The sequence below is a fragment of the Trachypithecus francoisi genome, unplaced genomic scaffold (assembly GCF_009764315.1).
Source record: "Trachypithecus francoisi isolate TF-2019V2 unplaced genomic scaffold, Tfra_2.0 Contig01579, whole genome shotgun sequence".
NCBI classification, from domain to species: Eukaryota; Metazoa; Chordata; class Mammalia; order Primates; family Cercopithecidae; genus Trachypithecus; species Trachypithecus francoisi.
Genome location: NW_022681442.1, coordinates 2,007,554 through 2,151,732, shown reverse-complemented (window position 1 = coordinate 2,151,732; position 144,179 = coordinate 2,007,554).

Below are 144,179 nucleotides of genomic sequence, written 5' to 3'. Positions count from 1 at the left end.
CCACTTGGTTGAGAGTTTCAGCTTTTTATTTTTTCAGCAAATCCACTGCCTCATTGTTGGAAGATGTAAGCAAACTACAGTTGACCCCTGAACAATGCTGTATTAGGCCATTATTGCATTGCTGTAAAGAAATACCTGAGACTGGGTAACTTATAAAGAAAAAAGGTTCTGCAGGCTGTACAAGCATGGTGCCGGCATCTGCTTGGCTTCTGGTGAGGCCTCAGGAAGCTTCTACTCATGGCAGAAGGCAAAGTGGGGGCAGGAATGTCACATGGCAAAGCAGGAGCATGAGAGAGAGTGGGGGGGAAGGTGCTACACACTTAACCAACCAGATCTCATGAGAACTCACTCACTATTGCAATGATGGCACCAAACCCTGAGAGATCCAGCTGCATGGACCAAACACCTCCTACCAGGCCCCACCTCCCACACTGGGGATCACATTTCAACATGAGATTTGGACAGGAACACAGATACAAACCATATCAGGCACCAACTCCCGAGGCAGCTGGAAATCTGCATATAACTTTACTCCCCCCAAACTCAATTACTAATAGCCTACTGCTGACCAGAAGCCATACCAATAATATTCACAATTACAACATATTTTATATACATATTATTTACTGTTTTCTTACAATAAAGTAAGCTAGAGAAAAGAAAATGTTATTAAGAAATCATAAGCAAGGGAAAACATATTTTCTATTCATTCTATTCTAAGCTGATCATCATAAAGGTTTTCATTCTTATCGTCTTCATGTCAAGTAGAAGGAGGAAGAGACGGCCCTGCTGTTTCAGGAGTGGCAGAAGCAGAAGAGGTGGAGGACATGGATAGGGTGGCAGGAGAGATTTACGGAAAAAATCCTTGTGAAAGTGGACCCAAGCAGTTCAAATCCTTGCTGTTCAATGGTCAATTATAGTCTATTTGGGTTAAAAAATTGGGAAATTCCAATAGCAAATACTGCTAAGAAATTAGTTACTTGAAAGATTTAGTCACTTAGAAGATGCTTACTAGTGAAAAATAATTTCATAGTATTAAATTGTATTAACCCTATTTTCCATAAGCCAAATGACCCTGAAACAATCTCATGAAAGTACCTGAAAATCAAACCCATATGGCATCCCCAAAACTTCCTTTCTTCTTAGCACATGTGAACATTTTACAGATATATTATTTTATGGCTCCAACAAGAAAGGGAGTATAAGATCCTCAAAGGAAGTTATCTATAAACAGGAGAAGAGTTCAGGCTTTACTACTGTATAACTGGGCCACCTTTACCAGTTATAAAATACATATGAGGGAAGGATGTCAACATGAAAACAAAGGGCTACATGGAAACATGAAGCTATTGCAGAAAAAAAGGAAACGTTTTTCCGTATTTCAAATTGAAAGAAGCGAGAGAAATCCCGAAAAATGGATGAAAAATTCACATTGATATCAGGGTAAACAATGAGCTCTCTGCTGCTATGAACATGTGTAGAGTTGCAAGATTTGCTTTGAAAGAACTTTACTCAGTGGGTTAAAAGCCAGGGGCCAATGATGTCCATTCAAGTGGGCTTCCCAATGCCCTCAGTGCCACACTGCTTGTGTATTTCTTTGGAATTAAGGCTTGGATTATGTCTCTATGAGAGGAAACAATGAACTAAACATGGAGTTGGCAAGCTATAGCCAGGGTGCCAAATCTGGCCCTCTGCCTACCATTATAAATAAAGTTGTATTGAAACACGACCATCCTGCTTTCATGCTACAACAGTAAAATTAAATAGTTATGACAGAAACTATATGGCCAAAAAGCTTAAAATATTTACTCTCTGGCCCTTTACAGGAAGAGTTGACTGACCCTTGTGCTAAATAGTAAAAAGCAGTCAATTTTTCAGATACCTTGTCTATCAGAATAATCTAGATATTTAGAAATGTCTACAGAGAAGACCAAATACTTGTACTCGTCTCCTAAGTGTTAACAACTGCCCCTTATTTAACAAGATAGATGGTAGGGGTAGGGGTGAGGGGAATAGGGGGTTGAGGGGCTCGGAGGGCTGTAAGCCCAAGAGCTGGTCAAGAAAAATGAAATCAAGAGGAGAGGCAGATGCAGATTTTCTGGGCATTGAAAAAAAGAATAATCACTTCTATCCGGCCATGTTTCTTCACTTGAAAGTGTCTGTAGATTAGTTGATCAGAGAGCTTCTCAGGCAGAAGTGGTCCTGCTTTGGGCAAATATTTGATAAATACTGCCATGAAAGCTCTGTGGTATGGTTGAAGTGAGGCCTGGCTGAGGACAAAATAATCTGAACTCACAGGTGACAGAATAATTATCCCCATGTGTACAGAACAAGAGTTCACCATTAATTTGGAGAGGGTCTCAAGCACACCTCCAGGGCTGTGCTCTCAGAGGTTCTCACGTGTCTGCAATTGATCAGGGCTTGGCCTGAAGGCACAGAGCTCACAGAAAGTGGGAACAGAAAACAAACAACAAAACAGCAAGATAACCAGGAAGGACAGCCAAACTGCATTTAATATCTAGGAGGGAAGAGAGAAAGGTCTTGATGAGCTCTCAAGACAAAGGCCTGCAAAGTTTCTTTGCACCCACAATCGATACAAATTTACCGTGTAGAGGGGCAGCAGGAAATCTAAGGCCAAGTTCACATCAATTACCAGAATCATAGTTTCCATATCCCAGGAGAGGGGATGGATCAAACACCATCTGGACTTCTGTGCTCAGTTCTGAGCATCAACAAACAGGGAGGATTCCTCTAGAAGAGGAAATGCAGGCAACTGAAGGGCTCGACAACCAGAGCAAAGAGGAAAAGGAAGAATAAAGAGGGTTTAACCTAAAAAAAAAAAAAAAATAGAGGAACTGGAACAACTATCTCCAGACAGTTGTGGAGTTTGCTTTGTCAGATGAGTCCTTCTTGAAATCAATGGGTAAAAGATGGAGGGATACAGATTTTGGCTGAGTATAGGCAAAAACTGTCTCTTGGTACCAGATACACTGTTGAACAATGGGGCCCATCTCAGTTACAGGGAGTGAGTGAGCAGGAGCCAGGGACCTCTCTGTTATGGAACTGTCATGGGAGGGGTGTCCTCATAGGAATCATTCCTCAGTGCCCTAAGGTTTTGCCTAGGGTCAGTCCAACCACAACAAAAGCAAAGCATATAATTGTATTAAGCATATGTGCTGATTTTCCAAGACAATTTTTACTTTAAACAGGCCATTCCCTTAAGCTATGACAATATTCCAGAGATTCCCCATGGCAACCCCTAGGTCATTCTTAGACCTGGAAGAGCCTTGGTGCCCTTTGAGGCAGTGACCTCTCATTCCTTTGGAAACTGAGGTCAGCACAGCTGCTGCATGATGGGCACAGTCTCTCCAGAGCACAGGGCCACAGCACCCTGCTTTTCTAGGCTGGCTTGCATTTTCTTCTTCCTACCCCAACAATGCACAAAAATAACTATTATTTTTAACTCACTTCAGGGGATCCTTCTAAGCCCCTCTCTTGACTCTATGTTTGAATGTAAATGTAGAGATTAGTTAGATGGGAATGGGATCTCCCTATATACACTGTTTCTTTATAGTATTTATTAAAATGGAAAAATACCCAGGTGAAAATCATTATTTTAACAGTTTCATAGTATTTTATTTTATTCATGCTCCAAATATCCTATGCTAAAATAAAGAAGCACTGCATATACACCTTTGCACATGCATTGACATATTGTAGTACAAATTTTACATTCTGGGATATATTGTTAATATCTCCCTGAAAGCTTGTATTTTATCTTCCTACCAGCAGTTCAGTTTATAAGTTAATCTGACCTACTTCCTTACCAGCACTAAATATTGTTACTACATTTAGTCATTGCCATGCAAACATGTGAAACTGTGTTATTGATATTCTAGTTTGCATTTCTACTCTGGAAGTTAAGAGTCCAGCCTTTGGGTTAGATGACCACCTCAAATCTATCCAAGCTCTTACTAGTTACGTGATATGGTCAAGGGATGAAGCCATCTGTGCCTCAATTTTCCTGCTATAAGAGATAGAAATAACAGCAGTATCCATACCACATAAGATTGTTATAAAACTAAATAAAATAATAAACATAAACCACTTTTATAGGAAGGATAATACCACATGACAAAATTGAGTTGATCCCAGGAATGCAAGGTTGGCTTAACATTTGAAAATCAATGTGTTTCATGGCATAAACAACTAAAAGGAAAAGCGATAAGATCAATCAAGAAACTCACAAAAAAGTACTTGACAAAATCCAACATCCATTACTGATAGATGTTGTCAGCAAAGTAGGAACAGAAGAGAACTTCCTAAACCTGATCAAGCACATCTATGAAAAGCCTACAGCTAATGTCATTCTTAGTGATGAAAGACTGAATTCATTTCTCTATCATCAGTAATGAGACAGGATGTCTGCTACTGGCACTTCTATTCAACCTTGTACTAGAGCAAGCTTGTCCAACCTGCAGCCTGCAGGCTGCATGCAGCCTGGGACAGCTCTGAATGTGGCCCAACACAAATTCATAAACTTTCTTAAAACATTATGAGATTCTTTTGTAATTTGTTTAGCTCATCAACTATTGTGAATGTTAGTGTATTTTATGTGTGGCCCAAGCCAATTCTTCTTGTTTCAGTGTGGCCCAGGGAAGCCAAAAGATTGGACACTCCTATTCTAGAGGTTCTATCCAGGGTAGCAAGGCAGGAAAAAAAAAATAATACAAGGCATTCAGATTAAAAAAGAAGAGGCAAAACTATCTTTTGTCATGGATTATATGATCATCTATGTAGAAAATCCAATAGATTCTACAGAAAACTGCTCATAGTAAGTGAGTTCTGCAAGGTTGCAGAATGCAAAATCAAAAAGACAAAAATCAATTGTATTTGTATATAGTAGCAATAAACAACCAGAATTTAAATAAAAAAGCATCATTTACTATAGCATCAAAATATATAAAATATTTAGGGATAAATCTGACAAAAGATGTGCAAGATTCTTACACTGAAAACTAAAAAACATTGCTGAGATAAATAAGGAAGACTTAATAAATGGAGAGACATAGCGTGCTTATGGGTCAGAAGACTTGATGTTCTTAAGCTATTGATTGTCTCCAAATTGATCTCTAGATTAAATACAAACACAACCAAAATTCCCACAGGTTTTTTTTTTTTTTTTTTGTAGAAACAAACAAGATAGTGCTAAAATTTCTATGAAAATGCAAAAGGCCTAGAATAGCCAAAGCAACTTTGAAAAATAGCAAAGTTGAAGGACTAACTATTCCAAGAGCTATTTTAAAGTTACATCAAGATGGTGTAGTATTGGCTTAAATTGACAAGTAGATCAATGCAATGGAATACAGAACAGATCCATGTGTTTATGGCAACTAATTTTTTACAAATGTGCAAAAGCAATTCAGTGAAAGAGGGATATCTGTGCCCCCTCTCCCTGCACCACCACACACACACTCAAAGAAACCCCACCTCCAATCTTACACCATATATAAACTTAACTTGAAATGGAGAAAGGACCTAAAAAGTATGGAAACTAAAACCATAAAACTCCTAGAAGAAAGCATCAATAATATTTCTGACCTTGAGACATGAAGAGATTTCCTAGATATTATACAAAAATATGAACCATAAAAAGAAACTCATGAGATAGACTTGATAAAAATTAAAAACATTTGTGCTGCTAAAGACAATGTTAAGTGAATGAAAAGACAAGCCATAGACTTGAAGGAAATTATTTGCAAGGCATATAGCTGATAAGAAGTTTTATCCAGATACTTCCAGAACATATATGGAAACTTAAAATTCGATAACAAGGAGCAATCCAAGTCTTAAAACTATGCCAAAATTTGAAGAGATACTTAATCAAAGATATACTTTTGAAGAATAAGCACATGAAAAGATGATCCACATAGAGAAATACAAATTAAAACCACACTAACTTACTACTACATGCATATTACAATGTTTAAAATTAAAAGACTAACCACATCAAGGCTAGATTCTGAATGAATTAGAAATATAACACACTGCTGGTGGGAATATAAAATGTCACAAGCACATTGGAAAACAGCTTGGCAGTTTCTTTAAAAAAAATTAAACACACACCTACCATATGACCTAGCCATTCTACTCCTAAATATTTACCCAAAAAAAAGCATGTGTCCATATATATGTTCACAGCACTTTATTGTTATTACTGAAACACCGGGGGTTTGGTCTAGGCCCTGCTGCTCTTGGAACAGAAGCCAATCGCTGAGACAACAGGTATTGCCAGGGAAGAAGGCTTTAATCAAGTGCTGCAGCCAAGGAGATGGGAGTTCAGTCTCAAATCCATCTCCCTGACAAGCTAAAACTCAGGGTTTATATAGCAGGGAAGAAATGAAACAATGTGTAGGAAAACAGAAACGAGGGAGGAGCAAGGCAGCAATCACCATGAACATGGGGTCCAGCATCTGGTGTGATGATCTGGTGAGTTTCAGTTCTTTGATACTTTTTTGAGAGGTCTTAGGGTCCTTTCCTGAGGAAGGAATTCATATAAAACAAATGTAAGTTTCAAGCTTTAAGACCAGAAGGGTCTATTTCTATGTTTATTTTAAAAAGCAGTGTATGGGACTATTAAGTTGGTTTCATTATTAATATACAAAATCTTGAAACCACCCATTTCCATATGCAGGTGAATAGGTAAACAAATTGATACATCCAATGAATTACTACTCAGCAATAAAAAATAATAAATTATTTTTAAAAGAAAAGGAATGAACTACTGATACACATGCAACATGAATGAAATTCAAAATAATTATGCTGTGTAAAAGACACTGAGCAAAAAAAAAGAATATGTACTGTATTATTCCACTTATGTAAAATTCTAGCAGATGTAAATGGATATGTAGTTACAAAAATCAGATCAGTGGCTGCCTGGGGCTGGTGGCACCTAGGGAAAGGGAGGAGGAAAGAATCGCAAAGTGGCATGAGGATTTGTTATCTTGACTGTGGTGATGAATTCACAGGCATATGCTTGTCAAAGCTTATCAGATTTTACACTTGGAATATGTTTAATTATTGTATGTCAGTTTTACCATAATTAAAAATATAAAGCACTTTGAATAGTGTCAGAAAGATAGTAGGTGCTCAACAGATGCTAGCTACCATTATTGTTACTTTTTCATCAGATGTTTTTTCCACTAGGTGGATAGCCTAGTCGCTCATTTTCTACTGATTAGGAATACTTTAAACATGAAGACAATTAACGAGTCACAGTTTTAAAATACCTCTTCTAGCCATTCCTTTGTTTTCTCACTTTGTCTTGGTGTCATGGATATGTTCAGACACCACATCAGTCTTTCCCAGGATGGTTTCTGGCTTTCAGGTCAACTTTAAAAAGGGGGAATTTGATTTTAAATATTTGGTCTTATCTACTTTTTGCCAGCTTTATGGAAATACGATTTATATATAATAAAATCTGCCCACTCTAATTGTTTAGTTGGATGACTTTTGACAATTTTATGCAGTCCTGTAACTACCACTACATTTCTAGCAGCCCAAAAAGTTCTCTAATGCCTTTTTGCAGTCACACCCTCCCACATCCCCGCTCCTGGCAGCCACTTACCTGTTTTCTGACAGTTTTCTTTCCTAGAATTTCACATCAATGATCTCATATAGGTGATTATGCAACATGTGCTCTTTCCTATGGGTCTGGCCCCTGTCACTCCCTATAAGGTATGGTGAGCCATCCACATTACTGCCTGCATCAGGATTTCCTCCTTTTGACTGCTGAACAGCATTCCTGGCCTGGATGTAGGAGGACTTTGTTTATCCACTCACCTCTTGATGGATATCAGGTTGCTTTCAGTTTTGTTGGTTGTTAGTTTTGGTTTTTATTTTAGTGAGACTTGGAGACTATTAGAAATAATGATGCTGTGAACATCTGTGTACCAGTCATTTGTATGAACCTATGTTTTCATTTTCTTTGTTAAATATGTAAGAATAGGATTACTGGGCTCTGTACTTAACTTGATAAGACATTCCCAAGACACTTTTCAATATGGCTGAGCCATTTGCCACTTCCACGAGCCATATGTAAGCACTCTAGTTGCTCCATGTCTTTGTCAACACTTGGTACTGTCAGTTTTTACATTTTAGCCATTTCCTTGAATGGGTAGTGGTTCTGTCTTATTGCCTGTCAGAATTTATTTATGATTAAAATACCCCAATCTGTGTCAGCTTTCTTTCCTAAAATCAACATTTTACTCCAAAAATTCCCTTTATACAATAATTAGATGGGTGAAGGCTTCCAAAGAGATGGCAGTTATAAAGTGATAACATGCCTTCTTACACAATCATCATGTTTTTAATGAAATATTTAGAATATATATTGATCTCTTATAATAAGCCATAATTACTTAATTGGTATTATCTGAGAAGGCAAATAAGGAGTGTATCATTACTGAAAAGTATTTCAGGCATTTTATCCATAGACTTTTGTTTGGGTAGCATCAAAATAAAGACAAGGGAGAAAAAGATGTCCAGGATAAAAGTTACACTTAATACTTTAGTAATGCACTCTATGGTACATTTATTAAACTCAGATCCATGGCTGAGTCAGAAAGGAGTGTACATGATGGGACCTTGGGGTCAGATCATAGGTCATTAGAAGAGCAGAGAGCCCACACTCACTGCTCACATGGATCAGGCTGTCCTGGCCATTGTCTGTGTGTGTTGGGATGGGGTGGTGATAACATAATCCTCTGTATAGAAGTACACATACACATACATGTACACATGCATGCAGGAATGAGTAATTGGATTTGGATTAGGATGGATTTGGGTATTAATTTGGTACTTAACTTCATTATATAGGTGCTTTATCAAACAAGGACATTTTATCAAACAGTATCACCAAAAGCCCATTTTACCAGGCCTTACAGGCGTGCTCACTGCCCTCCAGATTCTCAGCAGGCTAACGTCATTGTCTCCTTCAGCAGCCTCTCCTGCCTGTGTTGCTGGAGGTGACAACTTGGTGACAAGCCAGATGTGATGGCCTGGGTTCCTCTTCCTTGGCACACTCCAGCAGTGGCCTTAGGAGCAATTGCAGCATCTAGCTGGGGTCTGTATCCATACAAAGGCTGTGTTCCCAGGGTCCTTCCTGTCTCCCTCTTTGGACTGTCAGCTCTGCCCATGTACTTTCCATCTATATGGAAAAAAATTTCTCCAGCCTTTGCTAAAAATATCCTTTCACATTCTTGACATCCAAGAAAATTTCCAAAAGCGATTTGCATAATCAAGCACAAAGATTGGGGGCCATAATCGCAGTCCAAATTCATCCGCATGTTCATCCTTCCTGGAAATATTTTGGAATTCTTCATTTTGGTGATTCTGTTTGGGGATGCTCATGGCAGAAAAGAGGCCGAGGGGCTTAGAAAGAAAGACACACACTGCACAGTGACCTTTATGTCTTGAAAAGGTGGCAGAAATATTCTGCCACAGGCCCCAAAACAGGCACAATAAACTTCTTACTATTATAACTCAAAAAAACTGCAATTCCTTACACTCTTCCTAAAATCACATGCTTTTTTCTGAAGCCACACATCAATAGTGCGCTTGTCTTGCCTACTTTGCACATAATAAAAATTATATAATGCCACGTGATCCTTGTTGTTTTGGTATCATTTCAGGCAAGGTGGGCTTTTCTTCCCCGGAATGTGAAAGCACATCCATGTTCTCGTTTGAAGAGTTAAGGTGGAGATGGAGAAGACAAGCCCTCCCCTACCCTCTCCTTTCACTCCCACTAATTCTTCAGTTCACATCGTCAACAAAACATATTAATAGGGGAGTCTTTTGCATCGACTAACACCATGTATTTGGCTGCATGTTTTAGAAGACCTCCAAAAATACCTGTGAAAGAATGCCATTCCCCGAAAGAACCACCCGTACACAATCAGCATAGAGGCATTGTCTCCAGATCTGGGGGAAAACAGCTAAGATCTTGCCTTTTCCCAATGAGGCCCCCTATTAATATATACCTGTGCACATTTTTATCAGAGGAACTAATAAGACGATAGTGAGGAAGCAAAGTTAGCTATTAGATAACAATTCTCCTGCCAAGAGCCATAATCTGACACAGATTGAGCTGGGCGTAGTAGTCCATTAATGGTTCACGGCTCATACAATAATGACCTACTAACCTGACGTGGTGTTGCTCTCACATTCTGCTGTCCCCTGGGATGCTACTGTCACTGTGTTATCTATTGCCTGCTTCCCTATCAAAGAAAAAAGCAGAGCTGAAATGTATGTACGCATCCAGCTCTGTAGTTCATTGCACACCAACCCCGGCAAATGGAGGAACAATAGATTTATAAGTTTATCCTACATTAAGCCAAACATGCCTGACTGCACTGTAAATTACTAAATAATAAACCAGGTGGTGTAAGATCCTGACTTGGACAGAATATAAAAATCTATCAACCTGTAAAATACAATAACCATAAATGTGCTATGTAGCTGATGGCTCAGGTAAACCATCCACCTCTAGGATCCAAGGTTTCAGCAAGACAATTGCAACAAAGGCATGCCACATTTTAAACTTGGCTCCCTTTTCTTTTGTGCTCCCTGTCGGCAGAGGAAAGATCGCTGAGTTAAAACATTGGGTGTCTGTTTTGTTTGTTCAATGTCTTTGTTTGGAATTGGCCACTTCTCTCCTAATCGGCAATTGCTCCCGGGCTGTTGCCAGGCAGGCTGAGGCTGGTGTCTTCCAAGATGATGCCAGGTTACATAAAGATTCCTTCGGTGCCCAAACTTCACATTCAAATGAGCTTGAAACACTACACGCTGCCTAGAGAAAGTGAAAAACACAGGAAAGATGCAACCTTCAGATGATATATACCTTTCTCTTGAGAAAAATATCATCAAACTGGGTTAACTCAGTAAACCCCTGTCCAGAATTCTACACTTCAGCGGTTGTTGCAGACATAAAATGAAGATGAAGTAAATTGTGCTCAGTCTTTCCTTGCAGTCCCCTGCAAGAGAGATTCCATTTGTATGAATCTCAGGGAAAAAAATTAATTTGACTTCAGTGAGAGATTCCAAAACGATCCCATAAATTGTGATTCCAAAACATACAAAGCTAATTAATTCCTTTTTAGGAGATTTTCAATAAGCAAACCAGGTTAAGTTTATATGATTTGCAAACAGTGTTTACATTCATAGAGGTGCAACTAATTGCTACACGGTTTGACATCATTACAGGAAAATGCTGGGGGATGCAGGCAGTTTAATTAGGGGTGGTTTCAAGTTCACTACGCGATTACCATCACAGAGCTTTTCTAATATGCTTATACAGTACAGTCATGCTAAAAAGTGATTACATTTTGCCTGCCGCCTGCCTAAATTTTGAATGAAAAATTAGAATCTCCGTATAAAAGGTTGTGCTCATACAGTTTAGATTTCTTCTGAATCACCGTCACTGGCTTCTGCCTCCAGACTTCATCTCTTATTTTGCACATCAGCTATCTGGTGACTGTGAGGAAGCATTTGTATCCATCACAAGAGCTCCTTGGAGCATTTTCAAATGACGCTGAAAACCTTCATGCTTAGCAAGATGTTTCAGAAGCAGATTTTTACCATCTCCGTAGTTCCGATACAACACCAGCCGTGTTTATAAATAATTTAGTTCCAAATTACAACTCACTTTCCATTTCAGTCAATAACAATTGTTTTGCCAGTTTTAATTTTTAAAGTTTCATCCTATTAAGTTGCTGTCTTCTGCAATAAACTCAAGTTGCTAATGACAATGTCACTTTGGAGGGCTAAGAACTGTGAGGAGGATGGAACTTGGGGTATGACCTTTAGAACCCAAGACGTCTGGATTTCAATGAGCCCTGTCACTATCACAAAATGACCAGGAGCTTGTATTACAAATATCAAGTTAACGTCCTTAAGTAATATATAACTAAGAACCAACACTACGGAATATTCTGGAATCCATGTGAACGTCCAAAAAAAATTCCATAAGTCTCTCCTCTCCGAAAGTGGCTCACAATTTAGTCCTAGAGAGAAGTCCTCTTGGCGGGAATCCCTTCCTTTAAGGCTTAAAGGACAACAGGTTCAAACGGTGGGAGAGGATGATTTAAACTTCAAAAATACCACTCCTTCATGCTTTGTATTTGTTTTTTCATGCACATTTCTAAGTTTTGGCTGACGTACTTGCAAAACACTTTATGTTCCACTGTTTTCTATTCTGGATTCTGACAATTCTGTTTTGAAAGAAGAATAAATGAAATAAGATTCCCCAGAGCCGATGATTTTACAGCATACGTGACACCTAGGGGGGTACCCTGGGTTTTCACAGGAGTTTCAAAACACAGACATCAGAGGAAAAAAATGTTCAAGAAACCTCAAATTGTTGGTGTCTGAGCTTTAATGAAAGAGACTCCTGCAGGTGACCACTTCCCACAAGTTAGTGTCTTGGGGTGGAAGACACACAAAAGTATAAAAAACATATTATGGCCATACGGTCTTGGTGTTTGGGCCACACAAGAAACAAAATTTCTCATGATACTTTAAGTGTAGTGGAAAATCTGTGCTTTGGAGAGCTGATTTGACTCTTCAAGGAGTAGCTTCACCTTTACCAAGAGCAACTGCTAATTTTTCTATTCAAAAGCAAATAACCAATTTCTAATCAACTTTAATTAACTCGAAGACAGCACCAAATTATAACATACCTCTGTTATAAACAAATGATAAATTCTAGATCTGAAACTGAAGTCATCACAAGTTTTAAAGCATTGAAAACTTGTTTTAAAAACCACATCTCTGGTCTCTGGCAGACCACAGAGCAGCAACTTTCAACCCAACTCACCACTCTGCAGCATGGTCCTGAAGCCTCACTATAAATTCTTCTCTGGAATCTTCCATGTTCTGTTTGTTTGTTTGTCTGTTTGTTTGTTTGTTTTAAGAGACAGGGTCTGTCACCCAGACTGGAGTGCCTTGGGCAGTCATAGCTCACTGCAGCCTGGAACTCCTGGACTCAAGCGATCCTTCTGCCTCAGCCTCCCAAGTGGCTGGGACTACAGGCATGAGCCACCACACCTAGCTAATTTTTTATTTTTTATTTTCTTGTAGAGACAGGCTGGTCTCGAACTCCTGGGCTCAAGTGATCCTCTTGCCTCAGCCTCCCAAAGTGCTGGGGATACAAGTGTGAGCCACTGTGCCCAGCAATGTTGCCCCTGTACATGGTACTCTATCTGTAGCTGCCCCCTCTCTGCTTTTCCTGTCACATCCCTGAAATGGATACCTGAATGTCCCCACCTGAAACAAAGGTAAGCTCACGAACACGTGTGTCACCCCCGTGGTGACTTTCCCAAATGGAGCCCTTTCCTTCCACAGGGAGGTGGACTTAGCTCTAACCATTGCCTGAGCCCACGGTGGAGACTGTGGTGATAAGCCATGCTCAGCCCCTGGCTCCAGCTCTGACTGTGAGCTAAGCTAGGCCACTGAGGTGAGTGATGCCATGGTCAAGGGCATGGATCAGACAACTGAGCAGGGCCCTGGCTGAAGTACTGGGTCCACATCCTCAGTTTCTTTCTACCTGATCATCACCAAAGGAATTCACTGTGTCCCCCTTCTGTCTCTGATTCCGGTGACTCTTCAAAACCAACCCAATATGTTGTCGCTTAATTCATTAATTCCATGGAAACTGACGGGCCCCAAACACTGGACCCGAGCAAAGGTGAGTTGCAGGAGACCACCGCAAGTCTCTGTGAATGCACATCATGCAAGACTGTCTAAATTAAAAGGATTACCACAATTGCCTAACAATTGGCAACTTCCAGCTCCTATAAAGCAGAGCCTTTTGCCATCCTCTGGCTCACAGAGCACTCACTGTAGATTTGGAAGACTCTTCACATTCATGGGAGCGTGTCGTGAGACCCTCACAAGCTCCCATCCAGGGGTATTGAGGTGCATCATGATATCATGCCCAGTAAGCTTACGGGCACTCTACACACAATTGTAGAATGCTCTCCAAACTTCCACTGATGCTTAGCCTGCATCAGCAAGTAATTTCTGCACTGGATGAAGCACTCACACCCACAGTTTCATAGGTCCCTTCTTCTCATGACCACATTGATTTTCCAGGGGACCCATGCTGGTACTGGGTAGGGGCCACCACTCAGTATTTTGTTCTCCGCTTTCTCCAGAGTTCAATTTCCCAGATATGAATCACCATTTACTTTACTTTCTCCTTATTTCCAGCATTAACAAATAGCTTGTGGTGTGTGTAAGGTGGAAGGGAGGGGTAGCGAACACTTCATCATGAGAAAACGAGTTTGAGCCATTTTCTTGTCTCCTCTTGTCTATGAAGACAAGAGGAGACCCACACAACCACATCATAAACCTGCTGGGGGTTATCTGGGCTCATCGTTTCAGTATTCACAGCATACAGAATCCATTTTGTGGCATACAAAATCGAAATATGTGGCTCAGCGAATTACAAATGACTATATGCCATGAACCTTCCAGGTCACCTACAAATAGCCAAAACCACAGAGGTCAAATCACAAATTTCAGTTTCTGCTGAATCAGGTCCCCAAACCAGTCCCATGGGCCACTGAAGCCACTGAAGCCACAAATGTTCAGTTGACTTGACATGACAAAAAGGGTTCTAAGTTCATCTTCTTTTAATTGGGATATGACCCTAGTCTGTTAACATCAGGTACCACAAACCTCAGCTCAGACGATGTGATTCCTAGACACTGAAATGTATGAAGAAGCTTTTGACTACAAGTGACAGAAATCTCCAATCGAACTGGCTTACACAACAGTGAAATTTATCTCACAACAAGATTTCCTGAAATAGCTTGGCAGCATACTGACTAGTTCAGCAACATAACCAAAGATTCAAGGTGTCATCTGCTATCCGCAGATCAGCGCCTTTTGCAGCCCATCTCAGTCGTCCTGTGCGGCCAGCAGGACACCCAGTCCAAAAAGCACAGGTGCCTCCCTTGTCTCTGCTAACAATTCAAACCCCTCAAGGAGCCGCTTGGCTTCTTACTGGCCAGAATCGTATGACGTGCTGTTGCCTAAAACCATCCCTAGCTAGGAGACTGGAGCAGTAGTGATTGGCTTAGACATGCCCTGCCAACTGAAATCCATGACATCTATGGAGTAGGTCCCAACTCCCATTTTGAAAGTGAAATTTGAGTTCAGATGTAAATACAAATATGAATATACACATATCCACCTACTTATGGGTGTACTGAGCTGGAACGTAAGATGAATTTCTTGTATCTGGATGATGGTCCAGATAGTATGAGAAGCACTGATTTAGACCAGTCCTGACCTGGACTTGGGGCAGAAGATGTAGCCTGACTTCCCTGAAGCACATGGCCATGTGCAACAGAAGGGAGGCCCGGACAAAATGAGGTAGGGAAGGAAGCCATAGGGACAGCAACTGGTAGCAAGTAGCAAGTGAGGAAGAGGGTCTCTTGAATGGGGAAGATGCCTGTCATGTGTACAGAGATGCACATGGATTGGATTGAGAGCTAGGCTTTGCGGTGAACAGGGCAATTCCAGGTGCTAATAGAGCTGCCTGTAGGGCCACCTAGATCCTCTGCTGGCTGACATGGACACATTTCCAATGGAGAGTGTGAAGCAGATAGGGCAGCGTGTGGATTACAGGCAAAGAAATGCACAGCTGAGTTCATTTAAAAACTAGAAGAAGCATCTACAAGGGCTTTTACCATCTGATGAACAACTAAGCACATCTTAGCCAACTACATCGTTTATTTATTGATTTCCTATGATGTGCTTTATGATACTGCTGAAATCATTATGTGGCTTTTAACACAGTGTGACTCAGGAGACAGGCATGTTGAGGGCTGTCATCACCGAGATGCCTTCTGTCATTGCACTGTCTTCTTAAACTGACGTAAGGAAATTCATATTTAGTGGAGAAGGAAATGACTTTGGGTATGTATCATTCAAATCCTCAAGGATTATTGGCTAATTAGGAGCACAGTAATGTAAATTTGCCTTGTGTCAGGTTTTCAGGACAGTAAAATAACATAATTAAGCAGTGAACAAAGCAGATCGTTTAAACCACTCTTCACTGAAAATGTATATGATGGCTAAACGTATGCATCAGCCTGGCAGCTGGGGAAAAAAAATAGCCCACACTGCAGAGACCAAAAATTGTTTCTAATCACAGAAAAGAAATTGCATAGATTGACTTATACATATTGCTATTTCTTACAGGAAGGTTTTCATTGAAAAATTCCATTCCATAATTAAATAATTCACTTACTTAAAGGAAACAAGTTGTTCTTTATGAAAAACATCAAACTGAATTGTATTAATATAAGCAAAGTAAATAGCCAAATAAAACTTGCTAGAAATAGAAACCCTAACAAAATAAGAAAACAAACCTTGAAGTGACATTTCCCAATTTTGACTTTTCTTTGGACTTGCAGCTACATGTACAAAATTACACGTAGAAGTGCATAGCTTCAGCTGAAATGCTTCCCTCCAAATGGCCCAGTTAACCCAGATTTTTAAAATAGAAGCCTCTTGGTCAGAATGCTGATGGACTGTCTCTGTGCATTGAAAAGAACATATTCCCATCGTACCCAGAAACCTGAGAGAAGGCCATTGTGAGAACTCCAACACACCCTGAAAGACTTGGAAGGGATTCCAGATCAAGGGAATTCGTTTCTATTCTGTCATGCTTGCCACTGGAATGAGAAAGGGAGGTCTGACTTAGACCAGCCAACCGTGGCAAAGAACTGCTGGTCCAGGATGGGGTCTGAAGCAGGGAGGGCGACTGAATTAACCCTCCACCATCTCATGAAGCAAAATTCTCTTCACTGCCGCCTCCCCCACTGTTCCCACCCGGGGTTCCAAAACTGCAAGTCAATGTTGTGTTCCCCCCAGTACTCCAGAAGTTGGGGGATGACAAGAATAGAAACAATGAAGAGAGTCAGCCTTTAGAAAGAAGGGAATGGGGCACAGTGACTCACGCCTGTAGTCCCAGCATTTTGGGAGGCCGAGGCGTGTGGATCACTTGAGGTCAGGAGTTCAAGACCAGCCTGGCCAACGTGTTGAAACCCCATCTCTACTAAAAGTACAAAAATTAACCAGGTGCGGTGGCATGCACCCATAGTCCCAGCTACTCAGGAGGCTGAGGCTGGAGAATCGCTTGAACCTAGGAGGCAGAGGTTGCAGAGAGTTGAGATTGTGCCACCGCACTCCAGGCTGGGCAACAGAGAGACTCCGTCTCAAAAAAAAAAAAAAAAAAAAAAAAAAAAGGGAGCAGAATGAGAACATGGAGGAGGGAGTTGGCGGTGGGAGAAAGGACAACGCTCAGATAGATATGTTAAATAAAATTGTTTTCAAACTTGGTCAGCAAAAGTCAGTGGAGGCATCAATCAGCCAAATACTCAGAAGTACTCAGGACTCTGTTTTTGATAAAATATTGGCCACAGTCATTTTGACAGTGCAGCCCGGAAAGCTACTGGTACTGCTTCAGTGCTTAAACAAAAAAAGAAAGAATAAGGAAAATCAAGTGCACTTGATGTCAGCTAAGTTCCCCTTTTTCTTACAAACCAAGGCAACGGTTGGAAAGTGGCAGCTCTTAGCTAAGTGAGTACAGGGTGCTGCCAGAGATCCGGCCCTGTGCGCTGATGGCCTGATTTATAACCGCTGTTTTCTATTATAATTCAAGCACCTTCAGGGGCCTTTCCAAGACTAATAAATGATTACAAAGTGCTGCATTGTATCTCATACCTTCTTTCCTCCCAAATCAGATTCAGTAGCTCTGCCTTGGGAACGTGTTCTCCAAATCATGACCACTTTCTAAACTTGTCCACTCATGGCTCTGTAGTCAGCTCTCTTGGAGATGCAATTCTGCCAAGTATCACCTGATAGCTCTGCTTCAAAGAAATAACAAAGGGCCCCGTCGCAGGCCAGCAGGGCACTTAGGCAACTCATTCCTTCTTAGGTTCAATGAGTAACATCTTTGTGAGGCCATGCTGAGGGTCACGCTTATGAACTCCAAAATGCAAAACAGCAGAAAATGCTCTTTGGGATGAACCACTAACTCAACACTCTCCCAAATAAACAACATATGAGCCACAGGAATTTTATTTGAGAGTTAAATGTGAATCTTCCCTTACTGACTTGGAAACCCCAATTAAAGATTAACACGCTGCAGAGGTAGCATGGAATAAATCCAACACTATACGATTTTTAAGATTTCAGATTGAGTGTCTGTTCTCCGGACCTTTTCTAACATAAATTTTGCCTTCAATATTTACCATCCTTTGAAAAGTGGGTCACTATGTTCTCCTGCCACTGTATGATCAGAAGAACCAAAGGAAACAGTCATTAGATTGACAAAATGTCCCATACATCCATGTCAGTTAAAAGGGAAAAAAAAATAACCAAGATCTTCCCTGTGCCACCTTTCAGGATTCCTGACATCTGTCATAAAACTCAGGCCATATGTCTTTTCCTTCCATTAAGGGGAGTCGCCACACAACCAGTGCTAAGGTCGTGTCAAAAAGAATTATTGACTTATAAGCATATCTTCCCCCACCCTGCTAATGACTTCCACAAATATATCCACTGATCGCCTTTTTTTATGTGCTTTCCAGAAATTACTGGAAAACCCAGGGGGCCATTTGGGGGTTCTGTGCTTAGGGATTTGACAGGTAATGTTAATGAGACACACCCATATTTATTTCAGGATTTATTTATTTAGAGTGGAGTGTTCTGGTTGCGTGAGCCTTGCTGAACTGGCAGTGCGAGGAGAATGGAGGAAGGAAGGAGAGGGACGGGGAGGGGAGGGCCAAGGGAGCGCAGTCTAGAAGGCCTCTATAAAGCAGCCTCCAAGAGCACCGTTTACTGCCTCTTCTACAGGGACTGCATCCGTCTGCCCTCATATTGTCAGGTTGACAAGAGGAGAAAAAAAATTAACCAAAAGCCAAATCAAATAAATGTGCAACTCATAAATTCTGCAGCTAAAATTTACCCCTTAGGGATAGCAACAAGGCACCGTGGAAGGCTTCCCCCTCTGCTGCCCTCATAAAGAGGGATGAGGAGTGAGGCTTCTCTCTCCAGCTCCGAGAGGCCCCGTCCAGAAGCACAGCACCAGGCCGCCTGCCTGCTCCTAGCCTTGTTAACGAATTTACTCCCCTCGTTGGTGGGCGTGAAGCTGCTCTCTTCCAAGGTGATGTCAGCTTCTCCAAGCCCCAGCGTGTTGCTAGGCAACGCGTGCCTGGACCTGGCACCTGACCACTCCTTTGCTTCAGCTATGGGGGTGCGGGGGATGCTCCGGCATGGGTTGCTGCGTGAACCGCAGACAGCTATGGAAGGAAGAGCAGGGGACCATCCAATGACCAACATCCAAGCTCATCGAGCCACCTCCTCTTTGGACTCCCAAGTATGTCATTCCCAGCAAAACTTGTTCGAAGGAACATCGTTCTTGCTCTCAACTATTCAACCAAGAACACGGATAAATCAGTCGTTAGAAGAAGCTCATTTCTGCCTGCCACTGATTAAATTTTCCAGAGGCAGCAAGGTTTCAAGGTGAAAATGTTTATCAAACCAAGTAAAGCAGCTGCACCTGCGGCGCCGTTAAAGCTTTAGATCCACTCAGGATGTCTTTTGTTTGGATGCATTCGTGTTTGGGAACATTCACCAGTACAGCCAGGAGTCCCAGACAGAGGCCATCCATAAGAAAGACTTGGGGAATAGTGGGCTACTTCATGCCACCCCAGTTGTCCAGGAGAATTGCATTCTTATTTGGCAAAACTCAGAAAACGTTATCTACAGAGCGCCATCTTGTGGCAAACAGCACTGCTCTCTGTCCCCTCCCACTCCTGAAATGGGGGGTGGCGGGGAGAGGGGACAAAGACCAGGACGCAATACATAGGGCACCTTTTGGATCTAGGAATTGTTTTTCACCTGAAAGAAGAAGAGAGAAAAAGCTATCATAGCAATTAAAATCCGAAGAAGTGGACAATTCGTTTAATACACTTCTAGCTGCAAACTCGATGAACAGATGAGTGAAAATGCAATGTATGTCTACTTGCCAAGACTTCCATCACACGGGGAAAAAAAAGAAGAACCCCACTTTTTAATAACCAACAAAAATAACCACAGTCAGAAACATTAGTAGAGATTTGTCACTGAGATTACCCAGAAATAGTAATATATTTTTTGCTCTCAATTACAATTTGTAGCTATATTTCATACAAAGCGTTTGTCAATTAACCTCAATAAGTAATATATAAATATATATAAAAAGTAAGACAGTGAAACGTATTTCCACTAACTGAAAAAAAATGGAGTTTTTGCAGATTCTTTGAGATCAAAGTAGAGTGCTTATACCATATGGTACTTTTCTCTATTGAGTGGAACTATGAATTCAATATATCTATGCAAACTCACATATGTAAAATTGCTTTCCATCAACAAAAGTATTCAAAGCACGAAGTCCTTATTTTTAAAATATGAATTCAAGAGTATGGCCAAGGATATATTCAACATGTCTAACCAAGGTTGCTGTGTTTTGGAGCAGTGCTTTCAATTGGCAGAAAGGAAAGGGTTGCTGCTGTAATGATTTGGGTTAAATTGTAGCTTGTAATAAAACTAATTCCTAAATGTTGCAATAAGGAAACCATGAAGCTGACAACAGGTTTTAAGAAATAAGATATGTTTCTGTATATTTAAAATAAGAACAAATGAGTCACTGTCAAATATGCTTCTAGTTAATAATTATTTTCTATCAGCACTCTGTTAAATTAGGATTTTCTCCTTCTAGGAGGGTGATAAAAGAATTGATTAGCTGTCACTCTTAGGTGCTGAGTGATATCTATCTGAGTTAGAAGGGCCTCTTTTTGCTGTTTTGTTTCCATAACGGTAGGCATTTTCACTAAAATTCTACTCTGAGTCTTTTTGGCTTAGTCCCTGATATCCTGAGCCTGCGTTCTAGAAAACACACGGTCACGCGCACACACAGGAATTGTTCTCTCCAAAAGGAGACACCCTCACATCTGCAGTGCCCTCATCTCATACCACAAGAGTCGGCCAATAAATCAACTAGAGGTAAAAGTAAAACCTGTAATAACCCGTTACCACTTCTTCCTCCTCCCACATCGCAGCACATAAAACTTTGTGTCAAAAGGCCTCACATCATGAGAATTAATCAAAAAAACTCTTAAAATACTCTGTGCACCTACTTCTGATGGCTAATTTGGCTTCTCTACAGTGAGGCACTAATTTTTTATCTCAATCAATTGGTATGATATTCTTTTCCATCAATCACAGGCGTGGGGAACAGTAAAATTCCACCCTTTGTAAGGATAAAGCAAAATTAAGCAAATACAAAGAAAAAAATGAAAAATCATATGCTACCAATGAAAGCCTGCCGGAACAATAGAAAACACAGAGAGCATAGGAAGAGGAACAGAGAAGGAGAAAAACAGCAGACGCTTCAGAGGACCCAGGGGAAGCCTTACAAATGGCTCCACCAGAGCAGAAGGAATCTCAAAAGCATCAGAAGGCCAAACGCAGCCAAGAGAAAGAGCCAATAAGAAAGTCAACAAGGTGCCTGGACCAGATGGATTTGGTGGGATGGATGTGAACAACTCACAACTTGACAGAGAGGATTACTGCCGTCGGGAGAAGACAGATTGAGCTTTTCTTTCCCAGGAAATGAAAGGGAAGTGCCCAGAATGACTGAGAAAACACAAGCCTTCGACAAGAGGAGAAGACAGGAATTGCAAAAGTTAACTTGGCTCCGTGAAGAAGCAGCCAGGGAAGACAACAGCTTTGTCAGGCCACGGGGGATCTGCATGGTGATGAGAGAGGGCAGAGGGCAAAGGGCAGAGGACATGGATGCCTCCCTCCCCACCGTGCAGAACCCATAGGTAGGGAGCCCCAGCAGCCCTCAGCTGCTCCACAGCAACTTTTGTCGTGCATCCTCGCCTCCAGCAAGAGGCCACCCCAGCTGTGATGTCAGTCCACTCCCACCCTCCTTCTCTCGCCTGCTATCATCTTGCCTGATGGGCTTCTGACCCCACCAGCCTTCCTGAGCTTCTTGGGGGCGGGGGTGCACAGCCACAGTTTTCTCTCCCTCATCCCTGGGTTCCCTGCTGCCATCTTCTCCCAGCAACTGTGGCACACTTCAGTTCTTATGTGGAGGAAGAAGACGCTGGGACAGCTGGGGACAGAGAACTCAGGCTGGCTTTTCTTTTTCTTTTTCTTTTTCTTTTCCTTTTTTTTTTTTTTTTTTTTTTGACAGAGTCTCCCTCTGTGGCCCAGGCTGGAGTGCAGTGATGCAACCTCGGCTCACTGCAACCTCCGCCTCCCCAGGTTCAAGTGATTCTCCTGCCTCAGCCTCCCAAGTAGCTGGGATTACAGGCGTGCACCACCACGCCTGGCTAATTTTTGTATTTTTATTAGAGACGGGGTTTCACCTTGTTGGCCAGGCTGGTCTCGAACCCCTGACTTCGTAATCTGCCCATCTCAGCCTCCCAAAGTGCTGAGATCACAGGCATGAGCCACTGTACCCGGCCTCTGACTGGGTTTTCTAAGTGTCAGGGCCACAAAGTGGGTGCTCTTTGAAGGGTCAGGCATACAGGGACTGCTCTGAAACTTAAACTAGAAACACAGCTCCTGCAAGCAATAGACAAAGCAATGTTTACAATATTTACTGACAAAACACATGAAGCCAATGAAAGACACTGAAATCTTAAATTAGGGGGAAGTAGAACGTGTCGATTATTTTTGTTGTTGGAAAACATGTTCAAGCTGTTGTATTGCTGCCACTAGCCATCCCTTCATAGCACAGAGATCAAGTATGTAAATATAAGACTGTGCTTCCCAGAGCAAAGTGCATGGAAACTCTACTGTTCCTGGTGCCTTAAAGCTTTCCAAAAATGCACATCAGCTTGTTGTACCCTCAGAACAGCTTTATACGGTGAGTTCTGATGTTTGTTTTAGAGCTGTGAACACTGAGGTTTGGCAAGGTTAAGTGACTTGCCCAGGCACCCAAGTAAAAAATGGTGTGCAAATATGGATCAATATCTAGAGCTGAACATCTGACTCTTAAGTGCCACCCGCAGCCCGTGGCTAAGCTCGTAGCCACAGCCAGGGGCTGAGATCTTGGGTCTTGGTAGGACATGGAAAGAAAGAAAGTGATCCCTTCTAGACCAAAGGCAAGAAAGCTAGGTTTGCCAGATATAGCCACAAAAATACAGAATGCCCAGTTAAATCTGAATCTCACAAGAACAATAAGTAATGTTCAGTATAAGTACATCCCATGCAACAGGTGGGATATACTTATGCTAAAATTATTCATTGTTCATCTGATAGGCAAATTCAGCTGAATGTCTGCTGTTCTATCTGGCATCCCTAGTGAAGGCAAATGTTAGTTCCTTCAACCCCTTTTTCAACCCAGGGGAGGAAGCCCCGAGAACAATTTTAAAATGCCCAGTGACATTCCCTTTTCAGAGGCCAGGCACTAGGCACTGTAGGACATTTCATCTTTTTTCAGCATGTTCCCTGTGATTATCTCATCAGATACTCCCCACAGAACTAGAGCATAGGGATCATCCACACGTCATGCACAAAAAAAACCTGTTACCAAAGCTTGAAGTGACTTAGGAAAGCCCGTGGCAGAGCCAGCTAAGGCCTCCCAAGTTGGAGTCCAGGGCTCTCGGAAAAATGAGAAATTATGCCCTGACCAGTCTTCAGCCATTGCACTAATCATACTTAACTCCTCTTCAGAGCCACAGCCGCAGTTTCCTTTTCACAGTGTGAATCCAACAACATGAAAATGTAAACAGTCCAGCGACATCACCATCGTTTTCTCTAGACTTGGTTGACATGTGGTCCACAAAGCAGAAGGGGCTATGGTAGCAGAAGCGGCACTGAGACAGCAGAGCAAGTGCAGGACCCAAAACTTCTCTAAGGGTCCAGAAAGCTTAGACTAGAAACAATTTGAAAAAAAAAAAAAATTTGAAATGAGATAGATTCATTATTCTCATTTCCATGTTCCCATCTATTAATTCAGCCTCCAAAGTAATCTTTGTCCAGGGTGCATAACTGTATCAAATACTCCTGCTATCAAAGCTTTATTTCCTTAAAAGGCAAAGATAATATGGGCTGGGTATTCTTTTCCTACACATAATTCGTTTAAGTCAGAAATGTTCTCAAATGGCTTCTTTTTTTTACTGCTCGCCAAGTTTACGTGCACCATGATCCAAGAAGATATAAATTACCACTGGGAGAAGGGGGCAAGGCTGTTCCCTCCCATGGCACAAACACCGAGATTTCATTTTCCTGATACTTTTATTTTGCTGCTAATAAAATTGGGTGGTTAAACCTCCATGGTAGAGTATGAATATAACACCAGAGTTAAGCTCTAACACCAGCAAAAACTCTATTAAAATGTTGCCCCAGAGACTGTAAATTTGAATTCTGGCACCACGGGTCCGGTTGGGCCTGAAAACTAAGGAGAGGAAGTTCCTAAGTCTTGCTGAACAGGCCACACAGAAGGACTTTCTTTTTTTTTTTTTTTTTTTTTCCTTTAGGCTAATTTCCTCATGGAGAAGAAAATAATAAGGAAGTAGAAAGGCCTCAGAATTCTGGACTGAATTACGAGAAGAAATGAGCTGCAAAGAAGCAGAGGATGGGTCTGGGGCACGTGAGCTTCCCCTGGATGGGTCAACCCCACAGGTCAGGAACACAGGAAGGAAAGAAATGCAGACGATGTGAACTAAAATGGATCTTACTGAAAAGTGCCGCTTGCAGGAAGATGAAAGCAAATCCACTTTGGGGGAAAAGCAACATTGGACAGAGTCGTGAGCTGGGAAGCGGCACATCGGGGCTCTAGAACCAGCCCTGTCTTCATCACAGCAACCACGAACCAGCAGAGCCTGCTTCCTCATCCACTAGATGTGATCATAGCACAAGGTGATGGAGAAGCTCACGACTTCAAAAAATATATATGTATACCAGTGCTTTGGGATGCTTGACATGCCTAGGAGAAGGTAGTTTATAAACATGGCAAATGCTTTAAATTAGTGTTTGTAGGATTAACTTGTTCTTAATGCTAGAAATTTCCTTTAAAAAATGGACTGGAGATAAAAAAAATCAGTTATATACTGTTATCAGTGACAATGGATTAGAAACTTTCCTTCGCACACATAACATTTGTAATATCAACAAAATCTCAAGAATTCTTAAAAGAAACATAACAAAACAAAATTTAATAGACTTGGCTTGCATTTTATATTGCATAAACAATAGCATGAAAATTGGTCAAAATCTCTTAAAATCGGTGAAAAATTTTTATAAATACTGTAACAGACTTGAAAACTGATGGTCAACCTAAAAGTAAGAACAAATGAGAAGACTGGTGATAATTGACAGCCAAGTTATCAAACTTCTTTCGGTCTTGGAGCGAAGGCACTAACAGTATTCCTGTTTCAGTGTGCTTGCAGAACAACTGCTCAATATACATTTTACTAACACAATCAATGAATTTAGCAAAGATGTGTTTAAGAAGAGAGTATTTGAGGATTAGGAGCAGGTTTTAGAAATGAAATGGAGGATAAGCTAACAAATCTATCAGAAATAAGATCAACAACTTAAAATTTAAACCAATCTTGAGCATATATTTGAACTTGGATATGCAGAAATGGTGCACAAGTCCCCGAGGTTCAGTGATGCACTCGGAGGATCAACAGCCCTATAGACAGTTAAATTACTCGGAAAGCCAGGGAATTTATCAAACATGAATTTCAAAGTCGAGTCTGGCCTCCAGGAGAAATGGAAGTCCCCATTAATGTACATACAAAATAAATGTTGTCTGCAAGCTCTTTCTGCTATTTATTTTTTGACCACAAATTGGCTAAAGGTTTTTACAATTTCCATAAAGTGGGACAAAGAGTTCTCTCCCTTTGATAGAAGTAATCTGGGTACAAGTTGTGCAAAACTATTTACAGATACTAAAAATGTAACTGTTGGCCTGACAGGTACAACACAAAGCAATAATTTGCACCATTCCCCTTTTCTTGGTGCATTATTTATAACCAACTCCAATTTGAGAATGTTAACATTAAATAGGCTTCACACGTGGAGGAAATTTCTACAAACCCGTCATACATTATGAATGAAAATTATAACAGCTCTGCTAAAATGTATTGAAGCAGATGGGCTGGAATACAGTGAACACAGAAGTATGTGATTGTAGAAATGTAGACAATATTGAGCGTGTGATCTCAATGCTTATTTCATTGATCAAAAGAAATGTTAACTTCATCTACTGTTGACAGATAATTTGTCAAAACGTGTTTTAAATAACAGAACATTTCATCGCTGAGGTGGCTCAGGAAATTAGTGCTTGGTCTTTGTGCCACAGGACTTGGGCCTGAGCTGCTCCTGAGGAAAGAGATTGAGTGTCCTCTGTGAGAAGACAAGACCCAAACCCAGAGGGAGGAAAGAGGATGGACAAGCTGGGCTGGAGGTGGGTGTGGAGGGGCCTCACCCTACACAGTAACGCTCAGCCTCCAGGCTTCTTTGCCCAAAGAGAGTCATCATCTGAAAGACTAGGGCTTCATCTTCTGGAAGATAGCCCCCCAGGTCCAGAGGTGCCAAGCCTTGCAGATATACCCAGGAATGCACGCCTTCATACAGTTTGGCCCTGCACCGGAGGAAATCACTCTGGCTTTTCTCTCTCATTCAGGCTTTCCATTCACTTGGTCTCCAGTTTTCATTTGCCTTCTATAAACTGTGTCCTTCTAATTGAACAGACTTTGTTTTCCCTCTAATCTCGGAGCTTCTGCTCGATAGCTGACCAGTTGAGAACGCCACAAACCCCACAGGTCCCAAGGTTCAAACCCCACTCCATATCTAACGGCGCCCAGTAGCTGCAAGCCATCTGACCTAATATCACAGTTCACACAGCCTGCTTCCCATGGCAGGCTCTCCATAGGTCCTTGTCATGGTCACCCTCTTATATGCAGATGGTTGAGAAGAGGTCACCTCTCCAGGCCTCCCCTTTCTTGAATAAAACAGGCAATTGAAAAAGATGCTCTGGAATGATCCTTCTGTCCCAGTGCATGTTTTTTAAAGTCTGCCTCCACCTCCCCTGTTACATGTATATACTAAGTAGCATCCCCTTTTCAAAGATGGGGAAATGGAAGCAGATTTACAGCTGTCATCATGCAATGCAAGAAACAGCACTGAGGCAGCCTTCAGTGGGATTGTTGGCCTGGACCGTGCCTGACATCCACAGCTGTCCTCATGTCATGAGCAGTCCTGCTCATCAGGGTTGGGACGTCCTTTTGCTCTCCTTGTGGGCAAGGGCTTAAAATGAACCCCTTTTCTGGGGTGCCTGCGCCTGACTGTAGACATTTCACAGAAATGAGCACACATGGTCCTCAGTACCAATGAATGCGCCAGCCCCCAAGGCCAGCAGAGCGTGGTAAAGCATCAGACCTCTGGCTCCACGCGCCCCGCCACTGAGCCTCAGCCCAAGCACACTGCAGATCCGCCCATCACCAACAGGGTCTCAAGAAGCAACTGCAGGCTGGAGTTCTCCAGAAGTATGTGTTGGGAGAGGGGCAGTCATTTTTAGAGAGTGGGATCCCGGAAAGGGGTCTCACCCATCCGCCATCCCCCACCCTCCACACACCAGATGCCCAGAGACCCTGAAAGCCCCTGCTCTAACCCCCGCCCCCAGCAAGCAGGACCAAGAGGCGTGGTTCCCTCACATCTGCTCCTCCTAGTTCCCTTTGGACCACCCCCTCCCACTGTGCCACGCAGGACCCTTGATGTGCAGACTCCGAGGGCTGGGGGCAGTTCCCAGCACTGCAGCCCTCAAGAATCCCCCACTAATAAGCACTATGTCCATTTGCTGGGGCTGCCATAACAAATACCACAACTTGGGTGGCTTCAACAACAGAAATTTACCCTCTCCCTGTTCTGGAGGCTGGAAGTCCAAGACCAAGTTATCAGATGGTCGCCTCCTTCTGTACCTGTCTCCTTGGCTTGGGGGTGTCTGTCTCCTGCATCTTCACGTGGTCATCCTCTGTGTGTGGTCTGTGCCCTAATCTCTTCTTCTAAGGACACCAGTCATAGTGGATTAGGGCCCACCCACATGACCTCATTTTGCCTTAAGTACCTCTTTAATGGCCTTATTTCCAAATGCAGTCACACTCTGAGGTCCTAGGGGCTAGGACTTGGCCGTATGAATTTGCAGCAGGGACAGCACAGTGGTGTTGCTCCAACTCCCTTCCTAGGAGTGAGTAGCTCTCTCGCTTGCTTATGCTTCAGAAAGTTCATTGCCAGCATTCTCAATTGGAAACTACATCTGCCCAGACATGACAAGTGATAATGCCACAGCTACGGGAGGAATTGGAGGGAATTCCACCCCAAACGAACACGGCAACCTGGTGGGCGTATTTCACTGCACAGAGCCCTCTCATATGCACTGGAGTCTTTGATCCTCCAACTCACTCTAGAAGGAGGCTGGGGAGGTATTAATCAATGAATACAGATTAATTTATGAGATGGCGAGATGCAGAGTAAGTTGCCCAAGGTCACACAGCTAATTATGGCCCAAGTCTTGCGACGCCAAGAACATACTCCTTCCACCACCCCCTCGCTGTCCCCTGTGCAATAAGGGATGCCTGGAATACGATTTCACAGCAGTTCCTTCAAGTTAAAATGCGTTTATCATCTTGCATAAGTTATGACCCCAACCTTCCCACAAGAAGATCGTATCACAATAAAAAACACACATCGCGCAGGTGGCTAACATGATTTATTAAATTTTCTCAATTTCATGTATTAGGAAGTTCCTCCACACAGGAAAATTTCCTAAATATTGAAAACATATGTACATAGGACAAAGCTCAGGGAAAAGGGCTTATTATAACACATCACACATAATAAATGTTTTTTTAACAAAGTCTGTATGAACTTTCCATATTAATCAAAAGTGAATGCTGCATGATTCTGTATAATTAACCAGGAAGTCAAATTACAAGTGATAAATATCACAGACAATAAAGTGAAGCGAACGAATATTGACCTTAAGTGCTCATTAATAATGCAGAATTTTTGATGGTCCACAATGCAATTATTACTCAGTTAATTGAAGGGTCAAATTTCCCAAAGATTAATAATTAGACTTACAGTGGCCTGTTCATCGGAGGTTTAATAAATGCCAAAAAGGCCCCTCTAGGCTTCCTTAATGTCTGAATCAGAACCTCAGTCCTGTGAGTTCCTGCTGTCCTTACAAAGCTATGGACTTGAGAAAAGAAACATTCCATGTTGAGAGCAAGCCCCTGAGATATTCTGGCACTCCCTAGAAGAAGAGGTGTCTAACCAGCCTGGACAGTTGTGAGACCCTCGCTCTGCAAAAGATAAAAATTAGCCAGGCATGGTGGTGTGTGCCTGTAGTCCCAGCTCCTTGGGAGGCTGAGGTTGGCGGGTCACTTGAGCCCAGGAGTTCAGTAAGATATGATGGCACCACTGCACTGTAGCCTAGGCGACAGACCCAGACCCTGCTAGAAAAAACAAATAAAGAAACGAAGGAAGGAAGGAAGGAAGGAAGGAGGGAAGGAAGGAAGGAAGGAGGGAGGGAGGGAGGGAGGGAAGGAGGGAAGGAAGGAAGGAAGGAAGGAAGGAAGAAGGAAGGAAGGAGGGAGGGAGGAGGGAGAGGGAAAGAAGGAGGGAAGGAGGAAAGGAAGGAAGGAAGGGAGGGAAGGAGGAAGGGAGGGAAAGATGGAAGAGAGGGAGGGAAAGAAGGAAAGAAGGGAGGAAGGAAAGAATGAAGGAAGGAAGGAAGCGAGGGAGGGAGGAAAGAAGGAAGGAAGAAAGGGAGGAAAGAAGGAGGGAAGGAGGGAGGGAGGGACGGAGGGAAGGAGGGAGGGAGGGACGGAGGGAAGGAGGAAGGGAGGGAAAGAAGGAAGTAAAGAAGGGAGGGAAAGAAGGAAGGAAGGAAGGAGGGAAGGAAGGAGGGAAAGGAAGGAAGGGAGGGAGGGAGGGAGGGAGGGAGGGAGGGAGGGAGCGAGCCAAGAGATGTGCTAAAAACTCATGACAGAGATAAGCTTTGGGGAACCCTGAGTGTGAATTCGAGAAGAGGGGCCATCTCAGCCACATTTAAAGAGGAGCAGCTGAACAGGCAGCACAAGGCCATCTCTGCTGCCCCTGGACACAATGTCTTGCATTCTCGTCAGCATCTGGAGCTCCTGGAGGTTCTACTGCCCCCCCATAAGTGGTGAATTTCAGACACCTAAGAACGGTTACAATAGCACTCAAGGAAATTCACAAAATGACTTAGAATTTAGGAGGTATGGGAAAGATGAGATAAAATATCTTCTTGCAAGTCAAAATTGTCCATAGTCCATCTCCTTTGCTATGTCTTTTTGACTAAGTTCTTAATGACTTGAGCAAATTCAAAACTTCCCTACAACTGCAGCAATCTCACCTCCTGACCTTAGTAATGAAGACTCCACAAGTAGGACCAGGGGTCATTTGTTACAACCCCCAGCAAGCAACACAGCAAACACACCTGCGACTCCTGGTCTTGAGTCCTGGTGAGGACTTCCGAGTCCAGATGCCTCCTTCACTCCCAGTGCCAACTCCACCCTCATCAGCTCCTCGAAGCTCAGCTAAACTGCCTCCTGGCCCCCAAAATGTCACTCAGTCTCAAATCTCAGCACCACCTCCTGCTCTGTACTCAACAGCACTTCCTGGCCTCTCCTGGATGGCAGCTGCCTGGACCACACACACGGGTCCCATCTTCATTCCACCTCCCTAGAGACTGGGAGCGACTTACATAGTGAGGTGGGGGCCCCTCACCCCCTATCTCCACATAGCCCAGCCCAGCTCCCACAAGCATTGGGAGAAATGCCTGCTGAACGGGAGGTGTGGGTGGGGAAGGAGGGGGCCTGTGCTCCCTCCAGAATCTGCACTGCCAGGTGGAATGGGGCACAGACAAGTTCAAGCCCCTGGTCCACGCAGAGCAGGAGCAGGTAGGGTGGGGAGAGAGAGAGCAGCGGCCAGGTGGGACCCCAGGAGAAGCCAAGAAGAGCAGAAGAGGCTCACCTAGATGAGTCAAAAAGGGCTTGGGCCTGTAGGATAGCATGAGATTGAAAACTACCAAAATGCCCAACAATAAAGATAGGTTAATTAAAGTTGGGGCACACATTCCACAAAATACGGTAAAATCATGTGACAGCAAGCATGAAACAGCACGTGCGGCTTAACCACCATCCTATGCGCATGGAGGGCTGGCTGCATATGTGAAGGTAAAGGTGGCTGCAGGAGTTCTGACTGTGTGGTGGGATCACAGGTGATTTCTTTTTTTTTTTTTTTTTTTTGAGACAGAGTCTCACTCTGTCGCCCAGGCTGGAATACAGTGGTGTGATCTTGGCTCTTGGCTCACTGCAACCTCCGCCTCCTGGGTTCAAGTGATTCTCCCCCACGGGCGAATTTTTATTTTGCAATTTCTGCTTTTCTATATATTCCAAATTCTCTAGATTGAACATACAATGTTAAGGAGGAGGAGGCGTGAGCAGTAGGACCGGCTCCTGGCTGTGTCTGGACCACAGGATCACTGTGAAAATCCAAGGGCCTGGTTGCCTGCTCCATGCCGAAGTGTAAGCAGCATCCACGGATCCGGAAGTTGGGAAAGGCCGGGGCTGCCCCAATGGCCTGCGACGGGAGCAATGCCTCCCCAGCACATGAAAAATGAGGCCTTCACAAAAGGCAAAGGAAGGGAAGGGACCCAGCCTCCACTGGCTCCTTCCTCCTTCCTTCCCTTCTTCCTCCTCAGTCCAGAACAAAACCCAAGCCAGAGGCCGCTCGATGAGTCACAGGGATGCACTTTCCACCATCCTCACTGACCTCCTTCCTCGTCTGCCTTTTCTCAAGAGTGTTGCCCCGAATCCTGCAGAACGCAGACCTGAGCCCGGAGCGCCACCCAAGAGCACCTTCTCATTCCCCACGCACGTCTCCCCCGGCCTGAGAACGTCACGTCTGTCATGGTCCAGTTTGAAGTAGTGACCCAGAGGTGAAAATTTCTTATCTCAGGATCAACCCGATGGCCCAGCCAGTCACCTTTATTTATGGGTCCTGTAAAAAGAGCCTGCTGCAAATTCCCACTCCACCCTCAGATGCCTACTAATGAGATCTCATTTAATATGGACATATTTCCACCTTTTGGGGAACGAGCTATGTCTCCCGCCATTCAGGAAAGCCGGGGAAGCTTTGCAGATGCAGTTACGGGGCAGAAGGGACCACAGTGCTCCAGGGAGGTGCAAGCGAAGGACACTCTTCAGTGGCACTGAGCACCCTCATGCCCATCAGCAGCATCAGATTTCAAGCTGAAACCAAACTAGAAGAAATTGCATCCCAGCAGCACTATATTTTATGTCTTGTTTTTATTTCCTTTACTTGTCTTTCAGTGTAAACAGTCGATGTTGTTCCAAGAGGTCAGTTTTATATGCCGGAGCACCACCAAACTATTTAGGTTTAAACTGACACTACTGTTTAAGACCCAGTAATTTTCAGAACATGTGATTTACTGGCACGGCACTCCAAAAGACTCATTTCATACCTCCAAGAAGAACTAGTCAAAGTGTTAAATAAACATGAAGGCTGCGTCTTGTCTTCCTTCCAAAAGTGCAAACACTGTGTGAGTCTAATGATTAAACACTGCTCGACACATACGAAAGTGACTAGTTCACAGTTGCTTCTTTCCCGTGGCTTCATTTTACGTATTAATTATTTTGTGTTCAGACAAAGACTTTAATTAGGAGTCATAAAGGGTTTCTGAAGAGTGAATAAGTAGTTTCATCTGCATTAAACTGATAATAAACAGACATTTCTAAAGCAAGGAGCTGCCCATGTGCAAGCCTTAACTAAGCCTGAATGTATTAACCACTAACTAAACTCAGCCTCATAAAATATTGTTTGGGAATGTTACATGACAGCAAAAATGATTCAGATTGCCTGTAGGCCCTTAAAGAGGAAATGAATTAATTGAACTTTGGTAGATATTAAAGGTTGCAGCTTGTCTTTGAGTGTGAAAAATTCAACCAATATTATCCTGGGCTCCTAGCCCTGATTATTAAAAATTGTTTGATTCTTCAAAATGACAGTACAAAAGCAAAAACATTTAAATATAATGGCTTTTTAAGGACAAGAGGCAAATATATGTGCATTTGATTACAATGAAATTGGAAAAAAAGAAAAAAAGGAAGTCGAGAAAGTTAAGGCTGTCCATTAAGCTGAAACTCCAGTCTCCACTCTTCAAAACAGGAACATGAGCAATATCCCTCCAATAAAGGCCCTGAGAAGCCAGGTACCATGGTGGGAAGGACCCTCCTCAGCCGCCTGGATTCAGGAGGTAGGATTCTGAACACTCAGGCAGCCTCCCTTCCCCAGACACTCCCAGCAGATGCCTGGCACAGCTGCTGTCAGTCAGCAGCACCTACAGTGAGGGCCCGGGGTGAGTGTGTGCCCACTTTTATTTTCAGCTTTATTTGGCATCTGCTCACACTTTAAGACCTGGCGCTCTCCAGTTTGCCAATTGCTTGTCAGGTGCTGTTTGCCGGTGTTATAAATTCTTAGAACCCAGTTAATCTTCTCCAAAGGTCTTCAGAGTTGATAGTAGAGGTGGTTATCTTAACCTTAACCGCCTGTGCAACTTTTAGGTTGGGACACAGATATCACCTGCCTTTTCCCTGAAGTCCTAAATTTCCCTTAAGGACATGCAACCCCACTCACTGCAGAGTCTATGCTGACCAGCGGTGTGGCCACCTCCTGGTTCCACTATGAACCCTTGAGACAAATAATTCAACATCAGCTTCGTCATCTGTAAAAAGCAAATCATAGCCCCCATCCTCTGGGACCATAGTAAGGATGAAATGAGATGATGTAGAAGGAGGCCACCACAGAGCCTAACTCAACAAATGTGTGTCTCCACAAATTCTCACGATGGACCACCTGCCTACCATTTAGACACATACAGGAGCATATACATCTGTCTGTAGTAGTCTCCAGCTCCTCCGTGCCTGTGAATGCATCCTACAGAAATCATCTCACAAGCACGGGCCGATAATGAACACAGAGGCCCATGGCAGCCGTTTTCTCAAGGTGGAAGACTGGAAGCAACCTCAGTGGCCATCAGGTGGGGCCTGGGAAGGAGCAAATCACGGTGCATCCGTGCTGTGCATGCCCTGTGGCTGGGAGGAAAATCTGCTTGCAAGAAATAACATCCCAGTAAGTGGGGAAAGCACATTTTCAAACTAGCGCGTGCAGCAAGATCCTGTTTTACGAAGATAAAAAAGACGAGAAGAGAGACAGGCAGACAGCTGATGGAAATGCACTCATATACCGTTGATCGCTGAACAACACGGGTTTGAACTATGCAGTTCCATGTAGAGGTGGCTTTTTGTTCAGCCAAAGGCAGAGTGGGGATGTGAAGCGGGAGGACACAGAGGGTTGACTTGTCCTAAGCATGCATTCTGCAGGGTGGACTGCAGCACACAAGAATTGGAGCACATGCGAATTTCACTTATGAAAGGGTCCCAGAACCAATCTCCTGTGTATACCGAGGGACAATTGGACACCCACGGACAGAAAATGAACTTTTACTTTTTTTATGTACACCTTTTGTCTTGTATAAAATTTCTATTTATGATTTAAAGCCAAAAGAAAGTGTCCCTATAGTTCAAGGAAAATCTTTGCACCTGTCCCCTAACAGAGAGAGAACAAGTCCAATGTGGAAAATGCTGTGATGTTACACCAAGGAGAAGGGGAGAGGAGAGGGGAGGGGAGGAGAATGGGAACACCACAGACCAAACACCCGGTCATGACGCCTTCTGTTCACACGAGGATTTAAGACACGGTTCATTCTATATCGCTGTCTGCTTTGTGTGCGGAACATGTTTCAGGACACAGGTAAGCCCCAACAACCCCAACAACCCGGAGCGCACGTGACTATGAAGAAACTAAGCATGGCACAGGCATAATGAGGAACTCAGAGCAGAGACCCAAAAAATCATAATAAATCCAATGCAATGGTGAATATACTCAGAAAATGTCAGCTGCCAAATGTTTGCACTCTAAATTTCATCTCCAGTTGGGTGAAAATGTCTCCGGATCCCAGAACACTAGAATAAAACTCCATGCGGTTCCATTTTTATGGGTGAATCTGAAACCAGGTGGTTCTGGAAAGAGAGTTCCCACAGCCCTTGCCCTCCTGCGGTTTCTCGGGATGCTTAGAATGTTTTCCTAAAATGAAATTACAAACATGAATCTCTTATATGCAAGCAAACTTTCATACTGAGCATGCCAATTACAGGCTTGTCATTTTCCCTTTGTAAACCCCAATCTTTAGCCATAAAAATGTGCTTATGATACAACTTTTTGAGTTCAAAAGAATCAATTGGTTTTTTTGTGGGGTGGGGGAGAAGCAGGAGTTTGAAAATGTCTTCTTAGCCATTTTAAGGGAAAACAAACAAACACAAATTAACCATTACTGGTCTTGATCAAAATTCAGCAATTCTCTAACCTCAAATTATCTTTTAAAAAACATTAAATTGTAATATAGTCTTTTCTAAAGGTGGGGTAGAGGGTCGCCTGGAGACAGAGGAAAGAGAATGAGTGCATGGGGAGGAGAGCGAGGATTTTATAAAATAAAGCAAATAAGGAGACACGGAAAGTGAGCTCACAGGGTTTGAGGATGAACCCCCGGGTGTACAGCTGACCAGTCCACCCCTCCGAGCTGGGGCTGCCACGGCCCTGGGTGTACAGCTGACCAGTCCACCCCTCCGAGCTGGGGCTGCCACGGCCCTGGGTGTACAGCTGACCAGTCCACCCCTCCGAGTTGGGGCTGCCATGGCACGTGTTCTCCGACAGCATTGGGTGAACAATAGGCTTTGAAACCAAACTCAGAATTGTCTGTCATTAGGAGCATTAAGCCATATTCGTAACATTATTTCAAGAAGGGTTTTTTTGTGTGGTTTAATATAGCTATACCTTTTTCTAACAGCCACACACTCTAACTTTGACACATTTGAAGATCTACAGGGAAATGTAGAATCAAGAGCCATAAGACACTGGGTTACAGTTCATGAGAATTTGCAATTTAAGTATATGATGACTGAAAAAGAGATGGGGATGCATCGGCAATGTATCTTTCGGCTGCTACACCTACAAGTAGGTTAATTAAGTCACCAAAGTTCTGCAGAGAAAAGTGTAAAACACAGTGATCAAGTGAACTCTTCTCCAGGGTTACACAATTCATAACCCACACCAGCCTCAGAGGAGGAGCTGCGTGCTTCTGCTGAGCTCCAAGGAGCTCAGCCCAGTGAGGAGGAGGGAGGGCACCAGGGCAACACACACCCTTCCCCACTGTTGAGCTACAGACGGGGCTCTGTCCTTAGGGGCTGTGCTGGGGGAGAGAGGAAGAGGCTCCCAGGCAAGGGGCGTGCCTGGCTGTGAGCAGCAGCCCTCTGAGCTCAGGAACAGCTTGCACAGGGCTGGGTGCCTCCGGAGGGCAGGCAAGGACCTGGGGCTGCAGCCCCACTCACCTCCTCCCCCAGTGGGTGTCAGAAGGGGCTGCAGAGGGGGGCCTGCCCCCTCAAAGTCCTGAGCCTGTTACTCAAGAGACAGACACCTCCAACTTTCTGCCAGTGCCCACCCAGCCTGCTATGCGCCAGGACCTAGACTAGGAGTCAATAGGCACCTTTGATCGCTTGCCACCCATGGGCCTAGGCCACACACACGTTCTGTTTTAAATTCAGCCACATAGCTCAGCACTCGCTCTCACCTGGTGCACCTGAAACAGCGGATGGGAACTGGATTTACTGAGTAGCATCCATACATCTGCCCTCGGGGGATGCACCCAAAACGCCCCCAAGAAACGTGTCTATGGCAACCCTCCACAATTGACTCGGCCCCAATTCCTGCTCTCTGGGAATCGTGATAAGCCAGGGACCCCCGAAGCAGAGTTCCCTCCACAAAATCCTTATATCCTCAAAGAAGGGAGGGGAATTCAAAGGTAAAATTGTCAAAACTTCTTGATCCTCCCTGGAAGTCTGTAAGACAGTGGGATTGCTCTTCTGACAGGACTGTCTCAGCCGTGGGCAGCAGGCGAGAAAGGGCATGAGATGCGTGCAGGCCCCTCGATGCCAGTGCTCCCTAAACACCCTGTGAGAAGGCTCCTGCCCCTCACAGTCAAATGTGCCATGGGACAGGGACCCAGGACAAAGCCAGGTTCACAGGTGACACCACCCACGTGTGGGAAGGAAGCACTTGGGCCGGGTACCCCACATCAGCCAGCAGGGTTTGGAGCCTCACTCCTCCAGCTTCCAGCCTGGCTCTTCCACTAAGAATGCAGCCCCCACCCTCCCCTACCCCACCTCCACCATCCAACAGGCAGCACCATTTGCCCTGATTCTAGCTGAGCCAACAAAGCTCATTGCTCGTGGAAACAGCCCTGGTTTAGAAGTCCACTCTGCCATCCCAACCCCTTGCGGGGTAAAATGGGGCAAACCACTGTATCTTCCCTGCAGGATATGAGGATGATACAGGTTAAGACCAGAAATGTTTCCGATTTGGGATTGTTTTGAATGTTGGAATATCTGCATATACAAAATAAAATATCATGGGGATGGGATCCAAATCTAAGCATAAAATTCATTTATGTTTCATATCAACCTCATGCACATACCTGAAGGGAACTGCATGCAATATTTTAATAATTTTGTGGATGAAACAAAGTTTGTGTACAGGGAACCATCAGAAAGCAAAAGTGTCACCATCTCAGGCATCACGTGGACAATTTGTGGCTGTCGGGCCTCACCATCATTCCTGACTCTGAATTTATATGTGACCAATAAGGAGTCATTTTCTTACAATTATTCACATGTAAGCACTTAGTCAAATAGATGACATACCATTAATACAATAAAAACACAATGTTCGCTTAGCAGCGTGGTGGTATCGGCAGAACACTTGCATCCGTTGTTAGAAACAGCAGCGGCAAACAGCAGATGGCAGCGGGCTGGGCGCACCGTGCGTTGTCACCTGCATTCTGACCACCACCCATCGCATGAGGTCAGGTGTGGAATTTTCCACTGGAGGCGCTATGTCAGCGTTCATCAGATTTTGGAGCATTTGGGATGTTGTATTTTCAGGTGAGAGATGCCCAACCTGTACTGCATCCCCGTGGGGCTCTCTGAGGACTGACAGACGGCACAGAAGAGGCGCTCAGCAAGCAGCAGCGAACAATCTAGAGGAACAGAGCAGGGCCAGGATTCAAGCCCTCTGCCTCTCTCTGTTTAAGAAGAGAGTCTCAAAGCATCTGCTCTTCAGGGTGAGAAATGTCCCATTTAATCTAGCAATATAAATAACACTTTCTTTTTGATTTTTAGTTTTATTTTATTTTATTTCTGTTGTTTTTAGGGAACAGGTGTTTTTGGTTACATGGACAGGTTTCTGAGATTTGGAAGCACCTGTCACCCAAGCAGTGTACACGGTGCCCAATGTGTAGTCTTTCATCCCTCACCCCTCCCACCCGTCCCTCTGAGTCCCCAAAGTCCATTATTTGATCATTCTTACGCTTTTGTGTCCTCATAGCTTAGCTCCCACTTATAAGTAAGAACATATAAGATGTGGTTTTCCATTCCTGAGTTACTTCACTTAGAATAATGATCTCCAGCTCCACCCAGGAACACTTTCTTTTGAATGCTGTGGTAGACTGGAAAACGGTGCCCTCAAAGATGTCCATGTCTTGATCCCTGGAGCGTGTGAACGTTACCTTATATGGCTCCACTGACTTTGCAGATGCAATTCAGAATCTTGAAATGTGGATATAATTCCAGATTATCTGAGCAGGCCCAAAACGCAATCATGGGTGTTCTTTATGGAGACAGGGAGAGCTGACACAGACAGAAGAAGGGGAGGCCGTGTGAGGACAGAGGTAGCGACTGCAGCGACACGGCCACCAGCCAAGGAGGCAGTGAAGGACTGTACCCCAGAACCTCCAGGGGGAGCACGGGCCTGCCAGCACCTTCAGACCTTCTGGCCTCCAGACGGGGAGAGATGAACTGTTGTTTGCAGCCCTTGTGCAGATCTGTTACAGCAGGCACAGGAGACTCATCCAGATCCCACGGTGCAGTTTCACTAAATGACAGAGCCTGGCACTCTGCAAGCTGCTACCAGGACAGCTCTGTCTCAGGGGAGAGAATGCTCTGGATCTCCCACTGCAAGGGGCTGGGATGCCCTATTGCTGACAGTCCCCCTAAAAGCCCCAGCACCTCTGAGGTCACAGACCAAAAATAAGGTGAAGACCTATCATGAGAGAAAACAGTGCCTGACCCCAAGGCCACTGATGGAAAAGCTGAGATCTTTCTGCTTTTGTTTGTTTAAACAAAAGAACAACACAAAATGCATTTATTTCATCTATAATTTCCTCAAACCACCCTATCCCCCCTCCACAGCCTCACTCTATCTCTACTTGTTCTCAAGGGGAACTCAGAATGGCAGGTGTATCTCCAACAGATTCTTAAGAATTTAGAAGATGACCTATCCAAGGTTCACCATAAAGCAGTAAACAGAATTTACTGTCTAAATAAGGACAACATTCATAACAAAGAGAGGCTTAGAAATAATTAACTCAGCCAGGCATGGTGGCTCATACCCGTAATCCCAGCACTTTGGGAGGCCACGGCGGGCAGATCACCTGAGGTCAGGAGTTCGAGACCAGCCTAGCCAACATGGTGAAATCCCATCTCTACTAAAAATACAAAAATTAGCCTGACTTGGTGGCACATGCCTGTAATCCCAGCTACCCAGGAGGCTGAGGCAGGAGAATTGCTGGAACCCGGGAGGCGGAGGCTACAGTGAGCCAAGATCACACCACTGCACTCCAGCCTGGGTGACACAGTGAGACTCCATCTTAAAAAGAAGACAAAAAAAGAAAGAAAAGAAATAATTAACTTGGGATGTATGGTCACCTTCACTAGAAGGCAATTTTCTCAGACTTTCATACTCATGAAACTCACCTGGAAATCTTGTTGAAAACGCAGCCTCTAATTCAAGGGCTGTGAGAAGGAGCCTAGGCTGCCTTTGGAGCCTCCTCGCAGGCCACACCCAGGCTGCTGGACCCCAGACCACACCTCAGGCTGCAAAACTACAGCATGTGTGGTGCGCGGCATGGACTCAGGATGTAGTTGGTAAATGAATAAAATGTTATCAAATAAGAAAAACACAGAGCGTGGAACTCATAAGGCCAGTGTTGTAGGGAGCTTCTGGGTATGGGTTCACACAAACACATACACACACACACACACACACACACACATTCTCCAAAAGCCACACAAAGAAGTAAATACAGAGGAGTATAGACAATCATTAGGAACGTAGCAATGGAAGTTGCCAAAATTGGAGTTTTTTCACAGAGAAAAGACCACTTGAATATCCAACTCAGCCTGACAGAGGAAGTCAACAGGACGGACGCCGAGCAAAGAACGTGCTGGCGCTGACCGTGCGCTGCCCGCTGCACAGAACTGAGTAACATGGTCTGCAGTGCTCCAGACGAAACCGAAACGGCATAGCCAGGCTCCAGCGCGAGGTACACACTGCAGGGGCGCAGAGTCAAACACAAACACAGTGGCGATGGGGCTGCAGCTGCAGCCTGGCGGGGCTCTGGGTCTCAAAGCGCAGCAGCATCAGGAGTTAGCTTCCAGTGGCAGAAAAGGAACGACAGAAAGGGCGGGCTTCATCAAAAACAGATAAATGCTGTTGAAGGCAGGGGTGGAGGGCGGGACACCTCTCTTCCGCTACTCACAAAAGGAAGCTGGAAAAAGATCAAGGTCAAATCTTACACCTCGTGGCTTTGTGACCGCATTAGCAATATGGCTAGCATGAGAGTGGAGCAAAAGTTCCGATTCCGCATTAGAGACACCATGAGATGGGTACAGGCAACAGCCAGAGTGCTAAACACGGAGGATAAAGCAGGGAGAGATGGGGAAGGGGAGAGAGAGAGAGAAACGCTTGGAGGAGAGAAAATATGAATGCAAGACACAAAAACACGACCCTCCCACTCAAAACAAGCCTACTCACCAAAATTCCAAAACACATAAAACAAACCTCATGCAAGAAAGACAAATTATAAAAGAATGTGAATTCATTCCAGATAAAACTAAGTTTATAGAAAATCCTAGCAAAGACTTAAAAATAAGTTGTAAATTGTTAAAGGGATACATCCAACATCTCCGTAAATAATAAACCCAACTGAAATAAGAATAGATGTATATAAAAGAGAATCTATTACAACATCTTAGAAATGAAATGTATTGTCACTGAAAACGTTTTAAACACACAAGGTGGGATAAACTGTAATAGGAAGGTGGTCCACGTCAAAGAATGAAATTGAAGGCCGACTTGAGAATTACACCAACATCAAACAGCAGCAACATTTTTTTTTTTTTTTAATGTATGAAAAGCCTGTTCAAAGACATGGAGAATAGATCAAGAGGCTCCAAGATTTATAAAATTGGACTACTTAAAACTGAGGATGGGAGACAAGTGATATTAGATAATTTAAAATAAGTAATAGCTAAGAAATTTACAGAACTGGAGAAGGACAGAATTCTTCAGAGGCAAGAGTAATTCATTTCAAAAAATAAAAATATCTGTGTCCACACAGCATAGCAGCTTAGAAAAAAAATGCAGAACCTTGGAAATAAGGAAACAAGGCCGGGCGCAGTGGCTCATGCCTTTAATCCCAGCACTTTGGGAGGTCAAGGCAGGCAGATCACTTGAGGCCAGGAGTTCAAAACCAGCCTGGCCAACATGGCAAAACCCAGTCTCTACTAAAAATACAAAAATTAGCCAGGCATGGGGACGCACATCTGTAATCTCAGCTACTCAGGAGGCTGAGGCATGAGAATCACTTGAACCCAGGAGGCGAGGTTGCAGGGAGCCAAGATCACACCAGTGCACTTCAGCCTGGGTGACAGAGCAAGACTCTGTGTTTAAAAAAAAGAAAGAAAGAAGAAAAGAAAATAAGGAAACAACATCAAAAGCTTCCAGAAGAAAGAAATTGCCTCTAAAGGAATGGTAATTACAATGCCAACAGAGTTCTCAGCAGCAACAAGAAATTTTTTTTTTTTTTTTTTTTTTTTTTTGAGGTGGAGTCTCGCTCTGTCACCCGGACTGGAGTGCAGTGGCCGGATCTCAGCTCACTGCAAGCTCCGCCTCCCGGGTTCACGCCATTCTCCTGCCTCAGCCTCCCGAGTAGCTGGGACTACAGGTGCCCGCCACCTCACCCGGCTAGTTTTTGTATTTTTAGTAGAGACGGGGTTTCACCGTGTTAGCCAGGATGGTCTCGATCTCCTGACCTCGTGATCCACCCGTCTCGGCCTCCCAAAGTGCTGAGATTACAGGCTTGAGCCACCACGCCCGGCCAAGAAATTTCTTAAGGCAAGGAAGAAACACCTTTAAAGTTTGGGGGGGAAAACAGAAAAACTTAACCAAGAATTTCAAACCAGGCCAACTATCAATCAAGAGTGAAAGCAAAATAAAGAAATTTTGAGGTATATAAAGAGTTAGTGAATTTACAATCTACAGATCGTCAATATAAGAACTATTCCAGCATATGCACTTTGAGGAGGAAGTACCAAAGGAGCTTAGGGGAAACAAGAGGCAAATATGAACATAGAAACTGATAAAATATAACAGTAAATTTGATAATTAATTTAGAAAATGACAAGGTTTTATACTACAAATTAGTGGTAAAACAAACTCCCAACAACAATACACAAGATGGGGACTTATTCCATGTCAGCTAAGGTATTTATTATAGTCAGAAAAAAGAAAACAGAAATACCGAATAGCTATAGCCTTTGTTAGGAAATTTTTAGTTAAGTATCTTAAAAATTTAGGAATGATCACCAAAAAGGAAAAATAAAATCTATAACTTCCAAAGTAAAAGAAAAAAAATCATAAAATATTTTATTAATTTTCAGGGTAATAAAAAGGATAAAAAGAAGACAAAAAGGTGGGAAAGAAAGAGGAAACAAACAAGATAAAAAGACATTGACATTAAAAATAAAAATATAAAATGATACATATAAGACCAAATATGTGCATTAACCACAATAAATATTAATGGATTAAATTATTTATTGAAAGAAGATGTTATTTAGTTGGATTTGGGGATTTTTTTTTTTTTTTTTTTTTTAAGACAGAGTCTCGCTCTGTCACCCAGGCTGGAGTGCAATGGTGAGATCTTGGCTTGCTGCAACCTCCACCTCCTGGGATCAAGCAATTCTCTTGCCTCAGCCTCCAAAGTAGCTGGGATTACAGGCACGTGCACCACCACACCCAGTTAATTTTTGTATTTTTAGCAGATGGGCTTTCACCATGTTGGCCAGGCTGGTCTCGAACTACTAGCCTCAAGTGATCTGCCTGCCTCAGCCTCCCAAAGTGCTAGGATTACAGGCATGAGCCACCATGCCCAGCCAGATTTGGGGATTTTTAAGAAATCTAAGTATATGTGACTTAAAAGGAACACAAATAAGACAACATCACATAGAAAAATTGAAAATAAAAGCAAGATATAATATGCAGATATTACCCAAATGAAAAGGAAGTGCAACATATATTAATATGACACAAAAATACAATTTGTGGCAAAAAGTATTAAAATGTCTAAATAATGACACTATTGTAGGGAAAAATTCACCACAAAGATATTAGCAATTATAAATTTTGTATGCTTCTAACAACATAGCTCCAAAATGTAACATGCTGTAACTGGCAGCATTACAAAGATAAATTTAAAGTTTCGTAAGTCCCAGGGTGGTGGCTCATGCCTGTAATCCCAGCACTTTGGGAGGCTGAGACAGGAGGATTGCATGAGACCAGGAGTTTAAGACCAGCCTGGCCAACATAGCAAGGCCCCCATGTCTACAAAAAAATAAAAAATTAGCCAGGCATGGCAGCATACATTTGTAGTCCTAGCTACTTGGGAGTCTGAGATGGGAGGACTGCTTGAACCCAAGAGTTCCTGACAGCCAACTATGATCATTCCACTGCACTTCAGTCTTGGTGACAAAGTGAGACTCTATCTCTAAAAATAATTAATTAAAATCCACAGTCACAGTATTTGTAAACTATAAACTAGATCTAATAAGCAACTTTCTTACCCTGACAAAGGATACTTATTCAAAACCTACAACATCTATTATACATAATAGTGAGACTTTAGAAGTTCTCATTAAAACTAAGGACAAGAAGACTTGCTATTACTACTCAGAGTTGACTTTCTTCTATCCAATGCAATAAGAAAAGAAAAATGAATTCATGTTTCAGAAACAGCAAAGAGATAATACGATAGTCCATTTATAAATTCAAGAAAATCTGTAGACAAACAATAGAAATAAAGATGAGTGTGGTTATTAGATATGAAACTGTATTAGGCAGAATAATGACTCCAAAAGATGTCTATGTCCTAATTCCCAGAACCTGTGGCTATGCTCACCAACACGGCAAAAGGTAGGATCAAGGTTAAAGGCCTTGAGATAGGGAGACTAGCCTGGATTATCAAGGGAGAGCCCAATCTAATACCACAGATTCTTAGAAGTGGAGCTGGAACAATGGAAGAAGGGTCAGAGAGATACAATGTGCTGGCTTTGAAGATGGAAGAAGGGGCCGCAGGCCAAGAAATGTGAGTGGCATGGAAACAGATTATCCCCTAGAGTCTCTAGAAAGGAACACAACTCTTCTGACACCTTCATTTTAGCCCAGTGAGACCCACATGGGACTTCTGACCTACCAAACTGTAAGAAAATAAATTTGCATTTATTTAAGCCACTAATTTTGTGATATCTTTTTTACAGCAGTAATAGAAATATAATACACAAATCAACAAATAAAACTCATGTCCGTCACCAAGCATCCTATTATAGAATATAAATGCTAAAATTCCCAATCACAACAACAACAAAATGCAAAATGTCACGGAATAAAAACTAAAAAATACTTGTATGAGAACAGTACTGAGAGGATATTATCAAAGGATATAAAATATTATCAAAGGATCTAAAACAAGACCTAAATAAATGAGAAGGCATATCATGGACATGAATTAGAACACTTCATTATAAATATGTCAAACCTGCCAAAATTAATCTATAAAGTCAATGTAATTACAATTACAATTCCAACAGGGTTTTGGAAGAAACTTTGCAAGCTTATCTTAAAATTCTAATGAAAGAGCACGGGGTCAAGAATAATCAAGAGGATACTGAAGAAAATAAACAATGTGAGGAAACTTGCCCTCTCAGGCATCAAGGCTATTATAAAGTTATATTAGATAAGAGAGTGAGTTTTTGCCATAGGGAAAGAAAGGCCAATGGAACAGAATGAAAGTCAAAAAATAATACCTATAGTGTATTTCCATTTAGATAAAGTGGAAAAGAAAGACGAGTACAGAATATATTGTGTAGGGACACATATGTGTATGGAACACAGTAAAGATGACCAGGACACCAATTATCATACAGATTGGGAAGGAGAAGGGAAGGGAATGAGATGAAGGGGTGGCCCACATAAATGCTCTAAAATACTGGAAATGTTCTATGTCATAACATAGCTGATGGCTTCTTATTTTGCTTTATTGGCTTATAATAATCCTTGTGTGTGTGTGTGTGTGTGTGTGTGTGTGTGGTGTCCCTCTTCAGCTTGTATGGTAAATTTTACAATACAATATTTTAATGGCTAGCAAAATAATGGATTATTCAATAAATGAAGCTGTGACAATTGGTTATTCATAAGGAAAATGTAAAATCAGATACCTACATTTTACATTCAAATATCTCACCAATGTATTTAAGACCGTACGTGTGAAAACCAACTTTGTCACTTTTCTAGTAACTGAACAGACCAGTAACATTAGGCTCTTATGGCAAAGAAACTTTTCTTAAATGAACATAAAAAGCATAAGATGTAAATTAAAATATTGATAATTTTGATAATATTAATATTAAAACATCCACATCAAAAGACACAGTAAAATAATGTAGAAAAACAAGCCATGGAATGGGAGAAAATATTTGCAATATACATAAGAAATAAATTATTATACCCAGATATACATATTGTATTTTTAAAACATGCTTTCAAATCAATAATAAAAAACCAGATACCACAATAGGAATAAGAACACGCAGTTTGCAGAAGATGAAAGTAAATGGCCAGTAAATATAGACAAAGCTCTACTTCATGAGTAATTAGGGGAATGCAACTTAAAACAAGGAGCTACCAATCCACACCCAACTATCGGCAAACGTTTTTAAATTGGGCAGTTACAACTTTTGTAAGATGAAGGGGGACGGGAATTCCGTACCCACTAGTATGAATGTACAGTGGTACCCAATTTTGGAGAGTAATTGAGGGCTATCTAACAAATTTGAAGACACTTGTACCCTATGACTTAGCAATGTGATTTCTCAATGGAAACGTTTGCTCCTGTGTATAAGAGTTAGAATGAGACATGTACTGAGAAAGAACACCCAAGTCCACCGTATTGGTCATAGGGGGAAATGGAAAGCAGGCTAACCATCAATAGGAGAATGGATAGACAGCATCAGAGTCCTACAATAAAAAATTTTTTAAAAAAGCATAGGATAAAATAAATTTACTAAAGTTATATATGCAAGCTCAAAAACATAATATTCAGTGGAAAAATTTAAAAAATAAAAAAAAAACAAGGATAGTTGGGTGCAGCTGTGTGCACCTGTAGTCCCAGCTACTCAGGCTAAAGTAGGAGGATCACTTGAGTCCAGGAGTTCAGGACAGCAGTGAGCTAGGATTGCACCATCTGTGAATAGCCACTGCACTCCAGCCTGGGCAATATAACAAAACCCCATCTCAAAAAAAATAAAAAAATAAAAAAAAATAACAACAACAACCAAAAAGCATACAGGCAGTATGATACCATAACTTTGTTTCTTTTTAAGTCTACAAACCATTGTCAGATAACTTATTGAAACATAAATCTGTTGTAAAAGTATAAAAATATGCATAGGAATGATGACCACTGAGTTAATCTAAGGCGGATGGAGAGGGCTGGGATCACAGAGAGGCACACAAGGGTCCATTTCATCTCTAATGTCAGGGTTTGATAATGACAGTGGGCAAATGGGTAGTTGTTAGGCTCTCTTCCTTTTGGAATGCTTGAAATAGTTCCTGATTTTCAGAAGGACATTTTCATAAAGAGGACTAAAGCGCCTCTGGTGGGAATACCTGTCTGTAGCTGGGAGCATCTGCCATTGCTGACGCCCCATGCCATGAATTCACACGGGCGCCTCGTAACCAAAGAGACACAACCTGCCTCTGAGAAGATGACCTGTATTTCTTAATATGATGTCAACTTACTTTATGCCACAGCCACGACTGACAAGAAGGCAAGAAGGTAGAAAATTTTCTCTAAAAATGAAGGAAATGTTGCTGTTTACGAAGCAGTCCAAATGTAATGAATATTTATCGGTCACAGAATCCAACCTGCCAAGGCACTCTGATTAATAACAGAGTGGGATAACGCAACCTGGTAACCTTTTATGATAAATTATAGGCTGTGCACTGGTGGTCTGGGGCTGGCAGGGGGTGAATAGCAGTCCTAGCCCCCTCCTCCTGAAGGACTTCGTATGGAGAGTGGCAGGCTCCAAGAGCCGTGGACAGGGGTGCAGCCACCTGAACCCCTTTGAGGGGTCAGGGGTGGGGAGAAAGTTGTAAAACTCTGGGATGTGCTTGAAATTTCTGTCAACTGGAGGAACAGACGGATTCAGGGGAGGTCGGTCCGAGAGGAAACGCAGCAGTGTGCGGAGATCTGCCATTAAACCACCTCAGCCTTAATGGGATGAAATTCCACGGCAGATAACTTTTCTCTCAGCATCCTGCCCGTCTTCCATAGAAGACAGCCTGCATCAGGCTGGGTGCCGACGAGTCAGAAATAAATGGTCTGCTGTTGATATGCGTGTTTTAACCCCTGTGAACATTAATGAGAGTTTTGTGTACGTATTGATTGCCAAAGAGGCCTAAAGTTTAAAGCATTCATTCTGAATTCCAAGATATTTGTCAATTCCTCCCAGACCCCCGGTCCTCATCAGCACTTGGTATTTTGAACTTCTTTTCTCTGCATATTTTAAAAGAAGAAATGTAGAGGCTTATCTAATCTGATCCTATGTCTCTGAAACCCACGTCATTTAATGGGTCCGTCGATATACATCCATATTTAGGCTGAGATGAATGGGCATGGCTGTGCATTCGCCTTGGCAGCAGGGCTGGGCATCAATCATGAAGATTAGTCCTCATGCAGACACATCAGCCATTTGGCATCCTGGTGCCCCCAGCCCCCACCTGATATGGTTGAAGACACTTCCAATATATCAATAATGATCTGTGTCCAAAAACTTCTCAGGGGGATCACATGAGCTGGGGGGAGATATATTTCCTCACGCCCGTATTACAGTCTAGTTGCCTGTGCTTCCTGGAACCCCAGAGGTGACCTCCCAAGCTTTCTGAAATACGGACCAATTTAGCTCCCATCTGCAGATGTCACTGGCCACAGCGGCCCTCCAGCAGAGAGAGCTAAGGTCCCGCTGAGTGGGTATTGGAGGGAGCCGGCCTCGACAGCTCTGGTTTTGGGGTGCAGTGTGCAGAAGCTTGCTCCAAACCCACTGTCCTTTCTCACAACCGCCCCACCTGCCAAGCACCGGCTCCCATCTTCAGGCCAGTCTGTTTTCACTGCTTTACAGACTCTTGGCGACTTTTCCTTTTCAATGCCACCTAGCAGCCGTCTACTTGGGGTTCCTGGGGGATCGTGGGACTCGCAGAGCCCCGCCCCAGCTGCCCGGCTCTGGGCTCTGTGGGTCCATGGAGAACAGCCCTGGACACAGCCCCACCTGCCTCCACTTCCCACCCACGTGGTCTGCGTGAGTTAGGGACCCTGTCAAAGGCTCGATTTCTGAACCTTCCTGCATGAGGAGCACACTACCCACCTTAGAGTCCTGGGCGAGCCAAACTGATGTGCTGGGGACGTGCTGGGTGTCTGCTGCTGAAAGCCCAGGTGCTGTGTCCACTCAGAGGGGCTGCGTTTTCCTCCCAGCATCATCCCAGAGCCTAAGTGCACAAAGAGAGGTGGAAACAGAGAAACAGAGTGGAAATGAACACGAGTTCCCAAATGACAGGGAACTGGTGAAGGTGGTGTGGCTTGTGCCTTCACTAAGGGCCCAGTGAGACCAGGGTCAGCCAATAAAACACAGGGTGCCTGGTCAGATTTGAATTTCAGATAAGCAATAAATGCTTTGTAGTATAAGAAGTTTTGAGTATACTTATACTTACATAATCACTTACAAGTTCTTCCTTGTTCACCTGGAATTCAAATTAACTAACCCGGGGAAGGAGGGAGGCAGAGAGAAGCTGCAGCTTCACAGGTGAGAGAAACAAGGATCGCACAAGTCCCTGGAAACACAGACAGGAGGAGCCAGGCGAGCAGGTGCCAAGTCCCCAGGTGTGGCGAGCGGAGCCTCGGAGGAGGCACTGGGGGCAGCTGGACCATGCTGTACCCTCCGCTTCCCCGCACACAGGCACTGAGCAGAGGCCACACTGCTCACTTCCGGGTGGACCCAAGGCACTTGTATAAGCAAAGCAGCTCTTTCAGCTCCTCTGCAGACTCAGGTAGGGTGGGGTTTGTTTTTTCTTAATCTTTGGTAAGGGACCAGGCAGAAAGACCAAAAGTTCATCCTACACTTATATTTGGGAGGGAACCAAAGGAGGAAAGAAGCTTAGTCTCCTACTGAGGAAAATATCCAAACTTAATTACTTGGAGCCCAATTAATATTGGAAAAGATGCTCTGGTTCTCAGAGGACGGTTACGTCATCCCTCGCACAGATGCACTGTGTCCTCCTGCGGGGATTTCTAGGACCAGAAGAACATTTAACTTACATGTTACAGGAATTTTGCCATTTGGGACAACTTATAAATGAAAACGTACAGCTTAAACAGGTCACTCGCCCTTTTATTCATCAGAAAAGTTTCAGGCAGTGGCCTGGACTGAAGAACGCTATCCCTTCTCCCCAGGAGAAACAGCCTAGGGCGGTCAGCAAGGCACCACCTGCAGGCCAGATCCAGCCCCCTGCCTTCTTTATGTGAGCTAAGAATGGTGTTTACCATTTTAAATGGTTGAAAAAAAAAATCCAAAGAACAAATTACCTTGTGGCTCATGGAAATTCTATGAAATTCAAACTGCAGTGTCCACAATGAAGTTCTGTGGGAACCCAGCGAAGCACATGCATGCTTATGCATTGTTGATGGTTGTTTTCCTGATACAAGGCAGAAATGACTAATCGCAGCATCTGCAAAGATGAAAATACTTACTGCCTGACCAACAGAAAACACTTTGCCAACATGAAAATATAACTGCAGCACCATGCAGCAAGAGTTCCCAGGGGGCACGAACAAACGCAGAGGGTAGGAGGCTGCTGGAGGAAGCTGCCAAAGGCCTTGGGACTCCTTATGGATGTGCTGGGGATGAGAGTGAAGATACTGGGAAGGAGACAGCTTGATGAGACGCACCTACAGGAGCTTGTGGGGCACCAAAGATGCTCTACGCAGACACACAATGGCACGTGGACACTGACTTAGAGAGACAGGAAGCCTCTTTTGTAACTGTTAAATACGTTCATGAGAAGACAAACTCTGGGAAGAAATAGTTTTCAAAATAGTACGATGAAGTTTTTCTGATTTAAATGATCCATCATGATGTTCTAGACTTCCTGCCTCTGAAAGCCCTTGTACTTCCATCCATCCCTTCTCCTTCCCTTCCAGAGTCTTTAACCTGTCTACTAGATTCTTCCTTTAATGAGCCTGCAAAAACCCCCAAGAAGAAAACCTCTCTGTACCCCCATCCCCTTCCTGATTCCTCCCATTATACTCTTCACCCTAACGTCAACCTCCTCCCCACATCACCTCTAAGAGCTGTCGACACTTCCCAACCTCCCATGCATTCCTGACTGGTTCTGCTTCTGTTTCTCCACTTCTCTGATCAACGTCAACAATGATTTCCCTGTTGTGAGGTCAAATAGCATCGAAAAGCCTCATCTTCCACAGATTCTCAGCTGCCCCGAGTCCTGCTAACGTCTCTCCTTCTTCTTGTAACACTTTCTTCCCTCGGCTTTCGTGGCTCCACCATTTTCTCGTTTTCTTCTTACCTACCCATCTTCTTCTCCTGACCCGACTCAGCCTCCCATCTTTCTCTTTTAAATACTAAAATGTCTTAAGACCTGGTTATTTCTCATATCTTGTTCTCTCCTGCTAGGTGACCTTAACCTGCCTTGTCATCCATATCGTTGGCAAGATCTAAACAAAATTAGCTCACGGCCGAGCATGAGTGGCTCACTCCTGTAATCCCAGCACTTTGGGAGGCCAAGTCAGGAGGATCAGTGGATCACTTGAGGCCAGGAGTTGGAGACCAGCCTGGTCAACATAGTGAGACCCTGTCTCTAAAAATCTAATAAAAATAATAAATAAATAAATACAAACAGTTCATGAGAAAGGCTTTTTCCTTCTTCATGAAGAATCAGTCAGATTTGTCTTTTCTGAAGCCCCACTGGAAGAATTAGATTAGTTCCCTTCCCTGAAAACCTTAAAAAAATCCCCTTCATAGATGTAAACACTCTTATCTTCCATTAATGGTTTCTCTGTCCTTTCCCTATTAGAGTTAAGTCATCTTCATTCTGGAAACTAACAAAGGCTCCATAGCAGATGCTCAATAAACACATAAATGGACTGAAGAGAGGATCATGATGATAAAGCACTTGGGGCATCATTAGAAAGAATAAGGACTTACATATCCCAAACCCGAATAGTCCTTCTATAATTGCCCAGTGTCTTCATAAAACCTCAAGACATTTTTGTAACATAAAAAGTAATTCTGACAACATTTTAGATCGTGAAGCTAAGCCTGCTTCTGTTGGTTGCAACCATGGCTCTGCTGCTTACTGGCTGTGTGACTCTAGGAAAGTGCCTTCACATGTCTGAACTACAGTTCTTCAACTACCAGATGAGTTCAATGGTAGCTCCCTCTCAGACTTGTTGAAAAAAACAAACAGTGTATCTCACGTCAAGTGCTAAGGGCAGTGTGTGGCACACAATAATGACTGAATAAATAATAGTGAAAACTCAGTCTCCAGGCAAAGTAAAATAAGGAAACAGTAGCAGAGAATAAGAGGGAAACAGTTCAACACAGGCACTACCCTACACCCAGACAAGGACAAAATAGTTTCATAAAATATAGGAAATGCCAAAAGGCTGTCTTAATTTCCACTAAGGAGCAATGGCTCACCCCACCTTCACAGTGACCCAGCAATAAAGCCAGGAGACAGACTCACGCTGTGTTATCACCTAACCATATTATATCAGGCTTTTGTTATATGTAGTTGTTTAAGTGGATGCACAGCTTAACCTGTGGTAAATTTAAATCTGTTTAATGACTTGCATTATAACAAGCTCCTACATAAATAACAATTCCCGGGAGAGGAGGCTGTCTGGAGTCCCATTACTACCTCCTTCTTCCTGATAACGCACAACGCAAACGGGATGAACCGGATCACAGAGCATTTATCAAACACACATTTGTGCACCGTGCAGTGCAGGGCACCGATCAAAATATGGGGAAAATTCCCATTAATCCGAGCCACAGGCAGGCCTCCCACGCTACAAACACTTGTCCATAAGAACAGAAAACCACAGCCTGCATGCAAGTCACCTTTAGGCTGCCCATCTACCCAAGCCTAGGGCCACGCCTTAAGGAGAGGTACCTCGCTCAGCCCTGTACACAGATCAGCAGGAGGGCAGGGTTGGACACAGGAGTGGGGACCTCCGCCGCTGGCCAGGCTTCGGGACCCCTGCGGCATCAGTAGACTTCAGTGTAAATCTCTAAGAAGCTCCTGACAGACAGGCCCCCTGACAGCCATGCAATTACTGCTGATGGCCGACCTTCCACGAGGTACCTTTGAATTATAGGCATCTTATTAGAAGCCTCTGACCTCTTGAATTTGCGAGGTAGACATCGCCTGAAAATCCAATACCCTTATTTATGCCAGCTCTGCAAAAAGGAAAAAAGTAACTAAAAGCAGACAGATGGATAGACAGACATGCATCTGCGTTTAAAAGACAAACGCCCTTCTTGCCCAGAGGGCTCCTCATACCAAAGCTAGCTGGGTGCCCAAAGCCAACAGCCCTTCTGGTCTTTGATTCAGGTTCTACAGAAAAAGTTTTAGTCCCCTCTAATTTCAGAGGAGTAGAGGGAATAAGCAAAACAAAGCAAACACACAAGAGGTTTCAGCTGTACTTGTGCTTCTCCCCGCTCCCTTGGGCCTGGAAGAAGCCGGGAGAGTGGGGAAGGTGGCGTGAGAATGTCCCCACTGGGCTTCTAGAAAACAAGGAGGGGCAGGGCTTCTGCTGAATGGGTGGGTGGGGCATGCTGGGGAGTGTGGAGCCAGTGCAGAGGGGAGGAGCTAGAATTTCCCAGGCCTAATTTAAGAGTGCGTAGTCATCCAGGAACAGGGGTGGGACAAAGGCAATGGGCGTGGCCAACAGAATGAGGCGGAGCTAGTAAAGAGAGCCAACCATTATAACTGAGGGAGAGCTTCTCAGACAGGGTGTGGCTGGAGGAGAAGGGGTGGAGCTAGGAAAGAGGGGTGGAGTTAATCTGGGAAGGAGGAGCACGACCAAGGAGGTATTTTATAATTTATCCTGTAAGTGGGGGATCTCATTTTTTTAATTAAAAAAATTAAGAAATTTTAAAGCCCTGGGGAAAGTGACCAGGCCACCTGGTGCCAATGCATCACATGGCCTTTAATTTTCCTTTTCTGGATGAGCCACGCGCTGATCCCTTCAGAATTCCAGGTATGGGCGACTCCTGCCTTCAGCCTGGAGTCCTCTGCTAGGAAGACCCTGATGACATCAGACATCCCAGAAACTCTGTCGCCTTTTTGCTAATCTCCATCTAGTCAGTTTATGTTATGTAAGCTGTTTAGGTTCAAGGGTGTTTCACTGGCACAGCTTACTGGGGACTGCATTTTCTCTGGGGTGCTTGGCAAGCTCTACATCAAAGCCTGATTGAGCAGAAAATATGTGCTAATGTTCACAGCAGTACTCTATTATAGTATAAGTGTGCTTGTAAATATTCACTACATGTTATTACGCCATTTGAACCAAGAATATTGGAAGGTGAAAGGTCGGCCTAATGCTCTCTCCGGAGGCAGCAGTTTTGAATATAACCAAATGGGATAATGGTCGGGAATGCCCAGAGGGGGCAATGGAACACGTCGTAAAGAATTGTGCTGTGAGTTTTAAGTTTTCAGGACAACAAAGATGCCAACGAGATGGCTCATAAGCAGTCATTATTAATGGAATGACAAGGCTAATGTTAAGCAGAATGTCTTTGCGACAATAAATCTTGTCCCTGCGCCATTAGTACTCCTTACAACTGCAAATAGCAGTTAGGTTATAACCTAACATGGCAGAATTTTATCCTCTCAATCTCTAATGTATTTTATAATGCTGTTAAAGTCAGGAATTGCAACTGTTTAAGCTCACTTAATCTAGGAGAAGTTTAAACACGAATTTTAAATGCAAAAAACTGCTTTGATATTAGTTTTTCTTAATTAAAGAACAGCTCTTTATAAGAAGTAGATCTTTTTAAACGTGCGTCAGCCTGTAGTAGATGGGCATTGTTGAATTTTAAATGCCATACTTTTATTCAAGCTCAACTTGGACTGCCCCATGCGATGTCATATTTAAAAAAAAAATTTTTTTTACTTTTGTGGGAGAGCCAGGTCGCACATTTATTTGTTTAACTTCAAATGTACATTGTGTTCAAGCTCCTATTGGGAGTGGATTGATCTTTTAAAATAACTTATATGTATGCATTTTCCACACAGTTCCTTTTGAAATTATGTTCTAATAGCTTGCCCTGTCTTCCCATTTGACCTCCTTTATATATAACAGAATACTTGGAAGAAAAAACTGATTATTAACCCCCCTTTTTTATTTTTCCTTCTAAATGACCACAAGAACACTGAGAACCAGAAGTTAGTACTGAAACTGGAGAGCAACCCAAATGGAAACAGCAGCCACCATTCTCCACAGGGCCTGCTGGGACCACCCCTGCAGGGTGGTGGGCTGGGAGAGGACCCATGCCACAGCCAGGGCCCATGGGAGATGGTGTCTAGAGGGACTCTGCTTTGGGGCTGCCATCACTGCAGATACCTGAGGGGAAGCTGCCAGCTCTTCTGTCCCCACCCCAGAATCTGCTCTGCACAGAAGGCAGAGGACTCTAGGGTGGCCTGACCCAGCCAGGTCTGCAGGGTGAAGCCCACCTGCCTCCAGCTGCACAGTTGGCCACAGAACATCTGGGTTACCTGGCCAAGCCTGGGAGCCAGCTGTCACCAATACCCTCCGTGTGCTCTGTAGACTCTCCGCCGCGTTCACTGAGAGCACTTTCCATCAGATCCATGGTGCTGCTCATTCTGGCCACCGATCCCCGCTCCTTACGAAGGTATCTCCCTCAGAACATGGTCGCCAAGGGCCTGAGGGTGTGTCCTCGCAGAACGTTCTACACAGCAAGACTAGCACGTTGCTAAAGCTGGAAGCTCCTTGAAGCTTTTCCAGCAGCTCCTTTGGAGGAAATTTAGGGTCGCTTGTCAATTTCAGTTCCTTCCCAATACAAACCTTCAAGTTTACCGCCTTGTTAACAACAATCACCAGCATTTGTGTGTCTCTTCATGGCATACACACGCACTCTCACATCTATTATTTCATCTTTTTTCACAACCTATCTCAAGGATGAGGAAACTGAGGCAGGGAGGGGCCTAGGCTTGAACCGTGGTCCTCTGAGTCTTAGTCTGACTCCCACCTCTGGACCCAACTGCTTCTCATCCTGTGGGGCATGAAGTGTCACTGATTTCTAGATTGTAACATTGTAAAGTCGCTTTTAGATCCCTGCAACAATATTGTATTATCAATGTGAAGGAAATGGCACATTTTGATTGCTGTAATTCTTACTTTTTAAATAATCAACACAAAAATGTTTTCAATTCTTCTTGACATAAAATCTCCACATATCTCTTGACTCTTCCATCAAACAACTGTTTTTAACCTTTTAGCCTAGAATAATAAAACTGGAAAGAGCTTAGGGTCACTATACAGGTAAGAAATTAAAATGCAAAAGGGAAGAAACACCTTTGATCTGAGGGTGAGGGAGGTCTAGTGCCCAAGTAAGTCCAGGATTCCACATGCTCTGTGTTTGCTGAAGCATGTTAGTTCACTACCTGACCTGAACTTCTAATTCCTACAGGAGCCACAACAAGACAAGATCAGGCCAGATGTGCTGAAGTAAAAAGGTCTCCATGCGGGTTAAATGAAAGGAGCAAGCTACAGACTATGCATAATGTACCCCCATCACACATGCGCACATGCGCACATGAATGTCTACATGCACACGTGCAGGTGCATGCATACACTGGCATGCATACATGCATACATGCACCTGTGTGTACAAGTATACACGTGCACACATACAAACATATGCATACATACACCCACACATGCTTACACCCCCACATGCACACTATATTTCCAGGTGTGCATATATCTGGAGGAAGGGCACACAGAAAGTTGATACCAGTGGTTCCCCTGGGGAAGGACCCTGGGATAGACATGGGAGAGGCAGGGAATTTGACTTTACTTGAATTGTTGAACATTCTTAAGTTTACAAGAATTGTTTAAAATTCTTATACAGATAAACATGTATCTTGTCAGATCACTGTTGCTAAAAAGAACAAGAAGGGGCCTGGCTGGGCTTGAGTAGTATGACAAGTGTCCCCAAGTATCCTGCAGACCTTGGATCTTTTCCTGGAAGATGCTATTTTCAAGTAACCTCAGAGCCTCATGCTGAGCCGATGAAACCTCAGGGCTGCAGGGTCAGAAGGAGAGAGCTCTCCCTTGGTTTTCAAAGGTTCCGGCTCTGCCCTGCACAGTGGGCATCACGGCAGGGCTCTGGGCCCCTCTGCCCAGGCCTGAGCTTCTCAGGCAGCCGGCTGAGCCCACACTCCTGGGAGCCACCAGGGAGCCTGGCCTCTCCAGCAGCAGCTGGACGCTGAGAGGCTGCCCAGGCAGGCTCTGCCCAGCCGGGGTGGGAACTGCGATCCGCCACCCAGAGGGAAGTGCTTTAATTGAAAATTTATGTTTAATTGAAGAGTCACCTGTTTTATGTGAGATCAGAGAGCAGGCTCCCCTCAGATTTGTAATGGGGACAAGAAGTATATCATTACATGTTTACTTTGTAAGGGATGGAAGTTTCATATTTAATTCATACAAGGATTCCTTGGCTAGGAAAGAAAGGTTTTTAAAAGCCAGGCTCACATAGATATTGAAAACACCCAACATCTCTATTGCACAGGTTTCTGTTTTGTTGGCTTATATCCTTCTAAACTTGGTGGTCAGCAGAAGGAAAAACACTAGAAAGGCCGCATCGTCCTCAGATCATTCAACAATTACTGTGAGCTTGAAAGCCAACTTAGAAATCAATGCCATCAGAAAAAGATTGTGCAGAAACACAATTAAGGGCTAATAACTTTATTATATAAATAGCTCATACAAATGGGGAAGAAAAACATAAACATCCCAATAGATTAATGGGAAAAGGGCAGAAACAAGCAATTCCAAGGGGATCGAATGCAAAGTGTAATGTGACAGAAACCATTTAACCATATGGTTAATAATAAAATGAGTATGAAACATGGTGCCATTTTTGACCCATCCAACCAGCAGAAATTTTTAATGGTAATATCCAAAACTGAGATGGAGCAGTGAGATCGGAAATTCTCATATAGTGCTGGGGGCAGGAGAAACCAGGGCGGCACTTCTGAAAGAAAATTTGGCTGGTAGTAATGTGAACCTTAAAATATTCATGTCCTTTGACCTCATTATTTTGTTCTGGGACTCTAACCAAAGAAAACAATCTAAATAGATTGAACTTTATAAAGATGTTCAGAGAAGTGTTATTTATAATAACAAAAACTTTAAAACAGCCTAAATGTCGAAAAAAAGAAAAGAATGGCTAAGCAAATTACAGTTGTTGCATTGACTAGAATATCATGGAATCATTACAAGCTGTATTTCTATTGACTATATTATAACATTTTTTGAACATTCTCATCAAAAGGAGAATTAAGCAAATGGAAGTTTATATTCTGATTGATCACAATGAAAAAACAAACCTACAGGAAAGAATAAGTCTGAAAGAAAATGTACCAATATATTAATTACAGCTGGGAACAATGAATGATGTCAATGCCTTTTTTGTTTGTTTAGTTTCCAAAATGCTCCTCATGACAGTGTATTACATTTTAAGTAAATATAAAAACACATTTTAATTGTTTTTCTACTTAAAAAAAAAAAAAACCCTGGGAAGATAGATTGTAGTGGGAAGTTTCAGGTTAGCCCCTCGTTTTACTGGTCAGGATATGGAAGCTAAGAGGCTCTGTAGTGCCCTAAACCACAGCACTAATTAGAGAATGGCACCTCTGTAGAATTTGTCACTCAGTATTTGTTAATTGTATCAACTCCCATTAATTAATTAATTCTAGAGGGATATTATTTTCTAACTAGGAGCATGTTCTGGGGAAAATCACTACTTCTCTCTCTCACCCAAGAAACATGCTTTGAGCCCTCAGCCGGATAAACAGAGGAGCAAAGGTGGGATAACAGTGCCATGCAGCAAATGCCACAACACCCCACGCGGACAACCTTCGCTTCACTGATGAGCACGCAGAGAATGATTTTAAAGGAAAAAATAACTTACTGGCTAACAACTAAGTACCCGCCAGGTAGTAGGAATTCATGGATTCATTTCACGAAATAAAAACTTCTACTATGGTCGGTGTAGCAAATTTCACTTGCAGACACGTTTGCAAAATAAGCACATCTTCACAATGGCCCAAACATCAGTTAAAGATCCTGCCTGCCTAGATGTGGAGAAACCCACCCAGTGGTCAGGACCACCCCACGTGGGCAAGGAGGGTGACATGCAGCAGAGAGAATGCCACATCGGCTTCCTGAAGGGTAACAGGAGCCCCTCCTTTGGGGCCCATTCCTCTGCATCCAGCCCCCTCCTCTCAGACACTGTATGGAGCCACAGTCTGAAGCCTGGGGGGCCCCTTCCTGGAGGTGATTGTGCAGCTGATTCTGAACAAGCTGCGCAGTTGTGATCACTTTTTCAGAGCTTAACACTGCGAGAGTAATGCCACTGGGTATTATCAACTCCACTGAAATCACTTGCTGGTATAAAGATAAATCGGGACTACTAATGCCTGGTGAATACATGACTCTATACTTCTTTTACTTAGTGAAACATTTAATTAGTATTTACTCGAAAATTACTATCAATTACCAAAAATGACTACAAATTACTAGCAAAATGGATACATTTTCTCTCTACCACCAAAATAAATTCAATTACTAACTTTAAGTAATTGCGGGTAATTTATTTCTTGGAGGGCAGAGAGCCTATAGATAAACTGGAAGGAGATGATTAAGATGCATGGTGTGGCTGATTTATGAGGGGAACTTAAATAGCTAAATCTGGGTGGTTGAGCAAGAAAGCTGAAACACCACCGCAAGATTCCCACAAACAGCTGCCCAGCAAGCGGAGTCCTGTGTGGCTCAGCCCAGGAGAGGGGGAGGCTGCAGTGCCAAGGAGATCAACTTAATCAGGAGCTTTCTGCTAAAATACTTAGAGGATTTCTTGATGGTGAAATCTGAGATCCTAATACGGTCTCCCAAAGGAAGTTGTCAACACCTGAATCTTCAACAGGACAAAAGGAGAGAGAATACTTTGCAGAATGATTGCAGAGGTTTTCCTTAGAGGGAAAGGGAAGATTTAGATGCCAAGTTTTACACGATTTGTTCCCCTTCAGGTTTCAGCAAAAGAAAAATGTCTTCTGTCCCCCAAGCCTAACATAGAAGCAATCACAGAGACCAGCACCTGCCAACAGTGAGGTTTGGTCCCTGGGGGAAGGTCACAGCCCTGTCCCTGCTACTTGGGCACCAGGGGGGTGCATAGATTGTGAGGTGGCCACGGGCAGTCATCCTTTAAACTGGCACCTCCTGCCCACGCTGGACGTGCCCACACCATCTTCACCCCTCGGAAGTCTCCGGCCCAGAGTGCTGCAGATGCCAGCTATTTCGGAAAAGCCGTGTAAAAAGGCACATTAGTGAGTACTGAATGACACCTGTGACTGATGCAGAAGATCATTACAAATGATGACTCAGATTTCCCAGGTCCGGGATGCAGTGAGGCATCATGGTGGGTTCCAGTCCAGTTGTCCAGAACTCCAAATCTCCCAAACTGTGTGACTTGCAGCAAAACACTTAGCCACGCTCAGTCTGTCTCTTCATCTGTAAAACGAAACTCAAACTATGACTTCAGATTAAACAAACTGTGGTACATTCATACAATGAAACAGTGATCAGCAATAAAAAATAAAAAGGAGATTTTTGCTCCATGAAAAGACACAGAGGAACCTTACACATAAATCGGGCGGCAAAAGAAGAGGAGGTACTGCAGGATTCCAACCATGTGACATCCTAGAGAGGGTAAAACTATGGGGTCAGGAAACAGATGAGCAGCCGGAGGGTGGGAGAAGGAGGGTCGAGTAGGCGGAGCTCAGGATTTGGTGGGCAGTGAAACTGTTGTGTATGAGACTGTGATGGTGGATACGTGATGTCACACGTTGATGCAAGCCCGTAGCATGTACACCGCCAAGAGCAAGTCCTAATGGAAACTCTGCACGTTAGTTACTATTAAGGCATCAATATTGGTTCATCCACGGTAATGGATGTAATGGAGGGACAGCCTACGCGGGAACTCTGTACTTTCCACTCAGTGTTCTGTAAATGGAAAATTGCCCTGAAAAATCAAATCTAAAATGCAAACAACTACTTCACAAGGCTGCTCTCGGCACCAAGGGAGGCAGAGTCATAACTTGGAAATGGCACAGGCAGAAGTCAAAGTGACTTAGCCTGGACCTAGGCTTGGTTCTGGTGTTCAAGCCACACACAGTGTAGGATTTCCACGCCCATGCTTGCCCCCTTACGGTTCTGCCTCGTGACAGAGTCCGTTCAGCAGTCAGTAAGAACAGACCGTGGCCCCAAGAATGACATTCTCAAATCCCACATGCAAGCAGCACGCCCCTTCCACGGGGAGTCCCCCCAGAGGCCAGGGCTGGAGGGTTGGTGGCAAAGGCGATTAGTGGATGACGTGGAACCTTGGTTCACTGTCTGTGCCACCAAAACACAGTCGGTCCACTTCCAGGAGTCCAGGCCTCCCTCCAGGACCCCACACCCGGCCTGTTGTCTTGGAGGCCTTTCTTACTTCTCAAAGTTTGGCTGGTTTCTCTCCCAGGGAGCCAATGCTCTGGGACACTTTGGTGTGTGAGCAGCAGCTCCTAATGCCCTCCGCTTCCTGTTCACACTGGTTTAGCCATTCAGTCATGATGTCATAGCATCCCGGGGGAGGACGCTGCTGCCAGGCCCCCGTTGGTGGGGAAATTCCGTGAAGCATTAAAAACACACGTAAGAGGAATCTCTGTCCCTTTCACAATGTTAGTGGCTCAAGATGCACGGTAATGTATTCCTGAGAGCCACATTTACCATCCTGAGTGGGGTAGTCAAGGACAAGGACCGCAGGCTGCATTTCTGGGGCCGGAAAGAGAGGTGTCTTTATATCCCGTGTGCAGGGTACTGCCAGGCTGAGCTCACAGTGACCACACATGCAGGTCATACAGAGATGCAATGCGGAGGGCATCCCAGAGGTGGCTTGGGGACAGGCTGAGGACATCGTTTAATAATGTGGAATGGGGATTTTGTTCATTTATCTTAGATTCATGCCCACAATGGAGACAGAGGAGTGAGTTCTTTTGCCAAGAGAAAGAGGAGCCTCCGGTCGATGTAGCCTGAGAGACCCATACGAACACGGTGGGCCGCCCGCTCTGTGCTGCTTTGGGGCTGGATCAAGTCCCCGAGGTGAGTAGCGTTTCTGTAACTCCAATGAAGACATCCTAAGGTTTTGTACCATGTCATACAATATCAATTTAACATTGGGGCTTCTGAAAAATCCTACCACCATATGGAAAAATCAACCCAGACTACTTCCATGTAACTTGCAAAGGCATTTAAATTGGCTCTGAATACAGCCTTAAAGCAGGTTGACAGACACCCTCTGCCAACATTTAGTTTTGACTTCACGTTTCAATGACACTCTGCAATGGAGACGAATATGCTCAGGTGCAGTCAATCTTGGGTTGTTAGGCTAACAGTGTTAGCTGTACAGAATTTGCTGAGAACGTGTTAATAAAAACTAAAAAATAAAGAAAGTACCACATTAGCAGATTGAAGCCGCCCTCTAAGAGGTCCAGGCTTTGCTCTGGTGTGGGCTGAGAGGGGCCTGTGATCAGGCTCCCTCTGGGCAGAGGGAGCGAGGCTGGGCTCCTCTGGCCCCATCTCACCAGCTTCTATGGCTGCGCGCTCTGCTGTGGTGGAGAGTGGGACTGGTCCCTGCACCTGTGCAGAGCAGGGGCCGAGTCAGGCCTGTAGCAGCTGCTACCTGTTTCCATGCCCGGAACTGGCCATGGTGCCCACAGATCCAGCATGGAGCAAGCCTGAGTCCCCTTCCTCTTGCAGTGGAGTGAGGGACCACCGTGCCCACATCCTGGTGCCCTTGGAGCAGGGGCTGGGGGTTCTAAATAGACTGAGGCCCTTGACACCTTCTCCAGGCCACTCCCTCACTGCTGTTTGGACCACTGGGCCATGTTCAGGGCTGCTCCTTTGGGGCCGGCGTCGGGGGTCTTCTCTTCCTCTCCAGTTCCCCAAAGGGTCAAGAGCTTGCCCTTCTTTGCTAACTTCTCCCAGCCCGTGGCCAGATAAACACAGGACACCAGTCAAGTCTGATTCCCAAATAAAACACAAATAACAGTTTATTATATGTATGTCCCAGTAATTTAGTTAAAGTATCTAGGACACACTTATGCTAAAGAAACTTCTCACTGATCTGAAACTCACAGGAACTATCCTACATTGTTTTTGAAATCCACCCCAGTCCGTCCCTGCTGGAGCTGAACTCCATTGCTGGCCTCCCTGCTATCATCTCACGGCAGCACTGTTGATTAAACAAAACTTCTGCAAACTTCTCATTCTCTGGGGACCTTCCTAAACCTTTAGGACACTGACCTAGATCACTATTTTTTTTTTTTTTTTTTTTTGAGGCGGAGTCTCGCTCTGTCTCCCGGACTGGAGTGCAGTGGCCGGATCTCAGCTCACTGCAAGCTCCGCCTCCCGGGTTTACGCCATTCTCCTGCCTCAGCCTCCCGAGTAGCTGGGACTACAGGTGCCTGCCACCTCGCCCAGCTAGTTTTTGTATTTTTAGTAGAGACGGGGTTTCACCGTGTTAGCCAGGATGGTCTCGATCTCCTGACCTCGTGATCCACCCGTCTCGGCCTCCCAAAGTGCTGGGATTACAGGCTTGAGCCACCGCGCCCGGCCTAGATCACTATTAATTGTGCTGCAAATACCTTTCAAATCTGGCGATTCCAGAGTGGAGAGGAGCCACCTACGCTCCCTTGGTCAAAATGCCCAACCCCAACCCTTGCCAGTACCACCGTGGTCTCAGGCCAAGGCCTTTCTCCAGGGCACCATGCCACCCATGTTTCCAGGAACTGGCGAGACGCTCCCTTTCAGTCAACCAGTGTGCACCAGACCCCAGCGCACTCCTCTTGTGTGCTATGCACTCTGCCGTGTGTGGGGACAGACAAGGATGACGTGGGACGCTCCAGACACAAGGGGATGATTTTAACCCAAGTCAAGTCCTCACCGAAAACTTGGGCCAGATGTGCTTTGGAATTCAAATTTTTCAGATTTTAGAAAGATAATGCCTTGTAGTATGGAAATGCTATGTATAGGATATCATGCATAAGACATAATAAATCCCCCAATATATTGCATAAATACGCTGGTGGGCTCCAGGGCAACCTCGAACACAGGACAGGACCAGGACAAGCAAGGGAGGGAACCAGGGCACAAGATTCAAGGAAGTGCTCAGTGCCTGGGTGCCTTACCCGCCTCACCCTAGCCCTGGCACTGACAAACACCTGTGTACTTCTACAGTGACCTAGAAATACTGGCACAAGATGGACGCATAAAGACCCCAAAGAGTCACATGTCAGTTCAGGTCAGCTGGGCCACCGATGAGTTTGGGAGCCAGATGTTAAGAAGGACTCCTTATTTTTCTGAGCTTTGTAAGTGTGGCCCTGGGGGTCTGGGGTGGGGAGCAGGTGCGTGCCGTGGCAGAGGCGCCCGGGGCCTGCCCAGGTGAGTGAGCAAGCCTCTCCAAGGCCTGGCATCTATCTCCCTCCTTCTGCCCCCAGAGAGAGAAGGCACTCACTGTTAACATTGCAGGGAGATCATGGGTGGGAAGCATAAGGACATCTTAGGAGTAGTTCTTTCATCCTGCTCCCCAAGTTGTGAGGCTGCCGAAGAGTTCACCTCCCAGGCTTTAGGAACGCAGGCCAGAGGAGAGAGCTGCAAACTGCTCTCTGGGCCCAGGACACTGCTTATGAGGAGGCCACCAGATTAGAGCTACACCTGAGAATGTAAAACCACTCCTCCTGTGGGCCCTCATCCCAACGACAGGGGGATCTGCGCATCCACAACTTGGGGCCAGGTCAGTTAGAAGCTGTTGTGAGAGGCCTTTCTGACAGCCTCCATCCAGCTCGGCCACCAGGGCAGGGCAGGGGCCCCGGCCACCATGCACCAGCATTACTTTGTGGGATGACATCAGTTGTGCTCAGATAAAATTATAATAGTTCAAAGTGGACTCAAGGAAGGAGCAAGGGCAAAACTCTCTTTATATGCTGCACCTTCTCCTTCAAATCCCTTCACACTCCAGGAGTTTGTCTAAATGGACTCTTAGATAAATAGAACGACATAATTGCTTTGATATACCAACATATCTGAGTGTCAGGTTTGTGAATACATCCCGGGTACGTTGAAAGAAGTGTAATAGGCCGGGCGCGGTGGCTCAAGCCTGTAGTCCCAGCACTTTGGGAGGCCGAGGCGGGCGGATCACGAGGTCAGGAGATCGAGACCATCCTGGCTAACACGGTGAAACCCCGTCTCTACTAAAAACTACAAAAAACTAGCCGGGCGAGGTGGCGGCGCCTGTAGTCCCAGCTACTCGGGAGGCTGAGGCAGGAGAATGGCGTGAACCCGGGAGGCGGAGCTTGCAGTGAGCTGAGATCCGGCCACAGCACTCCAGCCTGGGTGACAGAGCAAGACTCCGTCTCAAAAAAAAAAAAAAAAAAAAAAAAAAAAAAAAAGAAGTGTAATAAAAGAGTAATTACTTGAAGTCAATATCATATATTCTTATTTTAAAGGAACAGTTCTCAACCCTGAAAGAAATTATCATCTACAACTGCACCATCCAATACAGGAGAGCCACTAGTCCCATATGTCCATTTAAATTTTAACTTCAATGAATTCAAACTCAATCAATTGTAAAATTCAGCTCCTAAATTGCACTAAGCACATTTTAAGCACTCAGTCGCTACCTGTGGCCAGGGGCTCCCATATTGGACAGAGCAAATACAGAGCATTCCCATCAGAGCAGAAAGTTCTGTGGAACAGCACTGATCTGCAGATTCAGGAACCGACACTCCATTCCTCACAGGTCATTTCTTTCTTTTGTTTCCCACAGAAGAAGCGGCACCCATCTCATTACTGAAGTTCTTACTAAGGCTAGTGAACTTATCAGAGGCCCAGCTCATGCCCCAGCCAAGACCTACGTGGGTGATGACCCTTGTTGATGATGGCCCTGGCTATCCTCAGCCCGCACCTTGATGTCCAAGGAGATGAGGAAAGAGACCACATAGTAAGGAAGGAGGGCTGAGGGGCCAGATTTCCACTTCACTGGCTGCACAGATTCTGATCTCGGCAAGGCGTCAGCAACCTCCTAGTGGCCAAATCCTTTACGCCCATGGGTATATATGCTCACGGACCCTTCTTCACTTTGATGTCTCTGGAGCATTTGCGACCCTGGAGCATCCTCCTTGACAAAGTCATTCTTCCCTGATTTCTGGAGTCCACACTCCCTGTTTCCTTCCCACCTCCAGCCACTGTTTTCCCCGCCCCCTTGGCAGACACCGCCTCCCACAGGCGTTCCCTGGATGTACCCCTCCTGGGGCTCTGGCCCAGACCCCTCCCCTTCTTTCCACTCACACCCCAGGCTAAAATTCACATCTGCAGGCTGCTGGATTCTAAATCAGATCTCTCCCCAAAGCCCCAGGCCCAGCTGCCTCTGGACATCTCCCCTTGACCAGGAGCCTCAGACAGGACATTCCCACCCAGAGCCATCTTTCCACCACAACACTCACCCAAGACTCCCTCCTCCCTGTGTCCGGTGGCACTTCTCTGAGCCAGGACCTGGCAGTCGCCCCTGAGCCCTTCCTCAACTCACCCCCTGCATTCAGTCCACCACCACCACTGCTGTCACTTCTAGGTACTAAGTCTCTCTCTGGTCTCTCCACGTTTCTCCAGCCCTGCCACTGCTACTCTGATCCAGCCCGGTGCCATTTCTCAATGTATTACCTTCATGCCAACTCCTGGTTTATCCCCTGACCTTGTTCCCTCTAACCCGTGCTCCCCACTGTGCCAGGGAGATCTTCCACAGCTGCAGATATACTCTGGTCATTCTCCTCCCTCAGATGGGTCAGTAGCTCTCCATTGCCCTCAGGACAAGAGGCCAACTCCCTAGAACAGGCCAGGAGTCCCCATAGTGTTTCAGCCTCTCTGGCTCAACTGTGCCATCATGGCCCAAAGCAGCCATAGGCAATCTATAAACAAATGGGTGTGGTGGTGTTCAAAACAAACTCATTTACGAAAAAAAACAAGGAGCTGGCTGGATTTGGCCCAAGGCCTGTAGTTTGCTGAAACCTGTTCTATAGATTTCCAGGTCACTCTCACACAGCTCCTGTGCGGCCTCTCCTCTGAGCCTCTACTCTTGCTATTCTTTCTTCCTGGGATCCTCTCTTTCTCCCACGTACCCAGCCTTCTACTCTCCTGCTGCAATAAACTCCCACTTGTCCAGTTCCCAAGTTAAGTATCTACTTCAGCTGTGCATAGGAGTCTCCAAAACCTGGGGCCCCTTAAGAACTTCGTGTTTTCAAGTTGCGTTGATTTCAGGAAAGTAAATATTTTGGTTTATTGCAGAAACGTAACGGAGAAAAAAATTCATACACACACACACACACACACACACAGACACACACACACATTTATTCCAAATCCAGATGTAACTTACCATTAACATTTTTATATCTTTTTCCCCGACATTTTTTATATATCCATCTTGCTTACATAATTTGAAAAATAACATATAGAGGTTTGAAGTCAGACTTTTTAAAAAATATACATTCTCATGTTGTGATAAGTTATCAAAAAAATACTAACTTGAATGCCAGCATAATTGTCTATCTTGCTAATGCTCCAGAATTCACCTTATGATGCCCCTTTTGGGAGTCTGTTAATTTTTCTCTGTGGGAAATAGCAGTTTGCTTTCCAGTAGGGTGTCCCTGTCACAGCCTCAGCAGCTGCACCCTCGTGAGCATGAGGGGTTATTTATTTAATCTCTGCTTATCCAGCAGGCAAAAATAGCGCCTCATTGCTTTAGTTTGTTGTGTCTTTTTCTTTCTTTTCCTTTCTTTTTTTTTTTTTTTTTTTGAGACTGGTTGAGACAGGGTCTTGCTCTGTTGCCCAGGCTGGAGTGCAGTGGGTGCAGTCATAGCTCACTGCAGCCTCAACCTCCAGCAATCCTCCCACCTCAGCCTCCTGTGTTACTGGGACCAAAGCTCGTGCCACCACACCCAGCTAATTTTTTTATTATTATTATTTATTGTAAAGACAGTTTCCCTATGTTGCCCAGGCTAGTCTTGAACTCCTGGACTCAAGAAATCTGTCCAACTCAGCCTCCCAAAGTGCTGGGATTACAGGCGTGAGCCACCGCACCTGGCCTGCCCTGCTGTGTCTATTTCTTGAGAGTGAGGTTCAGGGGTGCTCCCATGGTTCTTGGCCATTTGTGTTTGCTTCTCTCTTCCAGGCCCTCTCTCTGTGGCCATGTTCTATTCCTACTAGCAACTCGATGTATTTCAAGGGCACACTCAGGGCCTGACTGGGGTCCTTGGAAGGTTGAAGTGGTCCCCAATGGAGGACTGTGCTACTCACTGACCTGTCAGGGGGTTTCTGAATCCACAGCAGAGATAGGGCTGAAGATGCCTTTCCTGAAGGTGTAAACAACAGCAAGGCAGGTCAGGGCAGTGCAGGAGTCACCTGCTATAACTCCAGATTAAGACCACGTGTAGGAGACCTTCAGAGGAGTTTCAGGCTCCAGAGACAATTATGTAGCTCGCCTGATTTAGAGGAGAAAATGAAACCACAAGCAGTGAAGTTGGGCCTTCTCAGGGGCCTTCTTAGACAGCGCAACCAGATGGTGCGCAGAATAGGAAACACAGCCGCCTCATGCACACCTGGGAAGAACTCGGTCCACAGTAATCCCAGAAGCGCCTGCTATGCTTTGAATGCTGGGGTCCCTCCAAAGTTCAGAAGTTAAAACTTAAACCTCGCTGGGATGGTATTATGAGATAGGGCCTCTGGGAGTATTATTAAGTCATGAAGGCTCCTCCCTCAGGAGCAGGATTAATGCCCTTATGAAAGAGGCTCCAGAGAGCTGCCTGGCTTCTTCTACTTTCGCCCTCTGAGGACACAAACACAGCAGCAAGACGCCATCTTGGAAGCAGGGGGCAGCCCTCCCCAGATGCCGACTCTGCCAACACCTGGACCTTGGACTTCCCAGCCTCCAGAACTGTGAGAAAACAAAGCATCTCTTCTTTATAAATTAGCCAGTCTCTGGTATTTTATAATAGCAGCGCAAATGGTCACTATCAAAACACAAGTGGTACACCATTTTTTTTTTTTTTTTTAATAAAAATGCTGCTGACAATGAAAATGAGTGTGGCCCACTCACATGCGGGGAAGTGGAATGGGAATCCGGGCAACTTCAGGGAAGCCATGTGACGACGCACCTAAAAATGACCGCACCCCACCCAGGGCATCTACATCATTTTTAAAGCTCCACAGGCAATGTTGGTGCTCCCCTGTGTGTGAGAACTGCTACACTAGATGGGCTATGATGCAGCCATTCAAAATGCTATTTTTAGAATGTTCAATAGCATAGGAATGGATTTCAGCTTACATGTTTAAAGAAAAAAAGCAAGACACAAAATTATAAAAACTTAAAATACATGTAAAAAAAAACAGAAAATGACATTGAAAGAGTAACCTCAACTGAGTCACTCGTTCTTTTATTTAACAAATTTTTTCTAGTACCGTCTATGGTTTAGGCCAGCAGTCATCAAACTAAAAATTATGGAGAACCACAAAGAGTTTTTGTGTATATAGAACATAGCTATTGATATTTACATATTAAGGACTAAAACTGATTATTTAAAATACATTTCATTAATTCCTCTTTAAAATAAATAATAATAAATCTAATGTTAACACAAAGAACATATAAAGAGAGTGGTATTGTTTTACATTTTTGTAAATCTCTCTAAGTCCCACTTAATAGAAGACAGCTGGATTCCCATGTTTGCTTCTGCATTCAATTTGTTATGATATCACACTTCATGTAGACGCTGGAAAATTCCACCATATACTCATGAGAGAATGAAAGGGAAAAAGACAAACAACATCTTAGTTGTTGGAAAACTAGTTCTGACCTTGTGTTAAGAAAATAGTTTTGACCTTGTGGACTCCTGGAAAGGTCTTGGGGACCCCAAGGGTCCACGGATCGCACTTTGAGAACCACTGGTCTAGACATTCCTGTAGGTTCTAACTGTAAGAAAAAATAATAAAAGCAAAATGAAATCAAGCTCTCTCTCTCAGTCTGTTATATTCTACTAAGAGAAGAAAACATCATGTTTCTGATCGTTGGGTGTTAAGTGCCAGGAAGAAGAGGCACAGGTGGTGATGGAGCGGCTGTTTCAGCTTGGCAGGCAGGGAAGCCCACAGACAAGGCAACACCTAGATGCACTGGTATCTGGGAAGAATGGTTCATTGGTGTCCACTCGGGAGTGGTTTTACGGATTGTTATGCTTCCCTGCATTGTTCAGATTTTCTTTAAGGAACAAGTCCAACTTCAATTTTGAACAAGTTGGTTTTGTTTTGTTTTGTTTTATGAAGGCCTCTTGCAAGGCAGCCTTCATCAATGCAACCTTGAAGCAACGGTCAGCAACATTTTGAAGCCGATTTGAAGCCCCTGCTGTTGCCCACTGGGTGCTCCAGAATCACTTTCTGCTGGTTCCACCGTGGTCATCCTAATGATCCTCAAGGGAAGGGCCCTGGGGACACAGCCATGCAGGAGGCCAGGGACGGCCCCCAAAAAGAGGAAGGACACACATCCAGGCAAAATTAAAATGTATCTCATTATTCTCTGTGGGCACTAACCTGTTTCTGGGCCTCCCCTGATGGACTCAGCTCCGCAGGGTACAGGATGTGGCTTGACCTCTTGTGGGGGTCCATTCTCTCCGTGGCCTCTCAGCTCTGTCTCCTGCACATCCTTCTGCTTCCATTCTAGGACCTGATCACATGGCCCTTGCCACTGCCCTCCTGAGGCAGTGATATCCCAGAAAAACAAGTCAGCCTTTGCCCAAATGAAGAAACAACAGTTTTACTTTGATTTTTTACAAACAAACAGTTTTCACTTTGTTTTATAAGTTTTACTTTAGGTTGGTGCAAAAGTCATTGCAGTTTTTGCCATTGAAAGTAACGGTAAAAAGCTCAATTACTTTTGCACCAACCTAATATGAATAATAAGATTGGATTTCCTAGACATATCAATGAAAACGGTGCCTCTATGTTCCGTATACTTCAGCATAAAGAGAAGATCCTCCCAGGCCCAGAGGACTGCTCGGGTCCCTTGTGTCTCAGGAGCTAGAGTGGTTTCCTGTGACTGCCATAACAAATTAGCACAAACTGAGTGGCTTATGACAACAGACGCTCATTCTTTCACAGTTCTGGAGGACAAAAACCCAAAGTCAGGTTGTTGGCAGGGCTACGCTCCATCCAAAGTCTCTTGGGCAAGACCCTTCCTTGTCTCTTTGGCTTCTGCTGGGCCCAGGTGTTCCTTGGCTGGTGGCAGTGTCTCTCGAGTTTCTGCCTCTGTCTTCACATGGCCATCTTTCCTTATGCTTGTCTGTGTCATGTTACCTTCCTTTATAAGGACACTGATCAAACTGGATCAGGGCCCACCCTTATCCTATATGACTTAATCTTAACTTGATTATATCTGCAAAGACCCTCTTTCCAAAAAAGGTCTCATTCACAGGTATGGGGGTAAGGACTTTGACATATTTTGGGGGTGACACAATTCAACTCATATTAGGAGCCAAACTCACTGAGGGAGAGACCAGAAGGGAGTGCATGCACCAAGGCCAAGAGGACTGACTTGGAAGAGGACTGTGGACAGGGCTTTGGACATGCCAACCGGGAGGTCTTTGCTGAACCCAACAAGAGGATCATCAGGCTAGGGAGGCAGTGAGGGCAGATCCAGCTGCAAGGAGGCTGTCTGCAGAGGGAGCAAAGGACATGCAGACAGTGAGTGTATTCTGTCAAGAGGCTCGTGGCAGAGGGCAGGTGTAAAATCAAGCACTAGCTGAAGGGGTATGTGAGAGGAAGGGGAGAATTGAGTTTTGCAGTGTTTATCTTTTGTTCAACTTTGGGGAATGGACAAGACAACCTTATCCGTAGCTTTACGCTTGCGGTTCCTCCCGGGGCCAACACATTCAAGTAGTTGGCTGATACTGAAACTTCTGGGTGTTTTTTATTTAAATCTTTATTTTATTATTTATATAATTAATACATTGTCTTTGTAGAAATGCTATACAATCTAGGTAAGAAAAAAGTGCTGAAAGGCTACCATAATTAACATTTTGGCGACTATATCTCTCTAGACTTTACGTGCATAAATGCATGCATATTAATATATATTTCAGGCCAGGCATGGTGGCTCATGCCTATAATCCCAGCACTTTGGGAGGCCAAGGCAGGCGGGTCACTTGAGGTCAGGAGTTCAAGACCAGCCTGGCCAACATGGTGAAACCCCCATCTCTAGTAAAAATACAAAAAATTAGCCAGGTGTGGTGGCAGGCACCTGTACTCCCAGCTACTTGCTAGGCTGAGGCAGGAGAATCACCTGAAAGCGGGAGGGAGAGGTTGCAGTGAGTCAAGATTGGGCCACCACACTCCAGCCTGGGCGACAGGGCAAGACTCTGTCTCAATGAAAAAATATATATATATATTTCAGATAAATAAGTTATACCCTACGTCATGTTTTGAAGCTTGCTTTTTTGTTTAACACAACATTGTGAACATTTCTTGTATCAATATGTGTGTACATGTATGCATCTACATTTACCCAGTGACGAGTCTATACATACATTCATGCACACGCACATATATAATGCCATTTTTAATGACTGCATCTATTCCATTCTGTGGCTGTATCATAATTTAATGAGCCAGTCCTCTACTCTTGGGCACTGAGTTTTATTAAGCATCTTTTGACTTTATACATTAGTCTGAATTTTAAGATAAATTGCTGGATCAAAAGGTATCACAATTACAGCTATATATATATATCTCCTAAAGTTAATCATTTCTTTTCCAAATGCCACCAGTTTTGACTCACATTTGGGAAATCCTGCAGAAGAAGAGAAACGAGGCGCCCAGACAGCGCTGCGGTAGCGGCTTCAGTGCACCCTCACTTCCACACCGGAGGGACCATGCACGCACTGTGTGCAGTCTTTTTAAACAACACATATTGTTTGCTTGTTTTTTTTCTAAATGTAAAATTAACATGAGGGAGTTTTTTTAATTTAAAAATGAGGACTGGTTAAATAATGATGCATCACGCAAAGTCAATTTCATTCTGTAAGAGAAAAAGGAAGTCGAAAATGTCTTTCCTATTATATCAAACCCCATTTCATACATGATTGGTCAGAAAACAGTAGAAAAATTTAAATCTTGCCTCCTCCTTGTCCTGATATCCTTGCACTTATTCATGTAATTATTCAGCACGTTTGTACTGAGTACCAAAGTCTGCGAGGCAAGAATAGAGGGCAGATGAAAGGTCCCTGCTTGGACATGTGGAATGCGGATGGGGTAAGGAGAGGTGACCAAAAGCAACGATCGCAACCGGAAAAGATACTAGGACTCCCCAGCTTGAGACATGGGGGCCAGAGCGCAGAGATGAGAGCTAACATCTTGGGAACTGAAGAGAGCCCAGGTCGAAGAAGAAGATAGCCAGCAAGGAAACCCACAGGGCACGAAGATGCAGAAAACGAGCTGCTGGGCCAGGCACAGTGACTCATCCACGTAATCCCAGCATGGTGGGAGGCCAAGGCAGACAGATGGCTGAGCTCAGGAGTTAGAGACCAGCCCATCTCTACTAAAAATACAAAAATTAGCTGAGTGTGGTGGCACACACCTGTGGCCCCAGCCACTCAGGAGGCTGAGGTGGGAGGATCACCTGAGTCTGGGAGGTTGAGGCTGGAGGGTGACAGAGCAAGACCTGTCTCAAAAAAAAAAAGAAGAAAGAAAGAAAGAAAAGAAAGAGAAAGAAGAGAGAAAGAAAGAAAAAAGAAAGAAAGAAAGAAAAAGAAAGAAGGAAGGAAGGAAGGAAGGAAGGAAGGAAGGAAGGAAGGAAGGAGAAAGGAAAGAAAAGAAAGAAGAAAGAAAAGAAAGAGAAAGAAGGAAAGAAAAGGGAGGGAGGGAGGGAAGGAAGGAAGGAGAGAGGGAAAGAAGGGAGAGGGGAGGGAGGGAGGGAGGCAGGGAGGGAGGAAAGAGAAGGGGAGGGGAGAGAAGGAGAGGGGAGGGAGGGAAGAAGCTGCCAGAAAGTCATCAGGTCAACCAAGACTCTTGTTTGCACCGTATCGTATTGGCAAAGGTTGAAAAGGTTGATAAAACCCCATGTTGGTGAAGGTTTCTGGGGTCAGGAAATCCCCATCACTCTGGCTGGACTCCAGTGGGAAACCAGGCTGGAGAACATTTCGCAACATCCAATAAAATGCCAGGCATGATCTCCCGTTGATGGTGCAATCCCACCGTAACCTGTGGAACCACTCACAGATACAAGTGCATGTGCTTCTGTGGGTATTAGTTGTAGTATTGTTTGTGATAGTGGGAGATCCTATACCATAGAAATGCCTGCCCATTCAATGGACTACTCCACAGCTGTGGACAAGAATGGAGGCATCTGTGTGTGCTGCAGAGAGCAGAGGAAACAACAAGCTAGAGGGAAACGGGGTCTCATTGGTGCAGAAAGCAGCACACACGTGCACAGCTGTATAGCTGTGTGCCTGCTGGTTAGGCTAGAAAATGTCTGAAAGGAAATACAAGTTCAGGGCGGTTTCCTCTAGGGAATTTGGCACAGGGATGCTGGGCATTCACTTTTACTTCACAGTTGAATGTTTTACAATGAATACATTTGACTGTTTTAAATGAAAAACAATCACTTGAACAGGAGAGGACTGAGGAGCTCCCATGTCAGGCCAAACATTCCCAGGAAACATCAGGGACCCTGAGTGGTTCCATCACCCACTAGTTGGCAGCAGATCAGAGTTAGCATCCTAGGACTTGACCACTGGTGACTTCTCCATGTCCAATACAACAGAGTGCTATTTTGGCACTGGACGGGTTTGGACTGTCAGAGACTCTGGCCCTGTGGCACCTCAGTGATACAGGATCAGAAATCTGTGCTGGAAGGGCCTTGAGAGCCCCCTGGCCCACTGGGGCACACATCAATCACACCAGAGCTCTGCCTTATCCAGCTGAGACCCAGAGGCCTGAGAAGTTCAGCGACGTGTCCCAGGCCATCCAGAAGAACGTGGTGGAGCCTGCCTGCCTCTGGGCTGCAGTGCAAGGCTGCGCTTTGCCCTGGAGTCCTGATGGCCGGGTACACAGATGGGGCCCACAGAGGACAGTGGGGCATGGAACTCACCAAGGTTAAGTGAGAACAATCATGGTCTGTCTGTGCCCCACATGCTGAAAGAATCTAGTTCGTGACACGCATGGGCTCTTCCAAACAACGCATACTGTTTGGTTCTGGTTTTCTTCCCTATGGTAAAATTAACATAGGGTGGGGAATTGTTATTCCAAAACTAAGGACTGATTAAAAGGATAATAATACATGCAGGCTTTTAAAAGAAGGAGGTAGATATATCCATGCTGACATAGAAAGAGATCCAAGATACATTCCTTGAAAAAAGCAAGGTAAAACAGGTTTATATAATATGATCCCTCGTGTAAAATATAAGCATACACACAGAGACACACGCAAGTATATGCATAACCATCTCCTTACAAGTATGTTTAAAAGTAGTGTCAGTTACTTTTAGAAGAACAATGGAAGGAGTAAAGCTTTCACACAACATTTTGTTTACATTTTCTAACTGTCTTTGACAATTGAATTCTCTTCAGTGCCAAAATAGCACTTCAATGTATTGAGAGTAACGAGCGATCAGGTTCCAGGACGGTAACTCTCGTCTGCTACAAACCCTTTTCTAATACGTATATTGTAGTTGAAATGTATTTTCCATCATGCCAACAGAGGCTATCAATCTGGGTGCTGAAATTTTGGGGTATTTTGTTTCTTCCTTACATTTATCTCAATTTTTAAAAAATGAATAAATTCCATAAAATTGAAACAAAGTTAAAATTGAAGGCACATTGAAGGAAATTTGGAAAATTTAGAAAAAGAGTGAAAAATAAAACTGAAATCAGAAAAGATCCACTAATCCTTGGATAGGCGCCGTCCACCAGGTGTAGCGATTCCTTCCATATAGTTTTCCATGTGGAGTTATGCACGTGTTTTTACCTTGCCATCTTCCTGGCCTTTATGAAGTTTTCACATTTTCTTTCTGTGCATACAACACCCAGTCTTGAGCACATGAACTGAATGCTGGTGTAAATGTGTTCAGTCATCATCATCATCATCATCCTCATGATGCTATGTGTGTGGGTCTTTCTCCTCCTTTTCAAATACTCTGTGCTGTCACTGTGCCAAGTCCCCAGCCCACTCCTAGTTCCTTGGTGCTATAGTCACAGGGCACACCTGTGCCCAAGCAGACGTCTCCCACCCACCCCACGGTCTGCCTTGGTCCAGATCATCACTGCTTCCTAACACCAGCACCCAATTGCAGATCCATGGTCTTAGCACTGAATAGCACTTCATTTAACCACATTCAGCCCCCAAAAGTGCCACAGTGTTTTGCGAATGACTAAAAACAGAGTCCTTCAAGATATTCATGCAGTTCTTACCTGCTACTTCTTGAACATTTTGAAATACCATGGTGGTCCAGGGAATTTCGTAGAGAAAAAGAGAGGTCTGTGCTGATTGGATTATGCCGATGTCTCTCAAGCTTCCGATCTTGTCCTAGCATATTTGGGTGCTGGCTGTGACCCCTCCTCATCCTCCCCCCTCACCTGGCACGCACGGGCAGCACACGGCGTGCAGTTCCATCCATTTCTGTTCAGCACACGGGCCAGAGGCGCCTGCCTCTCACCTGGGAGCCCCTGCTAGAAGCGAAAGCTCTGTGAGATTGCAAACATTTGGGAGAACAGCATCGATACCTACATGGCGTTTGTTTCATACTCAGTCAGTTTTATTACTCCATACATGGGGTTTCCCAACACTTTAAATCCCTTTATATGATCAGCAAAGATCGTGGTTATGACTACATGGAGGTTGCCACTTCTCTGGGTAAAGGTCAAGCTCCCCTTCCACGCAGCAAGGGCAAACATTAAGCCTACTCCCTTTTGCTATTCGGGTGACGCTGGCCCCACTCCTGCTATGTCAGACTTGCCACGGAAATGCCATCCCCCCCTGCCCCATGCTCTCCCGACAAGATTGGGCAGCCTGAAGGCCAAATCACAGATGATTTACCGTAACAAATCCAGGCCACCCCCCACAGCATATCCCAAAGAGGTCAGCTCAATCGGAATATCTTAAAGATGTTGTTAGCGTTGGAGGGGGTTGCAAAGTTGATGATCATTTGTCTTCTCTCCAAATTTTATGTGGAAGAGCCTGCTACCACATGAGAGAATAGTCCTTTTCAGATGGTTATTACTATTTTGAAAAGTCATTTTAATGTCTAATTTAGAGATAATGCTTAGCTCCTTGGGTTTCTCAAGTTTCGAATGATTTCTTTTTGTCTTCTTATAAAATCAAGCTTTTGCTACTAAAATGAAGTTCCCACAATGTATGTAACATTTATTTCCAAATGGTGTCTACTTTTATGGGCAAAAATCATCGGGAAAAGCCACTGGCTACAAAAACTGCAAACAAAATGAATATTTGAATAGCTAATGACTTAAGGGTGGTTGTACAGACATATAAAGTGTGTTAGGGCTTACATTATTTGTCATTAACACATATTCTGAAAGCTTGGCTAATATAATGTGACACAAAATTAGTCAAACACAATTCATGCAATATTGTTTAATTTTACTCCTCATTTAACTTGGTTTTAAGCAAAATCATTATGTCACATGACAACGTTCACTCGAACAAGAAATATTTCATAATGGCCGCTGCCTTTAGAAATGAGTTATTAGGGGCTCCATGCTGAACACATTCTTAACTATGAAAACTATAAAGCTAATAGCTTAATCATATTTTGACACCATCTACATACTTTATGCATTATTTACAAGAAAGATATAAAAATGAAACCACTGAATATCTCACACAATACTTCACAGTCATAGTTAACTGGTTAAAAATATAACACATTTATCTTCCAGGGGCTTTATATTTGCATATAGATATTTGCATACCATGTTGCAATGTGCCGTTAATGTAAAATTTAACCTTTGTTCTTTCCCTCTGATGTGCAAGGTATACTCATTAAGTTAAAAATAATGGCAAAAATAAGTCTTCTGGTGATATACATTTCATAAATTATTCCCCAGAGCAGTGAGGAAAGGTAAAATGTGGGTGGGAAAATGTTTAATTGAATTAATTTCTCATTTTCTGTATTTTTATTTTACAACTTAGAGACAGAGCAATTTGACTAGTCTATGTCAAACCTCTGAATTGCTAAGGACCTCCTCTCAATTACTCAAGGTGTCAACCCTCTTAATCCTACAGTAGAACAAGTCCTGGTTTCAGGACTGAGATAGATACATAGCATCATTTTGCACCCCTGTTAAATGAATGAGTCTTTATTCAATAGAGGGAATACACAACCACTATGCATCAAACATACTGCATGATCATTAAACATTTGGACAAAATGCAGAAGGCTCTTAGTTTGCATCAGGTTGTAATACACAATGTCAGTTTCTAATTAAGCCTCTATATGAACTTTTAGAGAAGTGAGACCAGGACTTAGAAATGTGGCAAGAGGGCCAGTTGCGGTGGCTCATGCCTATAATCCCAGCACTTTGTGAGGCCAAGGTGGGTGGATTACCTGAGGTCAGAAGCTCGAGACCAGCCTGGACCACATGGTGAAATTTCATCTCTACTAAAAATACAAAAATTAGCCAGGCCTGGTGGCAGGGCCTGTAATCCCAGCTACTTAGGAGGCCGAGGCAGGAGAATTGCTTGAACTGGGGAGATAGAGGTTGCATTGAGCGAAGATCATGCCACTGCACTCCAGCCTGGGTGACAGAGCAAGACCCCCATCAAAAAAAAGAAGAGAGAGAGAAAGAAAGAAAGAGAAAGAGAGAGAGAGACAGAGAGAAAGAAGAGGAAGGAAAGAGGAAGGAAGGAAGGAAGGAGGAAGGAAGGAAGGAAGGAAGAAGGAAGGAAGGAAGGGAGAAAGGAAGGAAGGAAGGAAGGAAGGAAGAAGGAAGGAAGGAAGGAAGGAAGGAAGGAAGGAGGGAAGGAAGACACTGTTAGTCAAATATCTAAATTCCAAATTCTCTTTTTCTTTGCTGATATATTCTAAATTTAAAATGCGTCATTCAGTTGGACTCAATGCCGGCAGTCCTACTGAGACAAGGAGTGGCCCAGATCCTACTGCTGGAAGAAGAAAATGACAGATAGCAAAGTCCATCCAAATTAAGCAGATGTCCACGTCCTTTAACGAATGGTTAAATATCAGATTATCTCTACCCAAAATGGTTTAGTTCAGGAAGGTGGTGGCGTGCACCATGGCATGTGTGCCCAGAGAGAACAGTCGAGGTGGGTGGTGCACAGCCTTAGGATGGACCTGGGCACACAAAGCTGGGGGAACACAGACCTCAAGACTGAGGATGGTCCAGGAGCTGGGGCCAGGTGGCCCCAGGTCAGGAGCACAGAACAGGGAAGGAGGGGAGATGGGCTGCTGCCTGGAGAGTGGTCTCCAAGGTGTCAGCTCATTGCCCTGGGGCCCCAGAGCCCCAGGACAGAACTTCTCCCCACTATTCTTTATTCCCCTGGAACGCTGGATCTGGCAACTTGGAGACAGGACAGGCACAAGACATCCAGGATCCACTGAGGGCAGGACGGGTCTGAGGTCAGGCCGGTCTGGACAGCAGGCTTCTGACCCCGTAGAGCCGGGGCACCACAGGCCTCATTTCATGGACTGTGATGGTGACACTGGGGTTCCCCTAGAATTCCAGAGGCGGTCTGGGAGCCCTGGTTTTGTCCTGCTTCCCCTTTCCAGGGCAGTTGTAATGCCCAGTGCTCCCTGGGCCGACCTCCCTACAACTTCCACATTGACCTCCAGGGACTGCCTCTTTAGGGGAAGAGATAACTCGGGCTCCGGAGTGCATCTCCTGGGTACAGTCAAAATTATGTCCACTGACTCTAGGACGCTGGCCACTGTCTATGTGGGGCTGCGATAATCCCGCCTTGCTGGATTCATTGACCCTGACATCTCGGAGCAGCCTTCCCCGTGGTGCCTCACCTTCCCCGTCGGCTCCTACCTTCCCAGCAAAATATTTTTTGCTTATGTTGAACATGCAGTTTATAAGTAGATGTGAAACATACGTAAGCTACAGGAACATTTGCATTTTGCAAATTTCACATAACCTTCTGGAGACTTTTGCTTTCTCGTTCTGCCACTACTGAAAACATAAATGCACTGTTATTAGACCTCGTTTTCTGTAAGAAAAGAAGAACCACCCCAAAATGCACAGTGCTTTTGGAACAAGCAGCGGCATTCGTTCTTGCACGAAATGCCCCAGTCCCTTAACATGGAGTCAGGTGTTTTAGGCAGAAATGCCGTACGGAACTTTTACTTATTTACTGTGTTTTCTGGACTCCTGTGTGGATGTGATTGTTCTTGTAAAGGTTCTTACGGAGGTAAGTAAAATTGTAGAACCTTGGAAACATACTATTATTACAGCACAGAGCTAAGGTGTGCAGAACGGGAAATAACTCTCCGAGGGATAAATTACATGTGATGAGGGTTGAAAGGATACAGCTCCCATTTCAGGAAGTCTTCCAGGCAAAGATTTGGCAGTTTTAGCGTTCCTTTCAAGACAATGCACGTACACCAAACACATTATTCTTCACAGAGCGCCCCAGAGGCCGCAGCCGTCACGTGGCTGCCGTTGTTATTCCATTCCCTCCAATTCAACACAGATCTTCTTTATTAATTTTAATTTGTCATCAATAGCCTGACAGGCACTCTTTCGGCAAGAAATACTGCATTAACTGTTTCACTCACTGTGGCAGCTATTAAAACCAGGATGGTGATTAGCAGGAATGAGGTCAAACAGAATAATGTGAGTCTAAGTCGCTACCAGCGAAATGTATAACGCAGGAGGATTTATTATGTTCACTTGCTGAAATGTAATTTAAAAACAGGAATCACCACCTGCTATGCTGGCTCGTAGGGTTACTCAGATCATTTGAACATTTCCTGCTAATATGTTTATTTGCTTCTGGCATCTATTACCATTTACTGTATTTCTCATAACTACAGTTAAAATAAACTTAATTGTTGCTATCTACTTCATGTAAACATAGCAGGTAAATACATCATCCCATGATTAGTTCAGAGGATGCAGATTAGGTTGATTTAATCATCAGTATTGGCAACAGAAAAATTAGTTTTCATAACCTTCTTGCAAAGACCTAAATTTAGTTTTCTGATTGAATAGTCTGTTTGCTAAATAAGGATGTCACCAGGACGCTGAAAGACTCTACTTGGCTAGAAATCCTGGGACACACCATCAAGCCTGCTAAGTGCGAATCATTGCAGATGCTAAACATTCGCACATAAATTTCACGTGCGCTCTTTTTGAAACATCGGAAACCCAGGTATATTGCTGGGGATGATTGCTGATCCGGAAATCACAACCCACAGCCTTTGGCTGTACTTTTTAAGGAATTCAGATCAACACAAAGTGATCTACAATCATTTAGTGCTTTGTTATTGGGGTGAACTTTACATCATCGGCTGAAAATAGAGAATGTGTATTTTAACGCCCAGCATATTTTCCATGTGCAGATTATTTTTAAAATGGACAGCCCGTGAGGCAAAGCAGCTACCAATAATCTCTCTAAGCACCACTGGTCGTTTAATCCTTGCATTAAATGTCGTTGATAACACTTCGGCTAAGAGAGCTTTCTGACCCTGGTTTGTAGGTAGCACAGAACAGGATGCGGTGCGGGTGGTGGTGCTGGGGCAGGCAAGCGCCATGGAGGGGTCATCTGTCGTCAACGTGGCAGTGTGGCCTACCCCATGGCCCCGATGACCCACCCTGAACACAGAAAAGTCCTGGCTCGAGGGCAGGACTCTATAACTCATTTTCCCTACAGCTTTCACTTCTGCACATTGTGCAAAAAATAAAATGTCAGCTTAGCCATTCTGGAGTGAGGTGGTAAAAACCAAGGCTTGGTACGAAAATTTCAAAAAAAAAATCATAGAAGATTCCTTTTCTATAGTTTAAGATACAATTTTTTGAAAAGTCTTTTCTGAGAATCCCTATGTAACCTACAAAACAGAGTGAACCCTAACGAGAGAAGAGTTCAAATGGTTCTAGGACACAGAAAAGACAACTATTGAAGGTAGTGGATATCCCAAGCACACTGATTTTATCTTTATAAATTCTATGAATATATTAAATTGTCACATGCACCCCAAAACTATGTACATCTATTATGCATCAATTCTTTTTTAAAAAATTAAATCTTACAATCAACCATAGGGATTTGCATTACCATGAGGCAGAAATGTAATCACCACCACTGTGGTTTTGGATCTTAAAGAAACACAGCCAGTAAATACTGCTCTCTTCCCACAGCTGCCACCTTCTGCGCGGGGCTCTGCAGGAACGCAAAGGGAATATGTAAAGAAAGACACCACCAGCTGCATGCATTTGACTCTTTTTCTCCCAAGCACTGCCTCTCCCTTAAATCAAGCAGTGCTACAGGAGGCAATTTTCGTGGCAGTGTCTCCCATGCCAGAGTCTGTCACATTCGACAATCAGAGAACTTTTATAAGAAAACCAATGCATGTTAAATATCGCTGTCCTGCGTGCAGAGCCCCAGCTCCCACCTCGCCCGAGGAAAACGAGCAGCTGGGGTACCAGGGAGGCACTTTGTTCCCGCCAGCCCCACCCCACCGGGCGCACTTGGGCTGCGAGATCCCCCTTCATCTAAGGCAGCCACAACGTGAGCTTTCCATATCAGCTGCATTTGAATCGATGATGGGAGCGATGTTTGTAATTCCACATCAAGCAGCCCCGGTGTCTGGCGTTTATTTGTGCTGTTGTTTTGGCAGGTTATCCAAGGCCCCTTCTCATCTGACATGTCAGGTCTACAATCAAACAAAGAGGACTAGCGAATTCACTTTTACAGTTAGGCAAGCTGAATGCTATTACCCGTGTATTTGTCACCGACCTGCAGATCCCAGCCTCTAATCTGCCATCCGGATGGATGCTACAAAGTGAAGAGCCGGGACATGCATTTCCCAGTAACTACCTGCTGCCAGCTATTATTTTAAGGATCCTGTGATTTTCTTTTATTTTGAGTAGAAAAAACAAGGCAGCTGCAGTAATAAAAAGGCATATCAACCAGTCACTTCCTGGCAGATTTGTCACTGGTATGGATACGGTAGAGGGCTTTTTGTTGTTGTTGCTAGAAAATGTATACACTCGAATATAATATTGTAAATCTGCAGTGTGTGCTTCAAATAAAACCCTTTTTAGTACCTTGCATACTGGTAAACAAAATAAAAATGTATGCATCTTATAAAGAACTGCCGATACATATATACACGCAGGATGCCACCTACAAATCATGCGTTGACAGAAGAAATTTTATGTTATATGATTTTGGGGTGAAAGTTATTATTTTTTATTCCTAAACCATATTAACATAGTGACAAAACCATACATTATCACAGCTCTCCAATAATATTCCTAAATTTTTCCTAATGATGGATTGTATGGTGCAGCCTCCTAGGACCCAAGTTTAACTGTATAATTCCAAGTTGTGAATTAAATTGCAAAAATCAAGTGCTTCTGGTAATTCTTTTATTTCTGCACATCACATAATCATATCGATCTCTTCCCCCGTTCTGTCCGTAAATAAATCTTCAGAAATAATTGGCCACCAATAAAACGTTCGTGGTTCGATTTTGATATGTGTTTTAAAATTAATTAGGCAGAGCTTTTAAGAGGTGATCATTCCTAGGGGGAGAGCTGAAAAATTGCAACCAGGTATTTGTCAAGCTGCATGATTACAGACAATATGTTGACACTTTACCTTTCGTATTTTGAAAGACGTACAGGAATTGTGCTCAGATACACAACAGTCAAAATGCCGCTGCCCTTCGCACAAACCCCAGGGCCCCCAGGTGTGTCCGCAGGACCCGTGGATTGAACAAAGAACCCAGTGCCCCGGTGTTCTCCCATCCGAGCAGGAGTTGGACAATTCCGAACAATAAAACCCGGCCCAAACAAAGAGTGATTAATGACTTGAGGAGCCGCAGTGCCATGTCCACCAGAGAGGCTCGGAGTGGGTCTTTGAAGGAGAAATGAAAAGAGTTTCAGGCTTTAAATATTTACTATTTCATTCATCAGTGGAGCATGTAAATGCAGAAACAAATATTCAAACGTTATCTCAAGACTCCATTTCCCACATCGTCCTCACACATAATGCCTGTTCACGGCAATCAGTGCCTTGGAAGGTACAGGAAGAAAACAGGTGACAGACACAGCACTGGCAACTCAGCAGGGACCCTTCGCCCCTTCCCTGAATTGTGTTGGTCACTAGGGTTTCTGGTAGGTTCCTCGATGCCATAGAACCTATCCTGTGCTGAGGACTGAAGTATGAGGACTGAAATATGACTTTTTACTGTTTCTACACAACCTATTATTGAAAAAGTGATCCAACTCCATGTGAAAATAAACAATTTTATTATCATTGAAAGGGGGAACGAGTAGGCGATGCACCTACAATTTGAACATCCTGCATTTCAAAACATGTTGTAAAGCATCATTACTGTTAAGACAATTGTAAGATGTCTGTTTCCATTTTCTACTGGTGAAGTTTATTTTTGTTCCTTGGGTTGTGAGAAGGATAATGCATTTTCACTTTCAAACACATTTAGAGTACTTCCTAACCTAAAAAATAAAAACCAGGGTACTATGATACCATGCTATTATCATATACCTCGATACACTTATTGAACACTTCCAGTGTGCACTTGCATGATTTCATTTAATTCTGCCAACGCTGTCTGAGATAGAGACCATTGCTTTTTCTGTTTGATATCTGAGAAAACACATGCCTGAACATTGCTCGAAAAGTCATGATTCAAAGCCACAAGTGGCCACCCAGCCCCCACCTTGGTCCCCTCTTCCTTCTTCCCCTTTTCTCCCTCCTGCCCTCCCCAAGCCTCCTCCACTCCTCTGGGGTCTGTCTCACAGTCAAGGGTGGGGACAAATACTTGACATCGTTGTTAGTCTTGTCATCTTAATTCTAAACCTCCCCCATCCTTTCAGGCTGGAAAGAACCTCCTTCGAGGAAGGCAATCCAGACTTGCCTGGCACCGTCCGGCTGTATCAGGCTGCAGCAAAGCAGGAAAAGGAGAGGAGGGAGGAGTGGAGGAGGAGGGTGACGGACCAAGGAGCCAAGAGAACTTGTCTATAACCAGGGCTCTGCTTATCTAGCAACTGGGCTAAAATGAGAACAACAAAGGGCTGCTGAATTTCCAAACCCTGCTGAAACCCAGGAGGGTTTAGAAGATCCCAGCAGGGTTTACTTTGTCATCTCTTTGCTCTCCTGTTGGAGACTCTGGGGGCCAGGCTCCATGTCATTTCAACCACATTTCCAGGTATGCTCCTTGACCCAGTTGCAGGCAGAACCCCAAACATGTCCCACAAAGTCCTGCAGGATCCGCCGCCACAGACCTGGATGCCCCTTACAAGACCAGCTCTGTCGTGTGTCCTGCGCTGGGTCACCCCGGCCTGGTTCCTGGGCAGGGCACTTGCCCTTCCCACTCCTGGGATGGCTACATGTTTGGTTCCCTGGCCTGGAGGATGTCAGGTTCTCTCTTGGCCTACTTTCAGCTCTTAGATAAAATGCTGCTTCCTTCAGGAAGCCTTCCATGGCAGACTCCAGATCACGTTCCTTCCTTTCTTCTGCCTGCTTCCAGGGCCTTTCTCCCAGGGCTTGCTGAAACCTGGTGCTTTGATGCATCCGCTCACCAAGTGGGAAGTTCCCAGAAAGCAGGGCCGTGCGTGTTTCCCTCTGCAGCCCCAGGAGAGAGGCCGGCTTACAGCAAGTGAGTCACGATCATTTGTTGCATGAATGAATACGTGTGATTTGCTTGGTCTTTACAGACAGGCAGGCAATTAGCCAAAAAGGTCTTACTAGACTTTCATTGTCTTTTTTCCTCCAGCTTTTTTGAAGGCATAATTGACAAATAAGAGTTGTATACACTGATGGTATAGGTGGTGGTATTTTGATACCCATGTGAAATGATGTTCACAAACTAACGAACGCATCCCTTCACATGGTCACCTACTCTCTTCATACATTTCAACTACATATGAATCATTTGAATGATTTGTCTACTCAGTCTAAATTCTCATGGTAATTAGGGCTATGCGAACCTAGTATTAAGATCCAGAAAAATAAGTGTTGGGAATTCCTAACAATACAAAAAGCATCATCTGTGCATGTACACACACACATGCGTGCACACACACAAGCACATGGACACACACCTTGGCATGTTTAGAAAAGAAACAGACAACTGTAGAGCTCTGTGGCCATTTGGTGGAGATATTTCAACTTTGCACTTGTAAATTCCAGACTCAACTTTGGCTGTGACTTAAGAAATTCTGTTAAATTAAACTTCAGGGGTTTCACAAAAAGAGAGTGGTTTTCCACTGCCGAGTATTTCACAGCAAAGCCTGTGTGTGTGCGTGTGTGTGTCTGCGAGAGAGACAGGTTTTCGTTGTACTTGTTGTTTCCTATGTGTATATGCTTCAATAGATCTGCCAATTTCTCCCAGCATTGCCTTTCTGGGAGAAAGGCCAATTTTCTTCATTTTAAAAATATCATAACATTTGTGTTAGCAAAAACTACTATAAATGCCATCAGCTATAGAATTCCAGTTTAATTTCTATTTTGACTTTATCAAAATTTGAGAAAAATATCTTTGGGGAATACAATTATCTGTGCTTAGCCTCAGCCCACAAATAAACAGAAACCAACTGTTCCCTGCAGCAGGGAGCCATTCAGGAAAGTCCCTCCTAACTATAGATGATGCGGTCCAGCCAAAAGCTGGAACCACACCCCACAGTGTAATCTAAACAGCATAACTCTGATCCCATGGACCGCACCATGTGGTCCAGCATATTGAATTTGTAAAAATCATATTATAAGGATACACAATATTTACAAAATACAAATACTGACTCGTCACACTGATTCTCAACCTGAACATGGGTCAACTTCTTGTTTGGTTCTCTTTCATAGCATAATTAAACAAATAAGAGCATTTATATCATGTAAGATCCAGACATAAGGAACCATGGCATTTTAATATTTTAATATTCAAGGCTGCCTAGTGATTCCGTAATGGCTAAACCCAGTTAAACTCCCATTGATGATGCTGATTACTCTAGGATCTAATTTTCTCCTCTGGCTTCATCTAAAATCATGTTTCTCAACAGCTATCCTTTATTGTTTTTGTAATCTTACTGCTTGGATATTAGTGAATCTCTAGAGTTCCAAAAACTACATTTGAGTGTTTTAACAAGTCAGCCCAACAATATATGTGGTAAGCTCATTAAACTTAGGTTATATTTCAGACTATTCACCTGGAATATTAATATTCATCAATACTCTTAAAATCATAGGCCAACTTGACAGCGTATATCCCAGCATCAGGGTTACCAACAGCCTCTGCCCTTCATGCAACAGCAGCAACCCAGGATGAGACCAGTGCGTGCAGAGCCAGCTCCTGGCCCCGAGCTCTGTAATTAGCACCCTTAGCTGATACCCTCCAAGCAGAAGGAAATTGACACACACGAAGTATGTCAGTGAATTGTCTTAAGTTTTTCCCTTATAAACTTTTTAAAAAAGCAATAAACCTCTAACTCTAAATTGTCATTAAAACACAGCCTGCAGACCCTATCTATGCCACCTTGATGAATAAATAAGTAGCAGACAGGCCATCCCTATATTCAGTTCCTAGCACCATTGCCAGTTAGGGATTCTCCACGGCTGGACAGAGAAAGCAATGCACGTCCTGAACCACACTCACACCGTTTAATCTCCTTCCCTATGTCACTGCCATCTTCAGAAGTGACAAATTCTCTTCATTTTTTTTCCTCCTTCCCTTGAACATAATGTGGTTGAGTCTCTTCTCCCACCTGGCCTGATTTCTCAAATTCAATCAAAACCTTTTTAAGGTCCCCCATTTTATTTGTCTTTTCACTGGGCTCTGCCCTGTGACTCCAGCACTTCGTTGCCTTCCAATCTCCAATGCTCCCTGACTTCCTCATCTCTTTTGTCAATCCCATTGCCATTCACCTTCTGGTGAAAAATGTTGGCCAGGTCCTTTTTGGATCCTTTGGAAATAAGTGTACAATTCTAAGTCATAGGTATAATGAAGAGGCAGTCAATGTAAAAATCTATGTTAAATATTTAGAACTCATGGAGCTGAAAGAGGAGCTAAAAGACACTTCAGAGGTTATCTGTCCCCCACCTCCCCTTTACCCCTGCACCACTCTGCAAAGGCTTAGAATGCTGAAGCCTCTTAATCAGAGGCACACGGCCGGTTAATGGTATTACCAGCACCGGTGCATAACAGCTGGACTCTTTGCCCTGCACTTCCTACAGGCAGTTGCTAAAGACAACCTCCCGATGCAGGGGTCACCTGGCCTCTGCTGGTGGAGTGGCCCTTCCTAGTCAGTGTCATCATAGGCCTCATATCTTACAATGCAAAAGAAGGAAGCCACAATTATTCCAGAAATTTGGCAAGTTATATATATAAAAAAACAAGCAAACAAACAAACAAAAACAACATCTAACAGAAGGAACTTTGAACAAAAGGCGCAATTTACCCCGACCCAGTTTTTACTGTGGCCTCCTTCATAAACATTTCCAGGCTAAAGTTGCCGCATGTCTTGCCATAGACAGCAACAATGTTCATAGGAACGCTACCTCTCAGTCGTCGAATGCTTATCATTACAAAAAGCAGCAATCAATGATTGTCAAAGTGTCTCAGTATCTCATGAAATCCTCACCATCGTATACATGGATATTATCTTTTCTCATTTTGCAGATAAAGAAAATGAAGGTCAGAAGGCTTAAATAACTTTCCCTGAGGCCAGGGTAGGTGGCTCACGTCTGTAATCACAGCACTTAGGGAGGCCGAGGCAGTTGAATCACTTGAGTTTAGGAGATTGAGACCAGCCTGGCCAACATGGTGAAACCCCATCTGTACTAAAAATACAAAAAGTAGCCGGGTGTATGGTGCATACCTGTGGTTCCAGCTACTTGGGAGGCTGAGGCAGCAGAATCCCATGAACCCGGGAGGCAGAGGCTGCCGTGAGCTGAGATCACGTCACTGCTCCCCAACCTGGACGACAGAACAAGACTCCATCTCAAATAAATAAATAAATAAATAAATAATAAATAAATAAATAAATAACTTTCCCTGGGTCTGAGCTAGCAAGTGAATGAGAGATTCAAACACAGATCTGCTCACTTCTGTCCGGCCTCCCTGACTCACTGTAAACTTCTCAAGCTGCAGTGTTCTAACCAGAAGTATCATTTCCTTGAGGAAGTCATTCATTTATTTATCCAGTCTGAATACAGGGAACCTCACCCATACTAGCCTGTGCCTACTCTGGGAAGACAGGATCAGGGAGCCCTGGTCTTCGCCTTCAAGGGCCTGGCTTCTGGCTTTAGATCTGCTTTGGGGAATCGCACGCTTGACGTTTTAATGCCTCTTCTCCCATCTGTAATTGACCAGTCATTTTGTAGTCTTTTTTATTCTTCACATATCAGCTTAAAGAATAAGAAAACCTTCTTGTTAAATGGATGCAGAACAAGGAGGATGGAAAAAAGTCTTTGAAGGAGAAAAGTGTTGATCATTTACCACAAAGAAAGTCTTAGTGGATTAAAGCAAATTCCCTGGGCCTTTAAAGATATCTATTAGTAATTTACAGAAATTATGAGAGCAAAAAGGGCTGTTGTTGTCAGAATTCAGAGCTCAGCCTGTGGCCTTATACCAGATGATGTTCAGAACCAGCCTCTTTGGGAATTCACATCAAACTTGGGTTCATAATGTACGTAATGACATCTACTTGGACACTGATTAGCTATCATATCAGTTCTGTAATAAAGGCGCATAACCCCTAGTTTATCATTCATTCATCCGAAGTCATTGTGAATAATATCGCAAGATTGTAATGTAATCATTATGCTGTACAGCAGTTCCGGGCCCGCACACCAGGCTGGCAGGGTCAGGGCTCCAGCAGGGTTCACACTGCTTAATTTACTCACTTCTTACACATTTATAAAATTGGAGTCAACAGTGTAGTATCGAAGTTGGGTCCAGGAGCAGATGCTTACACACATTGCTAATAAGATGTTCAATAGGAAGTACAGGAAGACTTAATAACAGTAATAATAATCTTCTCTCCCAGCCAGGCTTGTACTTGAGTTTGAAACAAGTCATTCAGTGCTCAATGACTAGCGCGGATTTCCTTTGACTCACGGGCTCTGCTCGACCTGAAGGGTTTATCGACAACCGCTTTGCTGCTATGAAACGCTCTATTAGGAAAACTGTGTCTTCAGGCCACAGGGAGGGGGACTGTGGAAGAGTCGATTTCTTTGGAGAAGGATTCGGGCGGGTGGGCTCTGGAGTGCAGCCACAGCAGCAGAGGAGGGAGGTGGAGGTGGGAAAAGTCAGCTTCTGAGACCGGAACGGTGGCTGGGAAAGAGGGGGAAACAGTGCCATCGCTCACACCCTGGTAAAGGCACTTGGGCTTCTGTATGACGGTGACTGTTGTCATTTCTCTGTGGTTGTCCTTCTAGCCACTCTACAGCTCTTTTCTAAAAAGCTAACTAAATGCTAGGTTACCTTTTAAGTTCAATTTGCAATTTCCACCAGTGCCTTGGCCGACCCCCTCATCCTCTGTGGGAGGCAGCTGAACTCATCACAGTGCTCCAGGCGGCTTCTGCCAGGGGCCTGCCACCTCTCTGGGCCACCAAATCTAGGAGGAGAAATCATTATGTGATGTTAAAAAAAATACAGTTTGGGGGCTGACTTTGGAGACTGGTGCCACTCCTGCCTCCTGGGCTTGAGGTGCAGCCACAGAACCTGTGGGCCAACACCGGCCCTTTCCACAGTGGGTCCCAACCCAGGCCTGAAGCTTTAACCAGAAGATGGTAGCTGGGCCAATGGGGTGGGAGAGGTCGGCCAGGGCAAAGCTAAGTGCCCTCCTCCCAACTATCTCGTGAGAGGAAGACAGCAGGTGGAAGGTAGGAATCCCAGTCAAGTGGGAGACGGTGGCCTGAGCCGTTCCAGGTGGGTCAGAAGCCCAGCAGCCTCCAGGTCATCCTCCCAGGACAGGTGGCAGGGAAGCTGTGGAGGCAGATGGTGAGCGGGTGGGGGCCCCTCCAACCTACCTTGTTCAGGGCATCCCGTGATGCCTCCATCCATTTAACAAGGCTCCATGGAGTATGACTAAGTGTGACGTGAGGCTGGGCTTTCCAGGCACAGCACAGGTCCAAGGCAGGCAGCAATGCTAGCATAATCTTTAGGGGGCAATAGGATTATGGAAGAGAGACCAACACCTTCTGTCTGGGAGAATCCAAGAGACTTCCTGGAGGAGGTGGCATATGGAGCAGTAAGAAGATTTCACCAACTTCATGCTGCGCTCCCAGATCAACAGGTGGCATTCACTCTCTGTGGTTGCTTTGGGGCTAGATGAAAACAGTGGTACCAGAAGCATCACTGTGAGGTCAACAAGAAAACTCCAACCAAACCTTAGGCTCAGGGTCAGTGACCAGCGTCTCTCAGCTTCGTCAGTTCTTTTGCAGGAAACAGGTGAGGTAAACATTATAAATAAATCAGAAAACAAACACATGAGGGTCTGGTGGGCTGATTGTGTTTCTCTGAAGGCCTTTTAACGTCCATATTATTTAGGAAAGTTTTTTAGGAAATATTGCAAGTTACACTTAAAAAAAGAAAAAGCTTAAAGCAGCAGGGTCTTTCTCCCTCACACAACAACGCCCCCATCTCAGCATTCTGGAGGGAGGCGGCAACCAGCCGTGAGGAGGCGGTTCAGTCCTGTCAGGGCCGGAAGCTCTGAGATCTCTCTTGGCAACTTCCTCATGGTCACAAGATGGCTGCTTCAGCTCCAGGCAACGTATCTGTGAAGAATGAGGAAGAAAGAGGTGAAGCCGGCACGAGACGTGTTTTTTTTTTTTTTTAATTTTTTTATTTTTTATTTTTTATTATACTTTAAGTTCTAGGGTACATGTGCATAACGTTTATATCATGTATAACTCCCCAAAGCAATCCCTCCCTCCTCCCCCCTCCCCATGATAGGCCCCAGTGTGTGATGTTCCCCTTCCCGAGTCCAAGTGATCTCATTGTTCAGTTCCCACCTATGAGTGAGAACATGCGGTGTTTGGTTTTCTCTTCTTGTGATAGTTTGCTAAGAATGATGGTTTCCAGCTGCATCCATGTCCCTACAAAGGACGCAAACTCATCCTTTTTGATGGCTGCATAGTATTCCATGGTGTATATGTGCCACATTTTCTTAATCCAGTCTGTCACAGACGTGTTTATCTCCTTACATCCAACAAACAAAAGCCTCCCGAAATCCCTGCAAACACCTGCTTGTGTCTTATTGGCTGGAACTGGTCACGTGGCTGCCCTGGTTGCCAGAGAAGCTGGGAAGATGCGGTTTTGCCTGTGCAGCCCCCACAGAGAGGCAGCCAACGAGAGGCATCGGTGGGGGGCACCCACCACGCTCACTCCCACACCCCAGAAAACTGCGAAAAGACATCACGCTACTGAAGAAAAGCCCTTCACATTAGAATGATACAATGGACTTTGGGGACTCCGTGGGGATGGGAAGGGGGTTGAGGAATAAAAGGCTACACGCTGGGTTCAGCGTACTCTGCTCGGATGACGGGTGCACCAGAATCTCAGAAATCACCACAAAAGAACTTACCCATGTAACAAAAAGCCACCTGTTCCCCAAAAACTATTGAAAAAAAGATATTATATATATATATAAAATAGAAAAACCATTCACTCTTCCTCCAAAACTAATTAGGAGAGAAGGATAAATACCAATGGTGAATTTGTGGCTGGGCTGAAGGCACTGACTCTGCCATCTCCTTATTTCCAGATGACAATGTTTTAGAAGATGTCTGGAAGATCATAGTTAAAAGTTATATCAAAGGGAAGCTTGGCCGGAGTTTGTGATTTGTTAATGTACATTTCCATGGACAACTTAGAATCGAAGGTCATAGAAGTCATCCCTAAAACTGTAGTGAAGGAAAAAGACCAGTTCATAGCAAACATAGCAAAGCTACCTGACAATAACAAAAAATCTTGCAACAGTGGGTTTCCAAAGAACACCTCCATTTAAATAGGCCACAATATAGAAAAAAGTAAACACATGTCCTAGCAAATCAGGGGTGAAATGTGAAATCAAGTTATTTTTTTTAATTTTTTTAAATTTTATTTATTTTTATATTTTGAGATGGAGTCTCCTGTGTCACTTAGGCTGGAGTGCAGTGGCATGATCTCAGCTCACTGCAACCTCTGTCTCCTGAATTCAAGCGATTCTCCTGCCTCAACCTCCTGAGTTGCTGGGATTACAGGTGCCCGCCACCACACCCGGCTAATTGTTTTGTATTTTTTAGTGGAGACAGGGTCTCACCATGTTAGCGAGGCTGGTTTCGAACTCCTGACCTCAAGTGATTCACCTGCCTTGGCCTCCCAAAGTGCTGAGATTACAGGCGTGAGCCACCGCGCCCAGGCCAAGTTTCTTTAGAACATGCTCATCAGCTTCTATCAAGTGTCCCTAACTTCTCTACTTAGACTTGAGTTTGGCCAGCCCTGGAAGTGGTCCCCATGCATCTTGGTGGCATCTGCAGAGGATGAGAGTCCAAGTGTGACTTGGGAAGGGGCCTTCCCAAGGGGGCTCCCTTCTCCACCAGAGACCTTTTCAGCCAAGGTCAAAGAGGAGGGGCAGCGGGGAAGTCCGGAAAGACCCAATCCCGCTGCAGTGGCGACAGCAAGAAATGACTCAGCCAGGGGCAGGCGTTGCAGCCAGTCCTGGCACATCTGGAAACAGAGGCAGAGGGCACAGTGGTCAGTTGTATGGATGTAAGTGCAGGCAGACCTGGTCACTTCCCACACTTGGTCTTGAGTGAGTTTCCTGACCCCACAGAAACACTCTCAGCTTGTAAACTGGGAGTAATATTGGTATGTACGGCACAGGGCTCCTGTGACAGATGATACATATGAAATTCCTGCCAGAGGGCTTGGCACCATTAAGGCCCCAAAAATGTCTTCTTACAGCTCATTTGAGTTCTAGAGAGCGAGCACCTTCTGGTTAACTTTTCTCCGCATCCATGCTCTTAGCCTTGGATTCTTGACTTTCAGGACTCTTGAAACTAAACTCAGAGTTTGTGTACATGTGTCTATGTAAATACGTATCCATCCATCCATGCACATACATTTCCCCAGTGGGAGGATCCCTGGATTGTACCAGACTCACAACAGGGTCTGCTAAGCAAAAAAGAAGAGGCAAAGCCCTCAGAGTTACTTAGTGGCCACATGAGATGTGGAGGTGTTGGTTTCCTCAAACACAAGTTAATCATCTCATTCTGTCTTTCCCCCACCATTCAATCTAAGCCTAGTAATTTCCTAGAGAGACAGGCTTGTCATCTGAGAAATGTTTAAGCATGGCCATGGGCAGGAAGGAGAGCAGGTAGCTGTCTGTTGTCTGCAGAGGCTGGGGAGGTAGGTTTCCAGGAAGGCCAGAATTTTATGTAAGCCATCTTGAAGCAAAAGCAGCTTTAGGAAGTGCATTTCGATGGACTCACCACCAAAGGGAAGCCCATGAAAGAAATGTCAGAACTGACCGTGAATCTGGAGGGGGCGGTACCCTTCACGAAGGACAGAGCGGAAGGTGCGGAAGTTGCAGAGAGCCCACCAGCCAGACCCGCACCAATGGGGCGGAGGCGTGCGACATTCCTCAGGGATAGACACCGGCAACGTGTATTCCTGACTTAGAGGAAACAGTGACTTTCAAAATAACCGTATTCACACTACTCGGCCATAAGAATGAATGAATGGCATTTGCAGCAACCTGGATGAGATTGGAGACTGTTAACCATATAAGTGAAGTAACTCACGAATGGAAAACCAAACATTGTATGTTCTCACTCATAAGTGGGAGCTAAGCTATGAGGATGCAAAGGCATAAGAATGACACAATGGACTTTGGGGACTTAGGGGGAAAGGGTGGGAAGGGGATGAGGGATAAAACTGGGTTCAGTGTATACTGCTCGGGTGATAGGTGCACCCAAATCTCATAAATCACCACTAAACAACTTACTCATGTAACCAAATACCACTTGTTCCCCCAAAAACCTATGGAAATTAAAAATTTTTAAAAATATAGCAAAATAACTATTCACCAGATGGCGGCGGGTGTGGCTGTCGGCAAACACTCCTGAATCCTTCATGAAAACAATTGCTCAAGTTCAAAGGAATTAAAGGCACAGTGGAAATGATCAGATCTTTCCTTCCTTCCCTGTCATTCCTGAGAAACGTGGAGACAAACACACAAAAAATCACCTGCAAACCCCAACCTTCCACCTCTCCTGCAGGCCCGGAGCCTCACCTCACTTCTGTCCTCCAACCCCTCCTCCAGTGAAGGCTCTGGACTGGAAGGAGACAAATGCAGCAAATAAATTCTGCCCCAATAACTCACCTCTCCATAGTATTCTCATGTCTGTAGCACCAAAGTCTAACAAGAATATAATCATTTATCTTCTATTTTCAATAAAATGGAATGAATTGATGACAGAAGGAATATAAAATGCAATGCTATCCAAAATCTCCATAGGATGGAAGGGAAGCCTGGTCCTTACTTTCACTTGGAGGATTAAAATAACAAGACTAGGTAAGACATGTGTAAAAATAATAAGGGAAGACTTGTCTGATCAGATGTCAAAATGCATTCTAAAGCTATATTCATTGAAATGCAGTGATATTGTCCCAGGAGAGTCAAATATATCAATGGACAAGGGTTCAGAAATAGACATACGTCATAGGCTTATTAGTATAATATTATAAAGTGGCATTTCAAATCAGTGGAAAAATGCAGGCTGAAAATGCTATCAGGAAAATTGGTTTTTTTAAAACAAATTCAGATATACTTTATGCCATTCATTACATTTAATTCCTAATGTTTAAGATATTTAAATATTTCACAATATAATTATTAATCAGAAGATGTTTTTATACTATGGAGATGGGAAAAGCCTTTGAAAATCTAGAAACCAAGGAGACAATGGGTGGTAGGTTTCACAGACAAAGAGATTAGGAACCAACCTATGTAAAGAAGACCCATAAATCAATAAGAAAAACACAAACAATTCAATAGACAAATATGCAAAAAAGCTCTTTATGAATGAGGAAAATCAAAAAGTCAATTAAACACAGGAAAAGTTAGTTGCTCATTTGCATTAATGCTGCAGGAAATAAAAATTAAAACCAAAACAAGAAACAATATACCTTCCACACTGGCAAAAATATAACTCCAACAATATTAAATATTGGCAGGGATTTTGGAAACGGGATATCACATATCTTCTTGGCACAAGTCAGCTACTTAAGAAAACAAAGTTATCAGTATCTGATAGAACAAAGAATACACATATCTTACAACCTAGAAATTTTATATGCAAGCATATGCCTGGAGAAACTTTTTAAAAACATATGCGAAGCTTGTCACATCATTATTTGCAATGCCACAATTGGAAAAATCCTAAATGTCCATCAGTATGCAAGTTTTCAAAATAAACTGTATATTTCTGTATGAGCATGGATACATCTCTAAATAATGCTGGTTTAAACAACAAGTTATCAAATAAAACTATGATGCTGTTTATAAATTTATGAATGCAAATTTAAAAATGCCAGATACTTTTTATAGTTACGTACATTTCTAAGTAACTATTATTTTATGATCTAATAGAAATATGCAAAATTCATTACAGTAATTACACACAGGGAGGGGGGTGAATCAGGCCAGGTATGGATAACAAATGATCAATACTATCTTTACCTTTTCATTTTAAACTTCTAAAAACTTGAAGCAAATATGTTAAAATCTTATTTCTAAGTATTGCTTAAATTATTCATTGTACTTCTCTCCACTTTTTTATTTTCTAAAATTTAAAAATGCCATTAATGCTAATATTTTGTTTTACCACATCACTATTTTGTCTTTTGTTTAAAAAAATTACTAAATTTGGCTATGCACAAAAGTAAAAATTCTGTATAGTAAAAACTCCCATGAATAAAAATGATAAACAACAAATGAGGTCAGTATCTTTGCAACCCACATTTTAAAATGTTAATGTTTCATACATAAGCGTCATTCTCAGATCAACCAGAGAAAGACATCATATCTGAAAATGGAGGGCAACGAAGAGAATTCGAAAGCTACATTTGGTGTAGATAAAGAAGTCCTGCCTCTGAAGTTAGCACAGGGGAGTGGCTGGTGTTGGTTGGACTGGGTGCTGGCGTACAGCCCACCTGGCCTTGCCTGTTGTCTCAGATCAAAACTTTGGGAGATTCTGTCAACCAGATCAACTGCAAGGAAGATACGAAGAAAGAGAAAACTGTCTATTTCCCTACCTAAAAATAGCCAAAGAGATATAACAGGTTGTGGGGAACAATGGGAGTCTGGGAGCTTCCCTCTAGTGGCACAAGGAAAATGAGTTAATGTGCATCTCAGTCAGGACCCTAAGTGTTACAAAACGGAAACCCAACTCAACTCTAGTTAGCTTAGAAGAAGAGAGTATTCTTGTCTTCCATACCTAGAAGAGCAGAGTCAGGCAGGCTTTGGGGTAAGCTTACTCCAAGGGTCTGTCTTGATCTTTTGGATATTCTCCCAGCCATGCCTCCTCTGTTGGTCTGCTTCTTCCCCTGGGTCACCTGCCTTACAGCAGCAAAATGACTGCAAAGGATCCAGACCCCCTCGTCTTCACAGCATACTATCTATGGCCCAGAATTTACAGCAAATACTTTGAGAGTTGCTCTGATGAAACCACTTAGGTCACCTACCTGCCTCTAATGAATCGCTGCAGCCTCAGGATGAGTATAGTGTCTGCTTGGATTAGGTTTCATAACCCAGTCCTAAAGCTGGGGTTGGATGGAGTTCCCTTCCCTGTACCCAGGGGACCTCTAGGAAAAACAGAGGGAATGAATCCTGGAAAGACAAGTGCCAGGAGTTCACAGAAAGATGAAAGCTGAATGGTGCTTCAATCCTTTTCCATAGACCGAGGCCATATAAATATTTGTAACATTACAAATTGTGATATATGCAGAAGAGACACATGTTTTCCCAAGACTGTAAGTTCAAGATATCGGTTTTCCAAAGAAAGGGTTCAAGGCCATCATGTGAGAGGAGCCAGATTCTCACCCAGGATGGGAATCAGGATCCGGGTCCTGGGTCTCTTTCCCCAGCAAGACCCAGCTGTCCTCGGCCCCCTGCACTGCTGCTTCCTTTCCTCCAAAGTGACAAGGCTAGTTTGACTCTTTAGAAGTGTTATTTTGCCCCTTTAAACACAGACTTAAAGATTATGTGAATGACTCTAGTCATCAAAGATAATACTTTATGCCTGAAGTTATCAAGTTCCTAATGTCAACCCACTAAGAAAGAAAAAATGTGACAATTTAATTTACCATCCAATTTCAAGTTCATTATCATGAAAGAAAACTTTCCAACTTGTAAATAAGTAGAATGAGTGGAAACTGAACAAAAATGTGTCAGTATCTAAAACCCACTTCCCTTATAGCACATCTTGAAACAAATTTTTTCAGTCTTTGAAAAGCCCTTTCAAGCAGGGTTGTTTGAAAACTCTCTCAAGAACATATTCCTTCAGCAATTCTGTATCCTCCTCCGTGTTCTGTATTCCTGGAACTTCTCTTGACAAGCTGGGCATGAATACAATGGGATTTTATTTATTTTTTAATTTTAAAAGGCTAAAAATCAATTTCCTAGCAAGACAAAGGTAAAGGTGACACCCAGTCTTTGTATCATGGGTAAGCGTGGAAAAGGCACGTGGAATTACAGAATGAAAATTTGGGAAAGGACAAGTACAAGAAGCCGTCCATCCCTAGGTGCCGGGACAGGCAGGTGACACTCAACTGCACAGCAGAGCGCACCTGGATGAAGCCGGAGGCGAAGGCTTCCGTCTGGCACACTTGGCAGGCTTCGACTGTGCTATTTCCTTTGCTGGTTATGGAGAAAATTAATTTGCCATATGACTGGTAGCTCATGCCTTTAAAGAAAAATAATGATTTTAAATCACCAATTGTGTTTGGCCTCCAAAAGAGAGGATCTAGAAAAATTGGAATGTTTCTTAATGATGCAGGACTTATCTATTTTGGGACTATCTGGTACTCAGTCCTGAGACTGCCTGTGAGTTTTGTCTCCATCCCCCGTGTCAGGCTGTCAGCCGTCATCTCTGTTGTCATCATGCCATCTTCCACGAGTGCTCTCAAATTCCTTCCAGCTTGATGCTTCCCGTGGACCACGAGCTGGGAAAGCGAGATCGTTATGAATTGAATGTGAAAGCAGCGTCGGTGACAATGGACGAGGCTCCCTGCTGGCCTCTGGCACAATTATTCAATGCTTCAGAAGTCGCTCTCCTTCCTTCTGAGAGGCGGTACCCAGTACCTGCAGTGCAGCCTTGAACTCAGCTCTCGCTCTCACTGGCTGGGCAACCTTGAACATGGCTCACTTAAATCTCTCCAAGTCTCTGTTTCCTCATCTGCAAAATGAGGAAAATCAAAGCACCTACCCCCAATCGAATATCACACCACATGGAAAGGGCTTAAGCGGGCCCTGGTACCCAGAATGCACTGGACAGGAGCTGTCAAGATGGAGCTGGGATGGGTGGAGGTAAGGATCGTGCTTAAGCTTCTTAGAAAGTGTTCTCATAACCAGAGAACTTCTCAAAAAAAAAGTTTGTTGAACATTTTTCTCAGTTGAAATTCTCAAACAGCTTTAAAGTGAGCTGAAAACACAACAGTAAACTCTAGTCTCAGCTTCCCACTTGGGGATGTTGGGAGAGTTCCTCCCTTCCTTTCAAAGCTGTTGATTGAATATCTACCTAGCACAGGGGCCTGCCTCAGGGAGCTCAGGGTTGAGGAGGATGGACAGACAGAGCCAAATAGTGACAACCCAGGCAAGTGCGACAGAAGGGAGGTGCTGTGTTTAGGAACAGCAGAGGCTTGGGACCTCACTGTATCTAGGAGTGCCAGGGACATTTTCTCGAAAACAGGAATTGTGAGTTGGCACTGGGTAGGCTGACACAGCAGGAGGTCTAGTCGGGGGAAGGTGGAGGAAGAGACCCTAGGAATGGGCCCAGTATGGTACTGAAGCAGAAATGAGTATGGCAAGAACCATGGAGGCAGGAGATTAAGGTGTGAGGATGACTGCGAAGAGGTACATGGGTCTGGGATCACGCAGGGCATGCAGCCATGTAGGGATTTAGCATTTTATTCTAAAATTCTTTGGAAACTATGATAAATTAAAATACATATACTTGATATTTTGCCCAGTTTTATTCATTTACCTAAGACTTTGGGAAAACCAGAAGTGTTTGCTTTACCAAGTTCAAGGCAAGGAAGTTTTCAAGGAAATAATACAGATTCAAAGCCGCTGAGTGATATATTTTCTTGGACATCTATGAATCTGGTAGGTATCATTTTCCTAAGTTCATTTTTCTACCTTAAAGGATAACATTTCAGAAGCCCAGCCAGACTGAGTTCATGGTTCGAGGACTCTTGAAGCTCATGTTATAGGGGTGGAGGGGGAGGCATTGAAATCTTTCCAAAAATGTGAATGTGTAAATTACAGCTGCAGAAAACGGGGCTCCTAGTGTGAGGACCCTGTCTACTACCCCCAACTCTGAATGCCTTTGCTTGCGGGTGAGGAGGAAAGCACTTTTTCAAACACCTTCTTTTGCTCCTATTTTGCTTCCAAATATCTTGTCATTTCATTTTCATTGCATCTAAGCACTTGCCCATTCCTTAAAGCAGTTCAGCAGGGAAGAATGGCCTTGTGCTGCATCCAAAACTCCATGTTCTCTGCAAAGAAATGCTGGCGTGGCTGCCTACAGGTCAGGTCGCAGCTAGGGCACCCACCCTGTCCATGGTCTCTCAGAAACCTCTCCGTCTTTGAAAAGCACTAATTTCACCTTATTTTCTGGATGAGTGTTTTTCTTTTGCAAAGTAAGAAAGGATAAGGCTCAGGAAGCTTTGCGATACTCCTCATGGAAAAAAAAGATGGGAAATTGATCCCAGGGTTTATGCTACCCTCCTTCAGCACCTGCCTCCTACCTCCTACTAGAGTCCCCGAGAAGCCAGGGAGCCGGCTATGCTATCCTCCCAGCTTATGCCAATACTCCTCAACCTCAAATAAAACCAAATAAAGTGATTTAAAGATGTCCTACTTTCCAAGATCTACAGACTGTCTGCAGAACATTAAGGGAAATTGGCTATCAGCCCGAAGTGTTTTTCCAAACCACCTCTTAAATATTTTCTGGCCAGAACAATGTATAAAGCCCACACTGTCATCTCAGAAGAGGGAAAATGGATGCTCTCCTGTTGCTCAGAGCCTCTGTTTGGCCCCAAAGCCCCCAGGTACTGTTAAGTTTCATTGTGATCCAATACCCATCTGCCAGACTAGAGCCTTGGGGTGCTTTCAATGCCAAATTTATACAGGCTGATATTTGCATGCAAATATGTAGCTAGAAATGAATACTATAATTAGCATCCATTGAATTTGCAGGTCTCTGTTCCTTAAGCCCCCTGCACAATTTGGGTAGATATAAAAGTCATGGATCTAAGCGCAGATTTTTCTCATTTGATCACACACGATTGTAGCCTGGCTTTGAGGACAATTATAACTGAATTTGATTCTAAATGTAAGGTAGAGGCACTTAGAGATTACATTTGATTTGAGGAAATTTCATCCAGTCTGTGTCTGCAAGGTCAGACATACAAGTAAGTAGTAACAAAAAAGGAAGAAGATTCTGCTCGAAAACGCTCTTGAGAAAATAAATGAAAATAATCAAAGGGAACCCATCATTTCCTATCACCTGTGTCAGGTCTTAAATCTGGGTCGCAGTCCAGTAATTAGGTGAAACAATTAAAACCTGGATGTTTTGTAAAGGGAAACCGGCAAGAATTAATTCAAACTTAATTGAAGTGAGGCAGCCACTTTCAAGGATGAGTTGGTGCTTTGCTCAGGTTTGAGAAGTGGGTGGGAGTTTGGGCAGCTCCAGAGAGATCCCCCACCCCACTCATTTTGTTGAGAACCTTCCCTTTTGGAATGAATGAGTGAGTGAATGAATGAATGAGTGAATGAATATAAATGAGGCAAACCTTAAACTGCCTTCTAATTCATTTCTGGATTTCAGATACTATGTAGATTTGTTATGTGTGCACATGTGTACCAAAGTGGACCCAAGCACATTTTAATGCATGAAAGGCAAATAAAGTCCATACAACAGCAATGTGGCCGAGAGCACCGGCCATGTGACCCTGGAGCACAGGCTGGTTCAGGCACAGGACCCCACTGCGCGTCACCCTGTTCCGTGCCACAGGGCTTGGGCATGGAATAAGCCCAAGATGACTTCTTGATGAAATAAACCACTCAGACTTCATTTTTCAAACTCCTCCTCAGATATAATCCTACATCCTTTTTAAACTCAGGGATTTGTCGGCACTTCCTTTTCCCTTGGCTGGTAGGGCAGATAAATCAGACGGAGCTCTTGGCTCTGTATTGTGGGGAAACAAATGGGAAATCTCATGGAAATCAAGTTGAAATATAAAATCATGAAAGGGCCTTTGTGCAAGGTTGTTTTCAAAAGTCTGCCTAGAACCTGTCCCCCAGCCCCACCGTCCCGTGTGTTACCCCACCTCAGAGGCTTCTCTGCGGAACATGCCGGGGCTGTGTTCTGGAGAGCTGTCTCTGGGCTGGAAGGAAGGCTCATGCCGGGGCTGTGTTCTGGAGAGGTGTCTTTGAGCTGAAAGCAAGGTTCCCCACCTGGAATGAGAGCGTGGGATTGGCCGCGTGTTGACATGGTGTCTGGACTTAGTCGGAAAACCTAAAACACCCAGAGCCTGGAGCTTGGTTCAAGAGCCCACCCCAGTACCAGGAACTATGGTTCTGGCCCAATCATGGATAGAACAAAGTCTCCCTGCAAAAGGAGAACTTCTCATTCATTCTCTAATTCATTTGTTTTTCAACACAGATGCCTTCTGAAAGCAGCTGGAAAACCCAGTACAAATAGTCCCACTTTAGACAGTAGGACAGAGTAGAAGACAGGGTTGTGTTGAAAAGAAATAAATGATTTTCTAAGGTTAACGCTGGGAAAAGTCCGAGGCCTCCCGAATTCCACTCCAATGCTCTTTAGTCACCCGGCCACTCGCCTTGTCAAATGTGCGGCTGGGTTTCATCTCTGCACTGATGACAACGAAGGCCGTGGCAGCTATTAATCTTCACTACGGTCCTCATGAACTAGTTAAGCATGAAGGGTGACAGCCCCGAGCCCCAGGGGCCTTGACAACTGCGGGTCCTAGGGGCATTGTGATTCCGGGATCTGGAGAGGAAGAAATAACGTGCGCTGTTTTGCTGGCCTCCTGGTCACTGGAGGCAGGGTAGCCTGTCTCGGCTGTAAGGACTGGTCGTTAACTGTCAGGCACTGGCATTGTAGTCTTTGTCAACAATCCTAAGCAGATGCAGGGAGCATGATCTGCGAGTGAGGGGGGATTGGCAGCTGAAATGCAACCTCGTCATCGAGAGAACGTGGTGCACACTGATCGGAACTCGGCTGGTTCTGCCAGCTCCAATGTCGCTCACGCCCTTATTGATGGGCGCTTCTTCATTCCATCTGTTGAATGGAAGCCTTGGTTATTTTCTGTCTGAAGTCACACGGAATGACACATCCCCTGCCTTTCTGTACATCTTAGTCAACATGCCACCGTGGCGACATGCATCAATCAGGCATCTCCGGGCAGCACGCCCTCCAGTGCCCGCGTTCCTTTCAGGGCAGCGCCCGGCCCTGCCCAGCCTGCTGAATATTCCCACGGAGGTCCGTGGAATTTTCAAGCAAGTGCATTATGAGTGGATGAATATCAAGTGGTGCTTCTTAGCTTTAAAAATGAAATTTACGAGTCCAGCCTAGGGATTTATTTCCCACCTCCTTAGTGCCCTCCCCTCTTTAAATGATAAGAAACAACTGGAACAAGACTCTGGGGTGTCATGCTGTCAAAAAAATTCTTAATGAAATTAAAACCCTCACACTCTCACTAATGCTATTTCTGGCTGTGGAGCTCGATGCTGCAGATGTGTGACTATCTCCACGTCTGCCGGCCTAGTGGCTCCACGTCTGAAGAGCTGCTGCATGTCAGCTATCTGCCCCAGGGAATATGGGTGGAATATTTTATACCTGAAGTGGCCTTATTTTCAGGCAATGGCATAGCATGAAACGCAACTCCACTGTGTGTGCAAGAAGAAATGCCGCTTGGAAAACACAACAGAGAAACGGTGAGACAGAGTCAGGGGGAAAATGCCCTTGGAAGAGAAAAGCATGTCCAATCCTCTACATCTCTAATTCTGAAATTGTGGAGAAGCCTCCCCCAAAACTGCAACCTCTTTCTTTTCTTTAAACAATCCTTTATCGATTTGATGTGAGAAGACCTGCTGCCAGGGGAGTGAGTGCCATCATTCCGAAAACTGTGTATTCAGAGGAAGGTGGAAGGTCGCACAGCCACCAGTATTCATTAAGAGCTGAAGACGGCTCTCAACTCCTCTTCCCTTAAACAAAAAAAGCATATTCAAATGATGAAATGATGTTTTCTTTTTTTTTCTTTTTTCTTTTTTTTTGAGACGGAGTCTCGCTCTGTCGCCCAGGCTGGAGTGCAGTGGCCAGATCTCAGCTCACTGCAAGCTCCGCCCCCCGGGTTTACGCCATTCTCCTGCCTCAGCCTCCCGAGGAGCTGGGACTACAGGCGCCCGCCACCTCGCCCGGCTAGTTTTTTGTATTTTTTAGTAGAGACGGGGTTTCACCGTATTAGCCAGGATGGTCTCGATCTCCTGACCTCGTGATCCACCCGTCTCGGCCTCCCAAAGTGCTGGGATTACAGGCTTGAGCCACCGCGCCCAGCCGAAATGATGTTTTCTATACATTCTTGTACATTGATTTCTAAATTTCTCTTGCGTGTTCAGGTTTTCCTTTTAGGTAAGAATTTTCTCCACATAGAAAGCAAATCATTTCTTTTTAAAAAACATATAAATTTTGTCTCAAAACATAAGCCTTCTTCCTATGCAAATTTACCAAATTCCTTACCCCATCCACAACACAAATGTCAAATCTAGTTCATTTAAAATGAAAACTCTCAGAGTGGAACTCATTGCCCAGTTTATCTGTTCCCCTTCTCTTCTCATGTCCCCAAATAGTATTAAAATGCTTGTGAGAAAGGCACCGGTGGCTTTTAGAACCGTCCCTTTATTTTCTGCTTAAATGTGTTTGTTAAATATCACAGCACCGAGAATGTTCAGTGCTGGAGTGCAAGAACACTCTGAAATGTCTTATTAATTCTTTATAATGCATTGACAGGCAATGCTTAAAAACAAAGCCCCGAGAAGAAAGCCGTGGTGAGTCACGGGCTGCACGTGGCTTGTCCCTGCTTCGGCATCTGGAAGCCCACTTCTAAACAGGAAAGGCATTTTTAACCCCGGTTTGTTTGTTTTACAGTGTCCAACTATCTGAGTCACATTCCTGGCACTTGGCACTTTGTTTTAATTGAACACATACTATTAAACCCAAACTAAGGTTCTGAGTCTCTCAATTACCTGCAATTTTTGTCTTGGAAAGGAAAAAAACAAAAAGCCAAGGAGTCGCCGCTGCCCATATTTATTGGGAACCATCTGTTACGCCTCTAATTAAAACCCACTTGTAATGAGCTTGTTAGTGCACAAAATGTGTCAGGTATAGGATATTATTCATGAAGCAGTTGTTTTGGTGGCTGAATGATGCCTTAAAATCCTATTAGTTTAACAAAGTAATGTATTAGTATTTTGACCCGATATACAAGAGACTTCAGAATGACCTGGCACTCAGCTCGTTTAATATTTTTTTCTCAAATATGTTGCTATTTCTACCTAATATATAGTCAGATGGCCTCTTATAATTGCAGTATCAAATCTTTGACTCAATTTTCAACTGCAGGTGATTTCAAATGATTAAAGATGCACAACGGGGAATAAACAAAAATGCTTACATGCAATTATTTTTAATTAGTATTTGGCTATAAAGTGTATGCCTTCATAAAAAAGTCTGTTATTCACATAAACATCTGTTACCATACACACAAGGAAACACACTGTAAGTCTGTCATCACATCACCAAAACAGAAACACTGAGGGAGGCTGGCCAGGAAAGCCAGCACTTTGAGCTCTTCAACAAAAGATCTGAGTCTAACTAACTGCCAAAACAGACGCCGAGCCACACCTTTCAATTACCATCGCTCACAATCAAAGGAAGAGCGGTTACCCACGGAATTACAGTTGAAAATGTTAAAATAGATGGAATTATTCTTTGAAAACAATAGAATCTCCGAGCACGAGACAATTTCAAATTCTTTTACTAATTTTGCACCCATGCGCATAATCAGACAGTTTCCTGTTTGCACGCTGTCTGCTGGCTGCTAATTTTCCAGGTTCTCCGCACTCTTATTTTTGTTCGTTAATATACCCAAACTTTGTGAAATGCAGCAGCTTAAATCCCAAGTGCCGAATATTAGCCTTGTTTCACGAGAGCCTCCAGCAAGGGGGAAAATATATATATATTTTAAGTGAGCGTGCCCCCACCACGCACAGGGAGAGAGATACAGGGAAATAAATTAATACTGCAGTAATTGATAGGTGGAGATAAGGCTGCTCTGTGGAATACTGAGAGGAAAATGAAGGGGAGGTGTGAGAATACCTTGCCCATGAATTACTGAATCAGTGGGAATTACCCGGCTCCAGTCAACGGAAGCTCTTGGAAGGGTAGGGCTCCAGGATCACTCCCAGAAACCCAAGTTAACACATTCTGTTCACAGCCCAAAATCTGCAGCTTTTATTAAACGCACAATTCATGTGCCAAAAGAACTTATCTTCATTTGCATGAAAATGCTAGCAATAATTTAATTGAATCACACAAATCAGCATCTATACTGTTGCCACACTGGGTTGTCTGTGCTCAGATTAGGCAGAAATCATGACCCCTGGCTGTGGCCCCTGGGGATCAATAAGCAGTTGTTACCATAACACCCCTCCCCACTCCTACACCAGGCTCTGGCTTACCCCTTGCAAGGCGATGTTCATCGGCCTCGCCAGGGCATGCCCCCCACCCCCGGCCCCCAAGGGATGCTGTGCTGGAGATTCTTACGAGTCTGTCCTGACCACGTCAGGGAGGACACAGCCCAGGGCAGCAGGCAAGCGGACCAAAGGGCCTCCGCACCGTGGCCTCAGTCTTTGTAACTGTTCAAACTCAGCTCTGACTCCCGGGTCGGTCTTGGAGGGCCCAAGACAGAAGGCCAGTCCCCAGGAGCATGGCACCCCTCCACACTGCCCACCCACTGCCAGCCTGCATCAAGCACCCTCATCTCCCAGAAACAGGCGCATCTGGGAGGCTGGTGTTAATCTGCAGCCACGACGCCTTTAAAACCCGGCCGCCTGGCAGGCAAAGCCCAGGTTCACTCAAGGGCAAGCAGCACAATCATTAGCAGCACCGTGTAATTTAAAAATAGAACCAAGAACAACTGAAAGGAAGAAATATACTGTGGGACTAAATCTATTGATGGAGAGCCCCCCAAAGACAGGCCGTAAATAAAACAGCACAATGACCAGAAAAGGCTGGTTTTACATTAAGAAGCAGCAAATTCATTGCCGGGGTGAGTCTGGGAGCCAGGCCCGCGCGCTGGCTGCGTCCTCCCAGGCAGGAAGGTGAACGATGACCCATTCCTCATGCGGGAGGCGCGCTGGCGAGAACCAGGCTGCCCTTTGCTAAGCGCGCATCCCTCACGCGGGGAATCCTCATTTTTCAATCATGCTCGTGCTTCAGCCGGCTTCCCCTTGACGTCACTCCTTCAGCATCGTCTCTCCGTCGAAGAGATACTTTTAACCATTTACTGCCCTGACCGTGGCCTCCCTGCTGGGCTTGTGCCCTGAGCCCATGGAAGGCCGACTCCCAGTTCGCAGGATGCTCGAGCGCACTCGCAAAGCCCTGACCCACCTCCGCACCATCTCCTGATGGAGACAAGGCGGCCTGGCAGGTGCCGGACAGCGCACCACTTGCCACCCCAGGGTCAGCTGTGCTTCCTGGGACCTCTGTCCCTTGCCTATTTTGGCAACAGAATCACGAAACCTCTGTTGGTTGAGAGGCGAAACTGGATGGAACGTGTGGAAGTATGGGGCCAACCAGCAATATCCATTACTGGTCTAGAAATTTCCTGGTAATTTTCCCAGGCAGGTGGGTACTAGAGTGAGGAGAGGGAGGTTCTCACCTTGGATACAGGCTTTTAGGGAATGCCAAGAAACTCGATAATCAATGCATAATATTTTAAAAAATCAAAATGAATGCAGCTTAGTGTGTTGTGTCAAACCCTACTGGAACTTCAGGCAAGAGGAAGTATCAATGAAGCCACCCCCTTTATTTAGAAAACAAAATTGATATTTCATGCATAGATTGTTTGCATTAATTTTTATTATTATTATTATATTAAAGTATTGTAAGTCTTGATTGACGAGTTTTTTGGAGCTCTTTAAAGTTTGTACCCCGGCCGGGCATGGTGGCTCACGCCTGTAATCCCAACACTTTGAGAGGCCGAGGCGGGCGGATCACCTGAGATCAGGAGACCAGCCTGGCCAATATGGCAAAACCCCGTCTGTACTAAAAATACAAAAATTAACCGGGCGTGGTGGCACGTGCCTGTAATCCCAGCTACTTGGGAGGCTGAGGCGGGAGAATTGCTTGAACCTGGGAAACGGAGGTTGTGGTGAGCTGAGATCGCACCACTGCATTCCAGCCTGGGTGATAGAGCAAGACTCTGTCTCAAATAAATGAATAAATAAAGTGTGTGCCCCAGGAGAGTACCTCACTCCTCTCAGCCTAGCCTGAGCTCTGACTCCCTGTCTGCAAGAAGGCTTGCTAGCTAAGTGCAATCAAACTGCTAAAAAAGAGCTCACCCTGATTTCTGAGGTCAGCCCTTTACTCAGATGTTTCTCAAGAGCTGCATTTATTTTTGTTCTTTCGCAAGCACCTTATACTTCTGAAGACTGTACAAAGTTTTACCAACTACAACAGCTACCAACAATGGTTTTCCTGAATTTCTTAGAAAACAGAATGCCTGTTCTTTGCCTAGACCTTTCGTTACAGTGAGATCTCTTCTGTACTGGTTATTTGCTAATGTTTGTACTTACTATGTTAATTTCTTCCATACACATATCACTCGAGAATATAGCCGGTGTGAAATTAAGCGGCATGAAGAGATCTGTTGGCATAAGTAGCATCCAAACAGGCAGCTCCTGTGATTTTATGGCAATTACTTCCTTGTCAGCAGAGCTTGGCTGCATTGTGGGAGGCAAGGCCACTAGACAGTGCAGGGAACTGGTTTCTGGCCCCCATGTGGCCATCTGTCAGTAGACCTTGGGCCATACCTCCCACCGGTCCATTCCCACCTCCTCCTGAACCAGGCCTCTCTGTGTCCCCAGCATGTTCCCTCAGCCTGCCCCCTCCAGCCACGGCTGCCTCCTCTAGGGACATGCAGGCTTTGGTGGCAGCAACTCCACCGGTCTGCACCAAACACCTCTGGCTTCCTGACCCAGGCTGCCCGAGAGAAGCTGCATGGTGCACCCCCCAAAAGAGTGGGGAGGTCACACTCTCAGGCCACCTTTGGCCAGTGGGAGCCAAATGGAGAAAAAGCTTCCTCCTTTATCCCGAAAGACTGTTCTGAGACACTTTTCATGAGACATTCAGAAGATTCCGGCTGTATCCTGCCCCAGTTGCCATAGGAGTGGCTGGCACCATCATGCATGCTTGCCTGTGGGTCCTTTTCTCTCTCTCATTTCCCGTGCCCGACTCTCTGCTCCCTGGGATCGCTTCCCAAATGCCCCACCGAGGCTATCAAAGGATGTTTCCTAGCCAATTTCTTCATGGGTTGCTAGTGCGAAAACTGGGGTCACATGCCATTCGTGTGTTTTTTTAATTTTTGAACTCTACAATAAAATGTTATTCATTCTTATAATCTACACATTTTTCACCAATCAAGTTTTCCATTATTACATTATTCCAATAATTTTTGACAATCATGGAACAAAACATTTCCCTGTGCCACACAATTTGCCTTGTATGCAGCCTTGTATATGATGCAAATCTTTTAGGATCATGCATAAGCTTGGCTAAACCAAAGGCAGCTGGAGTGAGGTTGTTGTTTTTCTCTGAATCTGAATTTTCTGCTGGGTCATTTGTGCAGGAAACTTGTAGGCTGGGTTTTCCCTTTCCCAATGTTAATAAAGTCATATTGGCCATTTTTTGACTAATCATTGCCCTATAAGTGGTTTGATTATTGATCATATGGTTAGATTATAAGTTTGTCTCTCTGTACATTTCATCATTGAATTCCTTCAGATTACAATATAATAATACCTGATGACAGTTATGACTCAATAAATATTGATTAATTGATTCATTGAATAAGCAAATAAAAACTTGTGAAGAGCAAAATTAAGGGTTAAAGAAAAACTAGAATCATGGCTAGGTCTTAATAAATTGATATGAATGAGAGAAGGTCTTAAATAACTAAAACAGGACAATGAATTAGAATATATTATTTACTAAATATTTTCACAGCATATAGTAAGAAAATAAATCATTAAGTTATTTTCAGTAGTTTAGAGAACAGAATTAATTTGTATCCAAGTTATTTAAATAACATTTGAAATATGCCATAAAATCTTACCAGATACTTTAAAATGTAGGCATTCATTCATTTCTCCTATTATACAATTGGAAGGAATGCCTGAGCGCTTTCTATCTCACAGGAACTGTATCTAGTGTGCCTCTTCCTTTTTTTCTTTTTTGTTCTAAGCTGGGTGAAGTGGGCAATGGTTTGTTTTGCCTGCTCTGCATCCATGCACCTTCACCTGAGTTTTTCCTGCATTTTCCCTTTGGCACCATTCATAAGCATTCCCTCATCCCCACCATGGGATAATCATGAGACACAGGTCTGCCCACCCTCTAGCCCCAGTTACTGGTTCAGATGTAGACCTCTTTCCCATGTGGGGTCAATGAAAGGCTTCCCAGAGAGCTGATACATAGATGCTGAGACCATCGCGCTCTTTTCTCTCTCTCTTTTCCTCTGGCATCAAAGCCCTAAGGGCCACCCATGGGAGTCTGGAGCTGCCATGGTACCTGGCAAGCTGTGTGGAAGAAGTTTTATGCAGAATGAGGCCAGCCAGGCAGCAACTTAGAGGAGAGAGAGACAGAGAAGACCTAGAATGTTCTTTGACCCCTGGATCTAGCTGTGCAGAGCTAGGATTTTCAATCTCATGAACCAACTAATTTCTTTGGACTTCAGTTGAGTTTCTGTCACTTGCCGTGAATAAGCCCAACGAATACACATGGACATTGTTTCTAGGAAGAATATGCTGTCTCAGGTTAGAGTCACAAGTGTCCACAGCCTATATGACATTTGACCTCATAGTAATTTCTGTTGTAAACAGAAATCAGTTCTTCAAAGTCCCCTCATGCTAAAAGTTTTATTTCTTTTTGTGACTTTTTAATTGCTCATCAAAGAGCACCTTTCTTCTGCTTCACTGACCACGTTTCTATGGCTGTGTTCTGCTTAGAAACTCTGAGCCGGGAGAAAGATTTAATGCTTAACTGATAGTCAATATAGATTTGTTTTCATTTCAAAGTTCATTGGAATAAAAATTACATCCTATAATTAAACCTAAGGGAAACCTCATCAATAAAAATTAAAAATTAGTAAAAGCTATTTAGTAATAAAGAACTAGATATAAATTTTTAAAAATTATCAAATTCAGTAACTGTATTTTGTGCTTCATATGCTTTTAAGAAACAAGACCAGAAGCATCTTGGATGGGACCATCTCGACAGGCATTGATCAGGTTCGATAGAACCAAGTCACATTTTGGGCCTAAACACTGTGAAAGCAAGGTCTAAGACTAGGAAGATACATCTTTAAATATAAATACATAAATTTTAATGTCTTTTAAACTAGTTCGCTTATTAATTCAACCAGAATTACACTGTGTCATTTATATGCCACTACCACCAGTGGGGGGAAAAACAGACCTGTTCCCTGTCCTCAAGGAACCTGCAATCTAGTGGGGAATAGAGAAAAAAATAAAAAAGCAAATACATACTATGAATACATTGAGATAAGTGTGGCCAGGCGCGGTGGCTGACAGCTGTAATCCCAGCACTTTGGGACGCCGAGGCAGGCAGATCACCTGAGGTCAGGAGTTCGAGACCAGCCTGGCCAACCTGGTGAAACCCCATCTCTACTAAAAATACAAAAATTAGCTGGTCGTGGTGGTGGGCGCCTGTAATCCCAGCTACTCAGGAGGCTAAGTCAAGAGAATCACTTGAACCCAGGAGGCAGAAGTTGCAGTGAGTTGAGATCCCACCATTGCACTCCAGCCTGGCGACTGAGCGAGACTCCTTCTCAAGGGGAAAAAAAAAATTGAGATAAGTGATAAGTGCAACACAGGGGAAAAAGTCAGAGTGTTTTAAGCGAATAATGAAGCTCCCTGCTCTCCATGGGGTTGGTGTAGATTTCCTGCTCTATCATTTTCCCAGGAGATGCATTATTTCTCTTAGTATCTGTCCTTCCAAAGTCGAGCATATCTAAAAATCAAACCATAAACATAGCCTGGTTTGAATGCAAATGGACACACAGTGGAGCCTGATAAACCCTCGTGGTCCATCATGAATTTCTTATGAGGGGTGGCAAACGAGACAGTCTCCCGCGTGGAGAGGGCCTTGAAACCAGCACAGTACATACCTGGAGCCCTCTTCAATTCCCACACCTGTCATTTACTATTTGTGTGGCCTTCAACAAGCGACCTATCCTGCCTGTTTTCCCATCTGTAAAAATGGGTGTTATCCTAATGGTGCCCAACTGGTAGGGCCATTGCAGACAAGAAATGATGCTGGGTGAGGAAGCTTCCCTGGAAGCACTGGGCTGCAGGAGGGGCTACCAAAGAGTGCAAGTGCTAACCATGCAGCCCGGCCCCGGGGAAGCTCTCTGGAAAGGGAGAACAGTTTTGCACAAACTGGAATCGTGAGGTCCTTCCTTCAGCCCCATGGCTCCTGGAAAGCGTCGTGGTCCCGAAAAGCTGACAGAGTGAAGCGGCTCCCAGCTCTTAGCCGGCCTGTCGGAGCCTCCTCTGCCTGTCAGCGCCCTTGCCTCTTAGCACATGTTTTCAAGGTCATCTCCGAACACCGGCTGCCAGTTGCCCAATCAATAGAAGCAACATCACACTCTTTCCTTAAAAAGGGAAAAACAAAGCTGCTTTCGATAAAGCCTCATCATCCTATAGCTTCTCCGAGAGCCCACAGCAGCCACTCTAGCCCAGATGTGCTAAATTGTCAGGGCCACGGCAGGGTCAAAATGGGCTTTGATGCTCTCTAGCACGTGCACAGAATGGGATTGTAACGTGTTCTGCAAAAGGAAAAGCCATCGCTGGAGAACCTACATGCTCTGGGAGATGCTATCACTGACAATTCCAGAAACATTTTCTCCTTGTATGAAATGAAGGTGCTGAGAATAAAATACAATTTCTTTTTAAAGCAAGCACTGCCTGCCTTAACGCCTGACTTCTAGGGAAGGGCACAACTCAGGTCTGGGCTGGCTGGTCCTGCTGGTTAGAAAAAGACCCTGCCCGGCCTCTCGGTTGAGAGAGAAGAGGCTGCAGGATACGGTCAGGAAAGAGAAAGGAAAACACAAAGAGCTTATCTGTTCTGCCAACCCAACTGGCAGCAGCGGGGGAGTGGCCAAGACTGGGGTGGGAGAATGGGCAGTAAGGAAAGAACAGGGTCATACAGTGGGGCTGTGACCAGGCAGAGAAGGGCCAAAATACAGTAGCAAACAGTGCCTATGGGGAGGCCCAGATAGCAACACAGTCCGCATGTTTGGGGGGATGTCAGATGCATCCTGAGAATGATGAGGCCAGGAGTCCATACGAAATTGCATCCAGTACTACGGTGGCTTAGAATCTCTCTCTGTTTCCCCAAAACCTTCACTAAAGCTGGTTACACACACAGCCTTGGGTTAGAAGAACTCCGGGGAAATGAAGGACGGACGAGTTATCCTGCAGGGAGTGAGGGTGATGGGAAGGGGAGCACTCAAGAACTTGGTGGGAGCAGAGTCAGCTCAAGAGGTGACCCGCAGTGACGCAAACACCCAAGAATCCTTCAAGATGAGGTGGGGCGGCCGGGCGTGGTGGCTCACGCCTGTAATCCCAGCACTTTTGGAGGCTGAGGCAGGCGGATCACTTGAGACCAGGAATTTAAGACCAGCCTGGCTAATGTGGCAAAACTCCAACTCTACTAAAAATACAAAAAATAACTAGGTGTGGTGGTGCATGCCTATAGTCCCAGCTACTTGGGAGGCTGAGACAGGAGAATCGCATGAACCCAGGAGGCAGAGGTTGCAGTGACCTGAAATTGTGCCACTACACTCCAGCCTGGGTGATAGAGTGAGACGTCTTAAAAAAAAAAAAAGATGAGGTGGAATGACGAATTACCCGTTACCCATCATCCTTGGAATAGGAGATCCGGTCTTTTTCACTGTAAATCTTAAGTGACAGAGTAATCTAAGAAGTTTGGAGCACTGGAGAAGCCCAAGCTACAGTTCCACAAACGACGTAAGTCACACGCATATATCCAACTTCCTGTTTCCTGACATTTCTATGGTGACAGGAAGTCGTCGTGTCTCACATTAACTTTGTTGTGTATAAATGTTGTGTGGAAGTCCATTCTGTGTGCCTTTCCACGTGTCAAGAGTGATAAGGAAGTTATTTATAACACTTTGGAATGATGAGGGACATGAAGAATGATGGCTTCCCTCCCGTGTTCCCTCTTTGCAGCTGCTCTGAGTGTGCCGAGCCTCCTCTCTGCTGCAGAGAGTCAGCCACCATAGACTGTGGGACTGCACATCCGGCAAAGAAGGAGCAGGGACTCCTGGAGGAAGAGGACATCCTCATCTGCCCAGTGATTAAGCCATGCTGTTTATAGAGAAATACTTCTTCCCTGGGTGAGAAGGAGTCGGAATGAGGCTTGACTCCCTTTCTGAAAGACAGATTGGCTTTCTACCAGGTTATCCAAATGAAGAATTCCATTTCTGAAGCACCTTATGCTTGGCTCCTACCTGGAGGGACCCCAGTTCTCAGCGCTGTGCTCACATCTTTGTGGAAGTATATGGGGCTCTTTCCTGGCATAAAACAGATGTTGGAATAAAGTGAGCCTGAGTGGGCATATCTGGGAAAAGGAAGTCAGTCAAGGAAAGTTGTGTATTTTCTAAGTGAAGGTGCATTGTTCCCCGTTGTTTTTTTTTTTTTTTTTTTTTGGAGGCGGAGTCTCGCTCTGTCGCCCGGACTGGAGTGCAGTGGCCAGATCTCAGCTCACTGCAAGCTCCGCCTCCCGGGTTTACGCCATTCTCCTGCCTCAGCCTCCCAAGTAGCTGGGATTACAGGCGCCCGCCACCTCGCCCAGCTAGTTTTTGTATTTTTAGTAGAGACGGGGTTTCACTGTGTTAGCCAGGATGGTCTCGATCTCCTGACCTCGTGATCTGCCCGCCTCCCAAAGTGCTGGGATTACAGGCTTGAGCCACCGCGCCCGGCCTTTCCCCGTTGTTTAAAGGCAGCTGTAAGAACGGGCTGCTAGGCCGGGCGCGGTGGCTCAAGCTGTAATCCCAGCACTTTGGGAGGCCGAGACGGGCGGATCACGAGGTCAGGAGATCGAGACCATCCTGGCTAACACGGTGAAACCCCGTCTCTACTAAAAAATACAAAAAACTAGCGGGTGAGGTGGCGGGCGCCTGTAGTCCCAGCTACTCGGGAGGCTGAGGCAGGAGAATGGCGTGAACCCGGGAGGCGGAGCTTGCAGTGAGCTGAGATCCGGCCACTGTACTCCAGCCTGGGCGACAGAGCGAGACTCCGTCTCAAAAAAAAAAAAAAAAAAAAAAGAACGGGCTGCTGAGGGCCATCCGACCCAGGGAGTGACTGGCTTACCCAACAAGCGGACGTGACAACACGTAAGAACGGTGCTCCTTTGTCTCTAGTTGATCTCCTGAATAAAAGGAATGGCCTCGAATGTTTCTGGAAAGTGATTGTACGTGCTACAAGTTCTTCAAGTCCTGGAAACTCCTGAATAAAGAATTACCTAAGCCTATGAGAGCATTTGGCCCAAACCATGTTATCAGTCCTGAAAAGAAAATGTACAATGAAACAGCTTAAGTCAGAGTTGTGAGTAAACACACCTATTCTTTTGAGATTCTGTCTTGATGATCAAGGGTTACGCTGGTTAAAAGAAAATGAAGCCAAATAAGGGCAGATGGAAATATCAAAGAAGACATTGATAAACTGATAGAAATATCTCTAGGATGAGCAAGGCTGGAGGAGGATGGTCTCTTGGTCACGGGAACTTCATTGCCATTAACTATAGTGAAAAAGAAAAAAGACAAAATTAGAATTGAACCTCATAATATCCTCTCTGCCTTGCAGAGATAATTTACTTTTTTCTAAAATAATTTGTCTTCATCATTTTTCACCACTAAAAATAATAATTTTTAAAGTAAATATGAAGAGTAAAAACTGGACTTTCAGTTAACTATGGTGGACGAAACACACTTGTTTATCTCCATTTCTTCCTGAAATGCCACTAAAATGATAGTAATGGAATTAGAAAAAGTCATAAACTCATAAGGACAAAGCAACAGGATAAGGGATGATAGTCAACAAGAAAAGACACCAAGTTTTGGGTGGTAGAAAGCAGATGGATGAGTGTATATACTGAGAATAGTCCAAACAGCTGAAACTACCTTCCTAATAGTAATGAAGTCAATTTATGCTACAAAACTCCAGAAAGGCTGAGATTTGGAGGTACTTGGTACCTCTGCAGGCATCAGTACAATGATTGGAAAACCAGAAGCAATTGGAAACCTATACAAAGAGTCCTTAAAATAATAAAATAATAATAATAATAATAATAATAATAATAATAAATAATGGGCCTTAGACTCCAAATGCTCCTCCCACAACCAGGCTGCCCAGGAACTGTTCCCCACCCCAACCTTGGCAGAAGACAGACAGAAGATTGTTCCCTGGGAGGCTGAATCTGAAACTGTCTAGACTTGAGGACACCAGGCCACTGGAAGGTCAAAGTGAGGTGCCATACTGAAAGCAGGAAATTGAGAGTCTTAGTACTGAATGCCGAGATTCCTAGTTTGCTTCTCCTCTCAACTCTAAGAACTTTACAGCCTCCAGATAAGCATTTGGGGAATTTTCCTCTGAAGAAATTGGCCCACCCAGAAGAGACTCTCTGAGCTGAATTATGCCCCACCATATGGCATCAGTGTTGCCTGAATACTGGATGGCAAGGCTACCAGTCAAGAAGCCTACATTTCTAGGAAATTGTGTAGCGCCTTGGACCCAACAGCTAACAGTCTCCATGTATTTGAGAAAAGCCATTAATCTGAAAGACTGAGGTCAAAATAAATGAACAGTGTGAGACAAAGAACTTTTAGGAAACAGACACAATTAAGTGAACAGAAGAAAATGTCAAATAAATATTCAATTAATATTCTGAGATGAGAGCCTTTTGCATTCATGAAACAAGAATTTAAGACTTTTTTTTTAAAAAAGGGAATATTCAGAAACTAAAGAGTTCTCACAAATGAAAAACATAGTAAAAAATGTTTTTTAATGCAATAGGAGATTTAGAAGGTAAAATTGAGGAAATCTCCAAGAAAGTAGGACAAAATGTTAAAGAGATGAAAAATAGGAGGAAAAAAGATAAGAAGCTTAAGAGGATTAATCAAGGAGGTCTAATATTTGAATGGTAGGAGTGTTGCAAAGAGAAAGCAAAGCAGATGAGTAGGAGATAATGAAGAAATATTGTTTTCTAAAAATGTCCTTAGAGCTAAAGGCCATTGGTCACTAGATTTAAGCTCACCAAATTTATAGTCCAATGAAAATAAATAGTCTCACACTGAAGCACATTATTATAAGATTTTAGGGCACCAGGAATAAAAGGGAGATTCTAAATGTTTTCTGCAATGATGAGGAGGATATAAGTCACATACCAAAAAAGAAAAAAGAATGAGGGTTCTCCCCAGGAACCCGGGAAGCAAGGTGACCATGGAGCAGAGCCTCAAAATTCTAAAGCAAGATCATTTACCATCTAGACTTCTACACCCAACGAAGTATGAGGCATTGTTGTCAGGTGTGAGTGCAGAATCAACATTTTCAGGTATGCAAGGTCTCAAAAGCTTGTCTCACAGAGACCTTGTCCTAGAATGTTACTAGAAAACTGAAGCAAGAGAGGAGAGGACTCTGAGAAGGATGCCTACCATTAACAAATGGAAATGATTAATCGCCTGACGTGTGACTGTGCTAAGAGAAGTTTTATACCCCCGGCAAATATTTGGAGTATAAAGCAAATAGAAAATTAAGCAAATTATAGAATGAAGCAATTACTAACTACAAGAAAAAAAGGTTTTCAATAAAACAAATGTAATGAAAGTAAATAGTTCTGCACCATATTAGCAGTCATGATAATGTGAACCCTGAGTATTGCTTTAATCTGCTTTACCTTTATAGAGTAAAGCAGTAACTTTTATAGTACCTTTACCAGAAGAGGGGTTTTTCTTCTATGAAGTACAGGTGGAAATCATTACTTTATAAATTAGGAAAAAAGATAAAAAATAAATTCTGGAAAAATGATTTGACAGGCAACCTTTTTTCTCAAGGGGAGCACAGTTTTCCTTCTAATGAGACCCTGGCTTTTGAGGGTTGAATCGAGCAACAGTAAATGTATTTTCTGGGATGTCAGAGCTTCTAGGTTAGGGTTCAGCTTTTGGTTGTGGCCTAACTTGTTCTGAGTTGTAGGTTTCCTGCCTTGTCATTTAGACCGCATTTGCCTAACTGATGAAATAATCAAATTATGTACACTGTCCATTGTCCCTTCATTTGTTAGGATAAGGGTTTGGCTGCTTTAAGAGATAAATAAAATAACAGTCCAGGTGAGGTGGTGCAGGGTGAATGTGGTGGTCTCGTGGTACGGGGACCCAGGCCCTTCTCTCTTGTCCCTTCCATCTCTAGAGGCCATATTGTGCAGCAGTTAAGAGCATAGGCTCTGAAGCCAGGCTGCCTGGATGAAAGTCTCTACTCTGCCATTTACTCTGTGCCTCAGTTTCCTCATCTGTAATATGGACATAATAGTAGTGCCAGCTTCATAAAGCTGTGAAATCTCAGGTGTAAAGCACTCTGACTGAGCAGTGCCTGGCGGACAGGAAGTGCTGCATAGGTGGTGGCAATCACTAATCCACCTGAGGTCTGCCCTCTTCACCGGTCCAAGATGCCTCCTCACCATGCACCTATGGCAACTAGCAGCTACAACCTAACCTCTCTCTTACAGTTACAACAGGAAATCATTTGCATCCAATCAGTTGGAACTTAACGACATGGCCTCAGCAAGTTGCAAGGCCAGACGAAAATGTAACCTTCTGTCTAGGCACTCAAGTGCTCCTAAAAATCTCATCACTCCAGCACTTTCCTGGCTAACATGGTGAAACTCTGTCTCTACTAAAAAACACAAAAATTAGTCAGACGTGGTGGCAGGCGCCTGTAGTCCCAGCTATTCGAGAGGCTGAGGCAGGGGAATGGTGTGAACCTGGGAGGCGGAGCTTGCAGTGAGCCGAGATCACGCCACTGCACTCCAACCTGGGAGACAGAGAAAGACTCTGTTTCAAAAACAAAACAAAACAAAACAAAACTCATCACTGGGGAAAGAGTTGGCAAAGGGTATTAGAGGACAGCTAGCACTCTTTGTCACCATACCTGTTAGGTGTGTCCCAAGTCCTCAATTTATATCTGTAAGTCAAAAGACAAATAGGTCTAAGCATTGACCTACTAATGCATTCATAATGTGTCCTACATTAAAATGAGGTTGTATTTAATTTTGCTTGTTATGCCTTGATTTTTACTCAACTCAGAGATTAATTCTCATCAACTCTGTTAAAAACAAGGTAAAAGACAACTCCTACGATGGAACTAGGTGCAAAACATCACTTACATTTTTATCTAGTTTTATCACAGTGAGTTCTGCTACATTTTTTATTTTTAAAAGGTGGGCATTAGATTCTAGGAGACAAGCAATTCTAGTTTTATCAACACAGCTATGGGATATTGGAACTACCAAAGCAGAAATCTCATATAGAAACCGTGTACATTCATTCGCCATGACTAACTTTTCTGTCTTGTGGAATTGAAAGTTATAAGAATGGCTTTCTTTAAAGCAATATAGAAACTTTTTTTATTGCAAACAGCTAAATAAAGGCTGGCAAAAACAATAGGTTCATTTTTTACTGCAGATCTTCAAATTAAAGGAAACTTGTCTCTTGGCCAATTTGGGCTGGCTTGGAGCCAAAATAGATGTCTCCATTCTCATCCTCACCCTTATACTTATTGTGGGCAAGATAAAAACCCTTAATTTTAAAAACTCGAGCCAAGTGTTGGGTAAGAAGCAGAGTGACTCCCTTAACTACACTGGTCCTGAAAAAAAAATCATATTACTTTATACCAGTTCTTTTTTTTTTTTCAGTTTTTAGAAACTGAGTACTGAGAACAAGAAAATTTAACAAAAGGGAAATTCAAATATTTTGATGGTCTATTATAAATCAAGTTTTAATAACTAGAGGTATATACAAGTACAATTGATCAATGAGAAATACTCACTGGTTAAATACTTCTGATCAAGTCCTTTTCTCTAGGTGAGTTGGCCTGAGAAAATCAGCAGGCATCTTTCCATTTCAAAGCACAAAAGGCTTCTCTTCTGTTTTGAGCCATGTCACCCTCCCACCTTTTTTTAATTAACAAGATTTGAGATCATTTGGCAAATTGTAACCATAAAAGTGAATATCGTGATTGGATGATGTTTTATCGCTGGAAAAATAAATCTCACCGCTTTTCTCCCTGTGTACTTCATAAATGTCACTTCCTCTTCATTTCATATTTATCTTGCTTTCAAAATCCATTATGCAATTGTCATTTCATTGAAATCAAAAGCTGTCTCTTAATTACATAAGAATGGATTATATATCAGTTCTTAATCTCTCTATATGTTCCTTTTATAATGATTATAGCTAAATGTCTATTTTTATACACAAAAGACCAAAGTGGACTTTACCGGGTTAAAATTAAGACTTGCAAAATTCTGAAGCCTAGAAGACAAAACAAAGCAATATACAATGCATCTAGTTTGTGATAATAATGTGATCTTGTACTGATGAAATAATGCAAAGCTTGTTAAGTCAATGGCTTTGGAGAAGACAATGGAAGCTACATTTCCTCCTTCGACTGAGTTAAATTTAGCAGGGAAAGGTAAGCCATACTTCCAACAGGAATTAGAAAACACTGCAGTTGGTGATGTTACAGGGAGGATCCTCTTGCAACCTAACTTGCAATAAATGGATCTTCATAAGACTCGAGTCTGCTGCATATCCTGGTAATTAATCATACAGAGGCACCAACCCTTAAGTATTAAACACTCTCTAAATGGGAAAAAAATTGCTGTATTGCTAAGCACTAGGACTTGATTCATTTAGTATTAACTTTCAGTCTTTATTAAAGTGGCTTTAATTTTATTTGTGTGATGTTAGTGCATTTCTGGAAAAATAAACACCAAGGTTTTTTAGCTGATTGTACATGATACGCTCCTGATTCAAATTGTAAGCTGCATGCTATTTTCCAGGAGAAATAAAGATCCCCATTCTTTAAAGCTTATTTTTAAAAACACGCCATAATGGTAAGTTGCATTTCAATATCCTGTGAAAAGTGTGTACTGAGGACAGCACAGTGGCAGGCACTGGGCTGGGAACAGAACCCGCAATGATGCTCAGGGGCGGGCACTTGGTCCAGGTTGCCCACAGCCTACATGGGAGGCAGGAGAGGACTCCAGTAACTGTCGTCCGACACAATCGAGGCTGTGCAGACACAGTAGACAGATCTGTTTTACTGGAAGGATCCAGGGCAGCTTCCTATAGGAAGCACACTTTAGTTCAGCTGTGAAGAGTAAGCAGGAGTTTAGTGCCGGGGCAGGGCTGCTGGGGGAGCACCCTCAGGATGGGAGTACCCTCAGGATGGTGGGGGGGGGGTGGGCAGAGCATCTCATGGCATAGTGTGGGCTGCACTGAAGACACAAGCCAACACACAGGCCGCTTGTGGTCTAGCAGCCATTGTCTCCAGCATCCCTGCACTCAGCAGAACCGAGGCCAGCCCTGGTAGATCCAGATTCCTGGGGAAACATGAAAGCTCCTGGCCCCAACCCTGGCAACTTTCCAGCAGCCCCTAGACAGTCTGGCTCACCGTCTAGAGCCCTGCCTATGACCTTGTGTTGGGGAGTTGTGGTTCTGGTTGGCTCCAGACGTAGCCCTTTTCCCAAAGGAGGACTGGAAGCCAATCCAGAGCCAGCCAGTCCTGCAGCCTCTCGGGGCTGGGCCCCAGCAGGTGTCTGCAGAACCTGCACCGTCAAGCGCTCCCAAATGAAGAGGGTCACTGGGCTCCGGGGCCCCTGAAGTCTTTCCTCACTCCACCTGCACTCCCATCCCCTGGAGCCATCAGCCCCCAGAGCCCTCAGGTTAGACCACTGCCCATCAGGAGCTTACTTGAGACCCTGAGAGAATGCCCTCCTCCACTTTTGGGCACAGATGACTCCAGAGATGTCCATGAACCTGACTTGGTGCTAGACCCAGGGGCAGATGCCAGGGAGATTGCGACATATTGGCCGGTCGGTTGGGAAGTCACATACAGAGAGAGCATCTTTGGGTTCGCTCTAAGCTCTCTCCTCTCCCCCCTGCCCTTCCCTTCCTCCCTGGGTGACCATAAATGTTCCCGTGTTATCTATTGATGATTATAATCACACGAAGTCAGGACAGATGGGCTCCACTCCTCAGCTCACAGCCATAAAGTTTACAAACTCGCCATGGCCGGGGGATAAATTACCATTGCTGATCTCTCGCTCATTTACACAGAGCATTTTTCTTCAAGATGGCTATTTTACCTTTCAATCATCTGGCCAAAGTTTTTTTTTTTATTTTCATTTTTTTTTACCAACTTGATTTTATAGAACATGAGAAATATTGGGAAGTTGCAGAGCAGGTTAGAAACCATCATCATAAGTGATTAGGCAAAAAGGATATTTCTGAACACGGAAAGGAAGCCCAGTTTCTCATCCTTTATAATCCCACAGGACCACTGAGCAACTGTGTATTCCCACTGGGTCACGGGCAGTGAGAAATGGGCCCCCAGTGGTTTATTTAAAAGTGTACTGTCGAAGATAATGGTGCTCAGATGAAGTTTTTAGGCTCCTTGATGACTGCTGTTGTTCCATGGACTAATTATGTCTACCTTTGATTCACTAATGTTGCCCAATCAAGCTCCTCATATGGGATGATATTTCTGGTGGTTGTTTTCCAGATTCTCCCCCTACAATGGTACCATTGGGTATTGTGTAACACTATAGAAAAGGAATGATTAATTCAAAGTTCAGGTGCAAGACAGGGTCAGAAAAGAAATGCTCCTGGATAGAGTGAGCATTTCAAGATGAATTTGTGACTTGAAACATCATTTTATGATGCATTTTCTATTTTGTTATCAGGGGAAGCCTGATGGCTGACACGCGAATGATCACAGCATTTTTGGTGCCATGTTCTGTGATAGGCTTTTCATAAAAATTAGCTGACATTGTCATGAGCACACAAGTAAATTTATAGCTTTCATACTGGACTGCCATTCCCAGAGCAATTTCCAATCACTTGGGCTTTTTATTAAGTTTATTGTACTTTTATTGTTCAGTGGAGTGTAAGCAGTGAGATTACAAATAAATGTAAGTTCCACTGGATATGAAGTGGAGCTTGTAGAATTAGGAGAGAAGGGGGTGAAGGAAGCCACACAGTAATTTGAATCACTGGTGATAGGAAACACCACCCACTGATGTTTCCTGTCACTTGCTTCTATACAGAAGTTTAGGACATTGACATTCCATTCACATTCAGGTTTTCCCGGAAAGCCCTCCTAGGAGAAGTCTTTGTGGAAAACTTGGTACTGCACATCACTCTGTAATGCAAAGAAAATGCATCCTGCTGTCACTCCTCTGGGTTCCTTTTCTGTTTGTTGCTGTGGCTTCCTGCTTGCTCCCTCATCTGCTAGGTGTGTCATGCTGGCACTGTGAACATTCCCCTCCAAACTGGTGAGGACCCTGTTAGGAAGCATGACTGGTCAGCGTGCTTGTGCACCCCACAATGACCAGCTTCCTTCCCGTGCTTTCATTTAGTACTGAAGACACTGGGCCATTTAACTTTCCATTATGCTTTTGTGTTTCCCCAAAGAAAGGGTTCATAATCACTAAAGTTCTACTGTTGGGTTTTTTTTTTTTCAGCTGTTGATTGAAAGTTGTTAGTTAAGGTGTGTCAGGATTCTCTAGAGGGACAGAACTAATAGGATAGGTGTATATATAAAGGGTTTATTATATAAAGTGTATATATAAAGGTTTATTAAGGAGTATTGACTCACACGATCACAAGTTGAGGTCCCACATTAGGCCATCTGCAAGCTGAGGAGCAAGGAAGCCAGTCAGAATCCCAAAGCTGAATAACTTGGAGTCCAATGTTCGAGGGCAGGAAGCATCCAGCATGGGAGAAAGACATAGGCTGGGAGGCTAGGTCCGTCTAGTTTCTTCACATTCTTCTGCTTGCTTTTATTCTGACCACACTGGCAGCTGATTAGATGGTGCCCACCCAGGGTGGATCTTCCTTTCCCACCTCACTGACTCCAATGTGAATCTCCTTTGGCAACACCCACACAGACACACCGAGGAACATTACTTTGCATCCTTCAATCCAATCAAGTTGACACTCAGTATTCACCATCACACAGGGTGAGAACAGAGATTGGAAGAGACGAGGAACCCTGTGCCTGTACAACCCTTCTCCTATCTTAGAGGTCCAGAAGTTGCTATCCTGCCTTTTGTTGTTGTGTGTTAGGAAGGTGACCTTTTAATTGTAGTGGGCATCTGTGTGCAGACACTATGGGTCACCACTCCCCCTCTTACTTCCTAACAGACTCCAGCTTTTGTCTTCAGCTCCAGGGGATGAATCATAATTGGCCCAAACCAATCATCTCAATGTTCTTCCCCATTTTCCTAGTCTCCCTTGTCATTAAAAGTGGCCAGGAAACCTAATTCCAGGCAACAAGATTTACACAAAAGTGTGCGGTGGGGTATGGAGCTAATTGTTTCTGGGACAGCTTCCCTGATTAAAGGGAACTTTTGATGATAGCACACTTCTTTTTCCTCTTCCTCACCTTTTCTGCCTTAAACCTGGAGTCTGTCTGGAGCTGTGGCAGCCATCTTGCAATCACGAGGCAACAAGCCTCAGGACAAAAGCTGGCACACCAAGAGTGGGGGACTGAAAAGATAAAACAGACCCGGCCGTGATGGCATTGGTAAGCAGGGGGACTAACACTGGCCTTGCCTCCCCACACATTCTATGGGAAAACCAAAGCCTCTGTTTAGGGCCAGCTGTCATTGGTCAGGTATTCCATGTCTGGCAGCCAAATGTGTTCAGCATCAGCCTCATCTAGGGAGCTCATTAGAATGCAAACAGCCAGGCTCACTCCCAGAAATTCCCTCCCAATATGTCTATGATCAGGCCTGGGAGCCAGCACAAGCATCCCCAGTCATTTTTATGCAGGTCATCCTCAAAATACTCTTAGACACAAAGTACTCTTGGAGCACACAAACGGTAGCAACGGGAGGGCAAAGGGAAGCAGTCTGCCAGGGCGACAGGAACCAACCACGTGTTTCCCAGAATTTTTGTTCTCCCCAACCGCCTTCTCAAACCTACCAGGTAACACCTGTTGTTCTTGAGCAGCAAACTCAGAATACAAGGAAAATAAAACCACTTCCACCAAGGATAAGGATGCCCTGATGGAAGGATGCTCTGATGCTTCTTAGGAAGGTCTGGTGTCTTCATCCATCTTCCCGCCTCACCTGGGTGTTGATTCCACAAGGTCATCTCCAGCATGTTGTGAACGTGACTGCTCTGGAGAACATCAGCCTCACCCTATCCTCATTACAGCCAGCAGTCAGATCCTCTACCACCCAGCCCCAGAGGACGCCCAGCCTCAGTCCTTCCAGTGAAAGGCAGTAGCGTCTTGTTAGTTCAAGATCAGGACGTCGCAGCCCAACAACCCTGCTGCTTCGGCAGTGATTGTAGAGCACATCCTGGCTGCCCCTTGCAGAAAAGTAGGACTGAAACACCACTGGTAGGCATGGAAGAGCTAGGCTCCAGGGAGAGCGCAAGGAAGGGCCAAGAAGAAGCTGTGGGGAGACCAGAAGTCCAAAATGACACTTAGCCTCCACCAGTCACAGCTTGAGGTCAGAGAAAAAGGAACAGACAAGCCCCAGCCCTGCAGAGCCATGGGCAGCACTGGAGTCCCCAGCAGTGCTGACAGAATGGCAGCTTCCTTGTTCCACCCAGACAGCCCCACTGGATCAGCTTCCTGGAGGTAGGGCCCAAGAATCTGCATTCTCTGCAAGTTGCCTACGTGACCACACCTAGACATTCCTCAGATTTGTTTGGGGGCTCATTTTTCCCCACTCCCCGTGACATTGGGGTCAGAGCTGCCTTTGAATTCCAGCTGGGACACTTCTAAGCCTGTGGCTGTGAGACACTGTGGCATCCCTGACTAGGGTTTGTGGACAATGGGATAATCATGGTACCTGCTCTACCTACAGCCCTTAGGAGAATCAAATGAGACTGTAGACATAGCGTACTTAACACAATGCTGCAAAGAAACACAGAGAGCATTCAGCACGCGCTAATCACTTTTATGCCATTGATATCATCTTCTGGGTGCCTCCATCCCACTGGCACCCCATTTACCTAGACTTCAAGATGATGAAATATGAGAAGTTCAGTTCTCTCAGCTAGCCAGTTCACAGAAAGGGTGATCTGAGAAAATAGTTCTGATTCAGATGTGAACAAGAGCCCTAGTTCCCCTGTTTTATACAAGGGAAGCAGCATGGTTTTGGATCCTTGTCCAGGAGCTGTAGAGGAAGCCCTTGCTTAGCTCCATACCTTTGGGACCTGCCCAGCACCTAGGGTGACAGTTCCTGGCAGCAGAGGAAGGGAAAGCAGAGGAAGGCCCAGAATCCCCTTCAGAGAAACCCCTCCTGAGATGCTGGAGGGGAGAGGACCCCAGGAGGGCACTGGGTGTTCAGTGCTAGTAAACCAACATAGTGATGCCTGCATCCCACAGCCACGGGAAGTGGCATTTTCAGCGGGTCTGCAGTGGAAGAACAAGTGGGATGATGGAAAGAAAACAGGGCCCACTTAGCACTTCTCAAAATTCCCTAGATGTGGAAGGTGATCTGCCTGAATACAACTTTCTTTGAACCCATATATTTGTCTTGTAGTAAAAATGGACATTCAAGGTATCAAAAATGAGTGTATTCTTGGGTTATATACTAGCAAAATTCAATGAGACTTGAATTAGAAAGTGCTCAATGGATGTCCAGATGGGGTGTATACAGCCCGGACAAATGACCTAGACAAGGAAGAGGAGACACATCTGGCTGGAGGTTGGCAGTCAGCCGCTGTCTTCCCAGCTGTGGGGCCTGAAGCCTGGGCTGAGGCATCTAGACACAGCTCCCCAGGCCCCACCTGCTCTCCCCTGCAGCCCCTACAGCATCACTCCAGACCTTGAGCAGGCCTGCCTCCCCTCCACCCATAGCACATAGAATGTCTTCAATTCCTAGGCAAACTCAGTTGGATGAGTTCAGGGCACCATGACATCTTTGAAACAGTGGACATATGTTTGCAAAGGGGTCCCCTCACACACATGGGCAAGGTTGTTTAATGATGTTGGCTGACGAACCATTTGGGTCCAAAGGATCGCACCAAAATGCATTGGCTGAGTCACTTTTGAAGTAGCTCCTTACTGAGAACACACTAGAGGCTGCTCAGATTTTCATAGGCTTTTGAAGCTAGTAGAGAAAAGACTTTGTAGCAGCATAGAAATCGTAGAACTCCAACCCAAACTTCAGGAAATGCCACCGAGGACATAAGGTGTTTCTTTCATTTTTCGCGAGTGGTGTCACAATTTCTAAATTCAACCTGTGCCTGTGCACACGTTGTAAGTGCTGAGATTGCATCGCAGGATGAGAACAGTTTCCTTCCTGAAGGATCTACAAGCTCTCTGGGGTATCCAGTTCGTGGGTGTGGGCTGGAGTGGGAAGGACCCTGCCAGAAGCTGGGCACATGGAGCTTTTGGCAGGAGGGTCCTGACTCAACCTGACCCTTGACCGCCGCAGGGCCCAGCCCGGTGAAGCAGAGTGGGGCTTATTCATGATTGATTAGTTTAATGATTTAATGATTATTGATTAATTGATATAATGATTATCAATGGTTTGACTGATGGGTTTAGTGATTATTCATGATTGATTTGTTCTTGTTGTAAGGTAGGTGATTTAGTTTCCTAACTAGATGGTATTTCATTTATTTCCAAGGAGACATTTAATAACTACACACCCAAATGGAGATGAATCTATTCCCCTTTTTAACAGTCTCAGTAAAACAACTCTTTCTCCATCACGGCCCTTACAAAGATCACTCCCAGATCTTCATGGCCAATCCAGATCTCAAATCTCCGTGAAGCTTCCCCACCAGCACCTGCTACACCACAACTGGGCTAGGCTAGGCACCAACCTCCATCCAACCAGCTGCTGGCTCTGTGTGCCACCGCCTCCCACCACTCATGCCATCCCAGGCTGCCCAGCCCCAACCAGCCTCTCCTTTCCTCTCATGGCTCATATTCCTCAGCCAGTGTCAGACTGTACACATCCTTCAGTACCTCCATTGTCCATCAAAATAAGTCTAATGTCCTTGCCTACACACCCAAGACCCTTCCTCACACAGTCTGACTGATGGTCTTTCCAGCCATTTCTCCCCCAGAGGCTCTGTACATGGCTGGTGAACTGGCCCCATCAGAACTCAGCATCCCAGCCAGCCCCATGCTGATGGACCACGTCTTTGGACAAGCAATGGCATCTTCTTGTAAAACTTTCTGTCCCCCATTGCCTCTGGCCCAGAATCCCTCCAGCCTGCAGGAGTCCATTAAAATCCTTCTTCCTTATCCTGTCTTTTCAGATCTACCCATCCAGAAGCAATGTTTGTTTTCCTTGGAATCTACTCATGCCTCTCACCTCTATGATGACACCATCCTCCCTCTACCTTACCCACCTGTTCAACCACCCAGCAGCTGCCACCTGCCATGCACTATGAGTTCATCCAATTGGGCCATAAGTCCCTGGAGGACAGACACTGTGACTTATCCCTCATTACACTTCTCGGGCCTGGCTCAGTGCCTGACTTACAATAGGCTTCCCAAACCGCTAGATTAAGATTAAGTTGAGTACAGGAGCCGTTGTGTTTAGTAAGAGTGCTTTTCAAAACATCATGTTTATCAGAATAACTCTGGTCATTGTTTCCATTTCATATTTCTGCTGTAAAGTCTCAACTAAAAGGTGGAAGCCCTTGCCATTCAGAATGCATTATTCCCTTTGGAGAAACCTAGATGGCGGGGAGTTCTTCCTGGCTGGTTGTCACCACCTTCTGCCCTGGGCGCCCCTGCCTCCAGCCCCCAGGGCTTTCTTCTCTACCACCGCAGGCAGTTCTTAGCCTCTGGGCCTGGAAGCTGGGCTGAGGCCAGCCCTGCAGGCAGCGAGGCAAGCCCACCCACTTTGCATCTGTGCAAACCCAGGTGCTAGCAGCAATATTCATCTTAATTTTCTCTTTAAACCCTTGAGTTGCATTATAGCTTCCATTGTGCTGGTGACAGACAAATGCCTTGCAATAAATCAAAGTTAGGGTGACTGATACACTAAACACCTTTGCTTAATGATGTGATTGTTTCTTATCTGCAAAGTAATGTCACTTATGGCTTTGCTATTTATAGTCAATGTAGTGTTAGACCATTTTATGCCCCTGATGCCTCTGTGGCCAGCCCATTAGCTGTGATTATGGACCAAAAGGGGATACAGCCTCTGAAAGATTGGCGAGAGAAGCCTTCAGAGTGTTCAAGTCATCTCTACCCATGAAAGCCCGGCTCCTCGTCCTGAGACTGCCTGCAGTTTGTTGCAGGCACAGGTGAGTAAATAAGACACTGGCTGATAAATCCTGTTTGTGCTCCACTTGTATTAGTACTGAGCATCTTCAGGACAGCTAGATATATATGAAACGTTAAAAAAAAAAAAAAAAAAAAAGACAAGGGGCTGCTTCTCTCTCTGGCTCAGCCTCCAGCCCAGCAGGGCTCGGACAGGGGGTATGGAGAATGTGGGAGGACAGAGCCTTTGCAAGCAAGTCTCCTGTTGGGCTGGCCCAGGCTCTGCTGTTCATTCATTATTTGCTAAGCTATTTGCCCAAACTATTCTCTTTGAACAGGGTGTCGGTGGGGAGAGCAGACTTCGCCTGGGTCTCCCTGTTCTGCTCTGTCCCCATGGTGTGAGAGTTGCTGCCAGCTTCAAAGGCGGCCCCCAGGGTGGGACCAGGGTCTGGGCTCCTGGGCGGCTGCCTGTTCCTCCTGTGCCAGGTTCCCAGCCCCGAGCTTCTGCACAGGCCCTGCTACTCCCCCTCCCCCCAGTCTCTGGGCTCCAAATAGCCTCAAGGAGCAGGACCCAGAGTGGCTGGCTACTTGGGGAGAAGGAGCAGGACCGCAGCACTGTAGAAATCCCTCTACAATGTTGGACACCTGGGGGGCAGCTGCGGCCATTCGAAACTGTGCGGGGGGGTCTTTCCCATGGCCCAAGGATCCCACTGCCTCAGGAACAACACTTTCATTGGACAAGTAGTGGCTCTGGTGGGTAGAACTGGGTTCTCCAAAAACATATGCTCAAGTCCTAGGCCTGGTACCTGAGAATGGGACTTTATTTGGAAATAGAACCTTTGCAAAGGCAATCAAGGTAAGTGAAAATCATACTGGATTAGGAAGGGCCCTAGTCCGGTGACTAGTGTCCTTATGAAAAGAGGGAGATTGGGGACACAGACTCAGCGGAAAACACCCTGTGAAGAAATACACAGGAGGACACCCTCACACTGACAGATGCAGAGATTGGGGTGATGCCTCTACAAGCTGAGGGATGCAAGGACTGTCAGAAGACACCCGAACCAGGAGAGAGGCGTGGGGTAGGCTTTCCCTTGGAGCCTCCAGAAGGAACAACCCTGCCAACACCTTGATTTCAGACTTCTGGCCTCCAGACCTCTGAGAAAATACACTTTGGTTGTTTTAGGCCACAAGCTTTGTGATAATCTGTGATGGCAGCCACAGGAAACTAATACGGAACCAAATGACTTTGCTGAGCCCTCAACAGATGCCAGGGCAGGCCCTTTGCTGCGAGTAAAGTGACCAGCTCCCGGGCTGCCCACTTGGCTCTCAGGGGGCTCCTCTCTGAGCTGGAACGAGGGCATCAGAACACAGAGGGTTAAAGCATTGTCTGTAGATAAACAACCTCATGCACATTGCATGCTGTGCGTGTATATTTATGTTGCTTATGTTTTATGCCTCCATCCTCAACTCCTCCTGTATACCATGCCATTAATTTTCCGTTGATGTTTTGAAAAGAATGAACTCTGTGTTTCTCTCAGCTGAACATTACCAACCAATGGCATATTCAACCCGTTTAGCCTAGCATATTTTCCTGAGCCAGCAAGGAGTTGGGCTCATCTCTTGCCTTCATTCCCTAAGTCATGGTGGACTTTGGGCATGGAGCTTGGTAATTGGATGATATTAAGCATGCGTTCAGCATTTGTTTGTGGAATCTTTTGCAATTTTCCATGTGCTTTTGCACTGTATGAGTCAGGATGCATCTGAAGGCAAGATATAGGAACCCAGCTAAAAGTAGCACGACTGCCCTGCCCAGAAATAACTGGTTGAAGAGTTCCAGCAGTGGTTCAGTCATGAGCCCAGTGACACCCACAAGGACCCTGGTACCTTCCATCCTTCCATATAGCATCCTCAGGGGGCATGTACTTGGCTTGGCTCTCTGCAATCCTCATGTGGCTGAAGACAGAGAAGGAGAGGAGGAGGTAAAAAGAGATAGAAGATGAAAGAGAGAGGAGGAAAAAGAGTCTTTTAGGAAGCCGGCCAATCTTGACGGTTGCACACGTATTTCATTTTAACTTAGAGATCATCATTTCACAATAAATGTTTAAATACAATTTAAGGAGATAAAGCAGAGGCTCATTAGCCACTTGGTAACAGATGCGGAAATATCAAAATGATCATTACCAAAATTATCAAAAAACAAACAAACCAAAAACCCAGCATGGCTTCAGGTGCAGGGCTGAGAAGCGCCTTTTGTTAGCAACTACCTCAGTGAGTCAGGGGGGACCTACTGCCGGATGGATACAACAGACGTTCAGGAATGGGTTAAAGCAAGCAGGGATAAACATTGGCTCAATGTGCTTTCGTATCACTTAAAAGAAGAACTCTACGGTGCTTTTATATCCCCTCTTACGAAAATCACAAATGCTATGAACTGTTAAACCTTTAAACCAAATGTGATATTTCCGAGTTCTGACACTAACAGGAACATTTTAATTAAAAAGTAAGCTGGTGGGAAGGCTTGTAAAATTCTGTGAAGTAAAAAAGATGTTTTAAACATGTAGGGACCCTTTGGGGGTAGAAAAAAGAGATTTTGCAGTAGTAATAGCTCTATTCCATTTTAATATTTTTGAATGTAGAGGTGTTTTTTAATCCTGTTCTAGAGAAAGCAAGATTTATCCTGATTATGGAGCAGTAACAAATGGTGAGGGAAGCGCTGTAAACACTACTCTAGCATGCTTTTTATTTTTTGGTGATATCTTTCCGCTTCTGGTTGAAACTAGGAATAAATTAAATATGATTGCATGGGACTGCTTTATGCTTACTCAAGAGTGCTTGCCGTTGATGTCGATCCAGTAACAAACCTATTTTTCAAAGGGGGATGCTGGGGCTTGTGTTCATTCTCTAAGTATCCTCAGTGCTAAGCTTATCATTAGGGTACTTTTTGCAGTTCAGACTGAAATTAGCAAGTGTTATTAAAGAGTTTCAGTTATGCGGCTAAGAAATGGCTCCCTTTAGAATGGATGCTCTTTATTCAAACTTTCAATGTCAGTTATCATTTTTAAAGCAGCTTGACCTGGAAGCATGCAGCTAAAATTGTGGGAACTGTTAATGACAGTTTTATTGGGCACTCTGCTTATGGTTCACATTTTGAGGTCTGTATGTAATTGATCTTTCTCCCCTACATGAGAAACACAGCAATAAGCTGGTTGCAGCACCACATTATAGATATAGAGAAATAATAATGATGTCACCTTGAGATTCAAAGATCGTGGAATAGTAATAGTCTCCTAGCTCATTTCTCCCAACTGTGATGACCTCTCCAATACTAAATCTTAACAGTCTCAGCATTATTTTTGAATTATTCATGCTAGCCTTTTCCCTCACTACAAAATCAAGGAAAACGAATGCATCATGCTCTGTCAGCTCCACAGGTATTTTGGTAAAAATATAAAATGTTATTTGGCATCACACAAAAAGGGTGATACAGTAGTAATACAGTGATGCAAGTGGCATGCTTACCTCATACAGAAACACACGAACATCCATTCGTAGAAAATAAGAGCAGGTGCAATTCCCCCATCAATTGTGAACTGATCGTTGGCTAATCATGTTGGGGTTAGCTGGATCATGAGAAGACTATGGCTTTAAATAAAAAGTGCATAATAGGATTAGACTCTATCATCAATCCACCCCCCAAATTACACTAATAAGTAATGTCTAGAAATGTGTGCACTCTCCGTGATGGCCAGTTTTAGCCAACATTAAACCTAAGGCTGTTGCTTTTGAAATATCAAATCAGCATATATTTCTTATTTTAATTCAAATTATGTAGAGATAGCAGCTTGACAACTCTCCTACTTTAGCCAGCCTAGAGAATATGGGAGCGCTACAGTTTTATTCCAGTGATGGATCTCATAAAAAGTGCATGTGGGAATAAAATAAAATGCATGTAAATGTAAACTCAGGCAGGTACTCTGATCCATCTGTAGCCCGTGACCTTTAAGTTCATGATGAAAAACAAATGTCAAGCTTTCAGAAGACAGGAGTATCCCTGGCTTGGCTGGGGTGGTGTGTGCTGTTGCGCAGACTGTATTAATTTAGGATGGCATCAATAACCTTGAAATCAGGATTTTGCACTAAAAACCCAGGTTTATGTTTATTCAGAATTCAAAGAAAAAAGGCAACTTTATTTAAAGAGGCCCTTCAGTGGCGAGTGGGCAATTGTCGTTCACCACTCTAGATTTTTGGAGCTGCTGCCAGCTTCCATGGCAACAGATGCTTAAGACTATGAGGACCCAGAGATGTTTCTTAAAGAGTCTTTTTATTCTGCATATAATGCTAATTATAGATGTGCTCTGCTCATTCGGCTAAGTAGGCCACACCTTGAGAGAAACTGTGGTCAGTCAAGACTGTGCCTCGACCAAAGTGCCGCAGATTCCTTGGGGACTGAGACAAAGTGCCGTTTTGTTGTGCAATGTAGGCTTATTTCTGAACGCATTTTTTTTTTCCTGTTAAAGAAAGAAACAGTCAAAGAAATCACTCATTCCCATCGCTGGACTCTAGGCACAAGTGATTTGGCCATAAGTCGTGCCTGGCTGAGCAAGCTCTCCACCACCCCCTATTCTGATGAGAGAGCCCATGGTCATGTACTTGTACTTGCCATGCTGAGATTAATAGCGGGTCTGGTAGAGTCACATAGTGTCTTCAAATCATGCAAGGCTGAATTATGCTCAGCACAGATTTCACGTTAAGTATGTTCCATTACATTCCAGTTCTTTAAAACTTGGTGTAATAGGGTTAATTGGTAAAAATAAATAAATAAATAAATAAAAATAAAAATAACTGGCATATTGCCTTTTCCACTGCTATGGGGTTCTCAGTCCAAAAAAAAAAAAAAAAAAAAGAGAGAGAGAGAGAAAGAGAGGAAGAGAAAGAGAATCTGAGCTTGTCTCCCCAAAGAAGAACAGCCAGACTCTGTTAGGGCTTGCCCAGGGAGAAGTTAAATGCTTCTTTTGATGTTTGAGAAATTGCCCTGAATTCAAGCCCCACCCATCCTCGTTTGGAAGAGCCCAGCAGCTGGGATGAGAGGCTGCCCCAAGAGGAGAAGAAAGGGCTTCACCTACGTGGAACTGATGCAAGGGGAGTGCCTGTACCTCGGGCCCTTTTACGCCTGCAGGCTGGGGAAGGAAAGGATTTCAGAGGTGAGTAGTGGAGACCAGTCCCTGCTCCCTCACAGTGGTCTGCACATAGGATGGCCAGAGACAATACAAAATGTCCAGACAATTTTGCATTTCAGTTAAACAATACACACAATCGTGGGGGCGTATTTATACAAAAAAAAAAATCTTGTTGTTTGTTGGAAATTCATATTTAATTGGGCATCCTGAATTTTTATTTGCTAAATCTGGGGACAGTGAGAGACCATAGCCAGGGCTGAGACGGAGGTGGCTGCCTGAGGACCTGGGCCTGAACCTTGGCCTGACCCTAGTCAGGAAGGTCCTGGGTGAGTCTTCTCCCAGTTTCTTGTCTGTCTCCACCCAAGTCACCTGACAAGCAAGTCCTAAAAGTATCTTCATCCTCAGTGATTCCACTGCTCAAGACCAGGGGCTGCCTGTCACTTAGCAGGCCAAATCTCCATTCTGGGGTCTAGCATGGGAGTCCTTCCTTGAAGGTAAGACGGAAGGAGCAGCAGCCATGGTCAGACCAGATGCCCTCCAGGGCTCTTTCCCTGCAATCTGCAAAACCTCAGCCAAGACGTTCATGTTCTCTGAGCCTTGAATACCCCATCAGGGCGGGGACCAGCTTAGGGTTGACCAAATGACCCCAAGTAAAACCAAAGCTACTTTGCTTTTACTCCCCACTGAAGAACATTTTTTTGGCCCACTTTCACTTCTTTAATAAATGTTTATTAAGTATGAGCATTTGCCAGGATACCTGAATGAATAAAGCAGACAAAAATCGCTGCCCTTACAGAGCTTGTATTTAAGTGGAAATGTTTAGAAAATACATGTAATGACTAAGTCAATGATAGAGGATTTTTGAGGATGAAATGAGTGTAGGAAAAACTTAGAGCATGTTCAGGTGGGTGGAGGTTCAGGGCAGGTTGCAGATGAGCAAGTGCAATTTGAAGTAGAGGGTCAAGGAGGGCCTCCCGAAGAAGGTGGGATTTGAGTCTTAAAGGTGGGAGGCAGGTTAGCAAACGTGCTAAACAGACCAGTGTTCAGGCAGCAGGAACAGTTGGAGCCCTGGGGGAAACATGTGACTGGCAGGGTTGGGAGAGGAGGAGAGATGTGGTCTGGGTGGTTGGAGGCTAGAGGCAGGGCGTGGAAGGCTCCCTGGACAAGGAACGGAGAGGAGTGGAGTCACAGAGAAGACTCTGAGCAGAGAATGAAGAGAAGTGAGTCGCAGCCACCCACATGACCAGGTGACAGATGAGGGTGGAGGAGATGAGAGTCTTGGGCGACTACATTTACCTGAAGCTCCAGCAAACAGGTTTCTTTGCCACACTGAATGAGGCACCAAAAAGAAAGCAAGGTGTCTTAGCCGGGCCTGGTGGCAGACACCTGTAATCCCGGCTACTCAGGAAGCTGAGGCAAGAGAATAACCTGAACTCAGGAGGTGGAATTTGCAGTGAGCTGAGATTGCGCCACTGCACTCCAGCCTGGGCGACAGAGTGAGACTCCGTCTTCCTGCCCCCACTATACACAAAAAAAGTGAGGTGTCAAGGATGAGATGCATATTTATCCTGCCCTTAGCACACATGGATCCTGGAGGGAGAATACAACCGGAAGCCCACAGACCAGGGGTCTAAATATTTCAAAAGAAGAAGCTGAGTCAGCAAACTTTTAAATAAAATATTGGCTATCCTCCTGCTTTCATAATGATGAAACCAAAAAATATGTGGAAAGCTATGATTTTTATATGGCTGAAAGTTGGCAAAATCTCAATGGCTGAATGTAATGCTTGTTGTACATGTCTGGGGGTTTCATTCACGGGCCAGCAATGCTTGAATAAGTCAAAAATAAAGACATCCATAATTCATAAATGAGTATATAGTTTTTCCATAAAATTTATTTTTCTTGCCTCTTTTCAGTATAATCAATAATTATGTTGTATGAGCAAGATTTTCACATAATTCATCTTTTAACATTAATGTGAAAAAGTGCCAAATTTTGAATGTATTTTGGTCAAAAATGTACGTTAAGCCTGGCGCAGCGGCTCACGCCCGTAATCTCAGCACTTTGAGAGGCCAAGGTGAGAAGTTTGCTTGAGGCCAGGTGGGAAACAGTGTGAGACCTCATCTCTAAGAAATGTGTTTACAAAACTAGCCAGGCATGGTGGTGCATGCCTGTGGGCCTACCTACTCAAGAGGCAGAGGCTGGGGCAGGAAGATCACATGAGCTCAGGAGTTCAAGGCTGCAGTGAGCTATGGTCATCACACCACTGCACTTCAGCCTGGGTGACAGAGCGAGATCCTGTCTCTAAAAATTAACAAAAAAAAGGAAATTAAATGTAAATTTAGAAAATAAATTTAAATAATTTTTGATATTTTCAAAAAGTATTGCCTCTAAAACGTTCAAAATTAGCTGTTAAAAAGCAAAACACAAATTTTAATTATGGAAGTAACTTTAATCAAAGCTAATTTAAAAAAAAATCTTCGAAAATTTAATTAAATCACCTGAAATATTTAAGTAAAAATGAAAATATTTATGATTCTACTGAGCACTGTAACCAGACCAACAAATGCTGTGTTGCTTATATAAAAAAACAGCAGGCCAGGTGTGGTGGCTCAAACCTGTAATCCCAACACTTTGGAGGCTGAGGCTGGAGGATCACTTGAGCCCAGGAGTTTGAGACCAGCTTGGGCAATATAGGGAGACCCCATTTCTATAAAAAATTTTTAAAAAGAATTAGCTGGGGCTGTGATTGTGCCACTGCACTCCAGTCTGGGTAACAGAGCAAGACCCTGTCAGAAAGAAAGGAAAAAAAAGAAAGGAAAGAAAGGGAAGAACAGAAGGAAGGATGGAAGGAAGGAGGGAAGGAAGGAAGGAAGGAAGGAAGGGAGGGAGGGAGGGAGGGAGGGAGGGAGGGAAGGAGGGAGAGAGGGAGAGAGGGAGAGGGAGGAAGGGGGGGAGAGAGAGAAGGAAGGAAGGAAGGAAGGAAGGAAAGAGGGAAGGGTATCTCACTTCATGTAGGTTATAACTAGACCTACATTTATGCAAATTTGAGACTACGCATTGCTTAATATTATCAACCATGGTTCCTCAGCAACCACATGCAATTGTTGTAGACCCCGTGCTCACCAGAGCAGCTCTGGAATCACACATTGGATCATGAAGACAAGTAAGAAAATGGACACCAGGCAATTCTGGGAAGTGATACTTCATTATACAAGAATCTATTGTAACCCTGTTTAAAAGAAGGGTGTGAGAAGTTAATACGTTTGTCTTTGCTCTTCCCTACTCAGGTCCCCCTTACATACAGAGGCAGCATCTGTCTCCCATGGAGTAGCTCCACCACAAACCTCTGTGGTACTGAGACAATGGCACAGGGCGGGTGATTTTCTGTGTAGGGGGGCTTGGGGGGGTGTTCCCAGGGCCCGAGTATCATTAGAATCCAGAGCAAATGTTTCAGGGTCCTGCCTTGCCAGCACCAAGCCCTGTTTCATGACTTAGAAACCCGTATGTTCTTGCCTAAATGGCATGTGTATGTGTGTGCACATACACCTGCAGTAAGAGGGACCCTGTAGGGAAGGAGTCCCCCTGAGAGCCTCCCCCTTTGGGCAAAGTCTAAGGGCAGTGGCCCCTGGAAGAATGGACTTGCCATCCTCTAGATGGGGACGCCGTGGGTGAAGTAGCTTTGGGTGGGGATGTACAGCTCCGGAATTCAGATGTGGAAATGTTGACTTTGAGGTGTCTTTTGGTTATCCAGAGGAAAGTAGGCAGGCAGCTGTATAAAGGAGTCTGGATTTTGAGACAGAAATCTCAGCAGGAGATAACAGATCTGTGAGTCATTAGTGGGTAGATGTCCTATGATGCCTTCTGCCTGGAAGATACCACAAATGGATGAGTGTGGATGTGAAAGAGAGTCCAGGGGCTGGATCCTAGGGCACGAAACCCAAAGGCTGGGGACAACACCCATTAGGATAAATACTAACAACAACAAAAAAAACAGTAAACAACAAGTGTTGGCAAGGATGTGGAAAAATTGGAACTCTCGTGCATGGCTGGTGGGAACATAAAACAGTGCAGCTGCTACAGAAAACATTATGGCAGTCTGGGCATGGTGGTTCATGCCTGTAATCCCAGCACTCTGGGAGGCGGAGGCAGGCAGATTACCTGAGATCAGGAGATCGAGACCAACCTGGCTAATATGGTGAAACCTTGTCTCTACTAAAAATACAAAAATTAGCCAGGCATGGTGGCACACGCCTGTAGTCCCAGCTACTCGGGAGGCTGAGGCAGGAGAACCGCTTGAGCCCAGGAGGCAGAGGTTGCAGTGAGCCGAGATTGTGCCTGGGCGACAGAGTGAGACTCTGTCTCAAAAGAAAAAGAAAACATGATGACAGTTTCTCCAAAAATTGATTATATGATCACCATATGATTCAGCAATGCCACTTCTGGGTATATATACAAAAGAACTGAAAGCAAGAACCCAAACAGATATTTGTACATTCATGTTTACAGCAGCATTATTTGCAATAGTCAAAAGATGGAAACAATCCAAGCATCTGCTGATGCATGAATGGATGCACAAACTGACGCATCCACACAGTAGGATATTATTCCACCTCACAAAGGAAAATGACACATGTGACAATATAGAAGAATCTAGAAGACATGCTAAATGATATTCTCCAAACACAAAGGGACAAATACGGTATGATTCCACCAAATGAAGTCCCTCGCCATCAAATTCTTAAAGTCAGAAAGTTGAAGAGCGATCGCCAGGGGCTGGGGAGAAGCAGAATGGGGAGTCATGGTTTAATGGGGACAGAGTTACCATTTTGCAAGATGAAAAAGGTCTGGAGATGGATGGTGGTGGTGGTTGCACAACATTGTGAATGTGATGAATATCATTGAACTACACACTTAAAAATGGCTAAGACGGTAAATTTCATGTTATGTATATTTTACCACAATTTATATGCTAAAATAGAGAAAGAGATTTTAAAAAGGGTTGAAAGAGTTGAAGAGTTGGGGACAAGGTCAGGAACAATTGACAGGGACAGAGAAGGAGGAACCAGCAGCAGTGTGACTTTGGCCAAAGTCACACTCCTCCCTGCAGGCCTGCAGCTCCCTGTCCAGCTCAGAAAGTCTCATGGCATGTTGCACCAAGCGGATGTTACTCCTGGTCATTGTTATTCCTTGAATGTCCTCCGACTTTGGACTTTGGATCTCAGTCACTGTCCACTGCACTCACTCTTTCCACCTCAGTCAATGAGTCATTCCTCCTTTAACCCACTCACTCATCATTTCAATACTGTGTGCAAAGCGTTCTAAACTTCACTCTCTTGTGCCTTCCTAATATGTTCAGTTTTGTCACCTCCTCCCTGCCACCCAAATGGCAGATTATTTCTTTTCAAAATGAATGGTGCATGAATGAATGAATGAGGTGGTCCATGAATAAGGAAGTGTCTTCTTTTTGCTCTTCTCAAGTCTGCTTTTGACATTATCATGCCCATGGCTGGGGCTTGCCCTGTAGAAGAGCAGAAGGACATGGGAGAAGAGAACAAGAGTGCTAGTTAGCAGATGTGGGGTCTTGCTCAGAAATAATAATTAGAGTGAGTGTTTCTCAGGAGGTTAATGCACCACACATTTCAGTATCGGAATGGCAGCTCTTATTTAAGACTATATAGACGTGAGGAAAATGAATGCCTGCCTTAGTTCTCTTCAGAGATTGTCAATGAATCTATGTGTGGCATCTCTAGACGCATGGGAACATCTTTAAGACATAGTCCAAGAGCTGAATTTTAACACGGGGTCTCAGGTTGCATGGTCTGAGTTACACACAGGGGAGGAGTGGGTTAAAATGGTCAACACATTTGTGAAATGATCCTTAATGCTTTTAAGTACCAGCATGTGGTGGTATATATTATGTGTCAACTTGACTGGGCCACAGGTTGCCCAGATATTTGGTTAAACATTATTCTGGGTGTGTCTGCAAGGGTGTTTCTGGATGAGAAATACTCAAATTTATAGACTGAGTCAAGAAGATTGCCCTCCCCATTGTGGGTCAGCCCCTTTCGATCCACTGAGGGCCTGAATGGAAAACAAAAAAGACTGAGTTCTCTCTGCCTGGCTGTCCTTGAGCTGGGATGTTGGTCTTCTCCTGTTTTCAGATTTGGACTTGGACTAGAACCACATCACCAGCTCTCCTGGATCTCACACCCATAAACTCAGACTGGAACTTACACGATCAACTCTCCTGGGTCTCCAGCTTGCCACCTGTGGACCTTGGGACTTCTCAGCCTCTGTAATTGCAGGAGCCTATTCCTTATAAGAAGACATAAATCTCACTATATATGTATTATTATATATACGTACAGTCATGTACCATAACATTTTCAGGTAATGAGGCACCTCACATACAACAGTGATCCCATAAGAGCATAATGAAGCTGAAATGTTCCTATTGCTGAGTGATGTTATAGCTGTCACAATGTCACAGCATAAGCACTTTATTTTTGAAATCAATGTAGTGTAGCCTGAGTGTACAATGTCTATAGGCCTACAGTAGTGTGCAGTCCTGTCCTAGGCCTTCACATTCACTCACTACTCACTCACTGACTCGCTCAGAGCAACTTCCTGTCTTGCAAGCTTTATTCATGGTTAAACTCCCTATACAGGTGTCTTATTTTTTATCTTTCATGCTGTATTTCTACTGTACCTTTTCTACGTTTAGATACACAAATACTTATCACTGTGTTACAGCCGCCTACTGTATTCAGTACAGTCTCATGCTGTACAGGTCTGCAGGCTGGGAGCAATAGGCTGTACCATACAGGCTTGGTGTGGAGTAGGCTACACTAGGTGAGTGTAAATGCACTATGATGTTTGCACAAGGATGAAATCACCTAACAACCCATTCCTCAGAATGTATCCCTGTTAGTAAGCAATGCATGACTGTACACACCACACACACACACATACACACACACAATTATAGGATATATAGATATAAGAGAACCAATAGGATATATATTATTTTTCTGGAGAACTCAGACTCATACACAGCATAATTGGTGGAGGTTTTATGTTGTGGTTGTGGTTGGCATTAATTCCCCAGTTATCATAATGTATGGAATTTTGATGGAGAAAAAAGTGCCCGATGCCCTCTGTGACCATGTCCTAGCACTTTTTAAATCGAGGAGCTGCTTGCACCAACATGACTCCGACGCTTCACAGAGCATGTTCACTGCCCAGGGACTCACATCCACATGGTCAAGGTGGTGTCAGGCTGGCAAAGCAAAATCATTGCTATTTGACTTTCAACTGTGAAATTTTGCAGTCATATTATGAGTCGTTCCCCTTCACAATTGTCTGGCTTACAAACTCCTGGGAAGGTGAGAATGATTTAGACTTTATGGGGAGTATGCTAGGTTAATCATAAGAACTGGGCTGCTGTGAAGGCTGGTGGGGTATTGACAGATGATGTTCGCTTCTCCCTTTCTGATTTTCCTTATTTGCAGCCTGACATTTTTAAAAAATAGATTTGCCTGGAGTTTTTGCACATTTACGAAATCCATTTGAAAACTTGATGGTTGGAGAATGGAAATGATTTTATGGTTAGGAAAGATTGTCCACAGATGTCTTAAAAGGTAATGGAATGGTTGCTAATTCTGCCTTCGGCAAGAGCCACAACGTCCTCCTATTAAATAAGCCAGTCCAGTTTAAGAAGAATTAGATGAAATCAAAATATAGTATCCACATCTGCCCATACACGGCAGCTTTTAATCTGCATGGGCGTTAGAAGTGGTGCAGTGACAGGGGGGCCAGCTCCAGGGAAAATCCTCCTGCTGCCTGGTGGAACTGCCATTTTCAAATGGAGTCCTGATTAAAAATAAATAAATAAAAATTAATTAGCAAAGGTCAATAATTACTGTATTAACATAGCTATAATGTACAATTTTTTGGCCCATATATTTGGGGAAGGAAAACGCATTTGATAAACAATAGCCATTCTTTGAAGTCTTTCCTCGGAAAGTTTTCCTAGCTAGTTGGAGTGAGGTGGCTGGCCATTGCCACGTTTCCTGTGTTTTGTAGAGCCAGTCCTATCCATCTTTCACAGCTAGAAAACCTGGAATGATCTCCCACATCCTTCTCAGGCTCAAGAACCTGCGCTGGCTCACTATTAACCACTGCATCAAGTTCAAACACTTTCTTGACTTTCCGATCCCTGCAGGTGCCCCTCCGGCATCTCTACTTTCAACTTAGTCTGATTTTCCACTCCTCCACTCCTTCCTGAGTCCCACCCTAGTTCCCCCTCTGCTCCATGTTGAATCCTGATTCTTCCAGGATGCCTTCCCCAGCCATCCCAGCCTATGGAGTTTAATTCTCAGTTCCATTTTAGAATTATCTTTGCATTGTTTCACGGGTTCCTTCTTTCATGTTTTCATTTGTGTGACAGATGTTTATTCAGCACCTTCTAGCTGCAGAAATAATTGCACACCAGTGTAATGTCT